Source organism: Eptesicus fuscus, chromosome 15 (genome assembly GCF_027574615.1).
Source record: "Eptesicus fuscus isolate TK198812 chromosome 15, DD_ASM_mEF_20220401, whole genome shotgun sequence".
Lineage (NCBI taxonomy): Eukaryota > Metazoa > Chordata > Mammalia > Chiroptera > Vespertilionidae > Eptesicus > Eptesicus fuscus.
This window is the reverse complement of record NC_072487.1, coordinates 40,023,777-40,145,672: the sequence shown is the minus strand read 5'-3', so window position 1 is coordinate 40,145,672 and position 121,896 is coordinate 40,023,777. Positions and strand designations below refer to the sequence as shown.

At 40.6% G+C, this 121,896-nt stretch overlaps 1 long non-coding RNA gene across 1 annotated transcript; it reads left to right on the top strand.

Moving 5' to 3' along the window:
- Positions 1 to 438: 438 nt before the first annotated feature.
- LOC129151710 (uncharacterized) lies at positions 439 to 55,849 on the top strand. Its single transcript, XR_008558379.1, has 3 exons — positions 439 to 523; positions 51,242 to 51,369; positions 55,539 to 55,849. It is a non-coding gene; the product is annotated as an uncharacterized LOC129151710 (long non-coding RNA).
- Positions 55,850 to 121,896: the final 66,047 nt, after the last annotated feature.

Genomic DNA, 121,896 nt, shown 5'->3' with positions numbered 1-121,896 from the left:
TGGAGCAGGTCTTTGAAGACAGATTAGACCAAGTTTGAAAGCCACAGTTGTTCACTGTCATTTCTGGGTCAAACCTTTCGGAGGGCTTCTGGAATAGAGGTGTCTTAGCGGAAACCTTGGACATGCTGACAAGTGAGAAGGGCATGTGAATAAGTTAAGGGACCCATGTATGTCACATCCCATACAAACAGTAAGAGCTACATGGAGGACCACTACCTGAACCTAAACACTGCAGAGGGAAAAATGGACGAGGCCAGTGGCCCTCAAATTGGGGTGCACAAAGATTTTCCAAGGGTTTTGCAGATGCAGATTTAGATTTTCAATTTCAGGCTTTTAACTTCCATTTATACTCTTCCTAAAATTTCAGTAGCTGAAATTGAGTTTTAGTTCACAACAGCTCTTTTCCCATTTGACAAAACAAAGGCCTTTCTTCTTATCCAGCCACAAATCTCTCCTGGTGTGCACAAGAGTGCCAGACAAAGGAGGAGGCTCAGCTAACCGTCAATCAAGTCACCATTACCTGGTAGGACTTCTTGTCTTATCCATTTTTCTATTAAGGGTGAAGCTTGTTCTTAGAAAATGGGTATGTTTGTCCTTGTTGACATACTCAGAATTCAGATAGAGTAGGTGGTGGTAGTAATGATAAATTTCTTCAGGTCCCTGACTATTAAGACTAGTTCTGAGGGAAGGTCCCATAAAAGTGAAGCAAAGTGGTAGAAAATATTGAACACTGAAAACAGCTTTAAAAAATATTAAAATACAAATTCATTTCAGCTATTCTCCATACTTATCCTTTTGACATATAATTAACTGAGAACAAAAAAGCACCTTCCAAAAGCTGAAGCAGTATAGATTGGTGTTATTGATTCTCTTAAATATAATGAATATTTCTCAGTACCCACTAAATTTTCAAGACACAGTGGAGAAAACTTGGATGAAAGTTTTATATGATTTCTTTAAAATTCTTATGTATTATTCATAGTAGTTATTTGATTAATGAAAATATGTTTTAAAATTTTTATTTCCAATATACAAAATCTTTAATTTTATCCAAAAAGATTTAGTATTTCTATATCTTATTAACAAAAAAATATAACTAATTTTTAACAATATATGCTCTTTTATTAAGTACATAGGTTTAATTGTAATGTCTAATGAATAAATGGAGTTCTTTATTTCTGATTTTTAAAATTTGATTCTTAATTACTCCTAAAATACAAGCACCAAAATATATTCACTGAATTGTACGCATTTTTGTCATACTTCTTGCTTCATAAATACCAACATTTTAGCAACATTTTACATTCTCACTAAGTAGAAAATGAGTAATAGGATATTGAATTATCTTAAAGCTTATTATACGATGGATGTAGTAATTACACTAGATCTATAATAATTTAATCCTAAATAATTTTAGTAATGTATTTTGCAAGATGTAGTCTATTTTTGTGTGTTTTTTAAATTCCCTGGATTGCCTTATAATATGCTTACTGCAATTGAAAAATACAATCAAGACTTCTTCTGATGGAAAATAGGTCTTATATGCTGATGTGTAGGAAATAAAATTCATTGTTCCTAAGTTATATGCAGAGAATTCCCATAACCTGAATAAACAAAATCTGTAACACCAGGGCTTTGATAAAGCTATTTAAATCTTGTGACTAAATAAAAGTATTTTATAAAAAATAATGCAATTGTAAAAGTGTACAAAGTCACAATATTTTTATTTTTCTCAATTCTTTCTGAAGTTAAACAAGATGTCTTTAACTTGAGTAATAAATATAATTAATAATAATTTTCTGTTTGAATAAATACTATATTTTCTGAAATATAAAACATGATTGAATCAAATGTCTAATTTGTAATTTTTCCTGCAATGCAAGCATTTTTCAATTTTCTGCATTTCATAAGGTCAAAGAGGATCCAGTTAAATTTTCAGCTGATACATCATTTTAAAAGCCAACTTGATGGAGTTCAAAGAATCAAGTGACATTGTTTTTTTTTTGTTGTTGTTTTTAATCCTCACCAGAGGATATTTTTCCCCATTAATTTTCAGAGAGAATGGAAGGGAGTGTGTGTGTGTGTGGGGGGGGTGCGGGGGGGAGGAAGAAATATTGATGTGAGAGACACACATCAATTGGCTGCCTCCTGCACATGCCCCAATGGGATCAATCCTACAGCCCAGGTATGTGCCCTTGACTGGGAATTGAACCCACAAACCTTTGGTGCGCTGGCTGATGCTCTAACCACTGAGAATCACTGGCCAAGGCTCAAGTGACATTGCTTTTTTATTTTTAATTAAAATTTTATTGTTTAAAGTATTACATATGTCCCCCTTTTCCCACCATTGACCCCTTCTAGTCTACCCCTATCCCCTGCCCCAGGCCTTCACCACCCTATCCTCTGTGTCCATGGTTATGCATATATGCATACAAGTTCTTTGGTTGAGTGACATTGCTTTTTAAAAGAAAAATAATGTCCATACCATATACTTATGTGAACATGGTTTCTCAGTGTTACCTTTATAGAACAAAAGAATGAATAAAAAAAAATCAATGGTGACCCTTATTTCATTTTGACACTAAGCCATTTTTATTCATAGATACATGAACTAATTGAGGGGAAAAAAGCCAATTAATCTTATTGGAGAACTCTTGCACTAAAATTGATTCCTTATATATTGTTACTTATTTAAATTTATGAAATATAAATGCTGCAATCAAATATTTACAAATAATAATTGTAATGATGACTCATTTCAGAAAAAATGTAGTCACATTAAGACTTAAGGTCACAGGAAGTTAAACTAATTTTAAAATTTTACATGTATATTTTGTTGCAGTTTGATATAATTAATGCAAGATTTTCAACATTACAGTTAGGAAGGAAGTAGAACAAAAATGTGAACCTCCCCCTAAAATAAAATAAAGGAATGCTAAAAATTTCTGATTATTAAACTGAAGCTTATTTATGTATTTTTTAAAAGGATGATCAAGTGTTGCATTATTACTGATATGTAATCTATAAGATGAGACCGGGGGCCATGGAAGTGGGAGCTGGTCTGGCCTGGGGAGAGCCAAAACCATGGGGAAGAGGCAGTCACCCTCAGAGATCCTTCCAAAAGCACAGAAAAATGGGCGGGGTGATGCCCGAGTTTATTTCATCCCCCGGCTGCTTTCCATTGGCTGAACCTAAGGAAAAGCCCAAAGCTAGCTGGCAAGGGAGTTTGGAAAACATAGTTTGCAGGAGAAGGTCACCAAATAGATCAAGAGCCAACAATCAAATGATGACATTACATAAGCCAAAAAGTTCAGACATCAGACCGAAGCCAAACCTTCCACTATGGAAGATTAAGAATTAACTCCTTCCTTTGTGCCATTCCCAGCACTTCCCATTTTTCTCCTCCTCCCAATATAGTTATGTCTTAATTATATTATATGAATGGCCAAGGCTAACATTACATATGTTCAGTAAATAAATGTTTTACAGTTAAGCCACACAGTATATTGTATTCCTTTCCATCCCTGAACACATTTGAGGTTGTCTGTGTATCTAATATTAAAAACAAAAATTGAAATATACACCATAGTATAATTAGCCTCTAGGTACCCAGCACCCAGTTACAATAATTGTGATCTAATGATCATTATTTTATCTACTAGAGGCCCAGTGCACGAAATTCGTGCACGGAGGGGGGGTTGTCCCTCAGCCCAGCCTGCACCCTCTCCAATCTGGGACCCCTCGAGGGATGTCCGACTGCCCGTTGGGCCTAAACGGGCAGTTGGACATCCCTCTCACAATCTAGGACTGCTGGCTCCCAACTGCTCACCTGCCTGCCTTCCTGATTGCCCCTAAATTGCTTCTGCCTGCCAGCCTGATCACCCCCTAACCACCCCCATGCCAGCCTGATTGATGTCTAACTGCTCCCCTGCCAGCCTGTTTGCCCCCAACTTCCCTCCTCTACTGGCCTGGTCACCCCTAACTGCCATCCCCTACAGGGTTGATTGCCTCCAACTGCCCTCCCTTGCAGGCCTGGTGCCTCCCAACTGCCCTCCCCTGCTGGCCATCTTGTGGTGGCCATTTTGTGTCCACATGGGGGCAGCCATATTGTGTGTTGTATTGATGGTCAATCTGCATATTACTCTTTTATTAGATAGGAGGATAGAGGCCTGGTGCATGGGTGGGGGCCAGCTGGTTTGCCCTGAAGGGTGTCCTGGATCAGGGTGGGGTTCCCTTGGGGCATCAGCCTGGGCGAGGGGCCTGTGGTGGTTTGCAGGCCAGCCACGCCTCTGGTGACCCAAGCAGAGGCCCCGGTATCTGGAATTTATTTACATTCTACAATTGAAACTTTGTAGCCTGGAGTGGAGCCAAGCCTCCTGCTGGATCCGTGGCTGCCGCTTGGATTTGTTTACCTTCTATAATTGAAACTTTGTATCCTTGAGTGGAGGCCTGGGCCTGCCAGAGTGTGTGGAAAGCTTGGCTTCTTCTGTTGCCGGGGAAACCCAATGGTAGCCATCTTGGCTGGGGTTAATTTGCATACTCGCCCTGATTGGTTGGTGGGTGTGGCTTGACTGGTGGGTGTGGCTTGTGTAGTGGAGTGATGGTTAACTTGCATATTACCCTTTTATTAGAGAGGATATTCCACTTTGCATCAAGTTGTCTGGGGAGAGAGGAGCAGGAGGGGGCAAATTCCAGATTGTGATTGTCCTTTCTTTGTTTGCTAATTTAAAAAAATGGTTTATCATTAATCTATCCCAAACTCTTCACCAGTTGGTTAAATCCATTCGCAAGACATGCAGACATATAGGTTATCCTATTAGTTGCATCTTGAGGAAGACTTTTCTGGGACCTTCTCACCTGCTCCAATCTGGGCAAGTTTCTCACTATGCCTGATATGCACCTGTTATTCTGGGATCTTCCTTCACTTTCTACTCACTCCTGCTTTTTCCATCTCCAGCCTTCCTTCATGTATGTGTGTATGTATGTATGTATGTATATGTGGGTATGTATGCATTTGATTTCCCAATTCATTTGGTAGGGGTCACCTCTGAGATGCAGGTAAGGTAAACTTTTTGAGACATCACAGGTCATGTCTGAAAATGTCCTCCTTTTACCCTCATCCTCAACTAATAAATAGAAAGTTTATCCGTAGAATTCCAGGTTGGAAATCCTTATTCTTCAGACTCTCCCAGGTGTTTGTCCACTGTCTCCTAGCTTCCAGTGTTGTGTTGAGAAGTCCCAAACCTGTTTCCATTCCTGATCCTTTGTGCCTGACCTATATTTCACCTTGTTGGGAACTTGTAGTGTCTCCTCTTTGTTTCAAGTGTTCTGAATTTCAAAACTGATGTGCCTTACTGTGAGTTCATTTTTATTTATTGTTCTGAGCAGTCATCAGACATCTTCCACCAGGAAACACAAGTTCCTCAGTTCTGGAAAATAATTCCATTTTTGAATTATTCCTTTTATTATTTTCCCCTTCTCTGTGACTGGTTTCTAATTTTCTTGCCCTTTTGTTCTACTATAAGGAAGATTTCCTTAATTTTATCTTTAAACACCTTTAATGTTTTATTTGTGATTATATTTTTAATTTCCAATAGTCCTTTCCTTGTCCTCTGTTATTTTTTATGTATTATTCTGTTCAGAAAAGATGAGTCCAAATCTTTTCTTACCTCCCTGAGCTTATCAATAATAGATTTCTTTTATTTTTAAAGACAGCTTTATTGAGGTTTATTACATACCATAAAATTCACCCATTTTTGAAGGATACAGTTTGATGAGTATTAATAAATTTATACAATTGTGCAACCATCACCATAATCTAGTTTTACAACAGTTTTATCACCCCTAAAAGTTCCCCCATATTCATTTATAGTCAATCCCCTCTGGATGCATGTTTTAAATTTCTTCTTGTACCAAATTAAAATTTAAATAAATTAGAGTTGATATTCAATATTATATTAGTTTCTGATATATGCATTGTGGTAAAACATTGATAACTTATGAAGTTATCCCCTGGTAAGTCTAGTACCTAGTTGGCACCATACAGTTGATTACAATGTCATTGACTATATTCCATGTGCTATATTTTCCATCCTTGTGACTATTTTGTAACTGCCAGTTTGTACTTCTTAATCTCTTTGATTATTTTTTAGATCCCACATATAGGGGTAGACAAAAGTAGATTTATAATAGTTCACATGGAAAAATACAAATTAATAAATAATAATACAATAATAAACTCTGTGCTTCAGGTACTCACAACTACTTTTGCCCACTCCTGTATAAGTAAAATCAGAGTATTTGTCTTTCTCTGTCTGACTTACGTCCTATAATTCTCTCTAGATTCATCCATGCTGTCACAAATGGTAAGATTTCATTCTTTTTTATGGTTGAGTAATATTCCATTGCATATATGTACTACATCTTTTTTTTAGCCAATTGTCTATCGGTGGGCACTTAGGTTGCTTCCATATCTTGGCTATTGTAGGTAATTTTGCAATGAACATAGGGATATATATGTCTTTTTGAATTAGTGTTTTAGACTTCTTCAGATGAATACCCACAAGCAGAATTGCTGGGTAAAAAGGTAGTTCTATTTTTATGTTTTGAGGACCCTCCATACTGTTTTCCAAGTGGCTGCACCAATCTGCATTCCCACCAACAGTTAAGGAGGGATCCCTTCTCTCCACATACATCTGTATGTCCTCTTTAGAGAACTGTCTATTCAGATCCATTGCCCATTTTTTAATCTGATTGTTTGTGTTTTTTTTGGTGTTAAGTTGCAGGATACTAACTCCTTATTGGATATAATGATAGTTTATTTCTAAAGATTTCCATCTTCCTGTAGTTTCTGTTTGCTCTAAGAATTTTTGTTTTTCTTTGTTTCTGTTTGTTTATTTTGGTCTATATCATTTATATTAGACCCACTAGATTTATGGACCATTGAGTAATTGAAATTTGGCTAGTCCAAACTGAGATGTACTGTAAGTGTAAAATATACTCTGATTTTGAGAACTTGGAATGAAAGAAAGGGTATAAAAGACCTCATTAATGTTTTTACATTTCTTATAAGTTGAAATGACATTATAGATATATTGGATTAAGTAAAATATACTTTTAATATTTATTTCACCTATTTCTTTTTTACTTATTTAATGTGGCTACTGTAAAATTTAAAGTACTTATGTGGCTTGCATTATATTTCTAACAGGCAGTCCTCTGTTAGACTTTGTTCTCAGATGTCTGGCAAATTTTGTTTTTTAGCCATTGTATACATCTGTATTTATTCCAATATAATTCATATGCCACAAAATATACCCTTTAAAAATACAATTCAGTAATTTTTAGAATCCTTAGAAATGTGCAATTAACATAACTATGAAATAACAGAACATCTACATTACCCTAGAAAGAAATCATGCACAATGTCCCTTTGCATTTACAGACAAGTGGACTTGGGAACAGCTTAGGGAGGCCCCATGTTTAGGAACATCCAGAACCTAGCCTGCTCAGGAGCTTGTGGTATTTCTGTAACATATGCACACACAGAGCTGTCCATCTTATTTACTGTCATGGTTATGCTAAAGAAAATACCTCTTAAATTACTGTGCCTTTCCCCTGCCATTTGCTATTTTCTGATATTATTCCCCGCAGGCCTTCAGGCCAGGCTTACTTGAGATTAGCTTTCAACTGAGAGAGAGAATAGAAACAGTTCAGTGGGAGAGAGCGGGCTGCTTCTGTGTGGATTTCCTGGCCCTTTCTGATATTCCTTCATGCTGATCATGTGAGTTGGCTTTGGACCTTCACTTTGCTCTGCCCTTGGGCCCTATATTCTCTTGGCTTCCCTTGATTTTGACCTATTTGGAAAACCCTTTAGTTTTACATTTGCTTTAATTTCCAGGCTAGGTGTTTCGTTGATTATTTTCATTGGCTGGTGGAGTGAGCCCTGAGTTTCCTTTTTGTCCAGCCCAACTCTCAGCCCTGGCTACCCCTACTCCACATCCAGCCTTACTTTTCCCTGAGCAGGGTGGCTCAGTGATTGAGCATCGACCCATGAACCAGGTCACAGTTCGATTCCCAATTAGGGCACATGCCTGGTTGCTGGCTCAATCCCCAGTAGAGGGTTGCAGGAGGCAGCCCATTGATGATTCTCTGTCATCTTGGATTTTTCTATCTCTCTGAAATCGATAAAAACATATATTAAAAAAAACCCACACATTTCTTGTCCTCTGCGTTCCCAATTCATCCAGTCACAAATTGGCAAAAGGGACTAACGTAATGCTAAATGCCATTGCACCTCCTTTCAGCATATGAAAATACTTGAATACTCTTTGCTCTTGAGTTTGGACATAGACAGGTATGTTGGGTGCTTTGGAGAAGGTGAGTGGGTGACAGTCTGTACTAGACTCAGAGCTGAGGAGACCACTGGCATAAGGTAAGGCATGAGCCACCCTGGTCTAGTACCTCAGGGGTGCCTAAGTGTCTAGGGTAGGAAAAGAATCTAAAATAAAACAACTAGAACCTCAACGTTAGGATGCTCAAATAACTTACTGAAACATCCTACTCTTACTTTGCAAACAGTGGAAAATGAGGCAGTAAATAGTTTCATTAGCTGGAGATGTATCAAAGGTGAAAAGCAGATCGGGAACACCATATGGACAGCCTGACCGAGTTTTGGCAGCTTGGAGGAGCGTGGCAGGTGACATTTGGTGATGGAGATTCACTGCCAGGCAGTTACAGAGCTCCGGGTGGCAATAGCAGTAAGAGTGGACGCTGCAAGGGCACTGAAATAAAGACTGGGTCAGTGATTACTTGTAAGTAGCCCCAGGAGAGTTCAGAAAACACCCCAAGCCAAGTGCTTAGAAAACAGATCAGAGGAATGGCAAGAGTTTGGCAGGAATATAAGGACAGTGGATATACAGGCAGTAGGGAAAATTACATGTGACCTCACACCCATCTTCTTTTGGAACGCTCAACTAAACATAATAAAGGGGAAGAGGGGCTGCATGCTTATCTCTTGGAAATTAGGAAGTTGTAATCCAGGAGGGCCTATGAATAAACTGCGGTCTTAACCTGTGGTTCCTAAGCCAATATGGACTGGGGCTCTATGCACATTATCTGGAAAACAACATTGCAGAGTGCCAAATGCTTCACGAGAAATGGAATATTTATGACTCATTGTGCAGCTCTTAATCACTTGACAACTGACTTTCCTATTTATAACAAATACAATTGTACATAGCCATTTCCTTCAGATGTAATAAAATAACACACACACATACCCACACATAGACAGAAATGCCTCCTCAAAAGGACTGGAGGGCAATAAAGTAGAAAAGAGTGTGAAAAACAGAAAAGACAATTGCAGTTTGGCCCCCATTTTAAAGTGCGCTGTCCATTGCAGTGCTATTCTCATCTCCACTGTTTTGGGAGTTATTGGAAATGATAACAGTCTTGCATTTATAATGCAGCTTATTTGTAGAGATTCAAAATACCTGTCTGTGGTTGGAGAGCGGTCTTCATTTGCCATATCAATACATTTTTCCAAGAAATCTGTGTGGCGAACACAGTGTCCCAGTTTTTTGTTGAATGAATGAACTCAAAACAACCAGCGCATCTTGGGTAGTCATTATGGCCCAGAGACAGTTGCTGTCAGTGAAACTTGGCATTGGAAGGGGAGGGGAAATTCTTGTGACCAATCTCTCTCACAAATCAGAGAGAGATGTTGGTTCAAACTCTTGGTAAGAAAGGATTGAGATGTTACCAAAAGCAACAAGAGGAAGAAGTTTGAAGGACAGCAGGTCAAAGAGGTCAACTTCAAGAGAGGGATGCAGGGTGAGGTACAGGCCTGGGATGCTCAGAGCAGAGTTAGGAGACTGAGTCAGACGGAGATGCCAGTGGTACTGAAGACTCCTCCACTTATCAGCTGAGTCACCTTGGGCTAGTTACTTCATCTCTCTGAATTTTTAATGGGCATGATAATAACACCTACTTTGCAGAGATTATATAAAGATTAAATAAATTAGTATTTATAGAGTTATTAATTATTTTAATGTGGCTTGAAATTCGCCTTCAAAGAATGCTGAAGGCTGATGAAGATTGCTGAACATTGGGTTTCAGTAAACAAACCACAATTCAGCTTTACCAGCCTTATGGCTTAGCCAGCTCCGTATCTCCTGTGCCCAGCAGTGCCTCGCACATCGCGGGTGCTCAGTAAATACTCGGTGAACTGCCTTGATTCCATACCATGGCCTGTGACCTGGCATAGACAACTTGCCTGGCACAGCCCATTCTGGCAGGTACTTTGAGAGGATGGGTCTTAGACAGCAGGTTGCATATCCTGAAGCCAACCTTTGCATTTGGGTCAGTGCTTCCAGGGACGGGCATCCTAGTTGAGTAGAACTTTCTCTCTGACATCAGCTGCTTTCCTGTCACAGTAGGCTCACCATTTGACCATCCATTTAGGGATGTCCTATCCTGAGTCTATTTTCTTAATAATTATATCAACTATAATAATATACTAATACATTATTATTAGCAACCCAACATCTTTTTAAATTGCAAATCTGTGCTTTAAATCCAGTAATAGTGTCTGGAAACTGTGGTGTAGGAAACTGTGAAAAATGTTCAATAGTTTCTGTATAATCTCACCCGGGCAAGACACGGTGAGCATTTCTTAGCAACCATAATCCACTGAGGGCCCCCAGCTGGCCAGCACTGAGCACAGGTATGCAAAGGTAAGACTCTAGGCTTTATGCCTCTCGCTCTCGGCATCATGCCTAGCACTTAACACAGCACTGGAAAGACATGCTTGTGGAAAAGAACTGGCCAGTGCTTAAGGACTCGTGTACTGCTCAGCCAATGCAGTCCTGAAATATATTTAATTATTCAACGAATATTTATTGAGTTCCCACTAGGTGCCATGTGGTCTTTCAGGATCTGAGCAACAAGATTCTGTGGCGCTCATCTTTTATAGATGATGAAAATATAAACAAGAAAAATTTAAATACAGATAAGTACTACGATTAAAATGCAACAAGGTAATGGGAAAGGTACAAGATTAGTCACCGCTCCAGATCCTCTGAGGCAGTGATTTTTAAGCTGAGACTTGAAATGGCCAGAGTGCTTCAGATATGCAATGATCTAAAGTGAAAAAGAGCTCAGTGTATTAAAAGTAATAAAAAGAAGGTTACTGTCTACTTGAGGGCGAATAGAGAAGAGATCAGAGGAAGAGGCAGGGGTCTGAGGGAAGGGGGCTTTGTAAGTGGTTGGAATTTGATATTATGTGCAGTGAGGTGCGCAGGGAGATGGGTTTGTGTAGGGAAGTGATGCGGCCTGCTGAGACCAATGCAGCATCTCGGAGAGAGGGTCCTGCAGTGGGCGATCGTGGGGTCAGGAGGACTAGGTAGGAGGCTATTGCAGTGGTCCACCTAAAAGAAAACAATAGCTGGGACTCAGTAGCTGTGGGCAGGGAGAGAAGACAATGAAGTCAAGAGATGTTGTGGAGTGAGAGCCAACAAGACTTGACGATGGGTTGGATGTTAGAAGTAAGAGAAAAGGAGGAACAGGGAGCTTAAGTAATTAGATGGTTTGTGGTGCCATCGACTGCGATGGAGGAAACTAGGGGGAGAACAGGTTTGGAAGGGTTAGAAATCAATAATTCTGTTTTGCGGACATTAAGTTCAAGATGTAATGCCGCGTCATAGTTTTTAATTTCGATCCCAGTGAGCTACGTGGCAATTCACTGGAGAAGGCTTATCGGCTACATTTTTAGGGGGGAAAGTAATTATTGGAGAGGTGGAGAGAAATGGCTTAGATCTCAAGGAGCACAGGTGGGGAGCTGCGAGGACCCCTTCCTTCTAATAAGCCCTGAGGCTCCCATAGAGGAAGCAACTCAAGATTCTCCCTGGTTCCTTGTGGCTTTCTCAGAACCGTTCTAGTCAGGAAAAGAAAAGTAAGAAACGTGCGCACACCACGTTGCACATCCTTTTCCTGGGGAAATCCACCCAAGTGGGGTGTATTTCCCGGGCTTGCTGCAGACGGAAATAAGAATTCCCAAGTGACAGGAGTGATGCCTGTCTGCATCGGCACAGAACGCAGTCTCAACCTGCACATGTCTCTTTAACAGACAAAGTTTATAGTGTGATTCCTTTGTCTAAAGACATGTTTTTCTTTTCTTCATTTGCTTTTTTATTAATAATAACCTTTTATGGAACTTGTCTCTGACCCTGTTGTTCATTTGTAAGTGAAGTAAGTTTTCCCATTATTTCAGGAGAAACAGGCAGTCCAGGGTAGCTCTTCCAGCTCCATAGCTCTAAAGTTTGTTCTTTTGTTGTTTTCACAAACTTCTTAAATCCATGGCTGTGAATTTCCTAAAATTAGCCTCTTCAATTCTCTTCTACTTTTTTTTCTTTCTTTATTGATTAAGGTATTACATATGTGTCTTTATCCTCCCATTGCCCCCCCTCCCGCCAACACCCCCACTCATGCCCTCACCCCCTGTTGTCTGTGTCCATTGGTGAGGCTCATATGCATGCATACAAGTCCTTTGGTTGATCTCTCCCCCTTACCCCCACCCTCCCCTACCTTCCCTCTGAGGTTTGATGGTCTGAGCGATGCTTACCTGTCTCTAGATCTGTTTTTGTTCATCAGTTCATGTTCATTGTATTCCACAAATGAGTGAGATCATGTGATATTTCTCTTTCTCTGACTGGCTTATTTCGCTTAGCACAATGCTCTCCAGTTCCATCCATGCTGTTGCAAATGGTAAGAATTCCTTCTTTTTTACCACAGCGTAGTATTCCATTGTGTAGATGTACCACAGTTTTTTTAATCCACTCATCTGCTGATGGGCACTTAGGCTGTTTCTAAATCTTAGCTATGGTGAATTGTGCTGCTATGAACATAGGGGTGCATATGTCCTTTCTGATTGGTGTTTCTTCTCTTCTACTTTCAACTGGGTCTTCTGGTTCCTTTGACTCTATTGCTTCTATTCTGCTTAGTTGGATTCTATTGTTAACAACTACTTTTTAGCAGCAGGGAGCCTCCTCTTCCTGGTGGTCACCCCTGAATTGAGGATTACTTTGCTTCCTACACAGAGAGAAAGGAGCTGCCAAGCTTTATATAAACGGAAGGGGTTCTGCCTTAGAAGCCGAAACTGAGTTGGTAAGTTCTGAAGATTTTCAGGCTCCAGGCCTTGTCTTAATGCAGCCCCATTACACTCGCCCCCTGGTTCAGGTCCTATTCTATTGGCTGGCTGAGTCTTTCAGTTAGTATATCTTGCAACTTAGGGGCTCTTCTCTTCTTAGAACTGTTAAAAGTCCAGTGGCTTTTTACTTTCTCTCAGCAGATGATGTTACTACATGAGTCTTGGAGCTGTCTTGGTTTGTCTCGATAAACTTGGGAGTTTGTAGAGGTATCTTGTCACCAAGTTTTGTTGGAGAGATAGTTTCTATGGGTCTTTGATTTTGTTATCTTAGTGTAGCTCTTCTGTCTGTTTTTATGAGAAGGTTCAGGGAGATTAAAAAGCAATGCTGTTTCCACTGTCAGCTCTACTTAAAAAAAATCTATTTACTCCTTAGATAAATTCACATACAGAATTCTGAGCTTAAAGAATTCACTCCTCACACTTACACAATTTGGGAGCCTTCTAATGGCATTTTTTTCTCTCATCTCTGCCACCAGCTAAATCTCTCTGTGATGTACTGTCCGCCCTGCTTTGCTACACTCTAAAGAGAATATACCAAATATTACATTTAAAAGTTTGGTTTGAAACAGACTGGCTCCATTTTCCCCTTTCATATTAAATGAGAAATCAATTGGAAAATTTCAGTTTATAAATAGTTTTCAACAGTTTTTGCTAAATGGTTATGGAACTTTCCCTTTCTTGCATTTTGTAAACACAGGTTGCTACACTGCTTTAATTGCTTCTTACATCATTGTAGGATAATGTCAGTTCTCTCCAGGGCACTATTATGTTGAGAAACAGAAATGTTACCATGGGCCACTGATAACATCAGTAGTAACAATACTAATAATGGCATTAATAATAGCAGTAATTATCATATACTCAGTGCTTCTCTTGTGTCAAATCAGGACAGACAGAATTCTAACATGGCACCCCCCACCCCTTTCACAGATATAGAACAAATAATCCTAAATTTTGTTTGGAACTACAAAAGATGCCAAATAGCCAAAACAATCTTAATAAGAACAAAGCTGGAGGCATCACACCCCCTGATTTTAACTATATTACAAAGCTACAGTAATCAAAATAGTATGGTGTCGTCATAAAAACAGACACATAGATGAATGGAATAGGACAGAGAGCCCAGAAATAAACCCACATGTATATATGTGGTCAATCTATGGCAAAGGAGCCAATCCTATATAATAAAGAGCTAATATGCAAATGGTCATCACGCTGTCACACTATAATGGCTCAGATGCTCAACAATGGGGAGAGAGGAATGGGGACCAGCCAGGTACAAATGAGCTCACAAGAGAGGAATGGGGACCAGCCAGGCTGCAGCCTGGGAGAGGGACAAGCCACCTGCCCCATGGTCCTGGGTGCCAGTGGCTGTGCCTGTGCCTGTGGCCTGGGAGAGGGACAATCCACACACCCCATGGCCCCTGTGGTCCAGGGCACCAGCAGCTGCGCCTGCGGCCCGGGAGAGGGACAAGCCGCCCGCCCGTGGTCTCGGGCACCAGCATCTACATCTGCACCTGTGGCCTGGGAGAGGGACAAGCTGCCTGCCCCACGGTCCCAGGCACCAATGGCTGCGGCTGCGGCTGCGGCTGCAGCCCGGGCAAAGCCACCTGCCCACGGTCCCCTGTGGCTGTGGCCAGCCCGAGCGAAGCCAGCCTGGGTCCTGGGTGCCTGCGGCTGCCAAGAGGGAGGGAAGCTTAGGTCCTTGGTGCCTGCGACTGGCCAGAGGAGGGAATCCTGGGTCCTGGGTGCGGGGTGAGGCAGAGGCGGTTAGGGGCGATCAGGCCAGCAGGGGAGCAGTTAGGGGCAATCAGGAAGGCAGGCAGAGGTGGTTAGGGGTGATAAGGCAGGCAGGCAGGTGAGCGGTTAGGTGCCAGCGGTCCCGGATTGCGAGAGGCAGTCGGACATCCCCCAAGGGGTCCTGGATTGGAGAGGGTGCAGGCTGGGCTGAGGGACTCCCCTCAACATGCACGAATTTCATGCACCAGGCCTCTAGTAATATATAATGGGGAAAGAATGAGGGAAGGATAGTCTCTTCAATAAATGCTATTGGGAAAACTGGTCAACTGCATGCATAAGAATGAAATTGGACCACTATCTTACACCCTACAGAAAATTAACTTAAAATTTATTAAAGACTTGAGTGTAAAATCTGAATCCATTTAGACAAAATCATAGACAGTAAGCTCCCTGACATCAGTCTTGGCAAATTTTTTTTTTTTTTTGATTTGACACCAAAAACAAATGCAGCAAAGGGAAAAGTACACAAGTAGGACTACTTCAAACTAAAAAATAAACTTCTGCACAACAAAAGAAAGTATCAACAAAATGCAAAGGCAACCTACTAATTGAGAAAAAAGGTTTGCAAATCATATCTGATAAAGGATTAATATCCAAAATATATAAATAACTTATACAACTCAATAGTGAACAAAAATGCACAAACAATTTAATTTAAAAAATGGGAAGAAGATCTGAGTAGACATTTTTCCACAGAGGATATACAGATACCAACAGGTACATAAAAGGTACTTAACATCACTAGTTATCAGAGAAGTGCATATCAAAACCACAAGGAAATATCACCTCACAACTATTAGAATGAACATTATTGAAAGGATAAAAAAATAACAAGTGTTGGTGAGGCTGTAGAGAAAAGTGAACTTTGTTTACTGTTGTTACAACAACCACAGAAGACAGTATGGAGGTTCCTCGAAAATTAAAAATAGAACTACCATATGCTCGAGCAATTCCACTTCTGGTATTTATTCAAAGAAAACAAAAATACTACTTGGAAAAGATACCTTCATCCCCATGTTCATTGCAGCATTTTTACAATAGCCAAGACAAGGAAGCAACCAAAGTATCTATCAATGGATTAATATGGATTAAAAAATATAACACAATATATATTCAATGAAATATAATTTATCATAAAAATATCACCATTTGTGACAATATGGATGGAACTTGAGGATATTATGCTAAGTGAAACCAGTCAGACAGAGGACAAATACTACATGATTTCACTTATACCTGAATCTTTTAAAAAGAACAACAGAAAACTGAGCCCATTGATACAGAGAACATACTGGTGGTTGCCAGAGGTAGGGGCTGGAGAAGGGTGAAATGGGTAAAAGAGATCAAAAGACACAAACTTTCAGTTATAAATAAGTCATGGGGATCCAATGTACAGGAAGGTGGCTACAGTTCATACTGGCTTTCCTAGTTGAAAGTTGCTAAGAGAGTCAATCTTCATCACAAGAATAAAACATGTTGTAAGCATGCATGCCTGGTGGCAGATGTTAACTAGACTTACTGCAGTAGTCATTTCACAAAATATAAAAATATCAAATTATTATGTTGCTCACCTGAAACGAATATAACATTATGACAATTATACCTCAATTAAAATTTTTTTTTTAAATTTAAGATGATTCCCCCAAATTCCTGGCATCTGGAATATATACCCTATGTCATCCCCTCACCTTGACTGTGAACAGGACCTCTGAACATGGTGGAATTCATCGCCTGATTAGGTTACATTATTCTGCAAAGGTAAAGGGCTTTTGTGGACAGTGAAGGTCTCACTATTCACAAAGGTAAGCATAAGGGAGATTACCCTGGGTGAACCTGACGTAATCAGTTCAAAGCCCTTCACAGAGGGATTGGGCCCTTCCTGAAGAGAGAGACTCCCTCGCTGGTTTTGAAGAAGAAAGTCGCCACCTTGTGAGAGGGCCCCATGGCTGTGACCTGAGGGGTCCTTAAGGAATTGAGAGCATCCCCTAGCAAGAAAGCGGGGAGCTCAGGCCTCCCCACCGCGGAAGGGAGGTAAATCCTGCCAACAACTGGAGGGAGATTGGAGTGGATCTTTCCTCAGGAGAGCCCACAATCTGGCTCGCCCCTATCTGCAGCTTGGTGACACCCTGAGTCTTGCCTTGTCCAGACTCAAGAACCATTGAAATGGTGAGATAACATGTGTGTTTTAAATATGCAGCAATAGAAAATCAATACACATACCTTGTACTATGCTTTTTTCTAAATCATCACCTTTTAAAATCTCATAACAAACCCAAGGTGATGATGATGTCCATTTTACAGGTGTAGAATCTACACATTCAGAGAGGTTAAGGAATGCACCTAGGGTCACAAAGGTAGGGGTACATCTGGGGCTCAAACTTAGAATTGCTTTGCTCTAGTCATTTAGCCTCTACATTGTAGTGCTTCATTACTCCTCTAGCTTCTTCAGAAATGCACACTAGTATTTTGTAGATAGTACTAAAGAGAGTGCATGGAGGGTTGGCGTTTAAGGTGCTATTAGCAGGATAGCAACTCTGATGTGGAGTAAAAATGCCATATGCATCCTTTTCGCCTTGCCTCTTAAGATATTGATTCTTATCTGAGATAATAGAAGATCTTAGCCAATTACCCAATAAATTAAATATATGTACCTAAATATCGTATTTCTTTCTTCTGAAAATTTCCAAGGGCCCAAAGTAATAATTTTATTTAAAAAATTGTATTTGATAAAATTAACATCCTATAAAACTCACCCATTTAAAATGTACAATTCAATGGGTTTAGTATATTCACCAAGTTGTACAACCATAATCACTATCTAATTGCTACACATTTTCATCACCCCAAAACGAAAAGGATTAGCAATCCCTCCCCATTTTCTTACAAGCTGCCCTTCTCCACAGAGCCTGGAGCCTACTTTGTTTCTATGGATCTGCTTACTCTGGACATTTTGTATTAATGGAATCATATGATATGTGGCTTTTGTGTTTGGCCTCTTGGACTTAGCATGGATATTAAAGGCTGATTCATATGTAAAGCAGTATCTCATTGTGGTTTTGATTTGCAGTTTCCTAATGACTAATGATATTGCGCATCTTACTATGTGCTTCTTGGCTACTGTGTATTTTCTTTGGAGAACAGTGCGATACACGTCAATGTAGCTATTATTTAGACCTTGCCACATTAGCTTCATGAATGCCCATTTTCTTTGCTGAAGTATTTAAATCAAATCTCAGTCATTATGCAACTTTATACCAATATGCTTTTATCTACATCTCTAAAATGTATAGATTTTTCCACATAAATGATTTCTTTAATGCACTTTATTTGTGAGTCCACCACAGGTGCTATGGAAAATGGGAAGTTAAGAAGAAACTGAAGCCTAGCCAGTATGGCTCAGTGGTTGAGCATTGATTTATGAACCAGGAGGTCGCAGTTCGATGCCTGGTCAGGGCACATGCTCAGGATGCCGGCTTCATCCCCAGTGTGAGGTGTGCAGGAGGCAGCAGATCAATGGTTCTCTCTCATTATTGATGTTTCTATTTCTCTCTCCCTCTCCCTTCCTCTCTGAAATCAACAAAAATATATTTTAAAAAAAGAAGAAGAAGAAGAAACTGTAGAGCCAGTCCATTCTGAATGAGTTTAGGATAAAAATCTGAGGGGCAGGCAGATGATGCAAAATTCCAAGAAATATATAACAACATCTTGAAAAACACTGTGGTGACGGTTTATATTCACCATCAAGTCAACACATCAAAATGGAAAATGCCTGAAGGCTTTATCAACTGCTTTGTATATTTCCAAAGTTATTATCTGAAGGGAATAACCCCTGTTTTATTACACTTTAAGCCAACTTCAGCTCAGCTATAAATTTTAATGCTTTAAAAAATAAACAGTACAAAGTTCTAGATAAAACTTTATCTTTGCTAATATTTAGGCTTGAGCTCAAATTCCTACTAACTGCAGAAAGAATTTTTTTTAAACACACACACACACAAACACACACCTCTGCTGTTGGCCATTGAAAAGGATAGTTAGGAGACCTAGAGACAGCAAGCTGTGTTTTCCTAATGATTACAGATCCAGCCTCAAGTCATTGTCTACACACCATGGTATTGACTGTGAGGTCTTCCTCCTTACATCTGTCATTTTGGGAAAATAAAGGAGTTGAATTCTTTGCAGCATAAACATGATAATGTTTTTATAGCTATCATTGTATAATGTTTTAAAAATGTTTGTGGGGATATTTGCTAAATATCTCTCTTCTCTGACAACTGGCCCCTAACTCCTCACCAAAATGGAGCTCAGATACCCATGCTTATGTGACATGATCCTGTCCCCCAAACTCTGTCCCCACGCTGACGATGCCTATTAGGCCACCAAAGGACATCTGATCTGAGCTTAGCAGGGAGATTTGACTCCTAGTAACTTGGATTTAGGATTCAGAGAAAACCCATTAATGTCTGCCTGTGGATATGACCCAGAAAAAGTAACTGAGGGGGCTGTAGGTTGCGCACCTGCCGTGTGCAAGGAGATGGTGAAAAACTGCTCAGTAAAGAGAATAACAAAGACACATAGAGAGCAGAAACAAGAAACTGAGAAAGAGACAGCTAGATGCCTCTTCGATTCCCAGTTCTGGCCGCAGTTACCGGTGCTGCCCAGCCTCTCAGTAACTTTCCAATAAGTGCATTTTTCCCCTTCAAGTAAACTTGGGTTGCTGTCAATTACATGCAACCAGAAGAACCTTGACTAGGGCAGTTTGCCTATATTTCAGGGGAAGATGGAATAATTCCGATTGACGATTATATACAGTCTTGAGAGTCCATTTCAAACAGGCTTTTTGGAAAGTCAAGTTGTTTTTATTGCACCACTAATCTTCTCTTATTTAGATGTTGTCAATAAATGCACTAATCTCATTCCTCTGAGACGAGCGTCTCAATGTTGTCAGCAAAACCAGTGGGAAATGAGATGTTGATCCAAACTCTTTTGCCCCACGATGATATAAAATGGTATAAGTTCAAAACAACACCGCAAACAAGGTCTTACTGAATTAGACCTGAGTCTTTTTGAGATAAAAGGGCTTTATTAAGATGTCAAATCAACAAAGCAAGATGGATTTTGGTGGCAGAATGATGGACAGTCCTCTCGTTATGTGAATCGGTTGCCATTTTTTCTTGCCCACAGAGGGATGTGGATCCTCTTTTATCTGTGTGTTTGTTTACATGGGACATTTTATCCCAGTGGATGAAAGCTGCCTGAGAACCCGAATCAAACCTCCAATTCTGAAGCTCACAAGAGCTGGCAAGGACAAAAATGATTCCTGTAAGTTCCAGGGGACAGTGTTTTAGCCTTTGTTTCAGCATTAATATTACTTCATCGTTTTTAAATTCCTGCTCCACTCTTTGGGGAAAAAGAACTTTTTATTAAAAGACTATTCCATTAAAAACACTCGCGGGTTACAGAAATAGCCTTTCAGGCGATCCTAAGGGAAACCAGATTCTTTCTGGTCTTGCAAGATCACTCCCCAAGGCGATGCTTGATGCAAGATCACTCCTTCACCAACGCATAGCACTTTCTCCATCCCAGGAGCATGGAGCCGGGTCCATGCCCTGGGCTGCAGCAGGCTCAAGCATGGATGAGGACATCACTTTAGTGCTAGAACAGGGCTGTCTGTTTCTTATTGAACAATAGCAGCTGACATTTATTGAACTCTCGCTACGGTCAGGCATTGATATATCTTACGCCACCATCTAATTTAACCCTCACATCTCTATGAGCTATAGGTAGGTTTGTGATGATCCCATTTTATCAGTGAGAAAACCAAGGCACAAAAAGCTTACATAACCTGCCAGGGATCCCTAAGTGGCAGGGCTAAGCTTTGGACCAAGGCTGTTCCTGAGCCTTGGTTAAGCATCACCATGTCATGAGGGCCTCCTTAAGTACATGCTGTTGGCTTGACATACTTTGCCTCTGTTACAAAAATAAAAAATACAAGACAGGTATTGCACCCATTTTACATTCTTATGGTTTAGTTTGTGATCTCTCCATGTTTCTCCACCTCCCCTAAAGCCCCCTCCTCACTCCCAAAATGCATCCCTTTCCCCTTCTCATTCTTTATACACCAGCTTTGAGGGCTACCCTGTGCAGGTGACGTGGATAAGGAAGAGCAATAGCACAGAGTAAGAAGAATTTCCCATGGTCCTTCACCCACAGGGTTTATATTGCTCCAGAGCTAGTCTGTTCTAAAGATGCGTGTAACTCTCAGAAGCCCGAATGAGTAAAACACAACCTTGAACCACAGCATCCTCCAGCATTTATAACAGACCCGACACCATGATGGCCGCTGGGATCTCTTCAGTTAAAACAATTCCAATATTATTTACTAACCTAAGCAGGCATTTACCATTTTAAACAGAATGTTTTGATTTATTTTTCTCTGAGTTCTTGATCAGTGTGTCTGCCTCTCTCCTCACAGGCTGCATGATATCCTGTTTGCCAGCATAGTTTTGAAGGCAGCCTGACTTAAATTCTAGCTCTGCTACTTACTGTGTGCCTATGGTCAGGTTGCTTAACTTCTCCACGTCTCAGTTTCCTCAGGCAAAATATAGACAAGAAAGTGTTCCTATTTTCAGTTTTTTGAGGAAACTCCATACTGTTCTCCACAGTGGCTGCACCAGTCTGCATTCCCACCAGCAGTGCACTAGGGTTCCTTTTTCTCCGCATCCTCGCCAGCACTTATCATCTGTTGATTTGTTGATAATAGCCATTCTGACAGGTGTGAGATGGTACCGCATTGTTGTTTTGATTTGCATCTCTCGGATAATTAGTGACATTGAGCATGTTTTCATGTGTCTCTTGGCCTTCCTTCTGTCTTCTTTTGAAAAGATTCTATTTAGGTCCGTTGCCCATTTTTTTATTGGATCATTTATCTTCCTTTTATTAAGTTGTATAAGCTGCCTGTAGATGTTGGAGATTAAACCTTTATCAGTGATACCATTTGCAAATATGTTCTCCCATGCAGTGGGCTTTATTGTTGTTTTGTTGATAGTTTCTTTTGCTGTAAAAAAGCTTTTTATTTTGATGTAGTCCCATTTGTTTATTTTCTCTTTAGCTTCCATTGCCCTAGGGGCAGTATCGGTGAAGAAGTTCTTTTGGCATATGTCTGAGATTTTGCTGCCTGTGGATTCCTCTAGTATTTTTATGGTTTCCCGTCTTATGTTTAAGTCCTGTATCCATTTTGAGTTTATTTTTGTGTATGGCGTAAGTTGGTGATCTAGCTTCATTTTTTTGCATGTATCTGTCCAATTTTCCCAACACCATTTATTGAAGAGACTGTCTTTATTCCATTGTATGTTCATGCCTCCTTTGTCAAATATTAATTGAGCATAGTGGTTTGGGTCAATATCTGGATTCTCTATTCTGTTCCATTGATCTATATGTCTGTTCTTGTGCCAGTACCAGGCTGTTTTGAGAATAGTGGCTTTGTAATACAGCTTGAAATCTGGTATTGAGATCCCTCCTGCTTTATTCTTCTTTCTCAGGATTGCTATGGCTATTCGGGGTCTTTTTTTATTCCAGATGAATTTTTGGAGAGTTCTTTCAAGGTCTGTGAAATATGCTGTTGGTATTTTAATGGGGAGTGCATTGAATCTATAGATTGCTTTGGGTAGTGTGGACATTTTAATGATATTGATTCTACCAATCCATGAACATGGTATGTTCTTCCATCTGTTTACGTCTTCCTCTATCTCTTTTTTCAGTGTCCTGCAGTTTTCCGTGTATAGGTCTTTTACCTCCTTAGTTAAGTTTATTCCTAGGTATCTTAATTTTTTTGGTGCGATGGTAAATGGGATTGCCTTTTTAGTCTCTCTGTCTGTAAGTTCACTATTGGTGTATAGAAAGGCCATAGATTTCTTGGCGTTAATTTTGTATCCTGCTACATTGCCGAATTCATTTATTAAGTCTATTAGTTCAAAAAACTGAAAATGGAACTCCCATTTGACCCAGTAATCCCACTCCTAGGAATATATCCTAAGAAACTGGGAACACCAATAAGAAAGGATATATGCACCCCTATGTTCATAGCAGCACAATTTACAATAGCTAAGATCTGGAAACAGCCTAGGTGCCCATCAGCAGATGACTGGATCAGAAAACTATGGTACATCTACACAATGGAATACTATGCTGCCATAAAAAAGAAGGAATTCTTACCATTTGCAGCAACCTGGATGGAATTGGAGAACATTATGCTAAGTGAAATAAGCCAGTCAAGGAAAGAAAAATACCACATGATCTCACTCATTTGTGGATAATAAAGAACATTATAAACTGATGAACAAAAACATAGATACAGAGGCAGTAAAGCATCAAACAGACTGTCAAATTACAGCAGGAAGGTTAGGGAGAGGTGAGGAAGATAAGAGATCAACCAAAGGACTTGTATGCATGCATATAAACATAACCAATGGACGCAAAACTCTGGGGGGTGAGGGCATATATGGGAGTGGGGGGGCAATGTACATGAGGGCATATATTGAGTGGGGTGGGGGGGCAATGTAAGATATGTACACATATAATACCTTAATAAAAAAAATTGAAAAAAAAAAAAAAAGAAAGTGTTCCTACGTCACAAGTTGTTCTATGGATTCAATGAGGCAATCCATATAAGGAAGTTAAGATAGCACCTGGCTCAGATAGCGAGTACTCAGCAAATGTTTTAGTTTTGTTTCCATCAAGGCTCTTCTTAAATTAACATGTCCTGAAGATGAAGAGCATCATATAAAAGTCGTCCTATCAGTGCCTTGTTCTCATGTGCTGGAGTTTTGTTTTTGTTTTTAATTTCTTTATTGATTAAGGTATTACATATATGTCCTTATTCCCCCATTACTCCCCACCCCCCATTCATGCCCCCACCTCCCTATTGTCTGTGTCCATTGATTAGGCTTATATGCATGCATATAAGTCCTTTGGTTGATCTCTCCCCCTTACCCCCACTGTCCCCTACCTTCCCTGAGGTTTGACGTTCTGATTGATGTTTCTCTGTCTCTGGAACTGTTTTTGTTCATTAGTTTATGTTGTTCATTATATTCCACAAATGAGTGAGATCATGTGATATTTATCTTCTGATGAACTATGTAAATGCTAGCATCGATTCTCATTGTTTGCTGTAGAAGCATTCTATAAAGCTGCCGTGGACACTGAGTTAGTGAGTACTGAGCCATTGCTCAGAGGAGAAATACAGGGTAGCTTCACGCGAGCCTCTGTTCACATGCTTGTGAACCAATCAATACAGAGCCTTGTTTTATGTGTGTTTCTACTCAAGGACACCTTATTTAAGCTACATTATTGATTCAATACCATTATGTATATTGCATATAAAATATATATGCTTATATATTACGTGTAGCCTGTAACTCAGGCCTGAATAAAGCTTATCTAACACACACATTTCCTCTGTAAGGCACACCTGCCCTTAAGAACACTAGATAGCACGTTAGCACTGTGCTTGGGGGCCCTTTTAAAACATCTAATCACCAGCAAAAAGCACAGAATGCAAAAACCATGCCACTTAATAGACGGCAAAAAGGACACGTGATTACAGTACGAGAGCTGACATGGGAGGGCAGAGCCCCGCTCTGCTCCACTTCAGCTGAGAACATACACTTTGCGTGACAATTTCCTTTGCTTCTCTGTATGTCTGCAAATGACCACCAAAGTGCCATGAGTATTCACCTGGGGGTTACAAATGAATTTTAGTGAGTAGGCAGATTTGCAAATACAAAATCTGCAAAAAATGAGAATTGACTGTAATTGATTCAACATTTCTGCACAGCTAAAGGCTTTATGAATAGGGGTGAGGGTGGAGGAAGATTATAAAAGGGTTAATGGAAGCATTAGCTTGGTAAGGGAAAGGCATGATGTCCCCAATTTCTGTGTAGGTTAATAATCCCCCCAAATGTATTTAAATGTTTGAACAATGCCCAAACCGTGCCCGTACTGCAGGAAACTTCAAAGTCTTTACTACACTAACGTACATTGTGAATTTCTACAAAATATAGTATTTCCTAAATTTGACCATTAGACCCTTTGGGAAATGCTAATCTGAGGTGTTTCTGACAGAATCACCTGGGATTTATTTAATCCTAGTGCTCAGAAACGTTCTATTTGAGTAGAAGAGTAATTTGTATTGTAAAGGCTTGTCATTCAAACAGCCAAATGAGCACCCTCTGCAATGCTTCTCAGGGTTGGTGGGTGCATTAAGCCTATTTCCAGGTTTTCAACACACTTAGTCCTCCTCCCATGTTCTATTTGATAAAATTACACCTGCATGGCCTGTGGACTTGCCCGGAAGAAAGGCTGCTAACAGAAAATTTGCATTTTTCTTGCTTTTCTTAGTTGTGCATTTCCAATTTTTCCAATTTATTTATTTATTATTTATTTATTTATTTACTTATTTATTTATTTAATTTAGAGAGAGGAAGAGCTAGAGATATAGATAGATAGACAGACAGACAGAAAGAAACATCAGTGTGATAGAAAATCAATTGGTTGCCTCCCACATGTACCCCAACTGAGGACTGAACCCACACCCTGGGGATGTGCCCTGACTGGGAATTAAACCCACCACCTTTCAGTGTACGAAACAACAAAGCTCCAGCCAACTGAGCCACACCAGCCAGGACTGTACATTTCCAATTTTAATAAGAACTTGAAACAGTGTATATCAAGAGGCAGAACCAATGCATCTCCACTTAAAGCTTTGCTAGGAGAGAAAAGATTGAGAGCATAATGGCTGAAGGTTGACAGCTAAGCCTCAGCTCTATGGGTACCACCTTGGAACTAAACTGTCTTAATGGTAAGCAGGGAATTAGCCTTGGAAATGAAAGATGTTCTCACTCATTTGCGGTTTATTCCTCCTGAGCACATTGTAAGACAGAGGTGCACCCTATTCGTTTAGGACTTTGTTTAGAGCTTTCACGTGTTTCTCAGAGAGAAATATCATGAGCAATTTCTTTATGAAATAGTTTTCTCTATCTTAAGGCTGAATGCTGTGAAGCATGCTCTGGCCATTAACTTTTTTGTTTTTCTCTATGTTGGAACCAGGGAAGTGCGATGACTAGCACAAGGTTTGAGGAATGTGCAAAGGTCCTGGGGATATGAAGGAAGCTGAGAGAGAGCTCAGGCACGGATGCTGGAAGCAAGGTTCCAAGAGCCACTGGGCTGGGCTCTTACCTAGTCTCTCCACTTCCTGTCTGAGAGGTCTTGGCCAAGTTCCCAAATCTCTTTGTGCCTTGTTTCCTCACAAGAAACAAAGGGATTTAACCTTTTGCACTCGGATGTCCAGTGTGACTCGACATGGTTAGCATTAGAATAAAGGAATCGAGAAAAAAGCAAGCGAGTGCAAAGGGTTAAATAGCACCTATTAATGAGTATTTGAGTTCAGTGGCTTAGTCAAATAGTATTTCTTTTTCTAAGGTAACAAAAAGTCAGGAGTAGGCAATCCAGGGCTGGAGCAATGGCTCTAACAGACTCACAATTTTCCAGACTTTTTTCTTAGTTTTGTGTTACCATCCTTAATTTGGGGAACAAATATGTGACTTTTTAGTCCTATGGTCTCGAGATGGTTTTTGCATCTACAAATATTCACAGTCCTGGCAGAATGAGGAGGGAAGAGAAAGAGATAAAGCATAAATGTCTTCTCTTGGATTGGTCTGCCTTATTGTTGGTGATGCCAGCGCATCTCAAAACTTCAGACTCTGTCTCATTGTACAGACCTGCATCACACAACCATGCAAGGGGAGCTGGGAATTTTACTACCTTAGCTGCCACATGGCATTGTTTATGTGGAAGAAAGGGGGAAAGGGATATTGATTAAGCTAATAGCAGAATCACCAGACATTTGTAATGATGTTGTGTGGGTCAAATGAGTTAATATATGTAAAGAATGAAGAACCTCAGAGGAATGTAGGAAATATCCGATGTTTTTATAACAAACTTATCATGAAGTCCAGACTTCACATGGATGTCTCTGATGGAATAAGAATAAACAACTCCCCATCTATCTCCACCTCCTACCTTGACTCCCTGGCCCTCCACCAAGTGGAAACTGCTTTTAAAATACGTTCTTATCTCCTGGTTTTCAGCTACTCACAGGTCCCTCATTTTATAAAATGGTGACTTTGGGCCCAAGGCTCTTTTGGACAATGATAACTCGTCATCTCTGTCTGGAGTGCTCTCTCGATCTGTGGAATGTGTCACCAGGAAAACACAGGGCAGGTGAATGCCAAATGGCCCCGATGCAACCAAACACCTGGACCCGGCAAAATGGCAGCTCTCAACCTCCGAGCAGGCTTTTACTCTCAAATTCGAGCTGCGACTCACAAAACACTGCATAGGCACACGTTTTATTTAAACACTTCCATGACTATTTAGGTATGAGGCACAAGCATCTCAGAAACTGGCACCGAATATATTGCATTCTTAAAATAGCGAACACTCCAGTAGTTGCTAACGTCTGTGATTTCCTTTGGAGTAGCATTCCTCTCTTGGATGTCTTAAAGAACTTTTCTATTCATCTCAGAGAGCTGCCAGAGGCCTTCTTTCCCTCTTCCCTTCCCCTTTTCTTCACCAAAAATTTATGAATTCTTGCTACTAACTCAACAACAGCATCCATGTTGGGAGACAAGGATTAGTACATCATAAATCATGAATTATCTCATCCCACAAATACATACCTGCATGCTTACTCTGTGGCTCTTCACTTAGTGAAGTGGCTGGGATGCAATGATGTGCAAGACAGAGAAACAGGTTATGGTCTGAACCCTGAGTTCTACATGGAAGAGAGATGAATAGATACAGGACTGCAATACACTGAGAAAAGTGATATGAATGGACAGAATGCCAAGGTCAACGGCATGCTGGCTGGATTTGTTTAAGCCAGAAGCACCCGGCCCTGCCATCTCCCTTTAGAAGAGGCCGATGTTTAATTGGAATGATGCTTAAAAGTAACAGGGAAATGGAGAACGCCTTTCCCGCACTTAGGTCTGTTTGATAGAGCATAACAAAAATTGTATACTCAGGGTTATATACTTTCTTGGCTGTGATGCTTTGAAGCTCAGGAGGTGTAAGCTATAATAATTTGCCTTCAAGTTAGTCACAAGAATCTTGGCTTTTCTATCAAGTTTTGCCCTAAGACAAACACAACTTTTAGTGGAAGAAGAAAAAAAAAAAGATATGATATGCATGCTATTATTGGATGCCTGAGGGATGTTCCAATTTTGTCTTGTCTTACAAAAAATAAATGAGATCTCAAAAGTATTCATCAGGGGGTAGTGGAACAACGATTGGAGAAATGCTAGGATGTTTTTTGAGAAAGAAGTCTGTAACTCGGGAGAATCATAGAATCATAGAATTTCCAGGCTGGAAGGGGCCTTAAAGTACCTGGCACACAGTGTGTAATGGGGTATGTAGAAATGATAAAAAAGTCAACTGGGATTAAAGAATCCAGCACTCTGTACCTTTTAAAGCGTTCCTTTTTCACCTTGGAGGGCTTTGATGTGAATACCAATGAAGCCAAATGAGACATCTCATATATTGTTGAATACATTATCCCAAATACCATGCTCTGGTGATGGGAAAGGAAGACATACTAAATAAACCAGACCCAGAATTTAAAACTTTAGCATGGATTTAGGAATAGTCTTTAAATTCATCTTTTAGTATGTAAACTATAGCAAAATATGTTTAAAAAAGAGATTGTTTTATGTTATTATAAATGCTTATGTTAGTAGGAACCACGTACCATGTAACATTAAAGGATATGGATTATATAATGTGTAATATAAAAGACTATAGTGTAAATGAGTGTCAGGAAATACACTGTGCTACTGTGGTTTAGCTAGAATTACTATGACGACCATAACTTTTACATTTCTTAATTTTTTTCAGTTTGAATTTGCAACTTAAATGTCACATTATCATAGGTTTTGGCTTTCTCTTTTCTATGTAGTTCAAAAAGAAAAGTCACACAGGCGTGCTCCTGTTAAATCCTCCTTTAATTACATGTACCCTTGAACACGTCACACTTGTTCAGGGATCAAAAGTCTGGGTGGGTACCATGGCAATTAAGAAAAAGAGTGTGAGAGAGAAAATAATCCAATAAAGTCTTAAAATAGAATTTTCAAAAAATTTATAACCTGTATAATTTTCAATCAATGTACCAAATTCTCCCATTACAGTAGTAATTCACTGATAGAAAAACAACATAAGGGAACGTAAGTTGACACTTAGGATGTGAAATCTATCTACATATGAAACCCACAGAAATTTTATTTCCAGATGATTGGAAAACATGAAGAGAGGAGAATCTGTTGTTGCGTGGTCTAAATGTATCCTACATTAGCTTTATGGAGTGATAATTTTTCCAGGTCTGATTCACCCTGTGTTTTTCTTTGAATCTACAGAATTGAGCTGTCTTTTCTTGGGGCTCATCTGTGTCAAATAAAAGTCTACAAACAATGTTTGCTTGCACCTTTAATCTTTTTCAGGATTCATCATCATTTCTGGTTCTTCCTTGATTAATTTGCAAATTAGCAAATACTAATTTAGTACTGCAAAATACATTTAATAGAATCTTAGATGTAGTCTCTGATCTGAGGAGTCAAATAATCTTATATGGGAATTAAATCAATATGTACATTTACGTTCATTTATTTAACAAATGTTTATTGGCACCTACTCCATGCCAGGTCTTGGTCTCTCTCTCTCTCTCTCTCTCTCTCTCTCTCTCTCTCTCTCTCTCTCCTCTCCTCCCTCCCTCCCACCCTCCCTCCTTCCCTCTCTTACACACACACACACACACACACACACACACATGCTAGAGATATTGCACATGTGTCTAGGCCTTGTTCAAATGTCAGAGGAGCTGGGTAAGCAAAGGTCTGCAAAGGGACAGTTGGAACATTAGAGACTGAGTTGCTAACTAGTTCACCTAGATACCGGCATGAGTGGACAAGTTGGAGCTGGCAAGAAGCTGGGCACATCCTGTTCCTGAAGAGAGGCTGCGAAGGGGACCACTGCTGCCTCTGGACTGAGCATCTGGGGTTGGTCTGTTCTGCCACCAGCAGCATGACCAGCATGGCCAGGACATGACTGAATGTGGAGCAGAGAGAGGAGAGTTGGGACAAGCTGGGACCCACTGGGCTTCTCTGCACCCTTCCATGACAGTGTCTGATAGTGAAAAAGACCTTCTGAGGATAATGACTGTTGCTTCTCCCAAATGTCATGCAAGTTTCTCCTTTGGCCAACTCTAATCAGCTACCAAGATGAAAAGAGATCCTAGTTCCTCACTTTTTTTAAAAGGTGACTATAACTTAGTTCAGCACAACAACAGTAAATAAAGAAAAAGTTGCTGTTCCCAGAATGCGTAAGGACTTACAGCACATTTAATGAAGTTACACAGGAAGAGGTGAAGAAGTGAGTCTAAGGGCAGAACAGAGTTGCGGAGAATGCCGGGGAGGAGATTATTGGAGTGACTCGTGGGCCTGTACTTTAGGAAAGGGAATAATTGGAGAGTGAAAATATGATAGTGCATTTAAAATCTATACTGAATAAAACACTGAGTTCTCATAAATTAGATTTTATACTATATTTCATTAAGAGAATTGAGGGTAGGGAGGCAAGGTGACTTGTCCAATGTCATAGAGCTATCAAATACCAGAACCAGAATTTTAACTCAGTTTTTCTGAATCAAAGTCCTATGCTCTTAGGGAGCACATGACCTTGAAGAGGAGAGATCCGCTTACAAGAAATAACCAAGCCCTGGCCAGTTTGGCTCAGTGGCTAGAGCGTCGGCCTGCGGACTCAAGAGTCCCAGGTTCGATTCCAGTCAAGGGCATGTACCTTGGTTGCAGGCACATACCCAGTAGGGAGTGTGCAGGAGGCAGTTGATCGATGTTTCTCTCTCATCGATGTTTCTAACTTTCTATCCCTCTCCCTTCCTCTCTGTAAAAAATCAATAATCCTATCTAATAATAGAGTAACATGTAAATTACCATCACTCTGCTACGCCCACGATTGGGCGGCGGGAGGCTGGGGGGCGGGACTCGGGGTGGCCTATCTGGCCATTGAGAGGCACGGATCCACTGCCACTGAGGGGGGCTACCCTGCTGTTGAGAGGCGCAGGGGCAGCACTCCCGCCCCCTGTGCCTCTCAACAGTCAGATCCGCGGCCACTGAGGGGGCCTGCCGCGGACACCCAGCTGAGCCTCTCAACGGCAGGGTAGCCAGGTGTCCGCAGCAGCCTCCCTCAGCGGCCGTTGAGAGGCACAGGGGGTGGGAGTCCCACCCCCTGTGCCTCTCAACAGCAGGGTAGCCCCACTCAGCGGCCACGGACCATCAAAAGCGTGGGAGCTGGGTGCCTGTCTGCTCCAGCACCAGGCCTTTCAGAAGCCTCCATCGAGCCAGAGGCTTCTGAAAGGCCTGGTGCACCAGCGGACAGGCACCCAGGTCCACCGCGAAAAGCGAAAGCGTGTAGGGGACCCTACACGTGCATGATTCAATCATGCACTGGGCCTCTAGTATATCTTCTCTAATAATAGACAAATATGCAAATTGACCATACCTCCGACACACCCACAAGCCACGCCCACAAGCCACGCCCACCATCCAATCAGAGCGAGTATGCAAATTAACCCAAACCAAGATGGCTACAGCCACAGAGAGCAAGGTTTCCTAGGTAACAGAGGAAGCCAAGCTTTCCACCTGCCCTAGCCAGGCCTAAGCCTCCACTCAAGCTACAAAGTTTCAATTATAGAAGGTAACAAATTCAAACAAATGGCGGCAGAATGGAGCTTGAGAGAGCAGGCCAGGGTTGCCGCAGGCAACAGGGGAAGCAAAACTTTTCGCACACCCTGGCCGGGCCCACCCGCATAAGGCAACAAAGTTTCAATTATAACCCCAACACAAATGGCTGCGGGCCGGCCTCGGAGGGAGCCCCAGGCTTGGCTCTGCTCCAGGCTACAAAGTTTCAATTGTAGAAGGAAAATAAATTCCAGATACCAGGGCCTCCGCTTGGGTCGCTAGGGGGCGTGGCCGGCCTGCAAACCACCACAGGCCCCTCACTCGGGCCGCCCCACACCCTAAGGGAAACCCCACCTGATCCGGGACGCCCTTCAGGGCAAACCAGCTGGCCCCCACCCCTGTACCAGGCCTCTATCCCATCTAATAAAAAAGTAATATGCAGATTGATCATCATCGCAACACACAATATAGCTGCCCCCATGTGGTCAAAGATCTTGCCCCCATGTGGACACAAGATGGCCACCACAAGATGGCCAGCAGGAGAGGGCAGTTGGGAGGCACCTGGCCTGCAAGGGAGGGCAGTTGAGAGGGACCAAGCCTGCAAGGGAGGGCAGTTGGAGGTGATCAACCCTCCAGGAGAGGGCAGTTAGGGGTGACCAGGCCGGCAGAGGAGGGAAGTTGGGGGCAAACAGGCTGGCAGCAGAGTGGTTTAGGGGGTAATCAGGCTGGCAGGCAGAAGCGGTTAGGGGCAATCAGGAAGGCAGGCAGGCAAGCAGTTGGAAGCCAGCAGTCCTGGATTGTGAGAGGGATGTCCGACTGCCCGTTTAGGCCCGGTCCCGGGCCTAAACGGGCAGTCGGACATCCCTCAAGGGGTCCCATATTGGAGAGGGTACAGGCTGGGCTGAGGGACAAGCCCCCTCCGTGCACGAATTTCATGCACTGGGCCTCTAGTATATATATAAAGAAATAACCAAATAATACTCAGTGGGAGCTCAAAGGAGGAAGGGAACAATTTTGAGTAGTGGCAAGAAAAGGTTTCATAAGGCATGGTAGGATAACATATGAGAGCAGGGTTCTTAGAATCAGACTCCTTGAGTTCCAATCCTAGTGGCATGACTTAACTAGCTATCTCTTCTTGGACAATTTGTTTACCCTCCCTTGCCTCAGCCACCACAGTTATAAAAAGGGGATGATAGTACCATTACCTGTCTTTGGGGGAATACCAAGTATTGGCTGAGTTAATATTTGTAAAGTGCTAAAGTAGTGACTAGCATATACTAATAGTAAGAATTAGAATTAAGAAAAAAATTAAGGCTTTAATATTTAGTATCCATGCAGAATAAAGGAATAGAAAGAAATGAAAAGAATAAGAGAATCAAGGATTTGGGGTATGAAGAATTGCAAAGAACAGACTATATAGAAATCTGGGACCATAGCTAAATATAGAAACAAGAGCATGTGGCCACTAGGTAGTCATGGCAAATAAATTAAACTGCAAAGTGTGTGTGTGTGTGTGTGTGTGTGTGTGTGTGTGTGTGTAGGGGGTGGCAGGGGGGTTACGGGCACATATTCATCTATATATGAAAATAGCATGAAGCAAGTTAGAGAAGTTGATCTAAATCAGGACTCAAGGAGTCACGATAGGAATGGATGAAAAACTTGGAGGTACAACCCAGTATGGTTGAAGAACACCAGGATTTCGCACAGAGATTTTCAGGTAGGGTCCTGGCACAGACTTGGACAATGATGGAGACATTGGGCAGCAGAGAAAAGCTAAGAGACTGTGGAAAGGACACACAACTGCAAGGACCTCAAAACATTGTCTTACAGCTGCTCTCAAGTGAGATGGGGTTAGAGAAAGGAGAGCAGGCAGGAGAGGTGCTGCATTTCCACCCTGCCCATGAGCTATAGAACAAGCCGAGGGAATCAGCACTAAGCGAGAAGAATGGAGCTCTTTAAGTGCAAAGGAAGCGGATTTCCTACAAGGTTACCCTTGGTGAGTGATTAGAAAGATATCTTTCTCTTGTAAATGGAAGTAACTTTAAAAACCTCTTGTAGCCCTGGCTGGTGGCTCAGTTGCTTGGAGAGTCATTCCATATACCAAAAGGTGATGAATTAGATTCCTGGTCAGTGCACATTTGGGAGGCAACCAATGGATCTCTCTCTCTCTCTCTCTCTCTCTCTCTCTCTCTCTCTCTCTCTCTCTCTCTCTCCCCCTTATAAAATACATTAAAATATTTAAAAAAATAAAACCTCTTATAGATAGAAATAAAAATGTTTGAAGACATTAAAATGGAAGATAGAAAATTCCTAAGATGGAATGACATTGAAAATACATTTTAAGGGATGCTTTTAAAGTGGAACTTGGAAAAAATGTATATTCTTAAATGCTTATATCAGAAAACAAGAAAAGCTGAGAATTAATGAACCAAGTATTCAACTTATGAAGTAAAGCAACAAAACAAACACAAAAAGCATAGAATAAAGAAGATAATAAATTTCAGAGCATAAATTAATGAAGTAGAGAAGACAGAATACAGATCAACGAAGTTAACAGATCTTTGAAAAGTATAAGCTTGACTAACATCTAGCAAGAGTAATCAAGATAAAAGAGAACAGGACTTTTGAAAATAATAAAATAATATTTAAAAATAAAACTACATAGGGAACAGAAATTTTAAAAATAAGAAAAGAATATTATGAACACTTTTATAGAAATAAAGTTGTTTTATAATTTTGGCAAAATGGAACTTACAAGAAATCCTATCTACTAAAGAGGGAATATGCTAATTGACCCTCACACCATCACAAAGATGTCGGCCCCACAGCCAATAAGGAGGTAATATGCTAATTGCTGCCCCACCCTCAAAGATGGCAGCACCCACAGCCACAAGATGGTGGTGCCCAGTCCCCTCAGCCCCACTGGGGTGGCAGGCACACGGCAAGGCCAGGCCTACCCCCAAGCGGGCCCGGCCACACCTCATGCCTGCTTCCGGAGGCCCCCAGTCCCCTCAGCCCCCCAGCCACCCAGGGCCAGCCTGAGGCGCAGGCAAGCCTCAGATGGCGGCTCCCCAGCCACCCAGGGCCACCTGAGGCTCAGGTAACCAGGGCCAGCCGAGGCTTGTGCTGCCGGCAGTGGCAGCAGCAGAGGTGTGATGGGGCGCCACCTTCCCTGGATTGCCGGGTTGCCTCCCGCCCCTGAGGGCTCCTGGACTGTGAGAGGCCAGGCTGAGGGACCCCTCCCTCCAGTGCATGAATTTTCATGCACCAGGCCTCTAGTAACCAAATAAGACTCAGTGGGAGCTCAAGGGAGGAAGGGAACAATTTTGAGTAGTGGCAAGAAAAGGTTTCATAAGGTACAGTAGGATAACATATAAGACCAGGGTTCTCATATGTTCTTACAAAAATTATGAGGTCAAACGATTACAAACATACACAAATGCTTCCAGAGAAAGGTAAAAGAGGGAGAATTCCCTTTTTATGAAGTTGGCATAAATATGATCTGCTACCCAGACACAAGGACATACAAAAATGAAAATTACTAGTCAATCACACTCATGAATGTGGTTGAAATAAAAATACTAGCAAATAAAACTCAGAAATATATAAAAATGGCAACACATCATGACTGTTAGGAATGAATGATTAATTCAATGTTAGAAAAATTGCAAATCGCCATATTAACAGATTAAAGGAGAAAAACTGTCTGAGAACTCCAGCTTTACTCCTTGCTAATAATCACTGGAAAACTGGAAACAGAGGAACATTTTCTAATAGAGAAAGAATAATACAAATATTTTACAACAAAGATCAGGCTTAATGATGAAAAGTTACAAGAATTCTTAAAATCAGGAACAAAGGAGAGATGCTCACTATCATCACCGTTAGTCAATATGAGGGCAACAAGAGAGAAAAAAGAAATAAAATGCATAAGCATTGGAAAAGTGAATCTATGATTAAATCCAGATGGCATAATTTTTACCTAGAAAACAAAAACAGACTGATTAGTAGAATTAATAAGGTAGTTTAGCAAAGTTAATAGATAATAGATCAATGTGTAAAAAATCAATAACATTTCTAACTTTTAACAGATTAAAAATGGACTAAAGAAGGTACAGCGTCAAAAAAGAACAAAAATACAAAATACTTGGGAAGAAACTTAATCAAAATATTTACCAAAACTAAAAATTAAAAACTACTAAATGTTATTTTTAAAATACGTAAGTTGAGAGGAATACCATATCAATGCATATGAAGACTCAATTATCTCAAATTCATTATAGGGAGTTAATGTAATTCCAATCATAACTTAAGAGGATTTTTCTTGGAAGATCACAATATGATTTTATAATTTATGCAAATCTCATTTGAATAGCCAAATTAATTTTTGGGGAAGAACCAGAAAGAGAAAGTTGTCCTATTAGATTATCAAGACTTTATTATAAAGTCATTATACTTTATATAATGTCATATTGGTTCAAGGATAGATAAACACATCAATTAGGTATGACAAAAGGTCTAGAAACAGAGCTGGCAGTGGGGAAAATATTATTCAACAAAGTGTACTAGGAAAATTGATTGTCCATAAAGAGAAAAACAAATAAGCAAAGAAAAAAGGAATTGAATCTCTAACGCACATCATGTCCAAAAATTAATCCTAGATGGCATAAGGATTTTAATGTGAAAGCCGAATTTTATATCTTCTATTATAGAACCAAATATATGAGCATATATTTGTGACTTTGGTATAGGGAAGGATTTCTTAAACAAGACCTTCAAAATGGAAAAACATGAATCAATAAATCCAAGTAATCCAATAAAAAATAGACAAATGTGTGTGTGTGTGTGTCCGTGTGTGTGTGTGTGTGTGTGTAGATATAAAAACAGAAGCAAAGTCATTAATTAGAATAAATGTGAAAGAAATGTTTAACCTCAATAGTGTTCAAATATTTAAAACAAAATTATAACACAGTATCATTTCACACCCACCACATCAGTAAAATTTATCAAGTCTGATAATCTCTTGTGTTTGGAAGATGGGTAGTGTCAAAACTCTCACTACAACCACCTACAATTGGGTTATGGGACATGAATCCCCAAAATTGAAATGAAAACTAGTAAATGTGTATATTTATACCCTAAAGAACACTTGCACATTTGTTTTAGTAGATGTGAACAGAAAATTTATAATAACAAAAATGACTGAAAACAAATATTCATAAAGTAGAACAATGTTTTAGTATATCATACAATTAAATACTTACAACAATAAGAAAGAATGAAATGGAATCCTTTAGAATGACAGAATAAGGAGCTTGGTGGACCCTCTCCCCCATAAAACAACAATTTAACTAGTAAAAAGTGTAAGACAAAAATTTTAAGTCTCTGGCAATTGTTTTATACAAACAGCAAATGAGAAAACATTCATTCAAGAAAATTGACTAAATTTCAGTAAGAATCCAGCAACATATAGAAAGGATCATACATCACCACATGAAATTCATCCAGGAATGTAAGGTTGGTTCCATGTACAAGAATCAATTAATATAATACAGCACATTAATAGAATAAAGGGGAAAATATAGATGCAATTGAGAAAAATCAAAACTAGGAATAGAAAAGAATGACCTTAACCTAATGAAGATCTTAAGGATCATATGTGAAAAACTCACAAATAACATCATACTTAAAGGTTAAAAACTGAATGCTTTCCCCCTAAGATCTGGTACAAGAGAAGGGCATCCATCCTCACCACTATTATTCAATATTGTATTGGAAGTTCTAGTCAGTCTAAAATTTAATATTCTTAATCCCCAAACTGAGCTATAGATTCAATGCAATTCCTACAAAACTCCCAGATGTCTTTTTTATTGTTGTTGCAGAAATTGAAAGGCTGATCCTAAAATTCATATAGAAATATAAGAGAATGAGAATAGACAAAACAATATTAAAAAGAACAAAGTTGAAGAACTCACACTTCCCAATTTCAAAACTGAACCACACAGCAATAGTAATCGGGACAGTGTGGTACTGGCATAAGGAGAGATACTATATAGTACATTCATGAAATAGAATTCAGAGTCCAGAAATAAACCCTCACTTTTATGGTTGAATTTTTTTACAAGGGTCCCGAGACAATTCAAGAGGGGAAAGAATAGTCATTTCAACAAATAATATTGCGACAAGTGGATATCTATGTGCAAAAGACTAAAGTTGGAACTCTAACACCATATAAAAAAATCAACTCAAAATGGATCAAAGACCTAAACCTAAATGTAAAAGTTAAAACTATAAACACTTAGGACAAAATATAGGAATAAATCTTTGTGACTTTGGGTTGGGCATGGTTTTGTAGATACAACTCTTACAGCACAAACAAACATAATTAATAAAAAACAACAACACACTAATACACGATTTTTCATGGAAATTAAATAATTTTGATGATAGCATAAGAAAGTAAAAAGAAAGACATACAGAATGGAAGAAAATATATGCAAACCATATATCTGATAAGGGACTCGTATACAAAATATAAAAGAAACTCTTACAAGTCAATAATAAAATCACAAATAATCCAGTTTGAAAATGAGCAATAATTTGAATAGACATTTTCCCAAATAAGATACACAAATGGCTAATAAGCACAGGAAAATATATTCTGTATAATGTCATCATGGAAAATGTGAATCAAAACTACAATGAGACACCATTTCATACTCTCTAGGATAGCTTTTTATTTTTTAAGTCTTTATTGTTGAAAGTATTACATATGACCCTCCCCCCATTACCTCTTCTGGCTGCCACCATCCCCTACCCTCACCCCTGGCCTTCATCATCCTATTGTCTGTGTCTATGGGTTATGCATATATACTTACAAGTTCTTTGGTTGATCTCTTCCCACCCACCCATCCTTCCCCACCTTCACTCTGAGGTTTGAAAGTCTGTTCCATGCTTATATGTCTCTGACTCTATTTTGTTCATAGGTTTATTTTGTTCACTAGATTCCACATATGAGTGAGATCATGTGATATTTGTCTTTCTCTGACTGGCTTATTTCACTTAGCAGTTTGGATATGTGAGCCATGGAAATGAGAGCATACACTTCAGGGGAAGGTTCTGAATGGGAAAAATAAATTTGGGGATTCATCAATACCTAGAGAGCAATTAAAGTTATGATACCAGACTCATGTGCTACTGGGAATGAGTGTAAATGCATAAATACAATAGATCAGAAGAGTGAACTCTGCAGCAATTCCATGTTCCAAGTCTGGGAGGGGAGGAAGGACCAGGAGGAGACTAAGAAGAAGCCATTGCTGTAGCAGGAGAACCAAGAAGAGAGGAATCCGGTAGCCAAGTGAAAACTGTTTAGAAGGAAGGAGTGACATCTATATTAATGCTGCTGCTAGGTGAAGTATGATAAAAACTAGGAAGTGACAATCAAATTTAGCCACACGGGGGTCACTGTACACCTTTACATGAGCTGTCAACATGAATGTAGTGCTGACAAAAGCCTGATAAAAATGTATTCTAGAGAGAATTGGAAAAAGGACATGAAGACAGCAATTGCAACTAATTCTTTCACAGTGTTTTGCTGTAAAGGAGAACAGAGAACATATTCCCCCTCAGCTATAAAAGGAATTATAGTTGAGGGGGAATGTGACTCAAAGAAAGCTTTTATGCTTATTTTTTAAAGTGAGAGGTATTATAGTTAGTTTGTATACTGATGAGAATATCCAGAGAGAGAGATAAATTGATGATGCAGGAGATATGAGAAATAATTGCTGTCTGGGATTGGAATTCACTGTACATTCAAACATAAAAACAGAAGTAGACTATTAGGGGAGAGATGCAGATGGGCTGGGAGATGTGTTGGGGGAAGCATTATAGAAATTCCATGTTCAGTACTTGTATTTTCTCAGTGCAACAGGAATAAAATCTTCGGCAGATAATAAAGCATAAGGGTTTGTTGAGAGTTAGAGGAACTGGGAGAGAGAGTTAATGGATTAGAAACACAGTAAGATTGCTAAAGGAAAAAGCCCTCTGGAGGTTGGTGGATATGAAGTTAAAGTGAGACAGGCCACCATGGTTGTGTGTTTTTCACCAGCCACATTTAGTCACCTGAGTGCTGGTGGGAATAGGCTGAAAACAGAATTTAATCAGCTTTGGTATTTTATACGATTAGTAAAATGGAGAGAGAGAGGCAAGAGAAGCAGAGATATACATCCAGGTAAATTTGTGCAATTGTTGGAATATATATCGAGGAGGTGAGCTGTGAAGAGAGAGAATGCCAGTTGGTGGCTGGGACAGTTGATGTCAAATTTTTGGAGGAGATACAGTTATTTGGTAATGATATGTTCTAGAGTTTGAAAGTAGATGCCAGAGGAGAAACTACTTAGAAGTAGAGGCAAAGAACTGAGAGCATTGGCTATTGGAATGATCATCAATGTCTATACTGTCCAAAATGGTAGTGACCAACACATGTGGCTATTTAATGAAAATTAAAGTGAAATTTTAGTTCCTCAGCTGCACTAGTCACAGTTGAAGTGCTCAGTAGCACGTGCCTAGTGGTTACCCCATTAGTGCAGAGATAGAGCATTCCCTTCATTGAAGAAGTCTATTGGCTTGCACATGGATACTGATACAGATATCATCAGTCATTATGACAAGACTAAATTTGGAGACAGTGAACCAGGTGATCAAAATCTTCAAAGAATGAATACTCAAGAGGCTATCTACCTTATATTCAATGGCACCTACAGGTGTCGGAGAGAAAATAGCTACGGCAGGAGAGATAACGGAGAGCAGTGTCCTTAGGAGAGAATCAGGTCTCAGAATAAAGAGGTGAAAAAAATAATTCAGGAAAGAGCTGAAAATATAGGGATTGGTAGGCAGTGGGAGGTTTTGTGGAGATGAGAAGAGTAGGAGATTGGATAGGTGTAAGGGATTTATAGGCCTAAATGGGCTCAGTGTCAGATAAAGAAAGATGACCTCAAAGCCTTGAGCTTCTTAAAGTGACTTAGGTAGCAAGGTCATTTCTGGTGGTCTCTTATGCAGGTCATGTTGTTGAGGCTGTAAGGGCAGGTAGGGAGCAATGCCTGGGGTTCTGGGCAATGGTGTGTCAGGGCTGGCAGAGGGCGTCCTACTAGGACTCATGGAGATGTATATATGATCCATATTTTATATTTTGGTTTTAAGACCTGGATAATTAATAGTTATGAAATGAAATTATTTTATATATTATATAACCTTTTTTTAAGAAAGAATTATCTTTTGTTTTCCCATTCAGTTTTTTAAACAGCTTTACAATAGACATTTTAAAATATGGATATTGTCTAGCCCTTTAACATTATGACTTTGCAATTTTTAGAGTCCTTGGTTTTGCTTGATCTCAATTGATTATATGTTTTTTTTCTAAGATGGGCATATGGGTAGTGTATTTTCTGGAATTTTTAATATCTGAGACTGAATTTCTGTTGCCTTTAGATAAGAATGGAATTTTCTTATTATATAATTTTTGGACCATAGCATTTCTCCAGGTATTGTTCCATTATTTTATGGAACATAATGTTACAGAAAAGATGTTTGTGGTAAATTGATCATTTCTTTGTTAGAACTGTCTTCTTTTACTTGGCCTGAGTACCAGTAAGGTATTTTGTTTCTGTCCTTGTACCTCAACAATTTTCTTACAATCTTTATCTAGAAATAGGTCTCTTAATTAGATTTGCCTGGAGTGGGCTTGTTCAATTCATAGCTCTTCTCTCACCACAGGAAAGATTCCTTTCTGCTATCGCATTTATTATCTAGGCTCTAGCTCTTTCATTTTTATGTTTTGTATCTTTTCTTTTTATTTTCATTTCTTTACAGAAAAGTATTAAAGTTTGCTTTAACAGCACCAGATCTGGTTTTCACTGAATCAACTGTATATTTTTATTCTAATTCCATATTAAAGTTGTCACTATGTAATATTTAACACAAAATAAAATATCTGATTAAATACACTATTGAGCATAAAAATAAATATTCATAATTTAACATCCATTTTAAGAACTGAATACTCCTGCCGAAACCGGTTTGGCTCAGTGGATAGAGCGTCGGCCTGCAGACTCAAGGGTCCCAGGTTCGATTCCGGTCAAGGGCATGTACCTTGGTTGCGGGCACATCCCCAGTAGGGGGTGTGCAGGAGGCAGCTGATCGATGTTTCTCTCTCATCGATGTTTCTAACTCTCTATCCCTCTCTCTTCCTCTCTGTAAAAAAATCAATAAAATATATATTTAAAAAAAAATAAATAAATAAAAGAACTGAATACTCCTGATACTTTTGAAGGAATTCTTATCACCAGTCCCATCCTCCATACTTCCCAAAAGAGCTTAGCAACAGCCTGAACTTTGTGTTTACCATCCCCCTGATTTTTTTAACTTTTAGGATGGTTTAAAATTTATGGAAAAATTGTGGAGGTAGTATAAAGAGTTTCCACATAGCCCCTTGCTATTTTTACTTCACATGCTGCAATTTGAGTTATCTTGCAATTCTTCTGAATATATTTTATCTCAGTTTTGCCTCGTCCTTTGTTTATATGTTGCTTTTACTACAGTCCATCTCTTCTCATATTTTATAGAGGATGCTGGACAGTTTACCAAAATTGCCATCTGTGTCCTTCAGCAAATCACGTTTGCAGTAGGCTTTTCTTCTGAGCCTTCTCTGCCTGGTGATTTTTAAAAACATGGTGATGGTGATGATACCCTGTTTTCTTTTAAACCTTACCCTTTAGAGCTTTTACTTTGTGCTTTAATATTATTGGTAATTAGTGAACCAAGGTTTTTTTTCCTTTAGTCAATTGGGAAAACTACTGAGCACTATTAGTGTCCCATAATAAGTGCTCACAAACTGGGGAGTTTAAAACAGCCGAAATAAGTTCTCTCAGTCTGAAGGTCACACGTATCTGAAATCAGTACCAGGAGGCTGATCAAGGTGTTGGCAGGGCTGTGCTCCCTCTGGAGGCTCCAACAGAGAATCAGTCTCGCCCTTGCCTTTCCCAGGTTCTGGCGACTGTTGACATTCTTTGCCTTGTGCTTGCATCATGCCAATCTCTGCTTCAGTCTGCACATTTCCTTTTCCTCTGTGTGTGTGAGCTCTCCCTCTGCCTCCTTCTGATAAGGATATGTGTGATTGCATTTGGGATAATCTCTCCATCACAAGATCTTTAGCTTAATCAGATCTGCAAAGATCCTTTTTCCTCTTAAAAGGTAAAACTTACAGGTTCCAGAAAATAAGATCTGATATCTTTGGGATGGGGGTGGAGGGTATCATTCTATCTACCACAGGCACCATCTACTATGACCCAGAAGTCTACACACACACACACACACACACACACACACACACACACACTCTTTTTTTTTCTACTAAAAGGCATATAAATAATGTTGATAGCAGCATGACCTATAGTCAGAAACTAGAACAATCCAAACATCCATTAACAGTAGAGTAGATTAATCAGCTGTGATATAGTCAGACAAAGGAACCCTTTACAACAATGACAATGAAAGCAATCAAACTACATACAACAACATTCGCACGTTATTAAAAAAGCAGATATAAAAGAGTAAGCCTTGAAGAGTTCACTTATATAATATTAAAAATAGGCCAAATTAATCTGTGGCATTAGAAGTCAGGATAATGGTTACCTTAGAGGGGGCAGAGATGAAAAGAGGGTGGAAGAGGGCCCTGGCTTCTGGTGAGATTTTTTCATCTGGGTGCCTGTTACTTACATCAGCTCACTTGGTAAGAATGAATTGAGTCACCCAGTCATGATTTGTGTACATTACCAAAAAAAAAAAAAAAAAAAAGGATAATTGACAGAGAAGGCTAACAGTTTCCACAGGGCCGTGCACACCCTTTGGGGCAATGGCTAGATGGTTGAAGCCAGAAGGGGAAGGGGTTCCAATTTTAGGTTGTAGTGAGGGTTTCAGAAGTTTGAGATGATCAGAGCCTCAGAACAGGTAGGCAAGATGAATATTTAGAGAAGAGTCAAATCTCTTCAAATTCTTTGAGAAAATGCATTAATAAACCAATCGTTTGATACAGAGATGGACAAATGAATCAACAGATAAAACAGAGGTTTGGTCTGAATTCAGGAAGTTGTGTCAGTTAAGACAAGTCATTCGCTATCAAGAACTATGCCGTCCAATATGGTAGCCATTAGCCACATGTGGCTACTGACCGCTTGAAATGTGGCCAGTCCAAATTGAGATGTTCTGTATAAAGACATAGTACAAAATTTGAATAATTTATGTTGATTACATGTCGAGATAACCTTTGGATATTTGAGTTAAATAAAGTCTATTATTAAAGTAAATTCCACCCATTTTTATTTTTTAAAATATATCTACTAGAAAATTTTAATTACATAGTGACTAGCATTTGTGACTTGCATTCTCTTTTTATTGGACAGCAGTGATCTAGCCCAGAGGTTTTCAATGAATGTGCTGCAAGAAGTTTTAAAATATGCAGTATCTGACTATTTATCAGGAGCACTAACCTCTTTTCCCTTAGATTGTAAAAAAATGACAACAGCCAACCAACAATAGCTGTCCAGTGTGAATGAATCAAAATTATACCCATTCTTTTTGTCAGATCAGCAAAAATATTTTTTGGTGTGTTGCAGAATTTTAGTAATTAGTTTGTGTGCCATGAGATGAAACAGGTTAAAAGTGGCTGTTCTAGACCATGATAAACCTGATAAGCAGTTAAAAGGCATGTGAGCAATAGCACTTATTTTTCTTGTACATGTAGAACTTGGACCAGGCCTGCTCAGGTTTGGCCTCATGATAGGAAGACTGGGGTGAATAGAATCAATAGTAAGCTATTATAACTGAGCTATCATTATAACTGAACTATATTCTAACTGGACTATGATTTCTGAGTTTTCAAGTCTATGTAAAACCTAGGTGGTTTAAACAATGAGTTCAAACCTAAGGCATCACTGCTCAGCTGGTACTTCATAATCTCTTAACAGACCCTGTGTGTAGTATGCTGTAAGCAGCTTTTTGGGAGAAGGTGGTGTGACACAGGGGGCGGGAATAGTCATTGTCATTGTCTAATCCTGGATTCTAGCAGGGAGTCTATTACTTATAGGCTTGGTGGCCTCAGTCCAATAATAATGTCTCTGGGCCTGTTTTCACAATATATTGGGCTTATTATATCTACCTCATAGGACAGTGTTGGATTTGCAACAATATAAAGCATATAGTGCATAATATACATGTACTCAAAATGTAGTAATTAATATTCTTGAGTTCATTAAAAAGTATGAAGGAAACACAATGAACATTTTATAGACCTTGACGAGAAAAATTCTAAAGGATTTTCTTTGTAGGTTCTTGGGATACTTTCGACCAATCTTATAAACCTTTGGTTTCTCTAGCAAATAATGAGGATAAGTTCACACACAAGCAAAGCCAGGCCAGAGGATGTCTCCTTTTTCTCACTGTGTACATTTAGCTTCCAGGAATTAATGCGTGGATCACAAATAATTACTCTGCACTTAAACCACTCAGCAATGGCAATCCACCTCTTCTAGTCCCAGATGTTGGCAGCCTACCCCATCAATCATTCTCACAGTCACCCATCAGCATGTCATAGCGGTGTCAGAGATCTGTTTTGGCAGGCTCGCTGCAGGGTACACGCAATCAGCAGAGACACCACACTTAACGGTGATTGATGCCAGTCTTTTGACAATTTCTCCTGCCAGACCGCTCCATCATTCCATGGCAATGTTTTCCTGAGTGCTAAATAATGTCTCTGAATTATCACAGCCACTTTCTAGACTGACTTGCAAAGATGTCTTTTTGTCACAGCTGCATTTGGAAGGATTTTTATCTTTTATGACCACCCCCCCCTTTTTTTTTAAACCTGATGATTCTTTCCATGTCCATATCATTTTCCTCACTTATCACAGCAGGAAAAAAAATTTTGGAGGAAAAATAAAAGGGATTTTATAATCAGTCTAGTTAGGCAGATGTCTAATATCCCTTTTGAATTCATTTGGCTGGCAGCATGACCTTGAAAATACAATTATGACTATGCCTTTGCTTATTACAGCTAGGCCTTTGTTATCACTGTCTCTTCTATTAGACATTATTTCTCAGGATTTGAGCTATCAGACAGATCCAAATGAGTGCCCCTTAGAATCTGGCATTTGAAGTTGGCCATAGAAGCCTTCCCAATGTGCACTTGTGTGAGGTGGCCTCATCCCTCCCTGTCCCTCCTCTCCTCTCTCCCCCCATCCCACCCCACCAAGCCCCAGCTCTAACCCAGATACAAAGCTGTCAGGGAACCATCAGTAGATAACAAGTTCAGATGGCCCCAGAACCTCCTGTTACAAGGAGACATCTGCAACTGAGAGCTGGAGGTATGCCCGATAAAACACTTGACCCTTTTTATTGAAAATTGAACAGCACCTTTATTATTTTTTCCAAGTCAGAATGAAGACTTTAATGGCATAACTAGAGGCCCAGCGCATGATTAAATCATGCATGTGTAGGGTCCCCTAGGCCTAGCCTGCCACCAAGGCCATGTCCGCCACCCCAGGACACCTGGCACGCTCCACAGATGCTGCCAGCACCCTGCCCCGCCCACCGCAAGAGCCGATGCTCATTTGGTCATGACGCCATTACAGCATCACAACCACAGGCCTTTTATGATATAGATCATTTCCCATGACAGGAATAAAACCACAAGATTAAGCACGAGCAGCAGAGATGTGTGAAGACTGCTGGCTCAGGCCACTTCCACCCCCGGAGGTGACTCACATTTTATCCCCGCTCCCCTTTGTGCTATCCTGGGCCACCCAGAGAGCCTCCAGGGACACCTGGGGGCTCAGTTCCTGGTGTGCATGTGAGTGGGGTCCTGGAGCTGGGGAGCGGGAGTCGTGGACTGCCCTTGGTGGAGAGGGACACCCAAGGAGAGATGGGCCTTAAGGGTCCTAGGTGAACCAGGGAACTCGATGCTGTGACTGGTGTTCTATGGTTGCCCTCGACTGGGTTTTGCGTCCATGGAGAGCCCTTATGAAGGTGGGCAGGGGTCTAGGGCACTCTTGCTGGTCAGGGCTACCCTTGGTGGGAATGTAAGTCCAAGTTAGAGACCTCGGATTTGGGGTCTGGCAGTGGGCCAAGGTTGAGAGGCGTCCAAGTGGCAGCTGAACGTGGTGTTGGGGCAGGACACTGGCTTGGGGGTCCCATGGTCTGCCGGGTGTCAGGGGATTCTGTGCAGGATCGGTTTGAAATGCTGGAGGCCTGATCAGGGCTCCTCCCTGTTGGGTGAGGGTCTGGTGAGCTCAGACTGGTAGAATCCCAGTGCCCCCAACTTGGTGGCACCAGAATGATGAGCCCGGCCAGCCTTGGACATCCTCCCCGTGGGGCAGGGTTCCTGGAGGCGCCCAGCACAGCTGCTGCACAGACTCCAGGGACTGCCCTGGGGCAGAGGGTGGGAGCGCAAGTGGGTGAGGGGCCTGGGACTAGACAAGGGCAAAGGTGCAAAACGAGACACAGGACTCTGTGTTACCCATCCCGTGAGCAGGAGAAGCTGCAGTGAGGCCAACCAGCATTTCTCCGCTCAGTGCCCTGGTTTTATAGTCACCACCACCCCACCTCCCCACCTCCCCACACTCACATCACAAAGCCTCCTCCCACATCACCTCGCACCTCCGACCATGCACAGCGGCTTCCATGGGGCCCTCGTGATGATCCCGCCCTGACACCCTTCCCATCCCTACCGAGGGCACCAAGGGACTGCTGCCACACCAGGCCCGAATCCCTCTCTCCCAGCGTAGAGCCTTCATCTCTCAGGTGGAGTGGGGCATATTCTAAAGACTAAAAGGCTATCGGTGCTTAACTTCAGCTTCCACTCAAGATCAGCCATGCTCCTCTCCAACACAATCTTTCCCTTGAAGTGAAAAATTACCTAAAAGATTACTTCTTCCAAATGCCCAGTTAGTGACCTTTTTATCTCTTGTATACCTTCCTTCAAATCCCAGTGAATAAAATAACTAATACTAATATAAATTCTTGGGAGAACATGCATTTGCCCATTTAGTTACTTTATGGAATAAAGAAATCACCGAGTGTAAAATGTAATTGTAAAATGTAATCATTTTATTTTCTTATATATTTATCCTGTTTCTTTGCATTCTTATAATCTCTTGGTTGAAAATGGATATATTGTTGCAACATATTTTCCCCTAAATTGCCAGTGTGGACTGAGGGTGACTCATTCCCCAACTGACAGCAGAGCTCTGTGCGTTTTAAAAAAGTGTCTTTATTATTTTTTTAGGGTTTTTTAGAGAGAGAAGGGAGAGGGATAGAGAGATAGGAACATCGATGAGAAAGAAACATGCCTCCTGCAAGCCCCTTTCTGGGGATTGAGTCTGAAACCTGGGCATGTGCCCCAGTGGCCTCTTGGTTCATGGGTCAACACTCAACCATTGAGTGTCGACACTAACCACTGAGCACACTGGCCAGGCTATATTGCAGTAACTTTTTCTTTTTTAAAATTTATCTTTATTGTTTAAAATATTACAGAAGTCCCCCTTTCTTTCCCATTGACCCTTTCATGCCCATAGCCCGCAACTACCCCTACATGCCCCCCTACCCACTTCACTCCCGCCCTAGGCCTTCACCATAGCATTATCTGTGTCCATGGGCTATGCATATATGCATATAAGGTCTTTGGTTAATCTCTTCCCACCCACCCTCCCCCTTCCCTCTGAGATCATGTGATACTTGTCGTTCTCTGCCTTATTTCACTTAGCATAATACTTTCCAGGCTCCTCCATGCTGTCTCAAAGTATAAGAGATTCTTCTTTTTTACTGCTGCATAGTAGCAACTTTTGATATTAATTTCCTTCCCCACTCTCCAGGGCTTCTCTTTCTTACTATTTCAGTGATGTGGCTGGACTACTTCAGGAAGTCTGTTCCTCCCAGTTCGAAGCCTCTGATATTGCTTCTTAGAGAGCACAACCTTGGCTGTGTACAGTCAACTTGGGGTGATGGTTATTCTAGGGCTTTCTTTTTAGGGCTTTTGAAAACTGTCTCTTCCCCTGATCTTTCTGCTAAGTTGTCTGCCTGGTTTGGTGTGACACCCAGCTGGTAGGCGTCACTGCTTGCCCGCTGATGGTCCTATTGCTTTTGACAATCCTCATGGCACAAGTCGCTCAATGCTGTGATCCATTTAAATTCTAGGCCCATTGCAGGGGCAGATTTTGATACCAGCCTTTGAGGTCTGTTCCGATTCCAGGAGGGCTTGGCTATATTTTTCCTTGGTTCCCTCTGATAAACTAGCAGTCGGATGGTTTAGATTGTCGTTCTCATGGAGCCAGCAGCCTCCTCTACATTGTATGCCACCAAAATCTCATTGCTTTTGAGAATGCTCTTGGGATTGGACTTCCCTATGCTCTGTTTCAAACAAAGACACTTCCTTTACTAGGTGTACCGGTTAATGATGCAGATTTCTTCCAATAGATGGGGTTACACATATGTTGATACGTATGCGCTTTGATATGTATGCTATTTTGTTGTATTGACAACAAGCTTCAAAACTTCATATGTCAAATTTTCTGAAGGTGTTCACATCATAGATATTTTTACGCTTAAAAATGTCGAATTTCGTGCCAAAAAAAGAGCACTTGTGGGAAGTTTTAATTCATTATTTTGAAGAAGAGTGCTGGCGATGGACATTACTTTGAATAAAGCACTTTTGATGTTTCTCTTGAAATTATTGTGTTTTCTTTGATGACAAAATCCTCATTATTAACTGGTTAATGATTAATTCGCATTATTATTAACCAGTTAATAATATGTGTAACCACATATGTGTAACCCCAGCTATTGAAAAAAATCCGCATTATTAACCAGTACACCTAGTATACGGTAGACTGGTGACTCTCAGAGGGAAGGTGGGAGACTTAACCAGGAAATTTATATGCATATATACATAGCCCAAGGACACAGACAATAGTGTGGGAAAGGCCTGGGAGGGGCGGGTGTGGGGTGGAAGCGGTCAACAGGAAAAAAAAAAGATAAAGATATCTTTCAACAATAAACATCAATTTAAAAAGTAAAACAAAATAGAGGGAAAGACATTGTCTTTTATACAAATAAAAGAAAAACGAAAGAGAAAAAAAGAGGAAGGAAGGAAGGAAGGAAGGAAGGAAGGAAGGAAGGAAGGAAGGAAGGAAGGAAAGAAGGAAGGAGAGAGAGAGAAAGAAAGGAAGGAAGGAAGGAAGGAAGGAAGGAAGGAAGGAAGGAAGGAAGGAAGGAAGAAAGAAAGAAAGAAAGAAAGAAAGAAAGAAAGAAAGAAAGAAAGAAAGAAAGAAAGAAAGAAAGAAAGACAGTTCCTTTGAGGAAAGCTTCAGAGCTTTTGTCCTTAGGAATAGCTTCTCCCTTGCACAACACTCAGAGATACTGCCTGGGGCATGAGTAACACTCTGCTTTAGGAACAGGGCTCTGGCAGTGATGTAGCCTCTGGTACTTCAGTTTGTCTCCTATGACACGGGACCTCCACCCTATGGGGAGAAGTGACCTCCTGTGCCTGGGGCAGAGCTTCTGCCCAGAGTGGGGACTGGGTGGAGAAAGGGAGCCACACATCTTTTTTTCTCCTTAAATGCTTGGTCTCCAGGGACTAACTTACAAAAAGAAAAGCTAGTTTACCATTAAACATTAAATAGAGGAAAGACAACAAAGAAAATCCTCTTTTAATCACATTGCATGCTCCAGACATCTTCCACTGGGAGAACAGCTACATTTAAACCACAGACAAGGAAACAAGGGATTTATCCATTTTTCCCCACAGTAAGCGTCTACTCTACACCGGGCACTGCGCATGGCTCTGGGGCTACAGTAAGGAAAGAGCCTTGCTCTCTGCAAGCAGCGCACACTGTCTCTGAGGAAACATGGAGCATCCTCCAGTATCAGGCAGAATAAAACCAACAGCAAGTAGAAAGCACATGCAAAATACTATGGGCATCCTGAAGTAATGGTGATGGTGATGATGATGATGCTAGGGGTAATGATAAAATATTCATAATATGATATATGAGATGGAAGGCAGGTCAGGCCAAGGAGATGGCACAAGATATAAAGAACCACTTAAGCAAAACGAAAGGGGCAACAGTGTTAAAATGGAGGAAGGGTAGTAAACATTACATCTAGTTTTTAAAACGTTTGGAATGCTACCACAGGACTAGCAGCCCTCGACAAGCATAGCATTGGGAGATGAAGTAAAGGAATGGATTCCCCGGCCTGGGTCTCACTCTGCTTCTACTGGGCTGCATTAATTAATATTTGCTTTTTATTCATGCTGCAGGCCATTTTATTTTTATTTGTGATCCTTTTTTTCCTGTTTCACAATTCCTTTTCTTTCCCCCTTAAACAGAAGAGAAATGCAATCACAGCTGAACAATAGGCTGGATATGAAGCAAAAGCTTGAAATGTGAACGAGGAGGAAAATCTATCTTGTCAGCACATCGGCAAAACCGAATAAAAGTGGCCAGAGAGTGACAGGTAGAAAACCTGGAGGGTAAATGAAAGACATAAAACATCAGCTCCAGGAACAGGAGACGTAAACTAATCTTTTGTGAATGCCTACTTCGGGCCAGTACTTTTCCTACATTGTCTCTCAAAACTCTACCAACAAGGAGCTATTAGTATTCCTGTTCTACAAATGAGAAAACTGATACTCATGCATGTGAAATGCATGCCTGAAATCCCTGCAGTTAACAATGTCAGAGACAGATTCCACTTTTGAAACTTGGTCTGTCTGACTCCCAAGTCTATGTTCTTTCCATGATGTACCTGCTCCATGAGAACTAAGAGTCATTCGGAGTCTTACAGAATCAATTTCTCTCCCCTCCTCCCTCTTTCTTCCCTCCCTCACGTCCCCTATGTAGACGTCATATAATATGATATATTTAATATTGAAAGTTTTAATTACTCAAAACCCTGGATAAATACTGACATCTGTCTAGCTTTGTGATCCAGGAGCAAGTTTTCATGGGTAAGTACTTGAAAAACAGAGTTTGTAAGACTGGCTCTTTTTACCACGCTGTGTTGGTTTATTAAATGAAAAGTATAAAAATAGTAAGAATTACTCAAATCATCAAATACTTTTAGTACCTTTAATATTTTAAAATATTATCTTTAAGTTAAAAGGGTTAATCTTTAAAAAAACTGAAAAGGCGGATAACCAGATCAAAGCAGAGAAGTACAGAATTTCCTGATGGAGAGCAAGCCTGCCTCTGGCCATCTTCTAACCACTGCCTTCAGAGGTGTTCGTCTTCCTGCAGATTCCAGTGATTAGCCCAAGTGTTATTTTGGGAAGATGCAGAAACCTGAGACTTTATCTAAATAGAAAGCTTTGTCCAGCGTGTGAGTTGTTACCACTGTTTGATTTAAAGTTTCGCTCAAAAGCATTTAGAATTGGCTTAACTCTGTAACAGAAAACAAAAGAAGCAAGAGTGTGATGCTATTGATTAAACCATACAAATAGAAATGACAGATTCTCATGCCCTTTTTCTGCTACTAATCATGTCAATGTCAGTATAGTGCTGCATAAATTTCAAAGCAGCTACATGTATTTATTTTTGCCTTGGATTTGGTCAATATTCCTGTGGAGTACACTGTAGGAAGGAGAATCAGAATTTATGTAAGAAAACTTGAAGCCTGGGGATATTAAGCAGCATTCCTACAGTTTCAGAATTCAGGAAGAGTTAGTGAGGACTAGACTTGTCACCCTGACTCCTGGCCTAGTGTTGGTTCTCCTGCCCTAGCACCTCCTGAGACAAGGAAAGGCTGCAGCTTCCACATCCCTCTTGGTGATTCTATAACAACAGAGAACGGTGGACCCTGAGAGTCAGACTTCTTAAAAAGTGCCAGGGGATTCTCAGATCAGAACTGTTGGAAAACTATCTAGTTGGTAAAAATCTCAGCTGAAAGAAATATATTGCAGAATAGTTTTCTTTGGAAATTCAGGCTTATTAGTAATTGCAGTTAAAATTTAATGTTTTAGAGATAGTTTAAATAATTGAATCAAAAGATGAATGACTTGAGCTCATGGTTCCAGGGCAAATAATAGAATATGTTGTTTATGAATAGTTTTTAAAAAACAATACAGCCCTAACCGGAGCATTGGCCTGCGGACTGAAGGGTCCCAGGTTCGATTCCAGTCAAGGGCATGTACCTTGGTTGCAGACACATCCCCAGTAGGAGGTGTGCAGGAGGCAGCTGATTGATGTTTCTCTCTCATTGATGTTTCTAACTCTCTATCCCTCTCCCTTCCTCTCTGCAAAAAATCAATAAAATATATTTTAAAAAACAAAAAAAAAAACAATACAGTGTGATAACAATTGCAATAAATGAATAAACAAATCTAGAGAAAAGTATTGTTTTAGGTGAATTAATGATCTTATTTGCCAAGGCATTAGGGGTGCGTTTATTTGATTAAAAATACAGTTACTTTTAGTTTAAAAACCACCAACCAAGAGGAAAGAAGTAAGAATGATAGCCACAGAGCTCTATACTCTCCTAGAACTATCTTTCAGAAACTTAGTTTCCAAATCAGCACCTCTTGACTGGATGCTATTGTTGACTGCTCCGATGTTTATTTGGTAATGATGAAAACAAAGGAGTCCTGAGTTGTGGACAATGGCCTTCCACAATTCATTTATTCATTCATTCAGCAAATATTTGCTCAGATATGACCACGTAAGTAGGCACTGTGCTCGGAGCTTGTTTTACAAGGTGATGAAAACTCAGGCACTTCATTCCCAGGGTTTATTATCTAATGGGGGTTATAGAAAAGTAAAGTGGTAATGGGAAGTAAAGGGGCTATGAGGACACAGGAAGGGAATCCACTCAAATCTGGGGGCCAGATTTCAAAGCACCATCTTAGCTGAGAACCAGAGATGAATGGGAGTGGGTTCAGGTGAAGAATGGGGGAAGGATGTTCCAGGCAGAGGAGCTCTTCATGCAACATCCTGTAAGTGAAACAGCCTGGATCGCTCATGGTCTTGAAAGAACATCAGTCTAGTTGCAAGGCAGGTTGTCAGGGAGAGAGTGGAGTGAAATGAGACTTAAATCAATGCCCGATCATAAGAATTCTGGACATTGAAGGACTATAAGCAGGTGAGAGAGCTATGACCAGGTTTGTGTATGAGACATGCCACACTGGCTACTATATGAAGAAGGACTGAAGGAGGAAAAACGTCTAGATTTTCATTAGGAAGCTTTTTTTTTTTTTTTAATAATTCAGGCAAGATACGGATTCATATAGTAGTAGTGGGGATGGACAGAAGTAGATGAATTCAAGAGAAACAACAGGACTTGGTGAGTGATTATACATAGGAGTATTGGGGGGAGGATTGTAGGAAAGGGGGGAATAATGTTGAAGTTTCTGGCCTGAGAAATTGAGTCGATGATTCTTTCATTTCCAATTCCTTGAAGAGGGAGCATAGAGCACAAGCATGTTTTAGGAGAGTGATGGTGATTTGGGGAAATGTGTGGCTCCTGTTCTCTCCCTGTGGGTTTTTTCCCCCCTAGCCCTGGGAGAGACAGGCTGGGCTCTCCCCACTGCGGCAAACTTCATCTGGCCTTCTCACTTCTCAGTGGAGAAGTCAGGCATGTCTCATTCATTCTCTTAGAGCAGGGGTGGGGAATGTTGGCCCCAAGGGCCGTATAAGACCCTCGAAATCATTTCGTCTGGCCCTGCCAAGGCATTAGGGGTGCGTTAATTAAATATCTGACCAAATACAGCAGGCTAATTTTTAAGCACAACAATGGAGTGCTTGACAAGTAACTCTGAAAAAACTGCCCCGATTTACAGTGTTTGCCGATTTCCCCCACAGTCTGGTTTCAAGCCACCAATGTGATACCCGTAACGTGGGGTGAGGAAGGGATTGCAGAAACATGCCCTTATAGTTCGTTCATCCAGATCCAACAAAGGTCAATGACCCCGAAAGCAGGGGTATTAGTAAATAGTTACAAGTGAGTACTTTTACAAACAGAATTTATTTCATTGAAATTTTATATATATATTTAAAAAAATGTTTAACGATGGTTGTATTTAACAACTGGTCTGCAAAGGTCCTGGAAATTTAATAATTGGCGTTCACTGTCCACATGGCCCTGACATTAACATACTCTTCACGGGCCTTTCCTCCCATCCCGGTCTCACTTCCTTACTTTCTCGCCATGCTTTCGGACATCACCTTCCAAATAAATCACTTGCATCTAAATCTTGGCTTCTGGGTCTACTTGGGGTGAATGCAAACTCAACAGAGACCAGGAAATCCTTAGCACATACCAGAATTTTAGATTTTTCTCTATGAAAATGATCTCAGAAGGAAGGTGGGGGTGGGTGTGAAGAGAGTACCCGAAGAACTTATATATGTATAACCCACAGACACAGGCAATAGTGTGGTGAAGGCCTAGGGTGGGGGGTGGGTACAGGCTAGAAAGGGGCCAATGGGAAAGAAAGGAAACATCTGTAATACTTTCAACAACAAAGATAACTTTTAAAAAAATTACCTGGGGGGCAGCTATTCTATGGTGTCAATAGAAATGATAATGGCTAGTATTTAGAGTGAGTACTTTTGTGCTAAGCACTGAGCCAAAATGCTTACATAGATTTGGTCCTCAGACAACCATATGAGATAAGAGCTATCATTATTTTACAGGTGAGGAAACTGAGATTTAGTCATGAAGCCATGTGTCCAGCGCCATGAAGTGAACAAGGGGCAGAACAGGTCTATATCCAGGCAGGTGTACTGCAGATCTGCGTCTCAGGCACAGGGGCAAGAGTAGCATCCACTCAAGAAATTCAAGGAGTCTGATTGGAGCCTGGGATTGGAGAGGAGGCAAACCCACAGGCTTGGCAGTTGGGCAACTGAGTGGCCAAGTCCGCAGAGAGTAAAGGTGTAGCAGCGTGGGTTTGGCTGTCCTGGCCTGCGGTGGAGTTGGAAAGCAACACTCTTCCTGGGGAGTCTGATGTTAATGTATAAATAAATAATCCAAATGTACATTGCAGCCCCCCAGTGCCCTCCTCTTTCTCCTGGTTTGGGATGTAGAAAAGCATCTACAAACACACTCCTGCTGGAACTTGCTTTCTGGTGTCTTCTCTAAAAAGGCACTTAGGAAAAAACCAGCAGCCCGTGGCCTCTTTTGGAGCCCGCCTCTCTGGTTTGTCATCTGCGAAGGACAGGAATATTCCATGTGGGGGGGAAGGAGGGAGGGAGATTTAGTCTTTGGTTGCTCAGGTTATATATTGAGTGACTGAGGTTCAGAAAGGGGCTCAGAACTCTGCACATCAGCGTTGACATAAACTGAACGGCAGCCACAGGGGAGGAGTGTGACAGGTGCATGTAAGGAGCGTGTCCTGAAGAGGGACCACTGTGCTTCCCCCCACACCTCCTCCTGGCTCTTCGGTTACTGCCATTATAATTAATGTTAATTATTATGCCTGTTAATTATAACGCCAATTTCAGTTTGTGACTTAAGTAAAAGCACAACGATAAAACTACACACATTAAAGCAGGCAGAAGAATTTTTAATTTGCTAATGGAGCAAGCTTCCTCTTCTTTAAGGTTCCAGGTCTCTGCTACGGTTGCTATTACAGCAGGAAACAGGCAAAGGAATGAATAAAAACCTCGCATGTTCCCTTTTCTCTTTGGAAATCTTTATACTAAGAAGTAGAGAGCAACATTTTAGATACGGTTGAGGGATTAGGTCACACAACGAATCCTTTGGGGGCTCTTTTTGTGTGAATTCAGTATCAAAACCTAAGGCAGACAGCAATATTATGATCTGAATACAAAAGAGTTTGTGGCAGCTAGAGTTCAGCCCAGGTGTCCCGAATGTATGAATGATATGTCTGAAGTTGCTGCCTCTCAGGAGTCTCTGAATATTAACTCTCGAGCCAAGAGTTTCCCAGAGAACTAAATGACCTTTGCTTATTCGAGAAGGAAATGCTAATCATTGAACTGGACTGAATTGAATTAAATATTAAGTCTAACTGGTTACAAGTAGAGTAAATAACTATATTACAAAGTTTTTCAAAAATTCATGTATAATTTCACAACTTTTTCTGTAGTGGACTCAGATAACCTTTAAAAAGTATGGTATGACGACACCTACATTCCCCAGAAGAAAATGGTTTTATTTCCCTATTTCTGTCTAATCGGTAAAGCACTCTAAGAAAAAGAGGGGGGGAATTATGTGCCTAGATTCATGGAGGATAAATTTAAATGGATTTACATATACTTTGTTGTTTCTTTCTCTTTTTGTTGTTCTTTTTTGTTTGTTCTTTTATGTTGTTTCATTATCATCTTCTCCGTTCAAACATTTTTAGTTAAGGAACAGACTGTATCATGCTCAGCCAGGGCTGGGAGTAGGTGGCATGAGTGAGGTGCCCAAGGTGCCACATTTAAGGAGGTGTTTACTCTCAGCATCACTCAGGGACCCACCTCACTCCAGTATCCACCTCACACCAGAAAGTAGGGGCTTTTGCCCTGGCCTCTGACCACTAGCACACCGTACTGCATTTCATTCATTCATCAATCCACTCCATCAATATTTATTGAGCATCTGATATGTACCAGGTACTACTATAGGTGTTCCATGAACAAAAGTCACAAAATTCCCTGCCCTCACATTCCAGTAAGGGAGGAAAACAAACGTAATGGGATAAGTATCTGACTAAATAAAGAGAGAAGGGAGAAAGGAAACTGGGAGTGCCAGAAAGAGCTCCAGGTTTAGATGGAGGTGTCTAGATCTATGGGGACCAGAATTATGGGGATCCGTAAGAAAAAGACGTCTGAGCAATTGCCGGGGAAACGCGGCGAGGCCCAGGTGGATATTTGGTGGGGAAGTGTTCCAGGCGTCAGGAACAGTCAGTGAAAGGCCCTAAGACAGAAATGTGCCTGAAATGTTTAAAAAGCAGTGAAAAGGGAAGGAATGCGGTCAGAGAGATCAGAGGACACAGGTGGAACTTGCTGTGTGCACAGGGTGCCCCTCCCCCCACAATGTATGTGCACTTTAACAGCTGATACCTCAGTTTTGAAAATGAAATGTATGTTAATAAACACTGCCTTTATAATTATTGAAAGTGTGTGTATACATTTTTGGGACACGCTATACATTGTAAGGACTGTAGAATAAATTCTGAAAGATATGAGGGCCCACTATGCAATTATGAGCAGAAATTTTGAGATAATCCATTCTAAGTTGAGCAGGACCATTCTGGCTGCTTTGTTGATAATGACTATATATAGGAAGGGGCAAATGTGAAAGCAGGGAGACCAGTTAGGAGGCTATAGTGATAGTATAAGCCAAAGATGATAGCAGATTGGACTACCCCAGTGAATAGAAGCAGTTGAATTTTTGATACATTTTAAAGGGAGAGCCATCAGAATTTTCTGATGGATTGGATATAGGGTAAGATAGAGGGGACTCAAAGGTAACTTTCAGATATTCTGAGCAACTAGAAGGTTTCCATTTTCTGAGATGGAAAAGAATATGAGTATAGCAATTTCATGGGTGAAAACCTGAATTCTGATTTTGGACAAATTTGAGATGTGTATGAAGACTTGAAGCTCTTGAGAAGGTTGATAAGTATATGAGGGTAGAGATGGGGGAGAATCCATGTTGAAGATAAATATTTTGGAATCATCAGCATAGAGAGGTTATCTGAAATTATGAAACTGGATGAGATTACCAAAATGTAGAGGAGGCATCCAAGGACTGAGTCCCAGAGCATTCCAATGGCAAGCGATGGGGAAGAAAGAGGAACCACACAAAAACCAAAGGAATTTGTTACCAAGGCGCCAAGTAAGAGAGAGTTTCCTGGAGGACTGATCATATGTCAAGTGCTGCTCATGGTCAAATTCGAGGAGGGATGAGAGTTCAGTAGTAAATTAAACAATGTGGAGACCATCAGTGAATTTTGGTAAGAGCAGTTTGAGTGGAGTCAGGTGAGAGGTCAAAGTCTAATTGGAGTGGGATTAAGAAAGTAGTGAAAAAATGGGAATCAGCAAAAGAAGACAAGATTTTAAAGGTGTTTTGATGTAGAGGAAAGCTAGAGTAAAAGTACAATAGCTTTTAGCAGAAACAGAGAAAAAAAACTATTTTAAAATAAGATTTGAGAAGTGAAAGATGGCAAAAATAATAGTGTGTTTCTATGCTCATGGAAACTGGCCCTTATCAATATGGTTACTCTGCTGTGGCACTCTGCTGTTACCATCTTGTTTCATCAGGAATATCTTTACACACACACCAAGGTGTTTAATGCTTTTTATGGAATAAATTTTTTTGGAATTATTTTAACAATAAAACAACCCGGTAGATGATAAAATGCAAGTTCAAAAGGTAAAAAGTAATTCCCTAGTCTGGGAAAGTTGGGTGAATATAGGTCAACACTCGAAGAATTCTAAAGAACGTGGAGGAGATAAAAATATCAGCCAATAAAACAATAATTGTATGTTAATCAAAAGTAATAAATTGCTATGTTAGAAATTCGTCACCACAGGGACTATGCCATAATAATTCCTGATTCGGTTATAGCTTCAATATCCAGGAAATATATTTGCTAGTGTCTTAAAAAGTAATCATGTTTTTCAAAAGCATCTTCCTAAAACAGGAGTGAAATTTCTGGAATCGAGCCAACCTAGCAGGCATGAACTCACAACGACCACAATTGCATCCATGACAAATCACATTAGTTCACTGTTCTAAATCAAATTTTTAATCGTGTTAGAGCGGTGAGGACTTCAATCCCAGTCATTGCTGAGGCTCCCAATTCCATCAGGGGTAGGCTAAAGTCCTGTGGGGGCTCACACAATCCAGATCTTTCAGGGAGACCCCACGAGCTTCAGATCCACGGTCATGGACCAGTCCCTTGAGAATGGGTGCTCAAAAGCATCTTTGAGGTTAGAAGCTCATTACTAACACGCCTTCCTGCTTAAATGCAATAAATTGTCTGCTTTACTAAGGCCCGTCCTCTATTCTAGATAGAGAAATGACAGGGTAGGAGGAAGAGCTGTGCGTCCCTGAAAAAAACACACTGTTTTTCAAATTGAAAACTTCTGTCTCTACCCGAACTAACCCTCCTGTCCATCTCCCTTGTATCAGTCAGCTCATGCAAGTCATACTGCAGTAACAAACACACTCTCAGGGGCTCGCAGCACAAAGGTTTATTTCTTGCCCAGGTTTCATGTTGGTTGCAAGCTGGAGATGGCTCTAACTCCTATCTTGTTCATCAGTGCACCCAGGGTGTCGGAGCTGCCTCGTGGCAGACGGAAAAGAACACCACACCATGAAAAGACCTTTCCAGTCTTTGTTTGGAAATTGCATATATCTTTTCTGCTCACCATGTATCATCCAAAACACATCACAGGGCCAGAGCCAAATGGGTGGGTAGGAAAGTAAACCATTCACTGGGAGAAACATCCAAGAATCGGGAACAATAACACAACCTACATACTCCCGCTCTGGGGACATTTTACAGAAACCAAATGTCAAGTCTCAAGGTGAAGTAACAATGAGAAAATAAACCCAGTTAGCATTTTCTTGCTTTGCTACCTCAGTTTGCTATGTTAGCAAGTGCTCTCAGGTAACATAGATGCTAGAGGAAATCTAGGAGAGCGGGGTCTAACGATTCTGTACTATAACCAATTAGGCTCTGATCAAGCACTTAACACATATCAACTCATCTGAACCTTAGAAGAATTCCATGAGATAGATACTATTTTTCTCCCCCTCCCCAGTTTTATAAAGGAAGTGAGGCATAGCGATAAAGTCACTTGTTAAGGAAAAACAAGCAACACATTGTGGGTGCAGGATTTTAGCTCTAGGAGCAAGCTCTTAACTGCAGTATTATTAAGAATTAGATGCAGTGAAAATTCTTAGATGGTTCTAGAGAATCAGTGGCAATCATCCTACTTTATTTTATATGATATCCTTCCATACATGTCTGAAGAGGGGATTTTTTTCCCCTTTGTGTTTCCTTTGAAACAAAGTCTTGCTGTGCCATTTTAGATTAAAGTCTAATTAAGGGAATAAAATACTCGTGCTATTGATCTTTCAGTAGGCAAGTTACAGCTGTAATCACTCACTCTGAGAAGCCAGTTATCTTTCTAGATGCTCAGCTGAGACCTTTCACTCACTTACAGGGATTCCTGAGTCCACAATCCAGGCCCTGACATGTCTTGCTGTGTGCCAAGAATTACACACAAACTGTTAAGACTGTGCAAGCTGATCCCACAGCAGAAACTTCTGCCAGTTGCCCACTTCCTTCCTTTTGTCTTCCCTTCTCTTCCCTACACCTGATATGAGGAACTGGGGTGACCTGCTGATCTAAGAAAGTATATAAAAACAATAACCCAGCATGCATTGTTCCTAGGACCCTTCCTCTCTCTCTCTGTCACCTGTCACCTGTGGTTGTGATGTACTGGGGCGGGGGGGCACATTTTTCGGGATGCAATGCCACACTGCATTTCTGTGTTTTCCTCCTTGCTTCATACATATGCAAATACACAAATTCCAACATAAACACACAAAGACATGTATGCACACAGGCATGCAAACGCATCCTCCTGATCTTTTGTTTTCCAGAAGCTTCACTTTCTGAGAGTTAAATGCCAAGGAGCATCTGAAACATAGAGGGATGGGTGCCAATCCACACACCCCATTTCTTCCTCTCTAGTTTAAAATTTGAATACTGAATTAAAATCGGCCAGTTGTAATTTCTTTAGAAACCACTTAGTGTAACCAGAAAACAGAAATGTGCTTTCTTCATTCCTCTCCACAACTCATAGCATGTTCTTCACAGAAAACATCAGGGTTTTCCCTTGCTATTAAACACCCCATTTTCTATCATCAGGAAATTCAATATTCTGTAATTAAAAATATCCTAAAACAAAAGGATTTTTAAGAAATGTTTCTGCCCTAGCCGGTTTGGTTCAGTGGATAGAGTGTTGGCCTATGGACTGAAGGGTCCCAGGTTCGATTCCAGTCAAGGGCAAGTACCTCGGTTGCAGGCTCCTCCCTGGCCTGGGCCCTGGTCGGGGCTCGTGCAGGAGGCAACCAATTGATATTCCTGTCTTTCCCTCTCTCTTCCACTCTCTCTAAAAAATCAATGAAAAATATCCTTGGGTGAGGATTTTTTTAAAAAAGTTTTCAGCCCAAATGCATCAAGGGCTTAAATGTGAATGCCAAAACTTTAAAACTTTTAGGAAGAAATACCAAAGTATATCTCCATGACCTTGGAGGTAAGGAATGATTTCTTAAGAAATAAAAAGTACAAGCTATCAGGGAAAAGTTTGATTAATTTGATTCAATAAAATTAAAAATTTTGCTCACCAAATGATACCATTAAAGAAGGTGAAAAGATAAACCAAAACTGGGAGACGTATTTCCAATACCCAGGAATTACGTAAAGGAAGACAGTGAGAGCTTACCTTGTGGAGTTCATCACCGGAGCCTGTGGTGGCGACATGAACCGGAGGTCACAGGATGAGAAGGAGGTGGAGGGAGGAAGGGCGTTTTAGCAGAGGAAGCACTAAGTGCAAAGGCTGTGAGGTGGAGAAGAGCGGAGTGGCTGGAAAACAGAGAAGAAAGGCAGGGGAGATGGGCTGGGATGGCAGAACAAGCAAATAAAGGGTTTCACTGAGCACACCTGGGGCTCAGAATACCTGAGGAGGAGACCATGGCACCTGTGGAATCTAGTAGAGAAACTGCCACAGATTCTCAGAGAGGCAGCCGTGGGGTTAAGGGCGTGAACTCTGTAGATAGTACCTGGCTTCCTATCCTAGCTCTGCTCCTTATAAACTCTTTGAAGTTGGGCCAATTGTTTAGGCTGTCTGTGCCTCAGTCTCCAAAACTGTGAAATGGGCAATGGTGACCATAATGCATTCTTAAACTTTTCTACTCCTTGTAACCTGGGCAATCTGGTGAGACATATGGATCCCTACTTAGAAAAAAATTATTTTATTTTTAAGAGAAAAAATTTTTTTCAGACCCTTGGTAATAATATTTTATTTATTTTTATTAGAAAAATGTTTTAAGTGCATAAAATAAATTAGGATTTCAAAAACACTAAATATATCAAAATATAGTTATCAAAATATTTAAACAGATTTTATATGCTAAATGTCTTTACTTATTAGTTAACAAGAGTTATCATAATTCTGAAGTTGTGATATTCAAGATATTCTACAATAATTGTAATGTGATACAAAAACATCACAATTTTTACAGGTTATAGAGTCACAGGTACTGCCAATTCTACTGTGTGGTTTGTTGCCTTCGTTCACAATTAAAATAAATGTTAATTTTCAGTTAAAGGTTACTGAAACTTAAGATATAGAGGGGTGGGCAAAAGTAGGTTTACAATTGTTCATATGGAACTCAAAAGAATGTCACAAGGGCATTGTAAACCTACTTTTGTCCACCCCTGTATGTGTATCGTTAGATAGAGATCTATATTTATGTCTACCTATTATCTATCTTTCTTCCTATGCTTGATCTATATTTCCAAGTTGAAGGCCTCTAAATTCTAACCACTAACCCATTGGACATACATGGATCCCAGGACAAAAACCCCTTGTCTTGGTCTATCCAGGCTTCTATAACAAAATACCATAGACTGATCACTTAAAACAACAGAAATGTAATTAAAAAGAAATGTTTCAGGTTTTCCAAAAGTAGAATGAGGGACCATAATCTCTCTGCTGAGATAAAATATGTTCCTTGACCTGCCTATACTTCTTTATGTCATAAATGTTGTATGGTTTGTGAGAACATGGGCCCCTTCCCATGCTCCAACTCCCCCTCCCATTCTGTGGGAAGTCCAGGAAGGCCTTCAGTAAGGGGACTGTGAGACCTTGGGAGCCTGGCCAGCTCCTCAGTCAAGAAAACAGCTTTTGATCTTACACAGCTTATGTGAAAACACATCCCCTCCCCCTGCATGCCCTGTTCTGCTCTGCTTTCTGTACTTTATATAACCTTGTCCTGGAAAAGTCTGGGTGCAGGAAAAACTTCACCGGCCGGCCACCCCCGGTGCACACGTAAGTCCTAATAAACCCATGTCTTTTGCGGCCAGTCCTCTGGGTTATTTCGTTGGAATCAGTGAGCATTATGCAGAAGTTTTCCTAAACCTCAGTTCTTTGCATCACAATTGTGAATAAATTCCTGTAATCTCTGGTACATAAGTCAAGTACATCATGAAACTATGATGGTAGCTCAGTGCTTCCGAGTTCCTATCCTCAAACTCGGTTCCTTTCAGAACACTAGAATCTTGCAAGCTGTTAATTGGTGTTTTGGGTTGAAATCTTAGGAGCACAGATGATATATTATAGACTTGTATACCTGAAACTTATATAATTTTATTAACCAATGTCACCCCAATAACTTCAGTTAAAAAGAAGAAGAAATCTTAGGAGCACAGTAAAGCTTCGGGAAGGGAGACAGGGAAGGGAAGCAAGTCAAGAAAATGTGTGTTATAAAGCAGGTTCCCACTGTGGCCCAGTGGCGCGTGGCCCCACGGGGGCACCTTGAGAGACACTAAAGAATGTGCTTTCCACTCAAAAGCTGTTTCACCCACAGAGCAAGGAGGCCAGGGTATTTACGCTCTCATTCCTCAGTGATTACAGGCTGCTCCCAGGTGCCTTAAACCCTAGCATTTTCACCTGCGGATCAAGAGAATGCTTTTGGGTGCCTGTAGTTATGGGCATGTACTGACATTTTTGAGTTTTGAGTGGATATGGGCAGGGCACCCCTAGTGTCACTGCAATTGATGCAACATTATAAACAGGCATCTGGTTAGATAATTTTGAAATATGTAAAAACAATAGCCAGGTTACTTAACTGCACATCTTTGCACGTCCTCTTACGTGTTAATATATATAGTGAAACACTAAAGAGGAGGTTATACAATAGACGACATATCCCAAAGCTACTTACTCCAAAACTAGTTTTTCATATAATGTCTACTACCCATCCTACTTTATCAGCTTTATAGATGTGTTATGACTTGAAATTATGTTGTTTATTTTTGCTAACTTGTGTATGAACTAACTCACCCCCACTGGAGTATAAATTTCATGAAGTAGGGACTTTGCCTCTTTTGTTATTATATGTGATTTATACCTCATATAAAATATAATTAAAGATGAAAAGAGAATTGCACCCAAATATTAAGAAATGGAAATGTTCACTTCTCAAAAGAAGAAATCATAATGATAATTAGGATTCCTATGATTGACCTATATTTCCACGTTGAAGGCCTCTAAATTCTAACTTAACCCATTGGACATACATGGATCCCAGGATTAAAAAATCTCCTTTTTTGGTCTATCCAGGCTTCTGTAACAAAATACTAGACTGATGGCTTAAAACAACAGAAATTTAATTAAAAAAAAAAAGAGAAATGTTTCAGGTTTTTCTGAAATTAGGATATTGAGAAGTAAATGACAATGAAAACACTACATATAAATATTCATGGATATAGCTATGATTGGAAACTTAGAGCATATATATATATGTATATATATATGTATATTTGAAAGCAAAATTTAAAGATTGAAAATTAATGAGCTAAGCATTGACTCAAGAAAATACATTGGCAAACTATGAAGTATTCACATTCAGAAAAGCTGATGAGACAGCTCTGATGTTTAGTCTGTCCTCACTGCTGCCCACAGGGTCCTTGCCCTTAGGCTGTGGTCTGAGGAAGGCATGAAGCATCACTTCCTATAATAATGTTTGCTTGGTTTTTGCCTGGCACATGTTTTCCATCCTTTCCCTTTTCCCTTTTTGTCATATTATCTATATATGTATAAAAGGCTAATATGCTAAGTGTCTGATCGTCTGACCAGTCACTATGACGTGCACTGACAACCAGGGGGCAGACGCTCAATGCAGGAGCGGTGGTTCTCAGGTGATGCACCCCGAAACCAGAGAAGGAGGGAACCCGATTCCTTGTGGCGCCATGCGATTCCACCTTTGGCCGTGGGTTATGTTGTTGCTGGGGCACTGTTGGCCCTGAATCTGGTTTACTGCACACTTGCTTTTGCGTTCCACACCTTGTATGACAGCAACTTTGCAGAGTGCGCTCTCGCACTCCAGGGCCTCTCGGGGGATGTCAGAGAGCCAGTTTTGGCCTGATATCCACAGGCCAGGCCAAGGGACCCCACCTGCCAGGGGGACCCCGCTCACTTCGCAGACGCTGGGGAAGGACCGCGGGAGGTTGGCTCCAGGGTGTGCCCAGCCCATCTCGCCCAGTCCTGCCCCACTGGCCACTTTCTAATTATTTTCCTTTCAATGTGCATGAATCCGTGCACTGGGTTACTAGTATTTTTATAACATCTTCTCCAAATAGAACATAGGGTACTTTTAAAAAATGAAAACTGAGATTCTGTATTTGAACTGGAAAGTTTAGCCCATGGACATTTATTGTGATTAATGGTATATTTAGGTGTATTTAGTCCATTATAACTTGTGTTTTCATTGAATATTTTTTCTTTGATTTCTTTCCTGTTTTCTGTTGGTTTGAATTTTCTTCCCTTCCATTTCTGCCTGATTCATTTAGAAGTTTTACAACCTGTGATTTTTTTTTGAATCTGAGGTTTTCTAGGATATATGTAGTCTTGATGTGGGAAGCACTAGCTAAATTGTGTCCACAAAGCTTTACCACAGACAAACTTGTTTTGGTTTTGTCACTTCTAAGATGGCAGTTGGAGGTGGGTGTCCTTCAGTTTTGCATGGATGGATGTAGGAAACAACCAAAATAAATCAAGAACAGAAGGCTATGAAATAATAGAAGTAATATCTGGAAATAATGGGAGTAATATCTGATGATTATTTGTCAGTTTGAGTAGAGTATAAATGGACTTGTTGAAAACCATTTTGACTAATGACTTTTTCTTGGATTTCTAAGCCTTTCATTTATTGCTTTATAAAAATTATCCTTTAATTGCTTTAAATACTGGCACAGAAAAGAGAAACTGTCCAGACTTTGACCCAAAATTCCTTTAAAATAGTGTGAATGTATATTTACTTGAACTCCTTGGGACTTGTATGCATTCCACCTGAAAATACATGTCTTTCATCTGTTCTAAAAAATAAAAATAAAAAATTCAATCATTAAACATTATATTGAATACTAGAGGCCCGGTGTATGAAATTCGTGCATGGGGTGGAGGGTATCCCTCAGCCCAGCCTGCACAGTCTCCAATCTCAGACATCCTTCTCACAATCCAGGACTGCTGGCTCCCAACTGTTCGCCTGCCTGTCTGCCTAATTGCCCCTAACTGCTACTGCCTGCCAGCCTGAACACCCCCTAACCACTCCCCTGCCAGCCTGATCACCCCCAACCACCCTCCTGCCAGCCTCATAGACACCTAACTGTTCCCATGCCAGCCCAATTGCCCCTAACTGCCCTCCCCTGCCTGGTTGCCCCTAACTGTCCTCCCCTGCAGGCCTGGTTGCTCCCAACTGCCCTCTCCTGCAGGCCTGGTCACCCCTAACTTCCCTCCCTTGCCAGCCTGGTTGCCCCTAACTGCCCTCCCCTGCCAGCCCAATTGCCCCCAACTGCCCTCCCCTGCAGGCCTGGGTCCCTCCCAACTGCCCTCCCGTGTTGACCTGGTCCCCCCCAACTGCCCTTACCTGTTGGCCTGGTCCTCCCCAACTGTCCTCCCCTGCAGGCCTGGTCACCCCCAACTGCCCTCCCCTGCTGGCCATCTTGTGTCCACATGGGGGAGGCCATCTTGTGTGTTGGATTGACAGTCAATTTGCACATTACCCTTTTATTAGATAGGATTACCAATACCCATTCTCTCTGTTCTCTCTTCTTCCCTCCTGTTAGATAATGTTGAACCTTCTTATCACATCTCCCATGGTGTTTAGAATCTCTCTTCAGCTGCACCAGTTCTCTCTTCAGCCAGGTCTAATTAGCTCATCTATTGAAGTTTTAATTTAAATCACTCTATTTTTCACTTGTAGAAATTCCAGTTAGATTTTTCCTTCACACCTGCTTGTTGTTTTTTATCAGTGTCTTATTTCCCAAGTGGGTTCTATCTCTGTCTTAATTTCAGACATATACGTGTGTAGATGTGTGTGTGTGTGTACTATGTTGTTCAAGTATCCTAAGATTTGGGGGGTATTAATTCTGTTGGTTGTCTGCCTGATGACTCTGACTCAAGGTAGATCTTTTTAATGTAACTAAAATGTGTAATTTTGGATGAGAATCAACGTTCAATGTCTTGTTTTCCTTACAGGAATCTGTCTTCTTTCTTTTAGCTATACCTCTCTCATGTGTGTGTGCATGTTGCGCACATGTGCATGTATATACGTGATTTCCTATTAAGTGCATCAGGGATATCACATTAAAAATAAATTCATCCAGCATTCCAACTAGTTGTTACATGAGAGTCTCTAAATTAGCTTAGTTTGCCAAGTTGCTAGAATTGGAAGTCAAATTAGACTACTATCTTTGCATTTTTCAGCTCACTCTCTTAGTATCTATCAATAAATCTACATTTTGTGAGACTCACTACTTGGAGCTATTCTGTGGACACTTCAGTTATTTAACTTGGCTAATAAAAACACTTGGTTACTGCTTAGTGATAAAAACAACAACAACAAGCTTGTTGCAAGTTAGAATCCTAGTTCTGTTCACTAGCTAATAAATTTGCCCATCCATCCTTTATCTCCAGGTTACTTAATCTTCCTGATCCTTGGCTTCTTCATGTGAAGAAAGATAAAAGATAAGAGATATACCTTATAGAAATGTATGAAGTCTGTATGTAAATAACTTAGCATAGTGCTTGGCATATAGTATAAATTCAAGAAATGTTATCTCATCTTCTCTTGAACAGAGATGACTCTCTGAGCCATCTTAAGCATTTGTAAAGTGATGTCATCCTTGTTGCATTCTGAGTTAGGACCTAAGAGAATATATTCCAATTCAAATAAATTCAGCCAGCACTGATTGAGCACCTGTTGTATATAATATGCTATGCAAATTTACAATTCAGGCTTTTCTACCAACTCACTGGCAAGTTATGTCACTTCCTATGGCCCATCGTGTCCTTAGAGTAAAGGAAAACTGGTCATCCAGGTCTATTCTAACTCTTAAACATTTTATGATTCAATGTATTGTCAGAAGAGTGTAATATTCACATTTATAATGATCAAACCTATTTCATAAATACATTCAGAAAGACATAAAAATCATGTCTTTCCTTTTTTTCAGTAAGTTCCCAAGACTCAGCCTTGGATGGAACTAAAGTTGAGAACACCACGGAGAGGCTGGGGAGCAACTTAGCATTGAGTGATTGCAGTGTCCAGTGCAATCTCACAATGACATTTCAAAAATCAATTCAATGGTTCCCATCCATCCTTTATCCCCAGGGAGGTGCACTTCATGTCAGTAGTAGCTTTTCAAGAAAGTATTGCCTAGCTTTTTATAAAAAGAATGAGATACATTTGAATTGTCACAACTGAAAGAGCCTGGATCAACTGGCACTTCACTCTAACAGGAGTTAATTCAAAATAGACATTCATCACCTTTATCACCTTGCTCAAGAGAAGTGCACGGCTACAAAACATGCTCGCAAAATCCCTACCCCAAAAAACCCACAAAACTGTTCAGCAACCACTGAATTATTTGCTAATCTTCTATGTGTGGAACACAGAAATATAACTCTACTTTCAATATCCCCTTGACTGAAATAGGTATTACTTTATTCTAATGTAGCAAACCTAATCTATAGGCTTCTGACAGGAAGACATACTCCTGCAGGCAGAGTTGTCTTTGGTTTCTCTGAAACACTGGTATTATTTTTACATTTGTGTAAGTGCACAGCATAATAATATTGGCTCTCATTCTATTCCCAAGAAAAATTTAATTGTTTTTTAAGCCTTTCAGATGAGAAAGTAATAATAATACAGGTAATCAAATCATAAAACAAGGTTCAATTTCACTATCATTCCCCAAGATTCCTCCCAAAGTAATATGTACCAAAAGGGACGAATTCAGTAGATAAGTCCAGCAACTACATTATGTATTAGACACATCAAAACAACATTAGTTTGGAAATCATTCCTGAACCTTCATAAAATCATTTCTAGTAACAGAACATAGAACTTAACAGTGGCTTCTTAGAAGAGTATGATTTTTGTCTATCTAGATTAATATATTTCCCTAGTTAGTTGTCATAGAGAATTAATTTATAATGAGGGTTATATAAAAAAAGGTTGTAATAGCTCCTTAGAGAGGACTATTTTATGGATTTGTAACCAGAGCTGAACAATTCAAGGCCTTTGCTAGTACATCAGATTTATAAGAAAAGGCAAGTCACAGTCTTTTGGTTCACAGTAATTCTTAGCTTTGATTGGAAACATGTTTCTGTATAAGATTCTCTTCATTCTGCCAGCACTTTTGTTCCTTTCTAAATCAGGGCTACAAAAATTTTTATTTTTGTACGTGTGTCTTCTATGCTGTATTTAAAAGTGACCAAATGAGACAAGTAAAAATCCCTAGTCAGCTACACAAATGAATCAGGACAGGCAGGCTTACCATCAACTCTGGGTCACAGGGCCCCATTCTGAACTTCTATTCACCTATGGATGGTAGCATTTTGTATGTGTGTGTGTAGGTGTGTGTATACACATGTACATTGCATGTGTTGGGGTGGGAAAGTGGAGATAGAAGTGTTTCAAATAGATGTAATGGCAAATGTGATGGTTTGGAGTCAAGGAAACTCATGAAGTGCTTGAAACATTGAGAAGTTTTAACTAAACTAGAGTAGGTAAAATGCAATTTGGTAAATGCATACAGCGACGCTAGGGACAGGACTCTGGAGATGTAAGAACAATCATATTTCTTTATATTCCCAAATTTTAAAAAATGTCTCAGTTCTTATCTGCTAAGGACTGAAGAATATCTATTTTCAGCCACATTTTTTAAAAATCCTTTCCTCTTTCTGGAGTATTCATATTCCAGAGAGGTTGCTGAGGGACCTCTAATGTTTCATCCAGTGCTCTTGCCCTGGGCTTCTCTCCATCTGAAGGCCAGCAGCATCTCTCCATCCATGACAGACACTGCAAAGACAGGTACATTTTCCCTGGATCCCAAGATACAGGGGTCAGGGCCTAGTATTCCAGAGCATATATGCCTGAGGTCCTGCCACCCACTATGGCCATGAATACAAGCAGAGTCCTGCCCGACACTCATGAAACCCACGACTCATCTGTACTTCCAGATTAGGTCACATTCTTTTCCTTCTCTGTTTCTGTCTTCTCATATAGACCCACTAGAGGCCCAAAGCATGAAATTCGTGCAAGAGTAGGCCTTCCTTCACCTGGCTGCCAGCACTGGCTTCCTTCCGGCACCCGGGCCCCAAGCTTCCCTCTGGCCGCTGGGACCCGGGACTTCCCTCCAGCTGCCAGCAACCCGGACTCGGGCTTCCCTCTGGCCGCCGGCACCTGGCACCCGGGCTTCCCTCCCAGAGGGAGGCCCCACCCACCCGCTGCAGCCCGCTGGTCCGTGGCCTGGGTCTCATTTGCAGGACGATTGTGAAGCCCCCCCCGATTGATTGCCCCGCTGGCCAATGGCCTGGACTTCCCTCTGCAGGGCGATCATGGGGTGATGGCTGGGCCCCTGACCAATTGCATCGCACCCTCCTTGGCTGGCCTGGCACCAGTGGGTGTCATAATGTAGTCCCTGATGGTCGTTCCGTTGTTTGGCCGTTCGATCGATTTGCATATTACGCTTTTATTACATAGGACCAGAGGCCCAGTGCACAAAATTTGTGCACTCGGGGGGGGGGGGGGGCAGTTTTCTCAGCCTGGCCTGTGCCCTTTCACAGTCCAGGAGCCCTTGGGGGATGTCAGACTGACAGCTTAGGCCTGCTCTCCCTAGGGAGTGGGCCTAAGCCAGCAGTCGGACATGCTTAGCACTGTCACCATTGCGCTTACCAGCCGTGAGCCCGGCTTCTGGCTGAGCGGCACTCCCCCTGTGGAAGTGCACTGACCACCAGGGGGCAGCTCCTGCATTGAGTGTCTGCCCCCTGGTGGTCAGTGTGCATCATAGCGACTAGTTGTTCAGCTGTTTGGTTGATTAGCATATTAGCCTTTTATTATATAGGATGCCTTCCAAACAAAGGATATATTTAGTGACATTTTGGGGAAGCAAAGAAATTATAATCCCCACTATTACTAAGGCGAGGAGTACAGAAGATGGATTCATGGTTGTTTTTCCAGAAGATAAATGGAAGGAATGCTAGCTTTTCATCCTGTTGAGTCTCCTACAGTAGACTTAACATCTATAATAATAAAAGCTTAATATGCTAATTAGACAGACAGCTGAACAACCTTCTGGACGTCATTCCAGACATCCTTCTGGACGAAGCCGTGATGGCGGGGGCCAAAGCAGAGGTGGCTGCAGCAGTGGGCGGGGGCCGAGGCAGAGGTGGTTAGGGGCAATCAGGCAGGCAGGCAAAGTGGTTAGGGGCAATCAGACGTGCAGGCAGAGTGGTTAGGGGTGAACAGGCAGACAGAGGAAGTTAGGGGCAATCAGGCAGGCAGAATGGTTAGGGGCGATGAGGCAGGCAGGCAGAGGTGGTTGGGGCAATCAGGCAGGCAGGCAAGTGGTTAGGGGAGATCAGGCAGGCAGGTGAGCATTTAGGGGCAATCAGGCAGGCAAGTGAGCAGTTAGGGGCAATCAGGCAGGCAGGCAGAGTGGTTAGGGGCGATCAGGCAGGCAGGTAGGTGAGCAGTTAGGAGCCAGCAGTCCCGGATTGCGAGAGGGATGTCCCGAATTGCAAGAGGGTGCAGGCCGGGCTGAGGGACCCCCCTCCTCCCGTGCACAAATTTCATGCACCGGGCTTCTAGTAAGATAATATAAAGTGATATTGAAATGAATTTAACTGCTCTACAAGCCATATTAAGAAGTCTGACCTTTATCTTTAGGGCTGGTCTCAGTTGCTTACTATCAAATGAAATGACAGGAAGGAACAAAAACCTTGACACTAGATTCATCCTTTTGGGGGTCATATACAAAGGAACCTCCATCTGGAGGGTGAAGGAGCATCTAAGGTAATGGCAAATGCCAACTCGGGCAAGGAGCCTGCATCAGGACCCAAGGCAAAGGAGCAGCAGAACTCAACAGAGGAGGACCAAGCACAGAAAGGGATGTGGGGAAAGACAACAATGGGGCACGGAGGCGAGGGGTAAGGAAGAACAAGGGAAAATTCCAGCTCTTTAAGCTTTTGAAGATGCTGAGCAAATTATTGAGTAGTGGCAGGTGTTACCTTTTTAATGAGGGTTAGTAAAAGCAGCATCACAGGAGCTGGCAGCTCTTTCTATACCTTCTGCTTCAAGCAAGGGATGCTTCTCAGATCAGGCGAGATGCTGGACCTATGCCAAATGAGGATAATAAAGCCTGCTACAGAGAGTATTTATAAAAATAAGAGGTAACGTGCCTAAAGTGCTTAGCACAGTTCTAGGTACAGAGTAGGCACCTAGTAAATAAACGATCATCCTAATTTGCTGTGTCAGCAATTCCTCAACCCCCTCCCCACACACATATACATACACGACCATCTCCCATTGCCACAAAAAACACACTTGTCTTTTTCTTGTTTTCTTTGTTTCTCTTCATTTAAAGAGACTGGCCAGCACTATGTTCCTTCACATTAAATAAACTTTTTCTACGAACTTCCATTATGGAGGGCAGGTGTTTCCACATCCCTAAGTTAGTTACAAGAGATTTTTGTATCCGGCTAACTGGAGCATCCAGCTCCACATTCCACACCAGCATACAGAACAATTTGGGGATTTGAAACTCTTCCACGAATGAGTCATAAGTAGATTAAAAAACACCTGAGCTTAATTTACTTCCCTTGACACTCGAGTCTGTGTTTTGCCCTATGCCTTCTTCTGACCATTTGTCTTTTTGAGGGACTTAAAAGTTTCCTTGTCTGAGAGAATCCCAGTGGAATTAACCAAAGAGGCTTGGCATCAAATTAGAGGAGGGGAGTGTGTCCAAGCCTGCCTCTCTGTGGGTGTCACATGACCTCGGTGTGTGATGGGGGGCAGAGCATGACATTCCACTCGGCTTCCGGAGCTGCTGAACTCTGCCGCTCTCAAGGAGCCACTGACCTCTTCGTTCCTGGTTGACTACATGCTAAGAAAAACATGGACTTCTCTGGAAGTCCTTCGTGTGCTCAATAAAGGAACACAATGAAATTAGTTACAGATGCAGAAAGCCTGACAGAATCAGTGTCATCTCCCCTGAGCAGCCTTCTCTAGGCCTCCACGGAGCTTCCACCTCTTTCAAAGTATTTTCAAATTTGCCACTTTTTAAATGAATAAAACTTTTTCATTGATAAACATAACATGCATATAAAAAGATTATGTGACAAAGGTACATCTTAAAGGTTAATAAAGTGCACATTCATGAAGTTTACCACCCAGGATGAAGCAAGAGCATTGTCATAAACATCACCATCCCCCATGGTCCCTTCTGAACGGATCCTCCTCTCTGTTCTTAGCTTATGTAACCACTATCTCAAGTTTTTAGTAAATCATTCTTAACTTATTTTTTTAAGTGGTTGTATTACTCAGGGTTTTCCAGGGAAACAGAAACAATAGGTGTATATAAATATGGAAAATGATTTATTTTAAGGAACTAGCTCACACAATTATGGATGCTGGCAAGTCAGCAAGCTGGGGACTCAGGAGAGCAGATGGTGGAGTTCCAGTCTGAAGACCAGCAGGCTGGAGACCAATGTTTCAGTGTGCGTCTGAAGGCGGGGAGAAAAACATCCCAGTTCAAAGGTCACCAGACAGGAAGAATTTCTTCTTATTCAAGGGAGAATCAACCTTTTTGTTCCATTCAGGCCTTTGAGTGATTGGATGAGGCCCACCCACATTAGGAAGAGAAATCTGCTTTACTCAGCCTACTGATTTAAATATTAATCTCATCTAAAAATACCCTCACAGAAGCACTCAGAATAATGTTGGACCAAATATCTAGGGACCTCGTGGCCCAGTCAAGTTGACAAATAAAATTAACCATCACAATGGATATACCACCTAGGAATGTGTACCTAAATGATGTCTTCAGTTTTATCTTATTTAAAACTTTTCATAAATTCTGCATCATTCTGCATTCATTTTTCTATAATTTTCTTTCACTCAACATCATGCTTATAGCATGGTTGATTCATGTAGTTTATTCTATCCTCCCTTCACTCCCACTATATCCCATTTCACATTCTGACAAACTACAATGTATTTATCCATTCTGTTCTTGATGGATATTTGAATGGTTTACAGTTTTTTCTTTTTTGAATTCTAAATGTTGCTGCTAAGACTATTCTTCTGTATGTCTCCTGTTGCTTTTTGGTTATTATTCAAATCTACTCTGTCACTATAACCAGGCTGCTATCGTAAAGGCCCAACAGGTCTGTGACTTAAACAATGTAGAAGTTATTTCTCTCTCCCAAAATAGTATGAGTATAAGCAATCCTGGGCTGATATAATAGACACCTGGTATGCCTCCCCAATTGTGCCCATGCACACCTCTTACTACACACAACACAACCTTCTCTCCCCAAGGACAAAACCCATTCATGAAGTGTAGACTCCTGAGTGATGCCCCATTCACTCCATCATGAAACCTATTTATATGTTCACCCTCGACACCCCCTTCTCCCGCCCCACATGGTGGTGGAGAATGAGTAGGAGATTGCAATGAAAACTCCCCACTAAGAAAAGTGATACCCAGGAGTCATTCCTCCATAGGAAAAATTAAATGCTACTGTGATTTCCTGACCTGGCAGTGGAGGAAGATGCTTGCTCAGCCCATGTGGCAGCTGTTGTTTCCTGCGGCTGCCAGGAACCCTTCTGTCCTCTGTCCTCTGGCTTTGCCATTGGAAAGTGCTTCCCTGTCTGATTGAAGAAGCTGTTGGAAACTTTGCCTCCTTGGTGAGGCAATGGTATTGCAGCAATTCCTGCTCATCCGGACTTGGGGGCTTGGGAATTGTCTTAAGGATTAACGAGCACATATTTGTGCAGGCTAGGCTTGTGGGTTCTTTGGCAAAATTTCCTAAGACTTCTTAGGTTGCTTGTTTCTGGTCAGTTCCATGTTGGAGTGACCACAGCCAAAGATCTTGTGTAAAACAGAGCTATTCAAGCAGTGTGCTGGCACGCTGCTTAGCCAAAAATAGGTTACAAGTACATCCAAAATGCTGTTCCCCATAACCTCTGTTTGGGATGATCAGAGCATGCAGACTGGTCACCAAGGGCCATGAGTAGCCTCATTCACGTACGCCTATGGGCTACATGAACACTCTGTCATGAGTGCATGATGTGAGAAAGGTTGGGAAGCACGAACTTAAGCAGAGTTTCTCGGTTCTGGGGTTTTATTACTGAACTCTGTGCTCTGCCAATCTCACTCTGCTTCAACTTATTGGCAGCTTCCTTGAAGTCGTTCAAAATTCAGAGGAAAGCCTGTGTCAGCATGTGAAAAACCTGCTAACGTATCTGAGGAGACAGCTTTACCAAATGATTTGCTACCAGCCCCCAGGTTTCTAGCCTGCAGCGTCGCATTCTTAGAGCCTGCAGCGTGCCTTCCAAGCAAATGCCACCTCGATTCCACTTCTAGGGACTACATTTGTATTTGTTATGACACTGGGGTGTCAAAGACCCCAAACAACAGTGGCTTGAACCAGACAGGAGTTACTTCCCTTGCACATAACAGTTACCACGTAAGCAATCCAAGGTGTTTCTAGTGTTCGGGGCCCACACTCCTACTTTGTTGCTCTTCCCTTCTGCACCTTGTGGTCCATCTCTAGTTCTCACCCCCAAGAGTCTATTCCAGCCAGCTGCAACAAAGAAGAGATGAACCCCCTTCTTTCCAAGTGCATGATCCAGGTGGACTTAGCACTTCTGCACTTTTTCTTTTAGCAAGAGGTTGGTCACATGACTGCACTGGGTATCAGGGAAGTTGGGAAATGTAATCTTTACTCTGGATTGACAAGTACCTATTTAAAAGAAGGAAAATAGATATTGGCGTGAAAGCAGCCATCTCTACCATAAGCTTTATGATTTTTTTTTTTTTGCTTGATCTGCAGTTACTAAGCATGCTGTTAAAAGTCTTCCACTAGGTTGGTGGATTTGTCAATTTTTCCTTACATTCTGTTAAGTTTTGCTTTACAGATTTCTAAGCTTTAGTATTAAGTATATACACTGAGTGGCCAGATTATTATGATCTCTGAACGCATAATAATCTGGCCACTTAGTGTGCGCGTGCGCGCGTGTGTGTGTGTGTGTGTGTGTGTGTTAGAGGCCTGATGCATGAATTCGTGCATGGGTGGGGTCCGGCCAGCCTGGCCAGGGGGTGGGGACATGGGCGGTTCGCCAGCCTGCCTGCTGGTTGAACTCCTGGTCAAGGGGACAATTTGCATATTAGCCTTTTATTATATAGGATATACACTGAGTGGCCAGATTATTATGTGTTCAGAGATCATAATAATCTGGCCACTCAGCATACAAAGTTAGAAGTGTTATCTCCTCCTGGTGAAATTAACCATTTATTAATATGCTGTGATCTGCTTTGTCTCTTAATATTTTTATCTTTATCTAATAATATTTCTTAAAATCTTTTTCAAATTTTAATTTCTCTAAAACTAATGTTTTTACCCCCCTTTCTAGTATTTGGCATTTGCCTTACATATCTCTATCATTTTACTTTCAATCATTTTAAGTTATTATCTAGTTCTTATAAATAGCATATAGCAGAATTTTTTTATTGACATTCAGTTAACTTCCTAGTAATCTATTATAGTAATTTATTCATCTAGTGTTCTATCAGCATTTGGGTTGTCTCTAGTCTTTTGTTATTACAAGTAGAAGTAGAGCTGCAATTTTTAGTCTTGTGCTAATATCAATTTGTATTTTTTTCTGGCATATCTTTGGGATAGATTTCTAGGAATAGAACTGATGTATGCAGGGTAAATGTATATGTAACTTTATGAGGCATTCTCCCCCTGTCGGAGCATTTCATAAAACCTCAGCTGTATGTGAGAATGTCTGTTTCTGCAGAGCCTCGCCAAAGGCACTTGGGTATTTTTACCAACTCATTAGCAGCAACGTTTTATCTCAATGTACTTTTCTTATGACCAAAGTTTGTCATCTTGCTCTATGTTAAACGGTCATTTGCATTTATTTTCTCTAGAAACTATCAGCAATACTTTAAATTACATTTTTGGCCTGAGCATCTTTGGTCTTCACATTTCAATCCAAGCCCCAATATGAGGTGACTGAAGGCTGTAGTAATGAATTCTCAGAGGAGCCTGTTTTCATTTTTGTTTCACCCTGAGCCAAGGGTGAGACTGAAATGACCTCATCGGTGGAATGAAGTTTGGCTGGTTTACCCCTGTGGTGCCACTCCTTAGATCCACTCTCTGCAGGGTCTCTACTCTCTCTCCTCAGTGAGCTCCAGGTAGGTTTCCTGTCCTCCTCTCACATGTGGTCTGTTGAAAACCAGCCTCTATGATCCCAGGGATACAGACTTTGATGCCCATTAGAGTTATTTTGGAGCAATTACACAATTTTTATTGAGCCTATCATTTCCCCCTCTTTATCAGCTATTCCACTGTGGTTTTTAAAAAAATGTTTGAGAAACAATTTCATCCACAATTTCAAGTCTTCAGAGTCATATTCTTACAAACACACAAATGAGTGTTTGATTAATGTCTGTTCCCTCAGTGCATACAGCCTGGAGCAATGGCTTCCTTGCTCACCACCGTATTGCTAGGGCCTAACACCAGAAGAGACCAGTAGATGCTTCACGGTAATTTTTGCATGAATATGAATGAATGTGAGCAGTATGAAGGTCTTGGAGATGGCCTTCAGCAGTGATACTAGGGACAGTACTAAGAAGTGAATTCAAATGCTAGGAACGCAGCAGTACCCTGAGACAGGTGGGCAGCTCGGGAGTTATATGTTTATAGCAGGAATCAATAGTAAACGGAAGTAGTGGCTGATGCAGCAATTTATAAGCAACATAGATCAATGGGAAAAGTGAATTACCCATGGTGACTGACTAAAAATAAAATAATAACGCTATTCCCATTGCCAATGTACAAACTTGAGGCAACATGACAAGGAAGGAAATCTGAATCACGCATTGGTAAGGGACAAAAGAAGACACTGAAAGAATCACCTGGTGAGTGGCCGAACAAGAGGATGGTAGAATCAAAAAGAGACCAATGGCCTGCTTCGTGCAAAGATGGAATAATGAGGACTGGAATTATACTCCCTCCGTCACCCACTCTTAGAGATGAAATAGCAGAAAAATACATGGGAAAACGTTGTTCAGACATTAAACAACAGTGTAGGACAGTGTTCTCTGACAGAGGAGACGCAAGTTACCTGAGCTCTACTTACTGTTTGGAGCGAGTTTCCAGGCTCCAGCATGAGAAAGGAAAACCAGGCAAAGGCTGCAGGTCTCCCTGAGTTTGGAGGAGAAAGATGGGACTTACTGAAGACCAGGACAGCTAGAGTCTGCAGCCCAGGGTACCAGAGAGAAAAGAACTGCACAGAGCGAGAGCGCTGGAGATCTGCATACTAACCAGTTTGTGGTGTGATGAGACGACCCAAGGCCAGAGAATAATCAGGAAGGGGCCGGTGGGGCCATCCCCGGAGTTTACACAGGCCTGGGATGGTCCCTGTTCCCACCACCAGAGCAGATAAACCTTGTGGCACGTGGGGGGCTGGGTAAAGTATTCAGGAGGCTTTTACCTTAATAATGGGCAAAATCAGACCTACAACAAAGGCTCCTCTGGCCCCACTTTACAAAGCTTAAAAAATCCAGCCTCAAAATGATTCAGGAATTCCCAAGTACCGGTAACTTATCTGGATCCTAGCACAAAGTTCACAGGTCCTTTTTAAAACAAAAGAAAACCCAGCACCCGGTACGTAAAATTCAAAACATCTGGCATCCAATAAAAAATTATCAGGCATGCAAAGAAGCAGGAAAATATGACCATATGCACTATCAACTCATTACAACTGACCCAGAAGTAACAAACTTGATAAAAATACTACCAAGTACATTACAACAGCTACTATAACTATAACTTACATGTTCAAGAAGGTAGAGGAAAACATCTGCATGGTAAGGAGAGCTATAGAAGATATCTAAAAATTTTTAAAAGACCCAAGTTGAACTTTCAGTTATGCAAAACACAAAGTCTGAGGTGAACAATGCACAAGATGTATACAAAGTACTGCAGAAGGAAAGATCAATGAATTTAAAGATACTCAATAGAATCTATTCAAAATGAAATATGGAGAGGAAAATATCTGAAAAATATAAACATCAGTTGTGGGACAGCCTTTTATGTACAGAATCTCTATATATAAAAGCCTAAGTGACCGTTATGACCAAACGACCAGAAGGACTGGATGACTGGCAGGTAGCTGTGATGCACACTGACCACCAGGGGGCAGGCACTCAATGCAGGTGGTCAGTGTGGTCCCACAGCAGGAGCACTGCTCAGCTGACAGATGGGTGCCAGACACCAGGGCTGACGGCTGGTGAGCACAGCTGCGGCATGAGCTTCTCCCTCGGACACTCCCCCTTTGCGCCCAAGCCGCGGTGGCAGGGGGGCTGGGATGAGCAGGAGCAGTATGGCACCCAGCCCGGGCTCGGGCTCCTCCCCGGCCACCTGCCGCTTCAAGCACTACTTTGTGCTGTGAGGGATTGATGCAGACAGCGGGCTGCCCAATGAGCTGGCAGGTAAAGCCGGGCTGTGGTGGCGTGGAGGTCCACTGATCCCCACAGGCCAGGCAGAGGAACCCCACTGGTGCACAAATCCATGCACTGGGCCTCTAGTATATGAATGATTTTGATGGAAATGTTGTAGTTCTTGATTTTGGTTGAGGTTATTAGACTATAAGTGTTTTCAAAACTTGCAAAACTATACAATAAAAATAGAGTTATTTTATTGAATATAAATTTTGTCTTAATTTTTAAAAACTGGGGTGGGGGGAATGTGTCCAGGAGCAAGGAGTTGGACCAAGCTGAACTTCTGGCAACATATCTCGAAGTTGTCCTCCTTGGCATGCCCTCCTCTGTGTTCAATGTTTTATGCTTTTCCTTTTACTTACTGCCTCATGAGCAGAAAGATCAAGGTTCCCTATTCTGCCTCTGCCCTCATTAATGGTGGGAACTTAGACACATTACTTAACCTCTTTGGGACTCAGTTTACTTATCTTGAAAATGGGAATAAAATTGATTCATCCATTCATGATTTAGTCCTGCATTGAACAATATTTATTGAACACTGGCCACGTACCAGGTACTATGCTAGAGACTGAGTGAAAAGGACACTGTTTTCCTTCAAGGCACTTGATCACCAAATGACAGAATAAATGAGATTGATGGAAACACTCAGAAATCATCTGGTCCAGCATAGGAAATTGAGGTCCCATGAGTGAAAATGACTTGCTCAAAGGTTTTGAGTTCATTAGTGAAAAGCTGTGAGTACAACCCAAGTATCATTGTGTAGAAAGCAGACCTTTTTCTGGAGATTTATTCTGTTCTTTCATTTTATTCTGTTCTTTCAAAACTTTGTGTTTTGCATAACACATTTCTTTGTCTCCATATTTTGACTGCTTCCCTGTGTTTGTTTCTATGCCTCCACCCCTCCTACCAGTCTTGATGTACTTTCTTCTTTACTTCTCTAGTTGTAGGACTTCCATTCAGCCAGATTTCAGGGAATTCTGAATAATGTTCTGGATTTTAGTTGTAATTTTGATGTGGTTGTGAGAGGCTGCGAGTACCGGTATTTACCTACACCGCCATCTTGGTTCTCCTATAAATTAATTTTAAGACATTGAACTTTACTTGCATTTTCAATTCAGGAGTTCATATAACTCCTGAATTATAAAGAGGTCATTTCTTTTGCCTTTTCTCTCTGGTTTTGCCTTGGAGTTCAATCTAGTTCCATAAACCTGCAGTACAAGGCAGCCCCCAAACACAGGAAGAAAACAGTAAGTCAAAGTGACTTTTAAGAACCGGACTCTTCCTTTATTGGTGTCACAGAAATGTTCAAACCATTGTCAAACAAACCTGCCCACATTCTCTAAAGTGTTTTATAAAAGAATAAACAAGACTGTGCTTTAGAGTTGATGGACCCTGTGTGGATAGCTGGCTATAAACCCCATTATTATTGAGCTGTAAACCCTATTATTACAACTAAATCAGATTGCTGCAGCTGATGCTGAAATATGTCTCCACAGCCCATGGAGTGAACACCTTTCTGGAAAAGGCATAGCTGAATTTTCAGAGCAAGCTGAATTCCTAACACTGCATTTTAACAGTAGCAACTCAGTGGGTCATTGTGCAAATCTAACTTTCATGTCGACTCCTGGCCATAGTCTTAACGGAGTTGGCAGTCTTGGTGTGGTGCTTGTGGGGGAAGGGGAAAAAAGAGCTTGTTGCGTGGCATTAAAGGGAAGATTGCATTGCATGAAACTGTATCTCCCCAAATTCGTGTCCACTTTGAACCCTGGAACACAATCTTATTTGGAAATAAGGTCTTTGCTGATGTAATAGTTAAGTTAAAATGAAGTCACACTAGAGTATGATATACTCCAAAACCAATCACTGGTGTCCATCTAAGAGGAGATACACACAGAAGGAAGAAAGCCATGTGAAGACCAAAGCAGAAATTGGAGTGATGTGGCTACAAGCCAAGTACTGAGGCAAGGAAGAGGCAGGAAGGACTCATCCCCAGAGCCTTCAGAGGAAGCATGGTGCTGTTGACACCTTTATTTTGACTTCTAGCTGCCAGAACTCAGAAGAATAAATATCTGTTGTTTTAAGCCATCAATTTTGTGATTTTTAAGGCAGCTCTAGGAAATTGTGTCACAAGCATGAAATCTAGAGAAGTGCCACTGTTACTGCTCAGTACTGAGCTTGGGCTGGAAACAAACTGAGGGTAAGATAAGGTCTTTAGAGTGTATGTGTTCATAACAAAGAAGATGAAGTAGAATCAAGAAAGACTTAGCAGCCCGGTTTGCATTGCTCAGTAGTTGAGCATTGACCTATGAACCAGGAGGTCATGGTTCAATTCCTGGTCAGGGCATATGCCAGGGTTGTGGGCTCGACCCCCAGTAGGGCATGTGCAGGAGGCAGCCAAACAATGATTCTCTCTCATTATTGATGTTTCTATCTCTCTCCCTCTCCCTTCCTGAAATTAATGAAAATATTTAAAAAAGGATTTAGCAATATTCATTGCTATCTGTTGAACATCAAAAAAGGACTCACAATTTCCAGCAATACTTGTTTAAAGCTCCCATTTTTTCCCCTATTCTGAACACTGCTCTCACATGCCACAGTTGCTCTCCTCAAACTTGATTCCCCAAATCCCTCTAATTCTTCCTTTTATGTGCCTCTTTCCAGTCTATTTTATCAGTTTCCTGTAGATTTTCCACTACAACAGCCTAAGCATCAGTCTGGCCAAGCAGGACCTTCCTTAGGGTGGGATAGGAGCTGCAGGGTGCTCTGGGGAAGCGGATAGATTGAGCAGGTCAATCCATGGTCCTCTTGACTAAGCAGGGCTCAGGGTAAGGCTGGGGACATCCAGAAATGAATGATTTTACCCCTCAATACATATATTGGAGAAGGGGCACAGATTATATTTTGAAACATTAACCAATGCTTCTTTTGATGCCATGTTCTGCTACTCCAATCCTCTCCTCACATACCCCAGTTCAGGGTAGAGTTGTTACAGCAGAAATATAAGAGGAAATAAAGAGACAATACCTAACATTTGAGTTTCAAAAAATGTGTTATAAATTTTGATAGAGATGCTAACTTGAATGAAAAGGTTTGGATCTTTGCTCCTTAAAAACATAGATACTCAAATGCATGGTACACATGTGTGTTAAATCCTATATCTGATTGATTCAGGTCTTCTGAACTTGTTGGGATGGAGGTGGGGGAGTTAAAATAGTAAAATGCTGGCAGATATACCTATGAGCTTTTCCATTAGGGCGTGGCTGAAAAGTATGTAGCCTTGGGGCCAGGAGCCCATTCCTCCAAGTCTACCTCTGCTTTTAGGAATAGTTCTAGTGAGTAAGCGTAGAATCACTTTACAATGGTGGGATAGCATCTTATGACAAATGACAAGCTTCCTCTGTTAGTCTTCCTACTTCCTGCCTCATGGATGATGTAAGAGAAACAGAACTATAGGGAAATTATGTCCAGGGGCAACACTCATCCACTGGGGTGGAAGTGAGGGAGCAAGAGACAGAGAAGAGATCTTGAGAGTGTCTCCTTAAATTTTGCACCTTCTGTATCTCAGTTGCCACACCCTAGTCCCGGTCATACTTAGCTGTCTCTTTCTCTAGATCCCGATCTATTCACGCCTAGCAGTGGTAAAAGTGCTCCACTGTTACCAGCCTCAAGGTATTGTACTCTAGATCATGTTTCTCTGAAATTCTGCCCACACCGATGTAAATATTCCCTGTATTCAATTTTGTTGCAATTACTCCATTTGAGGGTGCCATCTAGTTCCTTCTGATATTCTGATATTGCGCTTGGTTTAAGTGTTCAATAAGTAATCTTCAGTATTATGTTGGTGGAACAGCCAGACCCCGGGAATGGCCAAATATTACAGTCTTTTTAAAAGAGTGCTATTCAAATGGATGAACTTCCCCAGTGCCTGTCATGTAAACTGCCATGCACTGCTGCCGACCTTCATGATGGAAAGCTGGTGCTTGCATGGCCTCTTAGTTGTGCTTTGCAGAATTCACATCCTATTAAAGGACAGACACAAAGACAACTGAGCGCAGTGTCACTTCAACAAATTAAAGAACGTATAGCTTCTCCAGTCAAGGAATTGTGTAAACTTCTGTCTTCATCTTAGGTACATGTTTTTAAAAGTAAGCTATATTTGACTGTGGTGGGGTGTGGGGGAAAGGAAGACAAAAATTAACTTTAGCCACCATGGATCTATTTCCCATGCTCTGATTAGTAAACAGCTCAAGTAATGCTCTCCAAGGATGACTGACTTTAATTTTACTCATAATGTTTGGGCTTTTATTATGTGATTCCTTATGAAGCATTCTTTATGAAGAAATAGCACTGTCAAGTTCCTAGTCCCTGAATGAGACATCACTCCAACTAGGAGACAAGATTAAGCTTGACAAGCTTCTCCCCCAAAGTGGTTTGTTCTTGTTGTCCATACATCTCTAAAAATTATATCATGGGAATTACACACAAATATCAATTCAACAGATTTCATGATGTGATGAATTGAATAAATTTATGGAAAATGATTTGCTTTTCATCTTAAATACAAATTATTTAAAAGGGGTCAGGTTAGCTATGTGCATTTTGAAAAAGAAATCTAAATAAGGAATAGAGTAGAAACTGAAGTAGTATAAAGAAGATAACACTTAGTTGAAAAAGAGACTGTTTATCTGGGTGACCATTAATTATGTGCACAGTGCTGGGTGGGTCCTGCAATCTTTGGAGGTGAATACAAAGGGGGAGCCCAGATCCCTCAAGTTTACCTCTTTCCTCTGCATCTTGTCCTTAATAACTGCCTTCTTCAACTTTCCATGGTCGGCTCTAGCAGTAATGGAATTAGCTAATTTTGATCAGAGTGCTAGTCAAATAGATGAACTTCCCCAGTACCTGGTATGTCAAATTCCAGTCTCTAAGAAGTAAACACAGAAGTTGTCTTATGCTACCAAGCAAATCATACTGTAAGCTACCTAGTCTGAATCTCTCAGTGCTGGCAACCATTCTCCGGGAAACAATTCCCTGCAGGAGGGCAGAGTAAAGCTGGCCTCAGAAAGGATGAGCAAGAGTCTGGTGACCTGATGCCCTAGGTCCTTGTCTCATCAATGACACAAACCGCAACCCTTGCCACTATGAGTGTCAACAATTCTCCTGTTGGCGTAAATTGTTTTAGTTTCTTTTTTATAGCTTCCAACTAGTAGAATTCTAATTTAAAGGCAAGAGACCTTAGTTGGAATTTAGGTTTGTTCATTTAATTATAGAGCTATGCTCTGGGTATGCCTTGGATATGTGCGCTTGTTTTAATTACACCACTGGGGCAGTGGAGCTCAATTTCAGGCCCGGTCCGCATTAGAGAGCTTGTTTCTCTTGATGCAACAGTGAAGTAGCCACCAAAATTAGAAATGAAGGTTTTCCTCTGAGACCAAAAATACAATTCAAAACACAATGGGCCAGGGCAGAAAAGAGATTATAACTGAGATAATCTTCAATAGTGAATTGGAGATAATCCAGTTGTAAAGGCAAAGGTAAAAAAAGATGGAAGGAGAGGTAGAAATGGAGTGAAAGAAGTAGGGAAATGTATCCTAAACTTTAATGTGAAGCCAAATTCCTGAAGATATTATTAAAATGCACAGTCTGATTCAGTAGGTCTGGGGGAGGCCCTAGATTCTGCCTTTCCAACAAGCTTTCTGGTGACATCAACGCTGCTGGACCACACTATCAGTAGTGAGGTGCTTTAGTGAGGTGCTTTACATTTCTTTCTTTACTTTAAAGAAATGTAAATGGTCTAAGAACAGACTAAAAATAACAACAGGAACAGTAATACCTAACTATTGTTATTATCATATCTAAAGAAAGAATACATCAATCAGAAGGGTAGAGAAGGAATTCAGTGGAAATAATATAGAGACCAAAGAGTTGGAAAAGAAAAAAATAGTCAGAAAGGCAATGTCAAAACAAACAAACAAACAAACAAACAAAAAAGCAGTGTCTTGGCAAGAAGAGACCAGTGAACCTGTGCTGTGAACATGGGTTACTGGGCTCTCAGTTTCCAAGGACTTTAGATTTTTGTGTTTCATAGTTAACTTTCCATATTCATGAAGCAAATCTTTTGCATTTTATTTGCCTCTTTTGTGTGGCTTTTCAATAGGAAGAAAATGGGCTTTCCAGATTAAAATGAATAATCTGCTCCTCATGAAAGTTGTTATTAATTGTGAATTATTAAATTATCATTTGGTTTATAAATAGCAACCTCTGTGAGGTAGTTTAGTTTAGGTGACTCAGAATCCCCAAATAAATTTTGGATTTGAAGCATCAATGAATTGGACTTTCTGGCACTCCAAATGAATAAAATAAAATAAAATAAATAAAACAGGGTGCATAAATCACCACCTGTAAATGCCACTACTTGGGGGTCTATTGACAACCCTCCCACCCCATCCCACCCACATCTGATATTGAGAGTTACTTTCTTTGAAATTTACATGTCTTATAAGATCATGGGTTAGGAGACCAATCTTTAATTTGGCATTTATGTCATTTTATGATTTTTCTTTGTTTTCGACAATAGTTATTATTTTTAAAAACTAACCAAGTAGATCCTGATATTGGAAGTAGCCTTTCTGCATCTTCCCCATTCTCTTCTGATGGTCTCCGGGGGCCTGTTGCTATATTTACACTTTATTTTACTTCACAATTTCAGGACATTTTATTATTTGTTATCCCCCAACTATTCTTTTTATTCCTCCTTTTTTATTCTTGACAAAAAACAGGAGCATTGTTCAAATACATTTCTACATAATTGGTTGTGTCTGTGTTATTAGAAGGCGGCCAGTCAGATTCTCCTTTTTCATTTATAAACCTCATATCAGCATGTCACACATAATTAGGATCCGTTAGGAAAGGACGTGTTCACTGTGTGAAAAACAGATGCATTTTGGCTAATGGCTGTCACTGATCTTCTTGCTTTTGTGTCCACACTGATATTGCTCTTTTAAACTGAGCCGCCTTAGTGACATCTTGTGAAATGATTCATTGGGGAATAAAATAGGGAATGGGATAGCCCTTAAATCACTCTTGTGTTAGTTGACTATTTAATCTTCTGTGCAATGAGACCAAATTAGTTTAGATGCTAATATTTTCCTCTACTAATTTATGAAAATAAGGAGAATAAAACTTGGGAAGATAGGTGGAGAAAAAAACATATAAATGTTTATTATACAGTGTCCCAAGAGAAAATAAGAATGGACATCAATTTATTTTCCCCTTAGTAGGTTTATTGTTTATGGCTTTGATGTGGTATAGCTGTTTAATTTCAGGTGTGCACACCTGCCATCGTGTGAAAATGTATCTCAATTTTCATCACACATATGTCATTGAGGATTTGCTGGTGACTTTGTTCCTCCCTAACCACTGGAGAAGCTAAAGATTAGTTATCTGAGTTTTCTGCATCTCTTGCAAACCAAGCCAAATTTGTGTAAAAAGTTTCAGACATCTGACTTATTGTTAATGAGCCAAACTTTTGGGCTACATATTAAATGTCATCTTACCCTATTACACATCAACTCCTTAATTCCTTTTTTTCTGTATACATATACAACCCTTTTTAAGATAAGGTTTATATTCTGGTTTGCGGCAGTTTTAATTTAACAGAATATTAATTGTTAAAACTTTCTACTAACTGTATCTTTTAAAAGGACATAAAATATCTTATTAAATAGCTAAACATATTCCTCATACATTGTTAATATCTCCTTAGATCAAACATCTTCAGGGAAGGTCTTTGGAGACCTGTCTTAGTAGCTGAATTTTCATTGCAACAGTGCATACGACGTCAAGTGCCTCAGATCAATGACCCTGAATGGAGGGCCTTGGGAACACCAGTGCCTATTCCTCAAAGGTGGCAAAGTTCAGAAACAAAAACCTCCAGCAAGAAAGCATGGAGTTTCTTTTTATAAGCCAGAAAGTTAACCTGACTTTCAGGTCACAAACATTAACATGCATGGAGAATATCAGGAGAAAGGAGAAAAGATATGAGCCAGATCATATTGAAATGGTGTAAGAAGGAGAATGGGAGCACTATATGGGTGTGTGGGCCAGCACAGAGGGCAGAGAATTCATGGATGTTGGAGGAATTCTATGTTCTCTACACATTGCACCATACACACATACCAGCTGAATAAAGGTGGTAGATAGTATCATGGACTTCAAATTCACCAGTTCCTTGAAAAATAGTTCTGCTGACTTGAAGGTCAGATGCAGGGAGGTCTCTTTCAAATATGCTAACTAGAGTATCCCCCATTCAGTTAGGGATGGTTTCTTATTCTTTTCAATCTCCCTTAAAGGAAAGGGTACTAGTTAGATCCAAAGGCAGGAGACTTTTGTAGCCAATGGAAAGTATTCATGGTTTTAACAACAGGACAACAGTAAATGGTCACTATTAAAATATGTTAATTTCTTTAAAGACAACAGATGGACAAATGTACCAGGATAATTAAGATAATTCCATATCAGGAACTAGCCTAAATTTCCAAGATTAGTAATTGCCTCTCCACATCCATTTTGACCTTCCTTGGTAATGAGAACCCTAGGCTTCTCATTAGAGCCAACCAAATAAAAGACCACATTCTCCATGTGACATGCGACTTAATTTAGGCCAATGACAGGTAAGCCTATATGGAAACGAGAGGAAATATCCTGGGGATGCCCTGTTTATCCCTCCAAATCAACTCTATACGCTTTTCCATTTTGCTTTCTAACTTGGAAAATGGACTTTCCTAGAATACATCAATGGGCTTTCTTGACTTCTGATTTTCTCTTGGGCTTGGCCAAGGAGACACCAGGAGAAGACCCTGAAGGATGGGAAGGAAGAGAGTTTGGGCTACTACTAACTATAAAATTATCAAATGTATTGATGATTTAATTGCAGTTCTTTTTGTTCCAAGTATATATCCAATTAGGGATTTACCTTCAAAGTAGTTTGATTTAAAGTCATTTGAATGGAGGAACATGGAGAGTATTATGCTAAGCAAAAGAAACCAGTCACAGAACGATAAGTATCACATGATCTCACTCATATGTGGAATCTAATGAACAAAATAAGGTGGGGCCAGAGAATTTGTATTTCTAACAAAATGCTGATGCTGTGATAACATAGACCTCATTTTGGGAAACAAAGTTAAAGAGGGCCAGGAAAAGAAAGGCTCCATAGAGAATGAATCCTAAAGAATGAATAGAATACAGAGAAGCAGAGATGTAGATGGGGAGAGGGGAATGGAAGATGGTATGAGTAATTGTTTGGAAGCAGGACTATCTCCAACCTGCCTAAGGGTTGGTGAGCAGACTAACGAAGAGGGTTGGTGATGGAACTAGGAAAGAAGGTAAAACAATAGGTGGAAACCAGATTCTGAATAACTCATGAATTGGTGATTCTCACAGCTGACTCTGCCAGTAATGTCATCAAATTGAAGGCCATCAATGGCCTTAGCAACAACATCTGGACAAAAGATGGACTGACCTGATACAGACAGAATCCATACCAGAAAGTGTAGTTAGTCATCAACTTCCTCCTCAGCCAAGCTAAGAGAGAGGGGTTCTAACAGTCCCAGAGGGAAAAATAAATAAAAGAAATAAAGGCTTGCTGTGGTTCTTTAGCACTGACCAGCCTTTCCCACTCCTGTGTGACCACAGGGCAATCACTTGCATCTTGAAGTCATAGTAACAGCCATTCCCATAAGTTCTTTTGCGGTGCTTCTATGTATCTCTTCACTTGAAAAATGGGGAAGACAGACAGGAGGGAAGGAGGGAGCCTGGAATAGGGTTCTCTATAAGGAAATACAACAGTGAACTTGAAAATGTAAATTCAGGCCATTTTGATCAAAACACAGGAAGCACTAGTCATTATTCCTCCACAGTCTTTTCCAGTAATAGATGGCAGGCAGCTGGCCAGGGGGCACTTAGAGGGAATCAGCTTTATTTTTAGCTCAGTGCAGAAGGGGAAAAGATCCAACCTGTTTACACCAGGGAGGCTGCTTGCAAAGCCCTGGGGACTGCTGCTCTGCGTTGGTGGCATTTGCTTCCTCCCACGCACGTAGGTGAGATGACAGAGGTCTTCACCTGCTCCCAGCTTTATCACTGATGAGGGTACATTGTTTCTGTTCGGTACACTGGAAATTTAGCTGCCAAGATTTAATATCCAAACAATGCTGGTTACTGGTCTGTTGAAAAATCTGAATATCCAAGGGGTTGTCTCTTCTATTATTATGCCCCTTTCCTGGTTTTCCAAGAACTCTGCCATCTTATTTTCTTAGAGTCTCATTTACTCCTTTCCCTTTTTATCTTGTTGTAGAGAAAATAAATCAATGACATAGAAAATAAGATGTGTTGTTCCTTTCAGATGAAAGATTATCAAATGCACTGATGATTTATTTGCAGTTCTTTTTGTTCCCAGGATGGATTCAATCAGGATTGGTTTGGTTTGCAATCTACAGGTCTGACTTTCAATCCAGGCTCTTTCCTCACCAGCTGTTGGAGAAGGTCATCGAGAGATTGTGACCACCAGTTGACTCTCAAGCTAGTCTCTGATGATTGGAGGCTCCTCAATTCCTCCTGGTCCTTGGACTGTACCTTTTGCCCAACTTTCCCACAGTGGGTGCCATTTTCAAGGATGCAGCCTTAAGAGGGTAAGGGGTTGTTGAGACCATCTGGACAGTATGCATGACTGAACACTGTTAAGACCTCTATATAATAAACTCCCAAGATTGTGGAGGGCAAGTGTGGCTATCTACTCATTGAGTGGCTGCCCAAGACAAGCCTTGTATGTAAGTGCTCTGGCTTGGTAAAACCAATACCTACCAATCTGGAGTGGTCTGCCTCTTTCTTGGGTCTCTCCCTGGCCTTTCTGTCTGGGGGCCAATTTCAGATTTCACCTGGGAAATTCCTGAATTTTCAAACCAATGGCAGCTCTGTGACTTTAAAACTGCACTTTACAGTAGTTGGGATGCGTACATAGTTCGTGGGTCACCTGTGCCACTGCACGTACTGTCTATACATGCAGAAGAGGGCATCTTTGGCAAGTCACCTCTTCCCCTTGCCTTCCAGCAGCTGCACTGGGTAGCAGTGTTACTTGGGAGAGGACAAGAGAAGCAATGATGGGCAGAGGAACGGTACACTCCTCCAACTGGTACCTAAAAGTAGGTAAGGGCAGCTGCCTACCTGATGCAATCAGGGGTCACAGATGGCTTCCAAATGCCTCCCTCAATGGCCTGCCCTTCAGAGAGCAGAGTGACTAGAATAAGACCCCTCCCTGTGAGGCCAACATGTTACCTGTAAAAGGATAACACATTAGCTATACATACTTTTGCCAGCATTGTCTGTCATGGTAGCTAACGTCAGAGGTACGGCTTCCGAGAGAAGAGAACATAGTATACATAAGTTTTGCCAGTGAATAAAGCCAGACGACCAGGAAGCATCATGAGAGCTGCAAGTGTCTGTAAAAAGGCGGCAAGATGAAAGGTTGGAAGATGACCTTGCAGAAGACAGCTCCTTCCATGCAAATGACTCCCATTTCACTAGTGACTGATGAGTAGTTACAAGGCCCGGGTGTCCCATTTAGAGCCTTTCTTCTATCACTTTCCTTAGTCCAACACACTTTGAAGTTAAAATAAGCCACTTTTATTTACTGCTCACCTCCTATGTCCCTTGCTTCCTGCTGCTTCTGCTAGACATTTCTGGATTTTCCTGTCCACCATGGGGCTAGCGCAGTAACATAAAAGCACTAGACATGAGAGAGAGATATGATCAAATGTCCCCAGGGACAAAGACAACCAGACATGAAGAGCAGAGGTGTTGGGGGTAGAGAACATAGAAGACCGTAGGGAAATAAACATTTATAATGCAACAGTGAAAACCTCCATCTTGAAGTCAAACAAACTAGGAATTCAAAATTTTAGAAGAAGCCCCCAGAGCCACAGAGATCTAAACTCCTACCACATCGCAAACCTTTGACAGCTGGTAAATGGTCACAAGACCCACACATGGATATCTCATTGTAAGGAAGTTCTTCCTTACGCTTCCACTGTGTAAAAATACAATGTGATGCACCTGTTTTTCATTTTCCATCAAATATAAAATTTAAAGTGCAAAAATAAACAACAGTATATCAGAAGGTCACTTGCAGAGTGCTGTTCAAACCCAAACCATGGGAGTTTAGTTAGTAATGAAGACGCTCACTTTATCTTGTTTATGCTGATGTCCAGCAGTGTTGCTACGGTTTATATTTAGAACCTTTTAAATCCAGAAAGAAACGACTGGAAAACTCTGCTTTCTCCAAACCACTTTATCAGCTCAAAATATTACCTGTTTATTCAACTCTATTTCCCTCAAGTAAAACTAAAAATGCATACGTATGTAACAAAGAAGAAATACCTTTATTCCCATGTCTGAGTACATTCAGCTCCAGAGGGTACTTCACACAAAAATCATGCCTAATAAGTATACTTTATATATTCTGGACAAATATCTAAAATAAAACAGAATTAAATGCATCTTGTTATTAAAGGATCTTTTAAAATTTATTAATAAATATTCTATCTGGTTTCCCAGGCATTTTATTATATTGCTTTCCATTTTTAGGAAGTTTCAACATGTATTTTCCTGTCAAAAACAATATATGGGCCCTGACCAGTTTGGCTCAGTGGATAGAATGTTGGCCTGCAGACTGAGAGGTCCCAGGTTCGATTCCAGTCAAGGGCATGTACCTTGGTTGCGGTTGCGGGCATATCCCCAGTAGCAGGTGTGCAGGAGGCAGCTGATGATGTCTCTCTCTCATCGATATTTCTAACTCTCTATCCCTCTCCCTCCTCTCTGTAAAAAAATCAATAAAATATATTTTAAAAAACAAACAAAAAAAAACAAACCCATAATATTTGGTTATGAGAAAGAAAGAAATCTTGCCATTTGTGACAATATGAATGAACCTCGATGGCATTAATAAATGGAATGATTTGAATCATTTTTAAAATTCAATTTTAACTTATTATTGGCATTATTACTCTGCATTTTTCAGTGGTTGTTCCAGGGACAATAGTATACATCCTTAACTTTTCACAGTCTATATAAAGTTAATATGTATTACTTCACATAAAACATAGAAACCTTGAAATCATATGCGTTTCTTTAATTCTGGGAAACTTAATGCTATAGGTGTGTGTGTGTGTGTGTGTGTGTGTGTGTGTGTGTGTGTACTATTTAAATACATTTTAAAATCACAAGACAATGTTCTGATATTTTGTTTTAAGGAGTCCTATTTATTTTTTTAAATTAAATAGAAAACAATAGTTTTCTATTTACCAAGATATTTACCATTTCTGATACTCTTTATTCCTTCCCAAAGATCCACATTTTTTCTTCTGTCATTTTCCTTCAGGCTAAAGAAATTCTTTTAGCATTCCTGTATTGAAAATGAATTCCCTTAAGATTTATTTAATCTGAATAATTTTTTTGTTAGATATTCAGTTTTAGATTGTCACATTGGTAATTGTTGTTTTTTTCCTTTCGGCACTTTAAAGATATCATTCCACTATCTTCCAGTCTTTCTATTTTCTGATGAGAACTCTGGTTCCTCTCTATGTAATGTGTCACTTTAGCTCTGGCTGTTTTAGAGATTTTCTTTTTGTCTTTGTTTTTAAAATCTGTTTACTATTATGCGACTAGGCATGATTTTCTTTATATATATTCTATTTAGGGGTTTCTAAGTTTCCTCAATTTATAATTTTTTGTCTTTCAACAAATTTTGGAAAATTGGAGTGATTTCTGTTTACCTGTGTTCAATTTCAATGCTTTCCCCCTCAGTTTTCTTCCTTCTGCCTATTAAGTTCATCCTTTTTAAAAACCTCAGGTATTCTAGTATTTCCATTTGATTCTTTTTTGTATTTTCTATTTTTTGTGCTTAGAATATTTATCTTTTCACTTGTAATAAAAATATCTTCCTTTGACATAATTATAATAGCTAATTTAAAGTTCTTTCTGATAAATCCAACATCTGGGTTATCTTTCAGTTTGTTTATCTTTTAACTGATAAGTTTACCAAAAAGGTGGTAAACATTTTTGTGGGTGACATTTCCTTATTTTTGTTTTTATTGTTATTGTTAAATCATTTTGGATCATATCCTGGACAGTATGGATGTGATATTGTTGAGAATCTGTATTTTGAAATATTTTTCTGAATATGTTGATTATTTTGTTTTAGTGGGCAGATGTGGTTATACTCAGACGATAAACTTGTCTCACCTTAGTTGTCCTATATCACACACACAGGCTAAGTCTGTAAAACCATAAATTGCACTCATGCCTTTTTCCAAGTTTTGACTCCTTTCCAAAATCTCCCTGCTTTTGATCATTTTCCAGAACCTGGGCGTAGATATTTTTGTGTGTATTTTGCTCAAGTTAATAAATGTTCATCTGTGGGAGTGTTGTACGGTTAGGAGCTTCCATCATCCTACTGGAAGCAGAAACCCCTGGGGGATGCTCTTAAAATCCCAAATAATCCCTAGAAATGGTGTGTAAATGTGTGGTCGGGAAGGGAGTAAGAGAATTTGTCATAATCATATCAATAATGTGAGAATCTCTAAGAAGGTGGTAAGAAAATACCAAGATCAAGGGTGGAAGTAAGAATGCTTTCTGAGGATACCCAATGCCCTGCTGATCCAGTTTGTTTTCATACCCTAGCCATATGATTACTTCTAGAATAACTTATTGTTCTCAGTTAAAAGAAAATGAAGCAAATGTTGGTGCTCTACCCAACTTCCAAAAGTCAACACCTGCATTTCTTTGCCTCCTCTGCCCACGTGCACAGCAGACTGGGAGAGATGAGTTATTAAAGCTTCCAGGAGCAGCACTAACATACTGCCTTGCCTGAGTGTACAAGCACCCCTGGGGCAAGTTAACTCTGAAACATCTGCTCCATACTGATGTTTCCCAACCCATGCAGTTGTGAGGCAACAGTTTTTGTTTATTTCTCACCAATGCTTTTGCAAAATACCATAAAAATCAATGTGTATATTATGACAGTGTCAACTTGCTATACGTTTATACACATTTGATCTCAACTACTGGATTTATCTAATTTAACAGGTATAGACAGATGGTTTGTGAAGTAACCCAGCTACAGTTGCTCGCTGTAGTAACTGGCTTCATAAACACACCTTTGGTTGGTTTTATTTCCTTACCTGTCTCACTTCTCTACTGTTTTTCTGGGATCACCTCCCAAATAAATTACTTATTCCCAAATGCTTGCCTCCGGTCTGCCTCTAGAAGAATCCAATCTAAGACATGAGAAAACTCAGCTAAAGTATCAAATAATAACACTAATTGAAGTGGTTAGTACTGAGTCAATAAACAAATGTAAATGTTCTCTTTTACTCAATGAAAAAGAAACTTTAGATGTTAAACCAGTGCCTAGCCTCTCTGAAGTTGAAAGAAGAAATGAAAAACAAACATGACTCAGACCCATAATTTCATTCCAAACTGGGGAAAAATCTGGTCTCAGAATTCTGATTATATGCTGCTATCATCCAACTGGTGAAAGGATACCATTTTCTTTGTGAATCATGTGATTTGATGATTTCTTTCATAGTGTCACAGTAGACCATCAAAACAATAACTATTTTTTCCCCCTTTGGCTTAAATAGTGGCTTATAATTGGACCTGAAATGTTTCTATATCAGTTAAAATAAGCACAGTCCCTTCCTTTTTGTCCTAAAATGACCTCCTTTAACCTGGTGCTTAAGTATAATGCTTCAGTTGGGTAAGAATGAGCTTAAGGGCCAGAGTACAAAAACACAATTACATTGGAGTCTGCGTTTTTAAAGGAAGAGTGCCCAGAATGAGTTGTTGGCATGGAAGATACCTTCTTTTTAGTCATGATGTGTATCATTTAGGCAGATTAAGCAAGACTTTAGCATCAGGTACTGGACAGTATATGGCTTTTGAGCTTCATCCCGACTGCTCTGGCTTGAATTCTGGTTGTGCCGGTTACTAAGTATGCAATGTGTAGAACTTCTGTAATGGATTTAGTGATTATATCTATCTCTTAGGTATGTTGAAATTTAAATAATATAATGATGTATTTGAACATATCTGGCTCAGTTGAAGAGATAAAGAAATAAAAAATTACTTCAATGCATAGTTATATTCTGAATTTTATAGTTGGGAAAAAAACATATGAAAGAAAAAGTATCTTATGTTACTGGTTTGGGGGGGGGGGCGGGCGCGGTAAGGAGTAGTATTCCAGTAAAGGTGAGAAGAGTCTACTGTTGTTAATCACTGTTCTACCAGATATAATTTCTCAGTCCCAATTCCCCCTTCTCTGTCAACAGGAAGGGACCTAGCTCAAAGAGAGTACAGTGCATTGAACAGGAACCTCTCTGGCTTTCTTTGTGCTCTGTGGAATGAAATAAAGCTCGAGAAAAAGAAAATCAAAGTAATGTCTGCTGCATATGAGGCCACAAGGACACTCAATGTAACCATATCATAAATCATCAAAGAGAGATGCCAGGGAAGAGCTATGCTTCTAGGACAGCTTGCCTCGTTTAATATATATAATGCAGCCATAATAGCGACTCTTTAGTTCCCCCTTTGCTTTGTTCAGTGGTAATTGTCCTTCTGCTGAACCATTCATCTCTTGGCGAGTTGTCTCCTGACTAGTTGTGCACAACTGGCCCTGAGTTATGGGTTCTCAGCCTGGAAACCCCACGTTTTGGTTTGGGAGTGTTCAAAGTTAAGGTGAAGAGCAACCAAAATACAGAAGAAAAATAATGACCCTTTAAAAAGTTGGTGGGATAAAAGAATGAATGTTGATTTTTAAAAAAATACCTTCACTTCCTGCTGTGTTTCTTTAGTAAAGAGTAAATAACTGAAAACTAGTTTTGAAGGATAATAAAAAGAGTATGAGAATAGTGATGTGAAAAGTCATGAGGATGCCCGACCAGCGTGGCTTAGTGGTTGTGCATCAACCTATGAACTAGGAGGTCACGGTTCGATTCCCAGTCAGGGCACATGCCCAGGTTGTGGGGTGTGCAGGAGGCAGCCAATCGATGATTCTCTCTCGTCATTGATGTTTCTATCTCTCTCCCTCTCCCTTCCTCTCTGAAATCAATAAAAATATTTTTAAAAAGTCATGAGGGTGCCAATTTAAGAGCCCAAATATGGTATGTTACAGTCCTTCCACTCTCATAAATGGGTCGCAATGAAATCTTCATAGTGTAGTTTGAATCCAGTGATTTAAAATAATAAAGTATATTTTCACCTGAAATTTTTGTCCTAAAAACAATATACAACCTACAAAATTTCTTTGCATTTGACACATCCATTAGGACTACTCATAGTCCTGAAGCTGTGCTGAAACTTGAACAGCTAGTCTTCAAGTTGGTGGCTAAGTCTCCCACTGGAGATCTATTCATACACAAAAGAGATTAACAGACTTGGCTGAGGTTTTGAGGGGGGGAAAATGAACAAAATACAAAGGCGCAAACCAAAAGAAAATTATGAGTGGGTAAAAATAGAATAAGTGGCATTAGTATTCATTAGTATACCTCACACTACTTATACATCCTTCAGAAATAAACACACAAAGAAACATTTCAACAACACGAGGGATCTGGTGTAAACCTACAAAAGGAAAAAATTAAAGCTGAGAACAGAAAGCATTATCAGAGGATTAGGTAAGCACCCGAAGGTAGCAGGTGAGAAGCAGCAGGTATGATAAATACCTTTCTTGTTGAAGTGTGCAGTCAAACCTTTTTCTGGATTTGTAGCTACAAATGCAAGATAGATTTCTTATTTCCCTTCACAGCAGTGTGTGTGATACAAAGATAAAACCCAACTTTTCCAGGACTTAGGACACATGCAGTCTGACCAAAGCATTCACTTTACCTTCCAAAGGACCAAGGCACCAGCAGCAGAAAGCAAAGCAACGCTGAGGATCGGAAGCATTCACGTTCTCTTTAAAACTCATACAGCAGCTCCTGAATTTCTGACCATTTAACTGGGTCCATCCACACTCTCTTTTCCTGTCTGGTTGGGTCCATTCAACTTGATAGTCAGTGGAGTTAATTGTCACAAGTCAGAACCTGCACTCGGGCAGGGGCGAGACTTAACACCATCAAATGTTTACACTTGGCCTCCTCACTTCTCCTTTTAAAGGACACATCTGGGCTCATAGTTGGAAAGCTAGTGAGGATTCCTTCTGGCCTTTGAGGATGGAAGCAGAGCCCTGGGCCCTGTTACCAGCAGCTTGCCGTAAGTCTCTTCCGGTCAGCTATAGAATACTGGGGGACTAAACTGAACATACCCAAGTGTACAAAGGCCCCTTGGATGGCAGGTAGGGGCTTGCATGCCACTAAAATCTCTCTAATACATTACCTTCACACCACAAGTTTGCATTTGCTTTCTGGTGCTGACAACATAGCCATTTCCAACTCCACCCAGAATCACCTCTCTTATAGGCTTTATTTTCTGGCATATCTTAGATACAGTGACATTTACGTAGAGATAAGACTTTGGAGAAGATCAATTCATGCAGGTAGGAAACAAAGCTCATGGCTGAGTGGTTTGCTTTTCAGTTCACAGTCCACAGTTATTCATGAAGTCTCCGTTCCATTCTCAACTGAGATCTGCAAGGGAGTGGGTGCTCCTGCACAGCGGACCTGTCCTTCTCACTCCCCGTAGCAGTCCTGGGAACAGAAAGCCAGCATCCCGTAGACCCTTCCTCCAGTTTCTTTGGTCACATGCGGCTCCACAGCTCGGGGAAGCCAGCCATGTGTAGCATATTGAGCCAGGACTGGTGATTCCTGTCAGAATGCCCAGGGTTAAGGTTACAGAAGATTTGGTTCAGCGCTTTAGCATTTCTCTCCTCGTATTTAGTCACTGAGTTGAGCAGGAACCTCCTCCTTACAGTTTTCAGAAAAACAAAACAAAAAACCCAGCTGAAAGCCCAATGCTTCTGGTGCTGCTCATTTGCTCAATTACTTCTTATAAACTTGCACCCAAAGTGCTAGTCCAGACAACTATGACGATTAAAAGAAAGAGACACCAGCCTCTGCCATAGAGAAGGGACTAAATGATTGAAGTGATAATATGGGCATCCAATATAGAAAAATCTAATCTAATAATAGACAAATATGCAAATTGACCATACCTCCGACACACCTACAAGCCATGCCCACAAGCCACGCCCACCATCCAATCAGAGCGAGTATGCAAATTAACCCAAACCAAGATGGCTACAGCCACAGAGAGCAAGGTTTCCTAGGTAACAGAGGAGGCCAAGCTTTCCACCTGCCCTTTCCAGGCCTAAGCCTCCACTCAAGCTACAAAGTTTCAATTATAGAAGGTAAACAAATTCAAACAAATGGCGGCAGAATGGAGCTTGAGAGAGCAGGCCAGGGTTGCCGCTGGCAACAGGTGAAGCAAAGCTTTCCACACACCCTGGCCGGGCTCACCCGCTTAAGGCAACATAGTTTCGATTATAATCCCAACACAATGGCTGCGGCCTCGGAGGGAGTCCCAGGCTTGGCTTGGCTCCGCTCCAGGCTACAAAGTTTCAATTGTAGAAGGAAAATAAATTCCAGATACCAGGGCCTCCGCTTGGGTTGCCAGGGGGCGTGGCCGGCCTGCAAACCACCACAGGCCCCTCGCTCAGGCCACCCCACACCCCAAGGGAAACCCCACCTGATCTGGGACGCCCTTCAGGGCAAACCAGCTGGCCCCCACCCCTGTACCAGGCCTCTATCCTATCTAATAAAAGAGTACTATGCAGATTGATCATCACTGCAACACACAATATAGCTGCCCTCATGTGGTCAAAGATCCTGCCCCCATGTGGACGCAAGATGGCCACCACAAGATGGCCAGCAGGAGAGGGCAGTTGGGAGGCACCCGGCCTGCAAGGGAGGGCAGTTGTGAGGGATCAGCCCTGCAAGGGAGGGCAGTTGAGAGGGACCAGGCCTGCAAGAAAGGGCAGTTGGAGGTGATCAACCCTGCAGGGGAGGGCAGTTAGGGGTGACCAGGCCGGCAGAGGAGGGAAGTTGGGGGCAAACAGGCTGGCAGGGGAGCTGTTAGGCATCAATCAGGCTGGCAGTGGAGTGGTTAGGGGGTGATCAGGCTGGCAGGCAGAAGCGGTTAGGGCCAATCAGGAAGGCAGGCAGGCAAGCAGTTGGGAGCCAGCAGTCCTGGATTGTGAGAGGGATGTCATATTGGAGAGGGTACAGGCTGGGCTAAGGGAGAACCCCCCTCCGTGCACGAATTTCGTGCACCGGGCCTCTAGTATATATATAAGAAGACAGTATAACTGTGGCCTCAGAGGATTAACAGAGAAACAGATTGATGTCTCTGTGACTAGTCAAAAAAAGTTGGGGGGGTGGGGAGGTCCAAAGAGGGTATAGATTGGAGTGAAGGTCTTGCAGTTAATGGTGTGAGGAGTTCTGTGCACCATCATGGGCTTTGAGGTTGCATAGTTCAAGTTCTGACTAAGCCATGTCCTGGCCAGGTCACTGTTAATAAATTGCTTAACCTTTCTAATTTCTTAATCTGTAAAATTGAGATGATAATACCTACTGCATGTGTAGGTGTGAGAAATAAAGAAGATGATGCATATATGTTAGCTAGGATTATGGAAATGTTACCAGAGCAGGGATGATTAAGACCTAAGCAGGAGACACATGCTTGCCGGTTAAGAGTGAGCCTCAGCTGTCCAGCCAAAGATTTGGGGCTAGGAGTAGGGACTCACCAAGAGTCACAATCATGTGGGTAATACAGTGAAAGAAATGTTTTCATTCCTCTAGTCAAGGTTTGACTGGAGGAATGAATAATGGTATCCAACCTTTATGAGCACATACCAGACACTGTTTTAAGCAATATAAGCATTATCTCATTTAACAACACTGAAGAGGAGGAGCAGAGAATGGCTGATGTGGGGAAAGCTAGGAGGCAATGGAAGGAATAGAGTGGTGAGGGAATTAGGAACTTGAGTATTATGGTGACTATACATATAAAGAGTGATGAAGAAATACAGTAGACCCTTTGGGGACAAAAAAGAGGAAAGGGTCACATTAATTGATGCCATAAGGCTAGAGAGCATGATTCCTCAATTAAAATGAAAAGTCATAAAAAGCAGAAGTTGTGGCTAAGAGAACTTTCCACTCACAATTCCCTTTTCTTGTCAACCTTGATTTATTTCTTCAGCCCCCTCGCTTTTCAAGCATCTTTTTGTGAGGCTGCTGGAAGGAATCCTGTTGAATCTCTTGCTTTTTTTTTTTTTTTTTTTTGGACAATGAACAAATGTTTCAAGACCTTTTGCTTTTCCCCCCAGTTGTTGATTTCCTACACTCACCCCAAAAACTGATATAGTAGGTCTTTTGATTTTTCAATTTGCACCATATCTTCAAATACTAATTCTACAAAGTATATGTGAAAACTCCAAAGAGGCAAAAATGCTACAGAATTCATGTGACTTATTGGGGAAAAAACAAACATTAAACCAAGATCATTCCCAACTTCACAGAATGAGAAATAATTAAAATTTGACACTACACTTTAGAAAGAGAGTGGGGAATTTTTTTTTTTCTGAGCTGAGAGGCATTTTGGGCTTCTCATGCCACAATAATTATTGAATAGAAAAGTCATAAAGGGCTGAAAATAGAGGTTTGTTCCTGGATGTGTGACAGATCCTTCCTAAATGACAGGATGGGTCATAGTTTTAATGAACATGGTGACATACCCATCAATTATCCTTGGATGTGGATGTGACAGTGTGAGTATGAAAAAACTGGAAAGCAAGTAATTTCAGCTTGTGTATTCCTACATCTCTGTCAACAGTTGTCAAGAATCTAAATGACCCAAACTAGATAAAATTAATTTTATGTATAAAAAGAACCTCACTTGCATATACAAAACACCTTGAGCTTAGAGACATACAGATAAAATTACAGAACACCCCACAGTGAAATATGACACTGAAGTACAGTAATGGAGAAAGATGGGTTGAGGGGTATGGGACACCTTGGAATTCAGATCTACAAAAGTTAAAACTATTAATGGAAGCTGTGTTGCCATGGAAACCTGATGCAATTGAGGGGCCTGAGAAAACCACTGCTTAGCTGAATCATCACATAGTTAAGACACTATTCAGAACAAGCGGTATTGTCTGGGCAGATAACTCCAAGATATCAACTGAGTTAGTAATATGTCTAAAAAATTAAAAATAAAAGATCTGAATAATCAAAGTAAGGAAATGAGAATTTGAGAGGTCCCAAGTAGAAAAAAAGGAAATCCCTTTCGGGCACATGTAGAGTTGAATGGGGGTAAAAAGAGTCAAGAAAAGAGGAATTAGGAATTTCTTGGATGTTCTGATAAAATTAAGGATAACATTTAAGTGACATTGAAAAAGAAGAAATTGTAAAACAAATAAAGAACATGCTTTTTGGAAGCAACCTACGTGTCCATCAATAGATGAATGAAGAAAAAAGTGGTGTGCACTGGCCAGTGTGGTTGGAATACTGTTCAGTACACTGAAAGGTGGCAAGTTCAATTCCCAGTCAGGGCACATACCTAGGTTCTGGGTTCAATCCCAAGCTTTTTTCTCTCCTCCTCTTGGCACCGCATCCCCTTATTCTCTGGAATCAAAGAAAAACATATCCTCAGATGAGGATTAAAAAAAAAGAAGTGGTGCATATGTACAATGGAATATGACTTAGCCATAAAGAAGAATGAAATCTTGTCATCTACAACAGGATGGACCTAGAGGGTACAAAGTATAATATGGATATCTATACAAAGACTAGACTTTTACCTCTAGAAACCTAAGTTCCATGGTGATAAAAACATGATTTGTTGCTGTTTTTGCTTCCTTCAATATGCTTTTAAAACAAAAAGCGGCTATTTTTTATTAAATTATGCTAATTTCTTCCTGTTCAATTAAATAGAATTTCTTTAGAATTAAGTGGCAACATTACAGCATGTTTTCATGAATAAAAAGAAGGGATATGACTTTTAAAATTCCAACGCAACCCACTTGGTTCTCTTACTAAGGAGGTGGTGGTGTATTTTTCCATTACTGTATATTTAGGTTCCCCCAGAAAGGCAGGCACTCTTCAGGCCTCTCCCATCTGATGGAGACTCATGAGGGTCTCATATAAAACTGATGCAGAGAGAAAGGGTGGATCTGACAGATCCTACCTCAGCCTTTGGCCATCACTTGCTCTCCACTACCTTTGGTGTTATTTCTCAACTTGAACAAACCCATTGTGGCATCCTCTTCATGTGGAACAAAAGGTCTTTAAGAAAAAAGTTTCTCCTGGGAACTAGGTTATGGATTGATTGGGGGTCCAAAATGTTGGGCTGTACGGAGCCCCATAGCCCACTGCTCTTGGCTGAACCTATCAATTAGCAGGACATGTTCCTGGGATTTTGTGTTCTTTATTTTCTACTAGAGGCCCAGTGCACGAATTCATGCACCAGTGGGGTCCCTTGGCCTGGCCTGCGGGATCGTACTGAAACTGGCTCTCCGACATCCCCCAAAGAGTCCCGGATTTGCAAGAGGACGCAGGCCAGGCCAAGGGACCCCACCGATGCAAGATCAGGGCCAGGGAGAGATGTGGGAGGTTGGAAAGCTGGGGAGGGACTGCAGGAGGGTTCCAGGGCATGTCTGGCCTGTCTTGCTCGGTCCTCATCAGCCGGACCACAGCAGCAAGCTAACCTACCGGTGAGAGCGTCTACCCCCTGGTGGTCAGTGCACGTCATAGTGCGCAGTCGAGTGGCTTTAGCGTATCATTAGCGTATTATGCTTTGATTGGTTGAATGGCTGACCAGTCAACCAGACACTTAGCATATTAGGCTTTTATTATATAGGATAGCTTCCTTCCTACTCCCCTCTCCATCCACCAGGCTCTCCAATGAGCTCTAGAGTAAGCTTCCTAGAACAGAACTGGGAAGAACCCAAACATTTTCCTCAAATCAACGGCACTACTACTAAATGGAACTGATCTAACACAGCTCTTTGGGGATGGATATGCCCCCTTTTCAATTGAGACAGTTTGAAAATTTGGTAAATTCTAGTCATCTCTAAAACATGATCTTGATATCTTGCAATTCATGTCACACAGCACTTAACGGAAGGAGTGAGGCCCCATTATAAAGCATCTTGCCGACCAGGGGTCATGTCACAGACAAGGCCACACAAGGCAATACTTAAAGCCACTTGCAGAATAGTGATTTGGGATAAATGAAAGCAAAAAGGGGGGTGCCCAAGGGGACCAGGAAAGTTCTCAAGGCAATTCTGTAAATGCCATTTACTGATCATCAGCTATGCTCCAGGCCATACACCGCACTCTGGGCTTGGTGCTAACATAAATAATGTGCAGTCCCTCCCTGGGAGGTGCTTACAGCTGAAATCAAGCTTTTTATTCCTCCCAGTTTTTGATTATGAATACAGTAGCATATATTATAACCTCAGAATATCTATAACAAATCTTTTGTATAACCAGTGCAATCATGAGAATCTGCTTTGCTCCCTTTTTTCAACTTCACTTTATAGTTCTTAAAATGATATTGGTCACCTTAGATGTTTAAAAAGGATTTTTGAAGTCCCGAAAATGATTCCATTCTTAATTCACGAGTTACATGAGAAATAAATGCAAGTGTTTCTGTACATTATATAGACACCGAATTTAAGATGATAATTTCTTTTGAAGAGTTCAGATCTTATGGTTAAGGAATACAGGCTGGGCATTTTTTATCTTCCTCATTTTGTAAGAGAAAGGGAGGATTATGCACACCCCAGGAGGGAAGCTCTTTAGTGCAGTCTTTGTTTTCTGCCTGCAGGTTCAGCTCTGGCTTCAATAGAGTTCAAACCCTGCAAATGACAAATAGAACTCTCACGCAATTAAATAATCACTGTGTTTTCAAGTTCTAAAGAGAAAAGGTGAAATGCTAGGCATCAACAGAGGCCAAATCAGAATAAAAACTGCCTTCACTGAAATTATAAGGTACATCCTGTTTCTTGTCATCAGATCCCAGCTAAGAGAAGAGACTCTACATCACAGAAAAAGCAAAATGAATAACACTCATGGTGGCCAGCCCTGGACAGGGCATCTTAACAAGAAGCAAAAAAGCCACTTCATGGAGAAAATAAAGTTTCTCTTTACAGACTCTGAAGAGGGGCTATTAGTGTTGTTCTCTTTCTGACACACTTGTTCCCTTCTCAAGAGTTCATTTCCATCCCTACTGCTACTCTCATTATTTTTGTTCTTTGCCAAGAAAGCTGGATGGGTTAAAAGTCATTCGGGACTAAAGTTAAAGATTTTTACCCCAAGTTTTTCCTCACTTGTCTTATGTTGTATTTTCTCTTTAGAAAGGTGTAAGGGGTGAACATAGTAAGACAATAATGAATTAGAATTATTACAGTTATGCTTTTCATTTTAAATGAATATCAATTTTAAAAGCCTAGAGTGGAATTTCTCATGTAAAAATTGGAATCATGGGGGAATTATTATTTTGTATAATAGCTTTGTTGAGAGACAATTTACATAACAAGCCTGTTTAAAGTGTACAATTCAGTGGTTCTTAGCATATTCACAGAGTTATACAACCATCAACACAATCAATTTTAGAACATTTTCATCGTTCCCACAAGAAACTTCTTCTCCATTAGGAGTCACTCTCCATTTCTCTCCAACCTTCTCAGCTCAGGCAACAACTAATCTACCTTCTGTCTCTTACGGATTTGCTTATTGGGCACATTTTATGTAAATGGAATCTTAAAATAAGTGATCTTTTATGACTGAGTTCTTTCACTTAGCATGTGTTTTCAAGATTTATCTATGTTATAGCATGTATCACTACTGCATTTTTATTACCCAATACTAATCCATTGTTTAGATGTACCATATATTATTTTTATCCATTCATCAGTTAATAATAGACATTTGGGTTGTTTTCACTTTGGGCCTAATATGAATAATGCTGCCATGAATATTTGTGGACAATACTTTTTTGTAGATACCTTTTAAATTCTCTGGGGTACATATCTAGAAATGGAATTGCTGGCTCATCTGGTAACTCTCTGTTTAACCCTTTGAGGAACTTCCAGACTGTTTCCAAAGTGACTGCACCATTTACATTCCCACCAGCAACTTGTGAAGATTCTGATTCCTCCAAATCCTAGTCAACACTTGTTACTATTGATCATATATATATAATACATATATATCTCCAGCCTAGTGGGTATGAAGTGCTATCTCATTGTGGTTTTGATCTACACTTTCCTGATGGTTGAGATTACTGCTAAAATGCATATTCCTTGGCTAAAACCTGACCCTGAATTAGAATCTATGAATCTGAACTTTACTGAGACTCATATCAGTAATTTGTTCACGCATAACATATATTTATTATCTCTCACAGTTCCCATGGATCACATATTAGGGACAGGCTTGGTTGAGTATTTCTGATCTGGAATCTCATACAGTTCAGTCAGATATCAGTCAGGGCTGCAGAAATTTGAAGGCTTGATTTGGACCGAAGACCGACTTCCAGGGTCTGCTTCACGGGCATGCTACTGGAGCAGCACAGAGGGCAGCACACTCAGAAGTGTTTCATATCTTTGGTTTAATGCCCACCTGCTGCCATCTTGAGATTCTTAATATCTTATCTTGGAACTTGTGCTCTGTAAGTAAAACCCAATGGGACAAGGGAGCATGTGTGAGCAGGGGATATGTGTGCAATATCTGTGTCTGTGTTCCTAGGGGCTCCATTTCATATGATGATAATACCCATGAGCATAGAACTCTGGTGGATCCATGAAGTGTTGGAGTTCAGTGAGACTCAAAGCAAGTACAAGGTAAGAAGAATGTTAGGTTTATGACTGAGTACACAAGGCTGCTGACAGTCCAGAGAAGCCACACTTGCTGTTAGAACCACTCTTGCTATGAACACAGTAAAGACGATGTTTGGCCTTGGAGGTGAAAGAGGGGAAGAAAGGAGGGAGAAAGCCAGTGAGGTGACTAACAGTATGTAGTCCATAATGGGCCCCCTCCCTGTTCCCCTTCAAATCTCTAGGGAAGCTACTAAACTTGACAGATGCTTTGTGTGAATGAGTCTTTTGTGTGTATGTGTGTGTGAAAAAACAGTGAAGAGGTTCAGTTTGGAGTGTGGGTGGATATGGTGGGAAAGAGAGATGGTGCAAGTGGGTGTAGGTATAAGGGATAGAGGGGCCCATGATGAACACCACGGGGGAAGGTGATGGACTATCACTGGCCATGGAATGGGAGGATCTGAGTTTGAATCAACCTTGAGATCTTCAAGGGACATGGAAACCTCAGTTTACATTTAGGGTTTACTTATAAATTCTGCACTCTGCATGTAATGTATAGTTTCTTGATTCCAAATGAGCAATGCCTATTTATACTTTATCTCCTCTATTTAGACATCCTTGTGATGACAATTTTGTGATACATACATCCTTGCATCTTTATGAGGCATGTAGACATGATGCTCATTTTCTAGACAGGAAGAATTAGAATATCCCATATTCTGAATTAAGTGTGCCACGTTGCTTGAATGCCCACAACATCTCAAGTTTTGGCTGCTGCTCAGGACTGATCTGGGCCAGGGAGCACAATGCCGAGCCTGACTGAAATCCACTGACCTCTCTACTTCAGTGTTAGTTAAACCCCAGGGACAGAGGGAAGGAGGAAATGTCACTGAGGCCGTGGGTAAGCTGCTGGGGACTAGCGTCAACATGAAACATTGGCAATTGAGGAAAATGAGGCAAAAGGGATGAGGGAATGGAATGTTCTGGTCTCTAGGAGCCATGGCTGCTGAGTCTTGGCATGGCTTGTCCTGCAGCCCACCATCCTTCACTAATTAGCAGAATGTCCTTGTTGTTATGCTGGCTGCATTGAAAACCCACTGCACTAGTAAACCTGCTTCTCAGAGCACTGGCTCCAACGATGCAGTGGCTCTTCAGCCTTCATGGCCTTTATGCTTGACAGCAGGACGCTGTGTCCTGCCAGGCCAGCAAGCACAGGGTGCAGTGGTGCAAAGGCTCTTACCTCCATTCAGTAGAGCCTTATTTTGACAAGCCCTAGCCTTTGTTGTTTCAAATGACCAGCAGAAAGAAAACCCCACCGTAGCTCTGACCCAGAAGCTTTTCTTCTTGTACACAAATTGAAAGAATAAATTGCTTAGAAAGAAAACTGTTCTTGCAATTTATCTTATATTTCAAAATCAGTGGATTATTTGTTAAGGGGAAATATTTATGATTATTTTAACCTGTGTTACATTAAGATTATATATTTGGCTCTATACATATTTTTAAGTTAATTTATACATGTCCTTTGACCTGTAGTCCCATATAACTCAACATGTACTACGGCTTCCAGATTCATCTACCTGATTGTTTACTCAAACCTTCAGTTTGGATGCCTCAAACTAAATACAGCTAAAACCAACTCTTAATGTCCCATACACCCCTGTCCCACCCATCTGGCTAAACCTATCTTCATCTCATTAAATGCTTTCTCCATTCATTCTGTCACTTAGTTCAACGCCTGTGATCAATCCTTGCACTTGACCAACCTTTTGTCTGAAAGGATCCTTGCAAGATAAGCACATGCCTCACTCAATTTTAAGTCACTAAGGTCTCTGGCCAAATATCAGCTTATCAGGCCTTCTGTGACCACCCTATGTCCCCTGCCTTGTCATTCTTCTCCTCTCACCTATAGTATTTTTTCATAGCATTATCATCATATGAGAAGTTATATACTTGTTTATTTACTTCTTGTCTGTGTTCACTTACTAAAATGTAAGCTCTTTGAGGATAGGAACATTCTTTTGCTCACTGCTGTATGTACAATACAGAAAGGCTCTTACACATAAGAGGTGCTCCATAAATGTTTGTTGAATGAGGTAATGAACAAATCGGTAAAGTAATTGTTTGAGTGTAGCTCCAAAAGACGATTATCCAGGGGAGGGGTTAGTATTAGCATGGGAACACACTGAAGTGCTTTGAGGCGTCACAACCAATGAAATCCTATGGGAATCTCTTTACAGGAGACTTGCATGATGATTTCTCAGGGTGTTTTCTCTCTGGTTATTCTTAAGTCTAAATAGAGAAAATACTGTACCATTTTGGTTAAGAAACATTTATGGAGCATTTGTTCTGTGCACAGTGTCACAAGGAGCATAAATGTAATGCAGACCTTTCTTTTTTTTAAGGATATTACAATCTCATGCATTACTGTAGTGAAAAATCCTCAAATACTTATTATTCTACTTAAATATAACTTACAATTGAGTAATTACTTTGTTGTTATATTAAAAAATGAAACATAAAATACAGCAACAAATCACTTAGAATATCAACAGGAATAGCCAATGTTATTGGGTGAACATCTAATAGAAGAAATCACAGAAGTTATACAAAAAGAGGGGGGAAAAATAAGTTGCTAAAAAATGAGACGATGCTATACATGGTGTTTTAAAAATGAGAAGTTATTAATGTTCTTTGATTCAACAGAATAAAAAGAAAATGAAGTTAAACAGGATGAATTGCTAAGTTTTAAAGATTTTTATTTTATTTTATTAATTTTAGAGATAGAGAGGAAGGAAGAAAGAGAGGGAAACACCGATTCATTTTTCCACTTACTTATGCATTTATTGGTTGATTCTTGTAGGTGACCTGACTGGGAATCAAATCTGTAACCGTGACAATGCTCTAAACAACTGAGCTACTCGGCCAGGGAAGGAATTGTTAATTTTTACAAAAATATTTCTTCACTATTCAAGATATTGATTTCTAAAATATCCTTTTATGTAAGAAATTTCCCCATGAAGACCATGAAGATGGTGTGTGTGTGTGTGTGTGTGTGTGTGTGTGTGTGTGTGTAGCTTATTCAGTTGTTGACAGTATCACTGGATGCCTTGCTATGAATCAGGGAACAACAATGCTGCCATTCTCCCTCTAAAACTACTGTTTGGTTTTCTGTTTGTTTTTGGTAATTTTTTTTTTTAAATTAGAGTTCGTAACCCTTGCTTTCTGTTTTTGACCACATTCTTCCTAGTGTTATTTTTAGTCCTAAATTAAGATGGATCCAATGCTTTTTACAATGACCTTCCAAAAGCTGAGTCCTTTAATTAGCTCTAGTTGTCTAGATTTTAGCATCAAGTAGATTTTTTTTTTTCCCCAAGAAAGACTCATGGGTGCTATTTTCAGACTTCTTTCCTATTTAAGAATGCCTTTTGTCTTTAAACTTGAGTGGCAATTTGACTGGACTGAATTTTTCTTTCTCAAAGAACAGTGTGGATATTGCTATATTGTCTCTGATACTGAATTCTGCTGTGAGATGTCTAAGGACAACTTGATATTTCCCCCTTTTGCTCCCATCAGAAATCTTTATTATTTTTTAACCTTTTCAATAGCCTTTATTTTACAGAGCAGTTTAAGGTTTACAGCAAAATTAAGCAGAATTCCCATATCCCCACCCCGCCTTCCAAATACACACATAGTCTCCCCACGAACCAACACCCCTGACCAGAGTGGTACATTTGTTACAACGGATAAACCTACACTAACACACCATTTTCAACCAAAGTCCACAGTCTACATTAAGGTTCACTCTTGGTGTTGTACATTCTATGATTTTCTTTGCCTTTAATCCATCTAGAAATAATCTTCGATATAGTATGAGCCAGGGACATAATTTTATTCTTTCCCACATAGATAACTAATTGTTTCAGCAACATTATCAAATAGTATCTCTATAATATATCAAGTATTGATAAATGTGCGTCTGTTGCTAGGTTTTCTCTTCTGTTTATGACAGAGGCTGTACCAATACCACACTGTCATAACTAGTAAAGCTTTATAATGAGTATGGATGTGTGGTGGGGCCAATTCCCATAACTTATTGTCTATTGTTGGCATTTTGTTCTTTCATACACATTTTAGAAAAACTTTTCCAGTGTCTCTAAAAATTAATAGAATTTTAGAGGTTGTTTTTGTGTTTTTACTGGGATACTTTGAATCTATAGATCACATTTAGAATAACTAAAATCTTTATGATATTCGATCTTTTTATTGACATACATGATAAATTTCACAGTTTGTCTTTTTTAATGTCTTTCCATAAAGTTTTATAATTTCTCCAAACAGGTTCTTCACAATTTTTGTTAGATTTCTTTCCAGGGATCTTACATTTTTTCATTGCTATTTTAAATGTCATATAGTTTTAAATTAACAACACTTAGCTGATATTTAAGAATGCAATTAATATTTGTATGTTGATCTTAGATATGTCCACTTTGCTTTATTCTTTATATTATCCTAGTAAATAATATAAATCATCAATCTGTAAATAAAGAGCATTTTATTTCTAATATTGGTGCCTTTAATTTGCTGTTCTTGTATGGAGCTCACAAGGGCCTTCAATAAGTGTTGAAAACACATAGTGATAGTGAGCTTCCTTGTTTTGGTCTTAATTTTAAAGAGAGTACTTCCAATATTTTTCCATTAAGCATGAATTTTTCTCTAGGTTTTAAAATGATCTTTATCAGGATAAATGTGTTTTCTTTATTTCTAAATTGATAACATATTTTTAACCTCATTAGGCATTTTTTATCAAATGACTTTTTGCTTCAAAGAAATCAGTATGTGGCTTTTCTCCTTTAATTCATTATTGTAATGAATTAAATTTATAATTTTTCTGATATAGGACCCTTCTTGGCATTCTTGGAATAAATCCAGCTATATCTGTGATGTAACAAATTCTTTATATGCTGCTGATTTTTAGCTTCATAATACTTTGTTTAGGCTTTTTACATCTATTTTCTCTCTCGCTCTCTTACACACACACACACACACACACACACACACACACACACAAATTCTATATAATAAAAGGTTAATATGCAAATAGACCAAACGGTGGAACATTCGGAACAACCGAGCAACCTGTTGCTATGACGTGCGCTGACCACCAGGGGGTGTGCGTGGAACATGGCGAGCATTGGCCGCAGAGGGATGGCGGAGCAGGTGAGTGGGGGCACCAGACCAAGGCAGGGTGCTGGTCACTGTCATTGGGGCGAGCCTCTGGTGGTTACTGAAAATTCTTTGCTCCCGCATGCCGCGGAGCAAAGCCCTGAGGGCTTCTCCACCTCCCCTTGCTCCTGAGGGGCAATCGGGGCAGCAGCCACCGCTCACACCTGCTGATGGCACTGAGAAATTGGGACCAGCGCAGGGCAGTGGCAGCAGGTGTGAGCGGGGCCTGCACAGTCCACGTGGGAGCTGCAGCAGCGGGAGTGGGGCTGCCGGCAGACAGGGGACCAGAAGACCGCAGTGGGAGAAGCTGGGCAGGGGTGCAGAGCATGAGCTGAGAGCTGCCCCTGTGCCCACCGCAGCCTCGCAGCCCACAGTTCCTTTCAAGGTGCACAAATTCATGCACTGGGTCCCTAGTATGCTTATAAACAACCTACTTGGTCTGTGTTTTACAGTTAGTATGTATTGTTGGATGACTATACGATTTGTATGGTGACAAATAATGTCACTCGACAGATTCTTTAGATATTGATGATAGAAATAATAGAGTTGACAGAGTGTCTTTCTCTACTATAAAAATGCTATTTTAAGACTATGGTTTAAAAGATAAGGGCAGTCTTTTCTGATTAGTAAGTCTATCATAGACTTTGTGATAGCAAGTCTACATGTCTCCAAATAATAGCCAATAAAGAATAAAAATATTTTCAAAGCAGAATAATGTCCTGAGATTCTAATATACCAGAAAATTATTTGTGGGAATGGGATGTCCTTGTTCACAGAGCAAAATTTCTTAACTTTAAATAGAATATCCTGTGTCTCCAAGGATACATTTCACTGAGAGTCCCTAATGCTGCGGTGGAAATTCAAAGGGACAATATAATTGATGGGTCCCTCAATTCAGTGTGTCACTTGTTACTACAATAATTACACTCACTGTCCTCCTCATATTCTTTGCCTTTCACCTTGCCTCAAACATCAGGATTCATGTTTGTTTTTCAAACTGATTTCATATATGAACTACGATGGGAATCATTTCGTTTTAAGGCCTTGGTTATAGTTGCTTACAATAACACTGGTCTTTCTTAATTTTTCTTTCATTTAATCATTATTTTAGGACTTAACATTATTGTTCTATCTGTCATCACTTTTTGTACTATGTTATGATATTCCTTTATGACTTGCTTTCACATACCAAAAAGTATGTGATAAATCAAAAACCCAAACTATAAAATGATAAAGCAACTCTCCCCTCCCCCTAAAAAACACAACCTAAAAAACAAAGAAAATATGTGAGGCAGAAAGATATATACATATATACAGGCTTCATGATAATAAAGTTTGTGGATTCAGACTTTTTTTTTTGTAAGTAATAATGACCCTGAAATTAAGAAATAGCAAAAAAAAAAAAAAAAAAAAAAAAAATCAAAAGAAAAAAATGGGCCATGAAATTTTACCCCCTTCGATAAGGGAGAATTTCACATTAGTGTCTTCCAATGTCTTATTTTTACCCTTCGGCTTATATGAGAATTGCAGAGGCTAACAAGTGAATTGCTTCCTCTTGCTGTGATAAAAATTGAAGAGGAGCTGTGCGCAGAAACGTGTCTTAGGCTGTGATTGATGAAGTGGCCTAAACCTGGGGATATCACTGACCATGGGACATAATGAAAGCCAACCTCGAGTTCTGAAACAAAGGCTAAGAAACAAAAGGAAAGTCTTCAAATGAGATGTAACGTAAGGGTCGGTTTTGGTCATGTCTGAGGTACACTATGTGAAGGGACATGCCACCTTGCGGTATTTGTCCTGATCCATTGTCATAGGTAACTTATATTTTAAGAGTCTTGCACTGTATCTATCTAAGCATGTGATTCACTATATGGCAATTGCATTTCTGGATGCTAATAATCCCCATTTCTGTCACTGATCTGTTTTATTGACTATTTTTATCCAACACACTCACTTCTATCTGACTGAAGGGGAGAACAATGGTAGTTATTCCAGGGAGTTGCAAGTAAAAAATAAAATTGTTTTAGCATATCGAAGGCAGTTTATGGTATCCAGCATAAAGCTTCCCAAGTAATCATTCACTTTAAAGAATCAACCAATATTGAAATAGCTTATTTTTCTTTCTGCCCTTCCAGAATAGCTTTGGGGTGCTAATAAACGTTCACGGATGGCCCATTTCACATAGCAAAGGAAAGGACCTTCAAAGCAGTCCACACATTAAATTAACATTGGCCTTCCAACTCCACAAGAAGCCATAGAATTATAAGTGGGGCTTTATTGGTTTGTTCTGTTTCCCTGTACAATTACTTTGGATTTTACTGAAATATTAAAGCTGATAAGATAAGGAAAAGCATTTGACCTAGAAAGAATATTGAAAAGTTTAACTTTATACCTCACATTGGTAATACACCAACAGTCACTTACGTTTTTCACTGAGGGCATATAAAGACCAGAAGTAAGACTCTTGAAACCATGACACTAGGTAAGTCACTATCCCCAGGTCATAGGTGCCACTCCTAGGCAGATGGGAAAGTGAAGAAAGATTAAGTGAAGTTACTGAATTATCCCAGAATGGATTAAGATTCTTTTTTTTGCATAATAAGATATATTAAAGTGTAAAATAGAGATTAAGCCCAGCTGGTGTAGCTCAGTGGTTGAACATCGTCCCATGCACCAAGAGGTCATGGTTCCATTTCAGGTCAGAGGACATGCCCAGGTTACAGGCTCAATCCCCAGTAGAGGGTGTGCAGGAGGCAGCATATACTAGTAGATGCTTTCTTTCATTGATGTTTTCTCTCTCTCTCTAAAAACATCAATAAAAACATATTTAAAAAATGAAGTAAAATGAGATTAAGTTGAGTTACAGAAAAATAAAGAACATTTTTCCCCATGAGTGACCAAAAAATTTAATGCCCACTACATTTTTCTTTCAATTTGTGTTTTCATTATCTATTGCTGCATAACAATTACCCCCCAAAAGTGGCAGCTTAAAACAACTGTCAACATTTATTTCACACATTTTCTGTGACTCAGGAATTCCAGGCTGGTTCTGGATCAGGCTGTCTCAGAATTCTGTCTGGAAATTCAAAGGGACAATATAATTGATGGCTCCCTCAATTAATCTCTATTTTACTTTATTTTTTAAAAATACGTTTCATATCACATATTCAGCAGTCATCTGAAGGACCGACTGGAAGTGGAGGACCCGTTTCCCAGATAGCTCATTCAGCCACTGACAAGCTGCTGCTGCTGTTGGGAAGTGGCCTCAGCTCCTTTCCCAGTGTACTCCTTTATAAAGCTGTTAGAGTGTTTCATGACACGTGACTGTCTTCCTCCTGAGCAATTCCAGAGAGCACAACGTGGAAGCCACATGTCTTCTTATTGTCTGCCCTCAGATGTCACACACACACTGGCCCTACAGTGTCCTATTGGTAGTAACTGGTCCACCCCATTTAATGGGAGAGGTGAGGATTACTGGGGGACACACTACCACAATGTGCAAACTAGAACCACATATTGTTTAAAAGGCATTTCAGCAGTAACCATAAACATGGAAATTATATTTCAAAGAATGTATGTTCAGACTCACATACCTGAGGACTCAGTTTTATATTTTTTTTCTTGTAGGCAAAACATAATCAGATAAAAATGGCAAGCTTTTCCATGGTACATAACCCCTTCTTTACATTCCACAGCATAGAGCAAATGTTCTTTACCAGCCCTTACATAATGCTAAAGCACAGATTCCCTGTTAAAAGTCACACAGTAGGTTAGAGAAGAATAAGGCTCTCGCTGAAGTTATTTCATACACAAGAAGCATTTCGTCCACATTTTGTTGTTACTACAATAAGAGCCAATAAACTAGGAAAGATGAAAATAAGCATCTGAGTAAAAGGAATAAATGTAATCGTTGCAACTGGTTAGCAACTAAAAAATACAGACTTCTTTTCCCAAGTAAAACAAGTGGTGAAAGAAAGATAAGGAAAGAGGAATAAAACAAAGATGGACCTCGCAACATGGCCTTCCAGCTCACTCCCTTACTTTGGCAAATGAGGAAGCTAAGACTTGGCAAATTTAATAGACCTATGCAGTAGATTAATCAGTTATACATTCACAGGTAATTTTATAGGACTGACCTCTTTGCTCTTAATTAAACTTGTATTTATACAACATCAACAATAGGTCAAAAGAACAAAGCTGAGTTGAATCAGTTATTTAGTATCACCTAGATAAATAACAAAAATGATTGCTTGGTAGACTTCAGCTATTCACAATTTTTTTAGAAAAACAAATTTTGTTCAGCAAATTTTGTTCAACAACTTATGAAGACAACGCCAATCACTAGATGAAATCTTTCTAACTCTACAACTTTAACTGAAGGTAGTGTTTCAAATCAAAGGAAGCTGCTGGCACTCTTATGATACTGCTATAGAACAAAATACTTGTAAAAATGCTTTTGGTTTTATATAATTTTACATATAAAGGATACTTCTTTCATGTAGGAAGCACTGATCATAGAAAATAATTTCACATTGCGCCAAAAATTCAGACCAGATGAAACCATTATCCTTTGGCTGAATGTCTCTTTAGCTGGCACTGTACAAGTGTGTTTTAGGGATTGTTTTCCAAACTGCAGTGTGACTCACCGCCTCCTTTCAACTCTGCATTGTCTACGCCTCTTTGGTGTACAAAACTTTCTGATGGTCATAATTTTATTTTTCAAGCCACATTACTCCAGAAAACACTCCTCTGAAAAAACAATTGCTGTCAAAAGGCAAAGGATGCACTGTCTATCTTGGATTCTAGTGAATGAAAATAACTCATAAGAGTCTATGGCTTGCTTGTTTAGAAATGTCACTGCCTCACGTGGCAGCTGAATTAGCATATGCTAAATGGCAATTATTAGTTGCTAGGACAAGGTGGAAGAGATTCTTGGACTAATTGATTAGAAAATGGGAAAATGAATGGGCTCTGTAGATGAAGAAACATAAAAATGATTCACAGGCACCTAAATTTCTTTGTAAAACAAAACATTTACTGAGCACCTACCAGTGGTCATGGCTGGTGCTGTTGTTAGGGGTTCACAATTGAGTTTGGGTTTTAGGGCTCAAATTCTATTAAATGTATTAAACACAGAACACAGAAGGAAAATGACCAAACACCTTGGAAAATAGTCACTAATTGGGGCTCCTCCAGAAAAGGCTTTGTAGCATGGCTAAGGTAGGCCAAGAGGCTTACGTAAGCCTCGGCCTATAGTAACACCCACTAGCCTCTGCCCCATTGGAATGCCAATCCAAAACACACCCACCAGTGTCAGTGACAAGGAAACAAGAAAGAATTAAAAAAACACACATCATATTATCATCACCAATGCCTACTGCTTAGCTGCCAAGGCTACCCACCCCCATTATCTCGGCTGTTGAAATGATAGGAGGCTGTCATGTGAGGTGAAAACAAGCAAAGAATAAAGGGCTTGGCTTCCTCTTGTGCAGGAAAGACCCTGGTCCAACCTGCCTCTGTACGGTGGGCCAAGAGCCCCACCCAGGTAGTCCTACTGTTTGAGAACAGAAAGCCCCAGGGAAAAATGGAGGAAAGAAAACGATGTGCAAGGGGCCTGCCCTGAGAAAACGGCCATCAGAAGCAGAAGACATTGGTCATTGATGCTCTTCTGCTCTCTATGCAATGACCCCACCCCCCTCCTCCATTAGTGAACTGTAACCCAATGAAAGTCAGGGTCAGACAAGAAAAAACCCTCTTCTCTGGTGAGCAAGTTGGGTTGTGACCACTGATATTTCCTTCTATGTGCCTCTGACTGAGGAAAAGACGGTTGGGAAGAAATTCGGTTTTCCTTTGGGCAGAGGCTAAATCCGAGGGAGAAGAAGTCCCCCTTACTATTAGATATCAGTGTGCCTCTTAAGGAATTTGGAATCAGAAAGTGTGGGTTCAAGCCAAAGGCCATTACCTCCACCACTACTACCACCACCAGCGCCACCGCCACTATCACCACCACAACTTAGCTAGATAAACCTCAGCAGTTATTTATCACCTAGAAATCTCAACGCCCTCTGCAAAATGTGAGTGTCACTCCCTACTATCTGTGAGTGATAAAGGCATTCTCCCATAGGTTTACCCAAGGAATTCTCTGGCTCAATCCTGAGTAGGCCTGGGAGTCTCTTAGGTTTCCTTTGCCCTGAAGGAAGGGGTAGGGTGCAAAGAAAAGTGTCTAGAATTACTTTTATTGCATGAAGTCTGTGTGCCAGGGGTGAGATATTGACTTCAGGGAGCCCGCTGAACCACATTTCTTTCTAAGTCCTCCTGGGATTTCCCAAGATTGGCTTCTACTCCGATCCCTTAAATGTGTTCCAGTTTCCCAAGCTGAAACCTCTATAGCTGTGGCATGACTCTTCCCCTGGATCAAGGAAAGGCCTGTTTTCTCTTACAGTTGTTGACTGGGTCTCACTGCAAAGACAAGGCTGCTGGCTGGCTAGTCATAACAGTGTCCGTGTCTTCCAGGAAATGTTGGGAGCATCCCTCGAGTGTCAGCCCCAAGTTCACCACACCCCTGGTCTCATGTCATGTGCACTGTGAGTTAGCGTCTTTGGGAGATAGCTGCTTACCTGGGTTAGCCCTGTTGGCTCTGCTCCACATGTTTCCAGCTTCCTCTCCGATTTCTACCCGTCTGCTATTGAAGTCACAGCATGCCTCCTGTTTAAGGCTACAGTCTCCAATCCTGAGAGGTCCCCAAAAGCGATACGCCTTTACATTGTAAACAACCCAACTGCCCGGTTAGAGATTGAAAGTGGTGGTTTTAATTAGGCAATACTCTCTACTTGAGCGCAGTATGGCTAAGAAATGTGTAAGACTTGCTTTAAAGAAGGCATTTTCTACCAGGAATGTCCTTGCACATCTCAACAGCAGGTCTAGGTCTTCTTTCTATTAAGCCTTCCCAAGCAAAGATCTTTGTTACTTTCTTTGCAACAAGTACCTATTACATATCTCCATTGCTTCACTGTTACTATCATACTGTAACTGTAAGGTTAAGTCTTTTCTCACTTTTGTTGCAAGTTTCATAAAGGCCAGAACCCTAAATGAACTATCTTTGTATTGTCAGTACCTAGTATTATGCCCGGGAGAGAGTGGGCCTTCAATAAATGTGATGTAGATTGGGTACATGGATGGATGAATGGGTGAATAAATAAATGAATGAATAAATGCTACAGTTGGATTGGGGTATCATGGCACATAAATATAAAAGATCATTACATGTCCATTCCAAAGTATCACAGAACTTTGGGAGACCTTTGACAAATCCCAATTTATAGGGCAAGGTGGAAGTTCTGAGACACATTTTCCTCCCACATTTTACATTTCTGAAATGGGGAGGTGACTCTCAATCCTTGTCAGCCAGGAGGCAGTTGGGATATGGTTGCCATGGTGTGCATATGTATCCAAAGTAGTGGGGTGGTATTGGTGGTTTGGAAAGAATGCATGGAGTGGACGGAGGATGGTTTTAAAGAAATGTGACATCACCAACATCCCTGACGCCACAGTATATGGAAAATCACAGTATCTCTTGCTTTGAGTCGAACCGATTTCAAAAGAGACAACTTCGGAATGTAAAGTTTTAGAAATGCCTTAAGCAATTTAATTTGCTTATATTTTCCTTTTAAAGGAATACACAACAGTGCTATATCATAATAATGTATGTCTAAATAACTCTAAAATAGCTCTCTCAATACGAAGAAAATAAAAACCAAGAAACACGTTATGTAAATCGAATTGATAGGGTTTTATTCCTTCTCAGCAACCTTTAAAGTAATGGTGGTTCTTATAGTCGGTGACATTATATAATGAAATATGGGGTATTTGTTGTAAAACCAGTGACTATTTTTCCTCTTTGGGAAAACAAATGGGATTAGTAAATGTAACTGTTATCTCTTTTACTGAAATAAAAGCACAGGGAGATCTGCATGCACCTTTCTCAAAAAGATACATTTCACACTGTCACAATAAACAGAACGCATGATGCTTGCAAATTCCTGGGGAGACTTTTCTCTGTTCAAACTGAGGTTTTGTTACTATTTACAACATGAAGAAAAGAGAGGGACCTGCCCGGGGAAGCCACATTAAAAAGAGTCCATATGCTTTTGACAGCACTGCCAATCAGTTCCGCCCGCCACACTCCCCCCCAAAAAAAGATGTAAAGAAACCCGACAAAAGGCCCCCGTCCTCACCTACACTTTGAGACAGACGTGAATTTGTTGCCAAAACCTCAAAAGGAGTTGGTTAGTCCACAGCTCCAACATCAAAACTAAAAGGAAAATAACAGTAATAAAGGAAGAATCTTGTGAGCAGATACCTAAACCATCAAAGTAGGAAATTGTCTGGATAGTCACAAAGTCTCTGCTAAGTCTCCTGAGTCTACCATAGCTGCATGGTCTTCACTGCTCCCCAGCCACGTGGGCCCACCCACTCCAGGCTTTCAAATGCTTCTCCTCATCTCCACTTCCCTTTCAAAACAGCGGGAAGCAGCGTCTGTGGGGCTGTAAATGATGGCCTTGGACCACCATGCTCCATTGGGCAGCATCGGGTCCTAAAGGTCATACAGGCAGCGCACACCCCGGTGTTGGCTCATCCAAACAGAGGAAAGGGATGGCTAGAGGAATAAATAAAAAGCTCCCTGCCGTATGGATGGGCCCCAAGGTGCAGTTAAAGCAAAATCTGTCCTTCCTAGAAGTACCATTTAAGGTCTTGCCTTTTTAAACTCTCAGAGTAGATTGTAAAATACTGATTTTCCACCTTTTTTGGTGAGTTGTCTCTGGAAACACTCACCCTATTCCACCCAACGTTTAATAAAAAGCTGATGTCCAAAAGGGTTACAGGTTCATCTCTAAATTCCATATTTGTTCCAGGAAGAAAAAAAAAATAGTATTTGTTTTGGGGAGATCCAAAAAAAAAAAAAAAAAAGAAACTGGGAAAGAAGAAAGAAAATATTTGATATTCGAGGAGTGCCAAAGCGTCACCATTCTGTCCAGCAGCATTCTTCAGTATCTGAGTCCCCGTGGCACCCGTGGACTTTGCTCGGGTGCCCAGCTCCTCTCCATGATGGCTTAAACATGCAACT